Raw genomic sequence first — 144,179 nt, forward strand, 5'->3', positions numbered from 1 at the left:
TGATGTTAATTCTGAATGTCGAGAGAAAAATCGGAGGACTCGGAGAAAATTCCACGCGACCACGGGGAGAGAGAGACAAATTCAAATTTTACAGGCGTCAGGGTCAGGATCGGACCAACGACCAGGAGAGGTAGTTACTATCTTGCCACCGTGGTACCTGAAACCAGTTTAGCGTGTTGCTTATGTTAAAGCAATGTTGCTGAAATGAAGAACTCCTGGAAAGTCCGGGTGGCTGATGGGATGCATAACAATTACTTTGTTTATGGGGAGGGACAGGTGTGTGAAGAAGGCGAATGGTGAGCTTATGAGTTGTGTTATTCATTTTCCTGTTGGGTTTCGCTGCCATGGGTCAGAGAAGCTCGACTCACAATCTGAAGGGCCAATCATGCCGCTACCCGCGCCGCCGTCCCTTTCTAAAGTCTCTACCGTGGCCTAATCCCCTCACTTCAAAGGCCCAGGGTTGCATTGTACCGCGCGGCCAATCATGTGCCCACCCGCGCCACCATCCCTCTTCCTGTGACCGGCAGATGGCCATCCATTGTCCCTTTGTCTTGCGCCCTTCTTGCTCAGGGTTCCGTCCTCCATCCCCCCCCCCCCCCCCCGAGTTGTACCTCATTGCGGTTGGCCCAGGGAACCTTTTCTTTCTGCGCCCATACAATTTTAAGCCATTTTAGTGGCATCATAATGTCACTTGTCCTGTGAGGATCGGCCAATCTCCTGGCACCTGGAAACCATGGGACTCTCCCTCTAGGGGCAATTTGGATTAAAACCCAATGTGCCAGGCAATCCCCCGCCAGGACACTACGTGGGTGCGCATCGTGCGGGTGTATGTTTAGTGCAGGGGCCGGGGGCAAATTGTGACACTTGCGGAGTTGCTCCGCGGTCAGCGATGCAATCCCCTCAGGAGAACAAACATTGGTCATTTTTAACTCCTTAGAAGACACATACACAGTAATGTAGAATCACAACGGGGGTCGAACGTTGAACCCAGTAATTCAGCAGCACGGGCTCAGCTTCATTGACACGGCCATTATGAACCACCTGAGTCATTGCCGGTTCGATTTGTCCAATGACATTTAATTACAGATTTGCGGCGTCGCCATAATTGATTCCCAGTAATGCTCGTCTCTGCATCTGTTCTGCTGCGTGTGTTGTTATTGTTGCTGCTGCGTGGATTTTCTCCCAAATCCTGGCATCTGGAAACCAGCCTCCCCATCACTCACTCTTCCCCATCGCATTCTCCCTCTCTCTTACTCTCCATGACTCTCATTTACACACACAGTGGGAACGGTAATGCTCTCCTCCAGTGGCGCAAACAAGCAGTGAGGGAGTGGAGGGAGGGGTGATATTCTCCTTCAACCCACCCACATTGAGACCCAAAAGTTGACACTGTATTTATGTCTCCCATATAAAATAGTTCACTATATCCTCCTCCCTCCTCCCTATTCCTCCCTACTCCCTCCTCCGCATCAGAACATCAACAGGCCAACACACACTTCTTGCATGACTGGACAATTAAAATCAAAACCGAAGTGGGACTGTGGCCATTGCAACCCAAACTTTGGACCATAATTATCCCCATAAAGACACGTAGAGACACATAGATCTATCGATATACGTTAAAGACAAGTCAAAGTGTGATTGTGGCCATCCAACCGTAATTATGGCCAATCATACTAAACCACCATGTTCTGCGCTGCTTCAATAGAAGAGGAGTAACAAAACTACACGAACTCTCTCCTGAAGCCCTCTCGTCATGGCCAATAGACCTCAACATTGACATCTAAATAACAGACACGGAGACGCACAGACAGACACACAAGCAGAGAGAGACAACACAGAGACACACAAAGAGAGACACAACATGAACACACAGAGACCCAATGCCTCTGTGTCGAGGCCTTAAATAGAGAGAGAGGGGGTGGGGCAGAGAGGGGGGTGGGGCAGAGAGAGAGGTGGGTCAGCTGGGGCAGCTGCTTGAAGAGAGAAATTGGCATGTCAATGAAAGACCCAACAAGACTGGTCATTTTAGAGAGAGTTGTGTGGAAATCCACTACGAAGCGGCCGGTGGAGAGAAAGAGCGAATGGATCTATGAGAGCCTAGGCAATTTTAGAGAGAGAAATAGGCAGTTTGAGAAAACAAAATGTAGCCACTTTTTTAAAATCCTTTATATTAAGTTCATTTGCTTGCTTGCGCGCTAACGACCGTGCAAATCTTTCAGTCGTTTTTTAACCCACTTCCCGTGATCCAATCGAGCTGACATTTTGCACACAGACTCGTTGTGCGTGACAATTTAATTTTGTGAAAATTTTTTTCCAAAATTTTCAACATTTTATGGAATTTTTTTAAATATTTAATTACCAATTGCTTAATGGTGGCAGGCAATCATCTGACCCATAGGTGGCAGCCATCTCAAACCAAAGGACGAGAGGACTCTAGCCGCCACGCATATAAAGGATTTATAGTGAAAAACTTTTTTTTACGAGTTAATTTTTTGTTAAATGTAATGCAATGCAGCACAGAGAGTTGACTAACATACAGTTAACGCATAGCCTGGTTGATTACGGTCTCCAAAGATTGCTAAAATTAGAAATTTGACAAACAAGACACACAGAGAGATAAAACAAACACATCATCAGACACACAGAGAGAGAAATAGGCCGTTTGAGAAAACAAACTTAGCATTTTTTTTGGAAATGTAAGGCCTCGACACAGAGGCATTGGATTTCTGTATGTCTATGTTGTGTGTCTCTCTTTGTGTGTCTCTGTGTTGTCTCTCTCTGCTTGTGTGTCTGTCTGTGTGTCTCTGTGTCTGTGTTTTGTCTCTCGTTCAAATTTAGTTCTACCTAATGACGGTTGCTTGTGTTGCAATCAAAACGTCGTATTCTATTTTTAAAACATGACTTTACCGAAAGAACCAAAGAGCTATTCCTGCAGTCACGAAAGCTTCAAAACAAGTTTAAACTATTTTTTATTTTACCACGTAAGGCCCACTGAGCTGTATAGCTCTTTTTCAGAAGCGACCTGGCCACGAATGATAGCTCAACGAAGTGGCTTATCGCGTGGACATTTATATCAGCCAAATACTGTAGACGTGTAATGTTGATTATTAAATGTGGAGGGAAAACCCGGAGGAACCGGAGAAAACTCCACGCGACCACGGGGAGAGAGACATGCCAATTCCAAATATACAGCATGTATCAGGGTATATATTCTCTCTAAAGCCACTCAGTGTCATTGACGAATGTGTTGACTTTTTTGTCAATATTTGAGTTATTAACGTCGATGTTTTTTTGCATAACTACACAAACCGGTTTGCCGTACAGAAAGCAATGTATAGAGAAACACACGCGTAGCGATGTCTGGTTTTTGTCACAGCGTTCGGAACAAGTAAAATTTGGGATGGTAGCTGAGTGGAGTCTGCTTGTTCCAGCAGAATACACTTGACACCAGTGACGTGTGCATGATGGGTTTTACACCTCACCAACGCAGCTCCCTGATCTTTCTTCTTCCTCTTCTTCTCCTTCTCAACGTGGTGTGGTTGTTGTTATTGTTATTGGGACGCGGCTGAGAGCGGTCCCTGCCGTCACCAGAGATACCCAGAGCCGGTCCTGCGTCGGCTAATCAGTGTGGGCCTCGTGAGGGACGCCTCGCGCCGACACACCAAGATGACTGGAGGCACAGTTAGTGGTCACCAGCGCGCTGGACCTCTCCATTCCATCTCCCAGCACGGCAGTTGAAATAATGAGACACGGTTTCTTAAATCTCCCCACCTCCGTCCACCCACCAATAGTGTAAACGTGGCTAACACCACCACCACCACCATAGTTACGTCGATAGGCAGGTCGCGTGGTGGTGGTGAGGTAAAGTTGTGGGTAGCGGGTAGTGCAACCGCTTTGCGCGCGAACGGTCAACACCGGTGATGAGCATCTGAACCGGTCCTGGGTCTCCTCTAGGTCGACTCTGCCTCAAAATGAATACCTGATGCGGTGTGTAAACATCGTCATTGGGGACACAAAGGAGGCCGGGCGTGGTGCTGGCTACCCACCCCTTCGTGTACCGTGCCGGCCTTCATAGGTGCTCGCTATCAGCACTTGCCTCAACCGTATGTTGAGGCAAGGGGGGGCGGGAGGGTCTTTGTGTTGGTGGAGTGAAGTGTTGGTTACGCCTACACCTCTTCTAAGAGGCGCATGCGCCGTTCCGTTTGTACGCACACGTGTGGCAATCGGTGCATTGATTCCTGTAGTTTTGAAACCGGTAACCGATAATGCGAACGGTTATGTATGTATGTTGAACTTATTTCGCACTGTAAGTAGCCAACCGTGATAATCGGATGTACGGGGAAAGGACAACAAACTAAAGACAAAAATCAGTTATAAAGAAATGAGTTTTCAAATTAGATTTGAAATTGCATAGCTCCAGTGGCTTGCTAAAATCAGAAGGAAGAGTGTTCCAGATTAGTTCGATGGTTAGCCAAAAGCAGGTGCGAGTATGACCGGAGTTTGCGTGATGGTTTATTTTCCATGGCGATATCAGCAAGGTATTGTGGTTCATTTGTGACAAGCACTTTGTGTGTAATGAGTGTGACCTTATAACTATGTATTCGCTCGGCAACCGGAAGCCAATGCAGCTCGGCGAGCATTGGACGCACACGGTCGGTTCTTGAGGGACCCGTCACGACCCGTGCCAGAGAATGTTTTACACGCTGCAGCTTTGGAATGTTTTTTTTTGGCCAGACGTCCCGTAGAGCAGTGAGTTGCAATAATCGAGCCTTGTCGAAACTATGCTCCAAACTTGATTGATAATGACATTTACATTTGCCACGTGTATTTAAATGTTTAGAATATATACATTTTTCATGACAAGTCAATTAATAATAGGGTACATTCGGTTATCGTGTTTTATAGCCATGCATATTACTTATGTCTATGGTTATACACCCCTTGGAAACAAAATCAAACTGTTATAATTCCCAGAATGTTCTTCATGGCATTGCTGTCTTAATTGAGTTCGGTCACCGTGGGAGCCGCAGGAGCAGCGCCGCTTTAATCCACGAACCCGGGCTACCTGAAGTCGAGTCCCGTTACTCGCGACCAACATCGACTGAGTCTTTAAAAAAAACGTTGCTGGTGTGGTGTTTATAAAACATCAGCACTGGGGATACAAAGGCGGCTGGGCGTGGCATTGGCCACATCCATCCGCTCGTGTGTTGTACCGGGCATAATAGATGCTACTCGCTAACAGCACTTGGCCCAGCAGTTTGTGACAGCTATACGGGGGGTCGTTAATCTGAACCGGTCCTGGGCCTCCCCTAGGTCGACTCAGCTTCAAACGAGTACCTGATGTGATGTGTAAATATCGCCACTGGGGAGACAAAGGTGGTCGGACATGGTGCTGGTCACCCACCCCCTCGTGTACCATTCCGGCCTTCATAGGTGCTCACTAGCAGAACCTGCCCCAACAGTCTGTTAAGGCTATATGGGGGGTCTTAGTATTTTTTTCGTCAATGTGCACCTAGCATGGCACGGGCGCCGTGATGATGTCACCGCAACTTAGTTGCGAACGGCGGTTCTTGTTGTGGTTGATGTGTCACCACTCTTCCCGCACTGTGGGCCCTGCTCACCCACCCGTGCCACAGCGAAACAGCAGCACTACACCGTTATCTTAATACACGTACCACAACGAGCCTCTGCTGTCGGGCTTATCCCGTGCCTCTTCAACAAAAACGGAGGCAATTAAAACAAATATTGCTGAGAAGGTCACGGCGCAAGGAGGGAGCCTCGGTACAAATAAACATACAGCTGACTGCGCATGGACGGACGCTGTTAAGCAGAGAGGGCTCTCCCCCATAAACCCACGAACATCTGCTAGTTCACCATCCAACAACCAGCATTGTTGGTTCAAGCAAGCGCGACTTCTGCCGATGAGACTAAACGTCGAAACCGGTGCAGATGTCTTTAGTATTGAACCAGTGGGGCACCAGGTGGGCGAGATGTCAACTCCCTCTTCTGGTATAAAGGATTCTTATTCGGGTCCTCCGGGTTTTCCCTCCACATTTAGAAACGTGCGTTTCGAGTTTTAACTGCTGATATAAATTTCCAAGTGATAAGTCCCTTCCTTAGGCTATCGTTTGCGGCGAGTTCGCTTCTATGTTAGTGGGCCTTACCTGGTAAAATAAAAAAAATAGTTTACTTTCGTTTTTAATGCTGCTGAAATGAAGCACTCCCAGGAGGAAGGTCGTGCTATTGATCAGATCTGTAGGAAAAGTGTAAATATATATACTTTGTTTTATGTGGAGAAACAGATATGAGAAGGATGCAAATTGCCCACTTATTGTTCCGTGACCTTCATTCTTCGTGCGTACGCCAATGGTCCGTGAGTCACCCGCCGTCAGCGAGTGACGCGCATTAAGCCTGCACCTACACTCACGCATCCATCGCCTACACGAGCCATTGATTTTTAGTGTGAGTGTGAGTGTAGTTAGGTTAGTGCGCCGCGGTGGTGAGATGTTAACTACCTTTGCCTTGTGTAATAAGAGCCTATGTCAGATTCACGTAGTAATCGTTTTGGCTTATACCGCTTTACAGCCAATGGGGGGAGAGCCTGGGAGCATGGCCCCGGCGTGAGCACAGGATGTCAGCTAGGTGATTGGTTTCTGTGGTCTTGGCCTCAGCCAATGGGAAGACAAATCCGGGGCGTGGTACCGGGAGTTGATGGGGGATTTGGAACATTCGGCGCAGGCTATTGAGGATTGGCTGGAGTGTACCACGTGACCCAGGCATTAAATAACAGGAGAGAGGAGAGACACGGGGTCAGACACAGAACTAAGAGAGGGAGAGGCCACCGCGAGTGGGACTCTGAGTGCCACGTGGTGGTGGGTCTCTGGGGACTGTCTGCCCGCTTCCCGTTGCCTGCTATCAACGGGGAGTGTTTGTGAACTGCAAAGAAAGTGAAATAAAAGGACCGATTCTACAAGCCGTCTCCAGCGTGTTATTACATTGGTGTCAGAAGTTCTTCTGGGACCGTTTGGACGATCTTCAAGATGTCCAAGCACCTCAGGAAGAAGAACCCACCCGACCCTCCATCGGAGGAAGTTGTGGAGACGGACGACGACGATCTGCTGGGAGCTACGGCTCCTCTACCTCCGACGGCCGCTCTCCTCGACGCCGCTCATCGCCCAAGGGAGGAAGAGGCAACCACCTCAAGGGCGGACGAAGGATGGCGGCTGATGGCGGAGCAGATCGAGTTGCTCCGCGCGGTTCTGCTCAATCTGGTGACGGCGGTCGCGTCCTCTGCGGGCCTGGGTCGGCCGCCTGCGGCTCAGCTCGATTCCGAGGGCCAGGATCTTCGGCGGGAAACGACGTCCGCCATTGCTCCTGCCACTCAGGAGGAGGCCTCCATCTTGGGCGGGGCGGCGGCGACGGAGCCTTCCGACGCAATCTTGCGCGAGGCTGCTACCACGCGGCCGCCGGACGCCATTTTGTCGGAGACGCGCAGAACGCGGGAATCGCAAGTGGAGACACCCGCGGCGTCTACCTGCCACCGCGGAAATCGGCTTCCACAGATTAAGGAATTTATCATCGGGGGCGATTGGAGTGCTTTTACGTGGCGCTTTGAGTCGGCCTTCAGATCCGTGCGATGGACAGAAGCGGAGGCGCTGGAAGCACTGCCCACGCTGCTGGACGATGTTTCACTGGCGGTCTTCCGATCCATCCCGGCGTCCAAGAAGAAGACGCTTCGTGATGCTTTCGCAGAAATGGCGGAGTTTTACGACCCGCCGACGGCGGCCACGAGGAAATTTATGTCGCGTCGTTGAGGATCGGAGGAGTCGCCCTTGGCTTACCGGGGGGCGCTGGTGGCGTTGGCCATGGCTGCTTACCCCGACGCGACGGCGGATCACCTCGATCCTCTCATCCTTTCCCGTATGCTGGAGCTGTCTCAGGAACTCAACATCTCGCTGCCGGTATGCGGCCATGAACCGCTTACATCGCGATGGGTGGCGCTCTGCTTGGACGCTAAATTTAACATCAAGCGCTGGGATCAGATGGCGGCATGGACGGGTAAACCCGAAATCGACAGCCCACCTTTAGGGTGGTCTCCACGACGGGTTGTCCATTGCTCCGACGACTCCGGCGACGACGAGATGGTGGCTGCTGTTCCACACTGGATCCCGAGACGACGGCTGAACAACCGGAGTGGTGACTACGCACACCGATCACATGCGGGGGCCGGGTTGACCGACCGGCGGCCGACGACGGCCACGTGCTTCAAGTGTGGCCGACGAGGCCATTTTGCCCGCGACTGCCGCTGCCGACCTCTGCCTTCGCCGCTTCCGCCGAGTGGGCCTCCATCTCCTCCACCGGACGCGGAGCCGCGACACCCTCCGGCGAGTCGGCGCAAATCGGACACCCGGCAGGTCGTGTCACATCATTCATCCACTCGCACACATAGTTGCACTTCCAATGATAATTGTGATTCTTCGGTGTCATTACCACGCTGGAAAAAATTGGCTCGTAGGGTTGTGGCTGCGGGGTCGGGTTCGTCGACGGTACGGGGTACCATCGACGGCATCGATGTCCGGATTTTGGTGGACACCGGCGCGTCTGCCACCATCATTTCAGATGTTATTTTTCATCTTTTGTCTATTCCCACGTCGCGAATCCACAGGGTTATTGACTCGTGTGTAGCCGCGAACGGGGGTAGCATGGGTATTTTCGGTCAAGTTGATGTGCGAATTGCTATTGGTAATATTACCGCCGAAGGATCGGTGTTGATTTCTCGCTCACTGGCCGTCCCATGTCTATTAGGCACTGACTTCTTGCGCCGCATGCCACTTAAGATACTGGTCGATCAGAATTGTTTAGAAATGCCGGGGGGTCGTAGGATGTCGTTCCTGCCTTCCCTGCTGGCCCGTTCGCCGCCAGGTAACGCTGTTAACGCCATGGTCGCTGCCACAGTAGCAGTTCCATCGGGCTCACAAATGCTTATCCCGCTGCGTTACCATGAGCCCCTTCAGGTTAAGGATGGTACGATGAGTGTGTTATTATCCCCGTCGAATTCGGTGTCTAAATCTTTTTCCTTGGTGGTGGCCCAAACCATCGTACGACCGGGTTAGGCCCCGTTCATACAGGTATTGAATGGGGGGCCAGACCGGGTCGTTATTCCGGCTGGATCAGTATTGGCTCACGCCACTACCGATTTCGCCACTTTTGACGGGAAACCGCATATTAAAACACACACCGATGGACCGCCACGCGATCGTTCACAGGAACGGTGGATCGCGGACTTGTGCGGAGAAAATTCATCCTTATCGAACTCGCAGAGGTCCGCTTTGCATGCGTTGATAGTACAGTATGCTGACGTTTTCAGTAAAAATGATTTGGATCTCGGCCGCACGTCGCTTTTGTCGCACCATATTGACACCGGTGCGACACCTCCGATTTGTATGCATCCGCATCGCATGAGCCCTGCAGAAAGGGAACACGTGCGCGGCGCGGTAGACGAGATGTTGGCGGCGGATATTATTTCGCCGTCCAACAGTCCGTGGGGCGCGCCGGTGGTACTGGTTAAGAAAAAAGGATGGTGGGACGAGATTTTGCATCAATTTCTGCCGGTTGAATAAGATATCCGTGGCGGACGCATACCCTTTACCACGAATGCATGACTCATTGGACGCTTTGTCAGGGGCAAAATTCTTCTCCACCCTCGATCTGTCTTCGGGGTTTTGGCAGCTCCCCCTCGATGACGCGTCCAAACCCAAGACGGCATTCCGCACGCCACAAGGCCTCTTTGAATTTAACCGCTTACCCATGGGCTGGAATGCGGCTCCGGCGACGTTCCAACACCTGATGGAACTGGTACTGGCGGGACTACAGTGGGAGACATGCCTCAAATATTTAGATGATATTATCGTTTTTAGCCGCACGTTCGAGGAACACCTCCAACGCCTGGAGACCGTCTTTCAGCGGATGCGCTCGGCTGACCTAAAGTTTAAACCAAAAAAATGCCACCTTTTACAACACTCCGTCCGTTACTTGGGTCATATTGTCAGTTCCGACGGCGTGTCCACTGACCCTCAGAAAACACAATGTGTCCGAGAGTGGCCTACACCCACTTCGGTGGGTGACGTTCGGCGCTTTATAGGCTTTGCGTCCTACTATCGCCGATTTGTTAAGAACTTTGCCATGCTGGCTAAACCACTGCATATTCTGATGGGCAAAAATCAAAGGTTTAAATGGGGTCCGGAGGAGGAATGCTCTTTTCACTCGCTCTGGGAACACCTTGCCACGGCGCCTACGCTCGACTACCCAGACTTTTCCCAGCCGTTCATCCTTGACACGGATGCTAGCGATATCGGCATCGGGGCCGTTTTATTGCAACGTAAAGATGGGGTTGAACGAGTGGTTGCATACGGCAGTAGAGTTCTGTCTCCGGCAGAAACACGATATTGCGTGACGAGGCGGGAACTTTTGGCGATCGTGCATTGTGTTCGCCTGTACCGGCCGTACCTGTATGCAAGGAAATTCCTTGTTCGCACTGATCACGCGGCTTTGCAATACTCGTTGAAATTGGACCAACCATCAGGCCAATTGGCACGGTGGTTGGAATCGTTACAGGAATTTTCCTTTGATATCACGTACCGCAAGGGTGCTCGCCACGCCAACGCGGACGCGCTCTCCAGGTTACCACCCATTCCCCCGTGCACTTGTCTGACGGGTATGCATCACTGCGGAGCCGCTTACCTCGCCCTGTCCGGTTATGGGGGCGATGTCGAACGAGGACGGCCAGGATGTACCAGTGGATACTGATGATACCCTGCGGCTGCCGCACTCGGTTTGGCTACGCGAGCAGGAGGCCGATGCCTCTCTGGCTCCGCTGCGGAAATTGATCGGGAAACCGAGAGCTCAATTGGCGGGATGGAAGTGGCAGATGTTCCGGGACCAGGCGGGACTATTAATGTGTACCGATGGATTGTCTGACCGACCACGCCTGGTCATGCCTACATCCCTTCGCCATGATCTGCTTCGCGCTCTGCACGCTGACAAATTAATGCACCTCGGCGTGCAAAAAACTTTGGCCGCAATGCAGAAAGATTTATTTTGGCCCGGCATGACGGCAGACGTCAATGACTTTGTCCGGTCATGCCATGATTGCGCGAAGAGGAAACCGCCTCGGAATCATTATGTCCTGCCACTACGTTCCATTGAGGTAACCCGTATAAACGAATTAGTTGCTCTGGATATCCTCGGGCCGTTTCCTCCATCCGCTAGGGGCAACAAATACCTTCTGGTCGGGGTAGAATATTTTTCTCGATGGCCTATGGCCTGGCCTTTGCCTGACCAGAAGGTCGCGTCCATCACCGATGCTTTCGTGAATGGTTATATCATGGATAAAGGAGCACCCGAGAGGCTGCTCACGGATCAGGGACGTAACTTCTCCTCCAAATTGCTCAAGGATGTTTGCGATGCGCTGGGCACAAAGAAAATCCGCACTTCCCCTTACCATCCGCAAACGGACGGCATGGTGGAACGGTTTAACCGCACCCTATCGGCTATGCTTTGTCACACGGTCAGTGAAAAGCAGACCGATTGGCACATACCAGGTGTCTTAGCGGCATACCGCATGGTTCCGCACGCGTCCACGGGATATTCGCCATTTTTCTTGATGTATGATTGTCAGAACGTACCCCCCATTGATGTGCAATTGGGTACGCCGAGGAAACAGCTGTCCCTTTCTTTGCCTGATCACGTACAGGACTCGCTTGAACGAGTTACAGAGGCGCGAGAAGCCGCCAGGTGTGCAACGGCCCGTACGCAGGCAAGGAACGAGAGGTGTGCACGTCGATCGCGTACCCACATACCCTGGTCGGTGGGCGATCAGGCATGGCTCCACTGCCCTCAGGTGCCGGTGGGCACATCCCCTAAATTGCACAGTCCTTGGCGAGGACCTGTCACGTTAGTGGACATTCGCAATTCACAGAGTGTTCGCGTCCAATACGGAAAACGTCGGTGGTACGTCCATTCGTCGCGACTCAAACCTTACGTTGACCCGCGTACCGACACCTCATCCCCACTTGTTGACCTGCCGGGGTCCGTTGTGCCGAATATGCCGCTTGCCTCGCCCATTGATCCCCAGCGGGACTGTGTTGTGCCACCCGCAAATGAACAGGTTTTGAGGGCTGCTGAGACCCCCGCCGTCTGTCCTCCAACGGGACCTGACCTGTACACGACCGAAATCGAAAATCCTCCTTCTTCTTCTTCACGCCAACCACCTCCTGTTGATCCGCCGGCAAGGCGACCGTGCGCAGGAAGCGGAGAGGGTCCCGCGTCGCGTACGCGGTCGAAATCTCTTCCGTTTCGATAGCATTGATTGCCTTGCAGTCTCTTCCCTGTTGTTACCGCGCTGCAGGGGCGCCCTAATGTATGTCTGATTATTCATGGGTGAATTTTGTCTTTGTTCAGGCGCATAGACGCCCATTTCGCCCTTCATGGTTTGACGCCCTAATAAGCAATTTCATGGAATCGGCTTGTCACCCTTTTCCCAGCCGAGACGGCTGATTTTTTTTCACCGGGGGGGGGGGGGGGTGATGTAATAAGAGCCTATGTCAGATTCACGTGGTGATCGGCTTGGCCGGTCCCGCTTTACAGCCAATGGGGGGAGAGCCTGGGAGCATGGCCCCGGCGTGATCACAGGATGTCAGCTAGGTGATTGGTTTCGGTGGTCTTGGCCTCAGCCAATGGGAAAACAAGTCGGGGGCGTGGTACCGGGAGTTGATGGGGGATCTGGAACATTCGGCGCAGGCTATTGAGGATTGGCTGGAGTGTACCACGTGACCCAGGCATTAAATAAGGGGAGAGAGGAGAGACACGGTGTCAGACACAGAACTAAGAGAGGGAGAGGCCACGCGCGAGTGGGGCTCTGAGTGCCACGTGGTGGTGGGTCTCTGGGGACTGTCTGCCCGCTTCCCGTTGCCTGCCAGCAACGGGGAGTGTTTGTGAACTGCAAATAAAGTGAAATAAAAGGACCAATTCTACAAGCCGTCTCCAGCGTGTTATTACACTTGTATACAGGAGATCGTTGGCTCGACCCCAACTCTGACGCCTACTGTATACTTAGAGTTTGCATGTTCTCCCCTTGATCGTATGGATTTTTTTCCGGGTCCTCAGGTTTTTTCCTTGCACATTTAGAAACATTTTGCTGCTATAAATTTACACTTCATAAGACACTATTATTTGTGATAGCCAGGGTGTTTCTGAAAAAAATATCTACATAGCTCAGTGGGGCCTTACCTGATAAAATACAAATTATAGTGGTTTTAGTTTGCTTACACGGACAACGTCTGTGTGGTTATTAACGACGTGGCTGCTGCTCTCTCTCTCTCTGTGAAGCGGTGGACCTCTACAAGAAGGCCGATTGAATAAACTGAACGAACGACAAGGCGCTCTGCTGGGGGTACGCTGCTAGGGGTCACGGTGGACCGTGTGCATTCCTTATCTCTCCCAGACGGTCTTGGCCGGGACACAGCTATCGGGTAACGTAACCCAGGCGTTTGGTCTGGGGAAAATCGCACTTGGTTGAAAATAACTGGAGTGAGACGTTTGAGAAGATCGAGCTGAACTGCATCCCTGAGCACGACTCGCCCCTCAGATGGGGCGAGTGCTGGTGGTTCATAATTGGTGGTTCGTAACTGGTTGTTCGTATCTTGATTTAAAGCTTTCGTGACTGCAGGAATCCATACTCTTTGGTTCTTTCGGTAAAGTCAGGTAGTTAGAAATAAATTAAAATAAATAAAATCACGACGTTTCAATTGCAACACAGGCAATCATCATCGGGTGGGAAAACCACAGCAATATATTTTTTTTGATGAATTGGGAGAGAGATGCCGTGGCAAGAGGGCATATAGGTAAGAAGGGGGAGGGGCAAGGTGGGAGAGAGAGGGGGTGTGGGGTAGGGGGAGGGGAGCGCTGCGTGAGCGCTAGGAGAGGGGACGTGAGGCTGGGGGGAAAGTAGGCGGGGCTGGAAGTGGGAGGCCGAGAAAGCTGGGGATGCGGGGGGGGGGAATTAACTCGGAAAATAGGCTAGTACCCGGCAGCTATGATAAACACAACCATGAAGCAGTTAAGGTTTTACCTGGTTAATAACATCCTTCCAATGATTGTGTTTTTTTCTCGGTTGAAGTTATGTCTGTTATTTTATCTGGATGGCTTCATGAACAAACCTTTGATAGTAGCCAGAAGGTTTGTAGAGTATCTTGGTCTCGGAAAAAACAATATCATGCGAACCCACAGCGTTATAACAATGGTCAGCCACGGCAGAGGTATTGGTTCTGCCGTGTTTCAGATCTGCCTTGTGTTCGCGGACACGGTCCGAGACATGTCGTTTTGTTTCCCCAATGTAACTGCTACTGCAGGTACAACTCAGTTTGTGAGTCGATCATGTCGACCCGGTTACCAATGTCTTACACAGAGATGCCTAGACCTACACAGAGATCCATATACTTACACATAGATTCATAGACTTACACAGAGATCTATAGACTTACACAGAGATCCATAGACTTACAAAGAGATGCATATACTAACACTGAGATCCACATATTTACACAGAGATCAATAGACTTACACTGAGATCCATAGATTTACACAGAGTTTCATTGACTTACAGAGATCCATAGACTTACAGAGATACTTTGACTTACACAAAGATCTATAGATTTACACAGAAATCCATACACTTACACAGAGATCCATAGACTTATGCAGAAATCTATAGACTTACACATGGATTCATAGAGAACGCCGGCGGCGACAGAGGCGAGTGACCCCTGCCCTGCACTTTTCTTGCCCTCCCCCTCCAGTATGTGGGGCGCAAGAATGCAAGCGGAAGCTCCCCAAGCTGGAGGCTCTGTAAGGAGGTGGCCCCTGAAGGATGTCCCAAAGCGGGAACTGCACACACGCGACCTGTCAAACGAACAACCGCATACTTATTTTGCAATCTCAAAATATTGTGGGTGGCCGGCCCAATGGGAAACCAGTGTACAAACCGCCCGTTACGAAACGCTGCAGGGATCTCTGGTGGAGACTGGCTCGCCGGACCCTGCCCCTCGGCTGCGTGCGTCAGCCACGTCTGCCCCCGAGGCATCGGAGGCCTGGAGCTATGCACTTTTAAATTATCTGGATTGAAAACTTCTTTCTTTAAAACAGTTTTTTTGTATTTCATTTGTTGTCCTTCCCCCGTACCTCCGATTAGCACGGTAGAGCTACGCACGATGCGAAAGAAGTTCAATGTACATACATACGTGCACTGCAGAATAAGGGAGATCCTTTGCTCAGCGGTACCCAGGATGCCGGAGGCTTCGCCCACCTGTTTTGGTTCCTGAGATCCACCTGCAGGAGACTGGGTGTGCCGTTTCACTGCAGTGCCGGTATCTAGGGCTGTGCCCCCCGGGTCCTGGGGGCAACCACCACGGGGCCGACCTTGTGAGCTTCTCCCTTGCCCAGGCGATGATGGCGGTTTGCAAGACACGAAAACAAATTGACGCGCCAGGGCTACGCCGACCGGGTCACTGCGCGCCTGGCGATGCCCAAGGCGCTTCATGAAGGCGCGACGCTGCTTTGGAGCTCGCGTTCTACAGCTGGAGTCGGCTACCAAAATTGACAATGGACATAGAATTCTGAAGAAAAAAACAACTCAATATTTCAAGAGCCGCAATGAGTGTGGTGAGTACGAGACGGCGGGTCCTTAATAATTAACGTCACGAAACAGGAGTCCCTTAAAGAGCCCACATGCGGCTACTGAGTGGCAGGTCGCTAAGAATATGAATCCTTGCGATCGCTGACCCCCTGCTCTCCAGCAACGCCGGGGAGGGGCGATGCTGCGTTCTTCACGCGCTGGGGCAGTTCCCAGTGCGCAGACACTTGAGCGAGGAAGCTTTCATCTCTCACATTTTAATGCGGGCGCTTTTTTTTTGCTTCATCGTTTTCACCTCCGACTCAGCGCGCGTTCGTTGGTTGCAACAGTGACCGCCGCCTGGACTGAACACAGCGTGAGGTGGATACCGGGTTCCCGGTGCATGTGCACGTACCGTGCATAATGTGCACGTACCGTGCATAAAGTACACGTACCGTGCATAATGTACACGTACCGTGCATAATGTACACGGTTTTAATTACTGGCGATGCAAGTTATTTAACTCCAGGGCAGCATTAAACTGATATTTTAAAAGTCAGTCTCTCTCCGTGTCTCTCTCTCTATGTCTCTCCGTCCCTCTCGCGACAATTCTCCCCCCTTACTCTCTACATCTCCCTATCTTTTTCTCTCGCCCGCTCTCACTCTCTACCCCCTTCTTGCCTTTCTCTGGCAAAGACACCTCTTAAATAAAAATAAAAGTGCATCTTCTCCATCTTCTCCATTACACACATCTTCTCCATTACACACAGCTTTTTTAACGACTCAGTGCCGTTAAGTTCGTTTACAGGGCATCATTACGCGCCTCTTGTCTCTGCTGCCGCCACTGCAGCTGCAGCAGCAGTGATTAGGATACGCGGATACTCGGTGTGGTAGGTGGAAGCCAGCCAGGAGAGGCACAGAGTGAGATTGCAGCGGCAAAGGTGAAAAGAGAAGAGACCCCTGCCTATTCGGTACATGCGGAGGAAGGAGTCTAAGCAATGCCATGGCATGAAAGAGCGAACAACTTAGAGGGTTCAGAATATAGGACGTGAGTTTAAAGGGTCTTTAAGCTCAGGGTTGGGCAGGGACACAGATTCACTACTTTTCACCCAGGCCAACTGAAGAGCACAGCTTTTTTTTACTTCTGGACCTATCGCTCGAACAACAACAGTGGACAATGATGCACATTTACGAACGCACAATTGTAAATACATAAATAACACATACCAATTAGGAATAATTATTAATTATATTTGTACTTAAAATCATCACCGGAACTGCACAATGAACACATTTCAGTGCGGTGTGAGTTTGTGTGTGTGTGGATGGGGAGTGATATTGTTAGTGGTTTGCGTGCTGTGCTATGAGTTCAATTCCAACACCAGTGACGATTATCTGAACCAGTCCCCTGGCCTCTGGCAGGTAGACTCAGCGTCAAATGATTATCTAGTGCGATGTGTAAATATCGCCACTTAGGAGACAAAGACGGCCAGGGATGGTTGTGGCCACCCACCCACACCTTCGTGTCGGCCTGCATTGGTGCTCGCAAACAGCATTGGTCCTAACGGTCTGCGAAAGCTATACAGGGGCGGTGGGGGAGATCTTCGTCTTTATTTTGTATTTCCTCCGATGATGTGTACGTGGTTTATTTTAGACAACAACCACGACCCTCGCTTGCTTATCCGACGAGCAGGGGCCATTCATGGGCAGTCGCTCGTCAGACAGGGCACGAGCTACGGGTGGAACTCAGCCGGCACCCACGAGTCCACTCTCCCTGGGGTTTGATGTCAGGTTGTGGAGGCCGCCCATAATAATTAAAATAACATTTTCGTGCGGTGAGTGAATCGATGGTGTCAGGCCGGTCACCAATTACTCACACATATAAGTTCATAGACTTACACCGATATCCATAGACTTGCAAAGAGGTCCATACATTCACATTGACTGAACTGTGATTAAACTGGGTTCTCTACTGCAGTGAGTTGATGGTATCAGCCCGGTTACCAATGATTTACACAGAGATTCAAAGATTTAAACAGAGATCTATAGACTTACACAGAGATCGATATACTACACAGAGATCCATAGACTTACACAAATATCCATAGACTTACACAGAGATCCATAGACTTACACAGATATCGATATACTTACACAGAGATCCATAGACTTACACAGATATCCATATACTTACACAGAGATCTATAGACTTACACAAATATCCATAGACTTACACCGAAATCCATAGACTTACACAGATATTCATAGACTTACACAGATATCCATAGACTTACACAGAGATCCATATGCTTACACAGAGATCCATAGACTTACACAGAGATCCATATACTTACACAGAGATCTATAGACTTACACAAATATCCATAGACTTACACAGAAATCCATAGACTTACACAGAGATCCACAGACTTGCATAGGGATCCATAGACTCGCATTGACATGCCTGTGATTAAACCTAGTTCTTTAGTGCAGTGAGTTGATGGTCTCTGCCCGGTCACCAACTACTGCATCATTGTCATCAACAACAGCAATTGTAGAACCTTATTCAGACTGATCCCGCCATGAAAAGGTGGAATATGCAGCGAGGCAGATGAGGACTAGAGGTTTCCATCGCCAGAGATGGATTATATTATTTATTTTACCAGACAATGGCCCCACTTAGCTTAACACCTATTTTTCAGAAGCGAGCTGGCCTCAAATGATAGCTAAATGAAGTGGCGTATTATTTGGAAATTTATAGCGGACAAACTCTCCAAACACACGTTTCTAAATGTGGAACGAAAACCCGCAGGACCCGTATCTAGTGATCCATTCCGGTATGAGTTAGAACAGAAAGAAAAAATTCCCCCGTGTCGCCTTCCCAGACTGTTGGGCCAAGTGCTGTTAGGGAGCACTTATGAAGGCCGACATGGCACGCGAGGGGGTGACATGGCCAGCATCACGTACGGCCACAGTGCTGTTGTTTACACACTGCACCAGGTAGTGATTAAAAGGCTGCGTCGACCATTGTGAGTTTCATGACCTGTTGAATATTCACCGATGTTCATAATATAGTTTTTTTAGGTTAGATCGCGTGAATATGAATGCGTAGTTAAACCCGCCACCACCCGACACAGCCAATTAGTAAGGTTTGTCACGTAAACATAACATGGCAATTCATTACGAGTACAGTGACATTGAATTAGTCAATGTAGCGCGTGGCGCTGGGAGATTGGTAGACAATGGGATTGGAGGTAGCAGCCCGTTCTACCAGTTGGACCAGTGAGTCAAGCCCGGACCCTTCTGGGGTACCAGAAGGGTGCGTGGCCGAGGGCGAAGCCTGGCCACGCTGGAGAGAATACAAGGCGAGCTCCGACTCCCAGTCGGCGCCGGCTGCCATTGGGAAGGGAATGGAACTCGGCATGCTGCTGTTGCCGTGGTCTTCGCCTCTGCAACCTGTGGGTCTGGAAGCTAGTTGGCTGTCCCGACCCGGTATGGCTGTGAGAGCCGGAATAAACAAGAGGGATAACTTTCGATTTAAAGCTTTCGTGACTGCAGGGGTTCATCTTCTTGGTTCTTTCGGTAACGTCATGTAGAATGGAAATAATAAAATAATACAAATAAAACATAATAAAATAATTCTCACGACGTTTCGGCCACAACGCAAGCAGCCGTCCTCAGGTGAAGAACAGGTCTGTCGATAAGACAGAGGGATAACGCCCCCGACTAGTGTCTCTGAATTAGTACACTACACGGGCACAGCACACTGGTGTGTTGGGGAGCAAATCCGCAAGCAGCACTCAACCTGTAGCTATCCGAGAGTTGAATATCCGAGATGCGAATAACACGAGAGAATAGTAAATAATGCCAAACACAACTGTGGACAGTGGCAGAACACGCGTGCTAACTGGGACACTCGAGTGATGTTTATAATGTTGAAGTTCTGCGCAAGACTAGTTACGACTAGACAAGATTAATTCGAGAATTAGACGAAATTGAGAGAAATAAAAATAAATTTAACCTTTCGGATTTGCTCTCAAACACACGGGTGTGCTGTATTAGTAAAGAACTGGCATGTTCTGTTTACGTGACAACCCTTGCTAATTGGCTGTGTCGGGTGGTGGCGGGTTTAACGACTTCATGCTATTTACGCGATCTAACCCAAAAAACGATTATAGATGCTATTGGTCTCGTGCTCGCCACTGCGCCACCACTTCCCGTTGTGTTAGTCATAAAGACATACGCACACACATATGTATGTGTGTGTGCGGGTGTTGGGGGTAGCCTGATTGTGGCAGGGGCTCGTGCCGTGCCATCGTGACGCCGTGTTATCTCACCGGCAATGCCTTCTCACCCTGTGACACAAAGTCAACTTTGAACTTAAAGTAAAACCTCCCTTGGGCCTTCCGTCGCCATCAACTCAACATGGTGTTGTAGCCAGTGCGGGTTTGTAAGTGTGATGGCACGCCGATTGTCCATCGTGGCACTTGCATGTCTGATGGATGTATCGACGTGACATTAGTGGGTTACATGGCAAAAACAGAGGGTGCTTCCAGTCGTATGTCTGCCAATACAAAAAAATCCTTCATTCAGTAACGTCCCATTACAGATGACACTTGGTTGGCTACACGTGACAATGTAAAACTCGGCTGAAAGGGAATCTACCGGCAGACTTTATCTCCAACGCACGAGCTCTCAGAAGTCGTGCTTGAGAACCTTCAATGCAACGCATCGGGAGCATGACGGGCTTCCGTGGAACTTCGTCAGCTGTGGGCTCTGCCATGTGATGAGGGCGAGGAGAGGCGACGCGATCGCGCCAAGCGCTCCCCGGGGACTTAGGGACGTGGAGCCACGACTCAGACTGATAGCGCCACAACTATGCCCACTCCCACCCGATGGTCCCGTTATCACCAGGTAACCACCAGCTACGATCCTACCATAGCTCACCCCCGTTTGTTGTTGTCGTTGGTGTTGTGAGCCGCCTGGGTGAGCTCCGTCCCAGTTGGCTAAATCTTTGGGAAACTTCCAGAAAACCCTTTCCCCTGTCTCCACGCCGCTTGAGTTGGACTCCCAGCCCAGCGTGAAACGATCATCCACTTCGCAGCACCGCATACGTCACGCCCCCCCCCCCCCCCCCCAGAGGCGTAGCTAGGATATTTTGCGCCCGGGGACGAACTATAAAATTGGCGCCCCCCCCCCCCGTTTTATCACATTTTCCTATTACATCGAATAAGGAATAACAATTTAAATTTTGATGAAACATTGTATTTAAAGAAGCAAATTTATATAAATTATATTACATGGCTCACTCAGTCACTGTCGTAGACTGGTTGACATAGTCTACAAAAGATACATTTTTCTTCATTTCACTGTCGCAAACTGGTCAATCACGTAATCAAAATCAGTTTTTTCCAATGTTTCTCTTTCAACGCTAAGAAGAGCAAGATCGCTGAGACGATCTTGTCCCATTGAAGCACGCAAATGCGTCAAAATAAGTTTCAATTTGCTGAACGACCGCTCACAGCTTGCAATTGAAACTGCTATTGCAGTGAAATTCGAAAATTCGGAAATATGTCGTCTCCATAAAACACAATAAAACCAAGAAGATCCAAAGGAGTTTCTGGTAGAACTTCATTCCGGTTACTGAGCAGCATTTTGCAATCTCCAATTTCTGTGAAAAGTTCGTGGCCATTGATGTCGGTGTCATAGAAATTTCCAAAAATCTGTGCAATTTCGACGAATTGCAACGACATCTGTGTCAGATAGAAGAGTTTTGACGTCCAGCAGAAATCCAAATTTTGTGTTCAGGTCTTTTAGTCGTAAAAACCGTGTTGACATCTCCTGTTGAAGTCGATAAAATACGCTCTTCATAACGTGCACAATTTCTTCTTCTGCTGAAAGTCCTGTATCTCTTGCCAGTTCCCCAAGCATCTTCCGACGTCGCCTAATTCTTCTGTCCACATTGATCCCCCAGGCTGTGCATCTTGTTTTGGCGTTTTCTACAGCAACTTGGCTCAAATCATCATGAAGCTTGACAAATTCATGCTCCAAAGATTCAAGATCAGTTGCTCCTTCCTTGAAATTCATAGTAGGATCCTGTAAGCGCTTCTGAACACGATCAATTTTTCCAAGAATGACATTCCAGAAATGTAATAAAACTATCAAGTTAAAATTTAATATGCATGCCTGTAACTGTTCTGCATCACTTCTGGTTTCAGGCGTCAAAGTTACGTCCTCCGATAATTTGTCTAGCAGCCCTACTAATTCATCCAGTTCTTCATAGATAGCTTCAACAGCTTCTGATCGTGCACTCCAGTGTGTTTCAGGCCGTCGTAGTTTCTGCCACCAAAAAACAGGCCAGTGACTAAGGCTGAAAGACTGCGCCTGCCTGTTGTTTGGGACATTCTTCCATGTAAGTTCTTAATAGGCGCGCGTACCAAAATGTAATTACATGACATGTAGGCTGTGTGTGGCGAGATATATAAACTTTTAGGTTGAGGTGTAGATTTGTGCAGTAGTTTCAGGCTGCCGCGCCCGCCGCAATAAGTTATAATGTAACGTTGTAAGCCTCATTTTGGCGCCCCTTTACCTTGGCGCCCGGGGACATATGTACCCCCCTGCCCCCCCTAGCTACGCCTCTGCCCCCACCCCCACACATAATACACATCTCTTCCACGTGCGGCAGAGATGTGTATAACCGCGGGGAGACAAATGCGGCCGGGGAATATTGATGACCACACAACCTCCACGTGCACCAATTAGGCCTCAATACGACTACAGAGGGGATAGCCGTGTGTATGTTTATGTGCATGTGGGCCTTCCCTTGGTCAACTCAGACTTAAATGAGGACCTAGTGCGGTGTGTACACATCACCATTTGGGGAGACAAAGGTGACCGGGTGCAGTGTTCGCCACCCACTCCTTTGTGTGCTGTGTCGTTCTTAATAGGTACTTGCTAACAGCACGTTCCCCAGCAGCCTGAGGATATACGGAGACCTTTGTCTTAGTAAATGTGTATGTGAATGAGCGTACATCCTTCACTTAACACGTAACATATAGTGCTGACTTTCGTGAGCCTTTGCATCAAAGTTAACCCAGCTTGGCACAAGCGTTGCAGTGACATCACCACCACTTAGTGTGAAACTGTGGGCTGCTGCTGTTTGTATGTTTGTGTTTGGTGAACTTAACCAGTGTGGGTCCATTGATTTCTCTGCTTCATCGTCATTAGTAGCAGCATCTTGGAAATACCTCACCTGCCTGCCTATGTATTTTGTTACTGATATTCCCGTATATTCTCCGCAATGACACTTATTATCTGTGTGTTATGCACAACTCAACACAGGCGCCCAAGCCCATTTATAACCTGGTAACTAAAAAACAACTCAACGTTTTACAAATAAATCCTCATCAGGCCGCCTGCCCACGTAGTAAACAGATGCAGTGTCCAGCTCGTATCATTCACTCTGTCTCTCTACTTGGCTTCTCTGTTTGTGTGCTATGCAGGAGAACCATTGCCAAAAACGTCAACTACTTTTTTGTATTTTAAGACGAAATAAACAAAGATCCCCCGTATACAGTGAGGGAAAAAAGTATTTGATTCCTTGCTGATTTTATACGTTTGCCCACTGACAAAGAAATGATCAGTCTATAATTTTAATAGTATGTTTATTTGAACAGTGAGAGACAGAATAACAACAACAAAAATTCAGAAAAACGCATGTCAAAAATGTTATAAATTGATTTGCATTTTATGCGGGAAATTAGTATTTGACCCCTTTCAATCAGAAATATTTCTGGCTCCCAGGTGTCTTTTATAGAGGTAACGAGCTGAGATTAGGAGCACACTCTTAAAGGGAGTGCTCCTAATCTCAGCTTGTTACCTATATAAAAGACATCTGTTCACAGAAGCAATCAATCAATCAGATTCCAAACTCTCCACCATGGCCAAGACAAAAGAGCTCTCCAAGGATGCCAGGGACAAGATTGTAGACCTACACAAGGCTGGAATGGGCTACAAGACCATCACCAAGCAGCTTGGTGAGAAGGTGACAACAGTTGGTGTGATTATTCGCAAATGGAAAAAACACAAAAGAACTGTCAATCTCCCTCGGCCTGGGGCTCCATGCAATATCTCACCTCGTGGAGTTGCAATGATCATGAGAACGGTGAGGAATCAGCCCAGAACTACACGGGAGGATCTTGTCAATGATCTCAAGGCAGCTGGGACCATAGTCACCAAGAAAACAGTTGGTAACACACTATGCCGTGAAGGACTGACATCCTGCAGCACCCGCAAGGTCCCCCTGCTCAAGAAAGCACATATACATGCCCGTTTGAAGTTTACCAATGAACATCTGAATGATTCAGAGGGCAACTGGGTGAAAGTGTTGTGGTCAGATGAGACTAAAATGGAGCTCTTTGGCATCAACTCAACTCGCCGTGTTTGGAGGAGGAGGAGGAATGCTGCCTATGACCCCAAGAACACCATCCCCACCGTCAAACATGGAGGTGGAAACATTATGCTTTGGGGGTGTTTTTCTGCTAAGGGGACAGGACAACTTCACCGCATCAAAGGGACGATGGACGGGGCTATGTACCGTCAAATCTTGGGTGAGAACCTCCTTCCCTCCGCCAGGGCATTGAAAATGGGTCGTGGATGGGTATTCCAGCATGACAATGACCCAAAACACACGGCCAATGCAACAAAGGAGTGGCTCAAGAAGAAGCACATTAAGGTCCTGAAGTGGCCTAGCCAGTCTCCAGACCTTAATCCCATAGCAAATATGTGGAGGGAGCTGAAGATTCAAGTTGCCAAACGTCAGCCTCGAAACCTTAATGACTTGGAGAAGATCTGCAAAGAGGAGTGGGACACAATCCCTCCTGAGATGTGTGCAAACCTGGTGGCCAACTACAAGAAACGTCTGACCTCTGTGATTGCCAACAAGGGTTTTGCCACCAAGAACTAAGTCATGTTTTGCAAGGGGTCAAATACTTATTTCCCTCATTAAAATGCAAATCAATTTATAACATTTTTGACATGAGTTTTTCTGGATTTTGTTGTTGTTATTCTGTCTCTCACTGTTCAAATAAACCTATCATTAAAATTATAGACTGATTATTTCTTTGTCAGTGGGCAAACGTACAAAATCAGCAGGGGATCAAATACTTTTTCCCCTCACTGTACCCTTAATAGACTGTAGAGGCAAGTGCTGTTCGGGAGGACCTATGACGACCGGCACAGCACACGAGGGGGTGGGTGGCCAACACCACGCCCGGCCGCCTTTGTCTCCCCAGTGGCGATGTTTACACACCACACCAGGTACTCATTTGAGGCTGAGTCGACCTTGAGAAAACCCAGGACCGGTTCAGATAATCGTCACTGGTGTTAGCCGTGAGCAGGAATCGGACTCGGGTCGCCGGGTTCGTAGCACAGCTCACTAACTGCTACACTATCACTCTCCACAATTTTAGACCACACACACAACACGATGTGTGCATTACGAATGTGTTTGAGTTTATATTCTTCTCACATTAACATCACTAGCCCCGCCCACTTCGTTTGTGACCCTAGGACTACCACCCTATTAAACAGTCTGCATTCAGCAGATTTCCCCCTCTTTCCTCCTGATGACGATCGCTTGTGTTGTGATCGAAACGTCGTAGTTTTTATTTCTTTTATATTTATTATTTGTATTAATTTGTACCTATCTACGTGACTTTAGCGACAGACCCAAAGAATATGAATTCCTGCAGTCACGAGAGCTTTAAGTCAGGTGTTTGAGTTTCTTTGTTAATTGTGTTTGTGCACCGCTGCCAACGCAGCAGCATCATCTGCATTGTACGGCGTCTATTTAGTATTTAGTATGTCACTGTGGTTTTCCCTCGAAATCGGACCCATCTGTAATCGAGTAAGGTCTTTGCCGATCAAGGTCACCAGCATCGTGACCCCCCCCCAAGGGTGCGGAGGAGGTGGGGTGAAGAAATTCGACTTGTATGAATGTATGTTGAACTTCTTCCACCATGTACATAACCAACCATGCCAATCGGCGGGAAGGACAACACCATACACAAAAAGCAGTACAAAAGATATGATTTTCAATGTAAATGATTTGAAAGTGCATAGCTCCAGTGACTTCCTGATATCGGAAGGAAAATCATTCCAGACGGCCGCAGAAGCGCATCCGAAAGCATGCGATGCAGCGGCCGTCTTTGTTCGATGGCTGAGCCAAAAGCCGCTACTTTGGGCAACAAAGACGGCTGCGAGGGTGACCAGAGGATGGCCGAAGTCTGATTGATGATGGTTTATGCTCCTTGTTGAGATCAGCAAACATATTGCGGCTCATTTGTGGCAAAGCACGTTTTTGTTTGTCAGGACTGTGCGACCTTAGAATGCAATTCCCTCGGCAACTGGAAGAACACTACAGACTTGGGGTTACGTGAGGTGCAGGGAAATGAGAGGCCGAGTGAGAGAAACTCGGCGTGGCCGGAGAGAGGGGCGGGCTGCTGATGTCGACCGATGATCTCACGGGAGCTGCCAGGGAATACGGAGACGGGGGCCGGGGGTGGAGGGTGGTGGGGGTGAGGGGTGGTGGTGGGGTGTGGTGGTGGGGAGGTTGAGGACTGTCGGAGAGACCGGGGGCGGTGTGGCAAGAAGGCGAAATATTTGGTGGGCGCAAGAGTCAAGGTTGATGCAGAAGGGCGGAGTTTCAGTGCGAGGGGCATGAGATCAGAGAAGGTAAGAGCCGAGTTCGCACACAGCCGGGGTTTTCCAGATGAATAATATTTATATATACATATATACTGGAGGAATCCGATGAGCTATAAAGCTTTTTTTCTGACAGATGTCCGGTAGGGGCACGGGGGACAAACAATGCAAAAGACACGATAGGAGTTTGTGGGGACATTGCGAGTGTAAGAATTCGTCTGGGACAACGGCGAGCGACGGCGCGAAGGAAATGAAAGAAGGGGGAAGGAAGTCAAAGCTTCAGTTGCGTTCATGGGCGAGTCTGTACACAGTTGGTAATAAGAGGGCAAACCTCACGGTTAATGACAATGCCACTAATTCATTCAGCGCTCTGTGTTAATAACGGTCCCCTCAGTCTCAGCTGCGTCCTCCCTCAAAGACATCGACGATCATCGATTATTCTTGCATTTATCTCTGCCCGTGACGTTACTCAAACAAAAGTTTAAATTAGATTTTCCCAGTTGCATTCAATTTCTCAAATTTCTGATGCTATCTTCCCGGGTTATTGTGGTATATCTAATGCCCCCAGTCAAAACTCATTCTACATATTCAATCTCTTGCTTTCTCATTACCTGTCCGAGACATCTAACCTTTACCTTTCTATAATAATTCTCATGAATGTCCTTGGTGTGTACCCTGCATCTAACCATAAGACATTTAAATCGCTCATCTTGTGTCTGTCCGTGAAATGTTTAACATCCTACTTAAAAATAAATAAAAGCTTTGTGTTGCCTCTAGTTTGCTCTGTACGGTCTGTGTAATTGTCCTGCAGAAATTTTGTTTAAAAATTATTGCAGACAAGGAGCCGGGTGCAATGCCGTACAATTAGTGGCCACTCGGGCGCGGTCGATCGAATGAGGTGGTGATAACACCAGCATTGGATCGAGCAAGTCTAGTTCAAGTTGAGTTCGTTTGGCCAGAATGTGTCTCGTTTGCAAGAGTGACGAAGCATGACTTTGCTGATGAGACACTAAATGTTAAAGCCCTTGCAGAGATTCGCTCCTATTGAACCAATCATTTCAGTGACATCACACCACGTGTCATCATTCAGTGACATCAGAGCACGTGTCATCATTCAGTGACATCACATAATGTGTCGAATCTGTAACATCGTAGCAAGGTATGATGTCACAGCGTACGTCGCTCTCTATGGACTAATTGTTTATCTTAGAGCAGCGGTCGGCAAACCAAAATAACAAAAACATTTAAAAAAATCGAATTCGGTAAAGAAAAAACCCTCAATATTTCAAGAGCCGCAATGCAATGTGAATACGAGATGGAGGTTCCTTAATAAACAAGGTCACGAAGCCAGTCCTTGAAAGAGCCACACGTGGCTCCAGAGCCACAGGTTGACAACCCGCTTCCTTCAAGTGAGTAAGTCGAGCCAAGACCAGCTCGCATTACCTGGTGACGCACCCGGACCTCCAAAGACGATACAATCAGGACCATAAAAAGGACAGGCAATGGAGCAAATATATATCAGCAAAAACAACCACCATTCAAGAGATAAATCGAACAATAGTGCACAGAAAAACATCTACATTATTATTAGCGATTTTCCAGGAACAAAAGTTGGCTCCGACAAATTACTTTTAACACCCGTTATACTCAAATTAATTCAGAGACATAACAAAGAAACACGTCGTGATTCGTATAGTCTTAGTTGTAATTTTAGGTTGAAATATATTTTATTTAAAGTAGAAAGATACAGCATCCCCATTCACACGTTTCTTAACATCAGAATCAGAATATGTATTTATACTGGAAGAATCCGATGAGCTATGAAACTCTTTTTCTCAGATGTCCAGTAAGTAATTTGGTTAAACTGCTGCTGCTGCGTTGGCAGTGGTGCACGAAGACAAACAACAAACGAGACAAACAACAAGACAAATCAACACACTCATGAAGAATCACACCATGTGGCCTTAAAAGGGAAAAAGGGTGACGTCGCAAGAAACCATTCCTGATAGAAAAACAATTTACGTGCAGTGAAGAAGGGCCATTGCCTGAAACGTCGCCTATGATAACATTATAGTTGTAGCGATAAGTCTTTGGGTGTGTAAGTTATTCCATGCGTGATGTGCGTATGTACTGTATGAACGTGTATGACTTTGGAGTTTCAAGTTCTTTGGGGGGGGGGGGGGGGGCACCGTGGTGGCGATATGTTAACTACCTTGCCTGGTATGCAGGAGGTCGTGGGTTCGATCCCGACCCTGACGCCTGCTGTATATTTGGAATTTGCGTCTCTCTCCCAGTGGTCGCGTAGTTTTTTTCTCCAGGTCCTCCGGCTTTTCCCTCCACATTTAGATCATGCGTTTTCGTATCTGGCTGCGATACATTTCCACCCGATCAGCCACTTCGTTAAGCGATTATTTATGGTCAGGATGCTTCTGAAACAGAGCTGTATGGCTCAGTGGGCCTTACCTGGTAAAATAAAAAAATATTTAAGTTTAGTTTGGTTTGTGTAACCAGGTGATAATTCATAAGACCAGGATAGTCTCGTTTGGAAGGGTGACCAAGTGCAGTATATAAACGTTAGCACTGGTAAGACAAAGTTGGCCGGACGTGGGTGTTAGCCAAACCAACCCCTCGCCTGCCGTGCCCGCCTTCATAGGTGGTGCTCGCCTATGAAAGAGGCTAAACAGGGAGGGGAGGGATATTTGTCATTGTATCCAGATATATTACAAAATGCGAGGACTCATTGGGTTCGTGATTCTGTTGAAGTTCAAGTGCTTTGAGAAAAGGACGAGAACGAAGCTTTGCCATCTTCACAGTGTTTCGTAAAAAAAATATTTTTTTAGGTTGTTTAAAGTTTGGATACTAAACAGAGAACAATTTTAGAAAGAAAATAGCCTTTAACTAATTTCCATTTCAATTAAAACAGCACTTTGTCATTCATGGAATCGTGAATAGGGATGACACATCGTAAAAAAACAGACGCAATTTAGAAAGTCACAGCCAGGTGGCTCAGAGCGCAGACTCGGCACAGCGGGGAGCCTGGGTTCAAATCTAGGTTTCAGCCACTGTCTGTGATTGAACCGCGCTCTCTGGTGTAGTGAGTTGATGTTCTCAGTCCGATCACCAGTGACTTATACAGAGATCCCTCGACTTGCAGAGATCCATCGACTCACGTAGACGGGCTCGTGATCAAGCTGGGTTATCTCGTCTCGTGGGGCCGGTCACCACAAAACAACGCCGTACTGAGTCTGTCTGTCTTCACGATCACAGAAGTGATGTCACTCGACGCTACATGACACCACGATGGGTCGGAAAGCAGCGGAGGCGACGTCCAATTAGTGATGCCACTTCCATTTTAGCAATCAACACAACCTATATATCTATACATTTGTTTCAGATTGTCCGAAATTTCGTGTTTGGGGCCTGATATTCATCATCACGATCCATGGACCGATTTCCCGTAGGTGTCCACAGCACATTTCGTCAGACTTAACAAAAAAACCGTCTGATATTCAGAGTTCAAGCCAAAAAAATATTATCAAAAAACCAGGAGCGCATGTTTAGCAGCTGGCGAGTAAAATACCTCCACCACGTATTCAATTCTCCTATTACGCGGTAGTTGGTTTCCTGAAGAACACCGCGTTATGTAAAAATTGCGTTAGAATAAATAATATATAATATTGGGGGAAAACCACAGTCCACGATAACACGTGAGAAGCGTACGCAGGCTTAACAAAGATTGAGGCGCGTGGGCAGCATCTAGAAGCATGGAACAGCATCCCAATGCCTTGCGTGATGCTAAGCCGAGGCAGCCGTACAACCACTTATTCCGACTCGCGCGACGTAGTTCTGTTCACTACATCACGTTATATAAAATTCGCATCCGCGTAAAAAAAATGTGCTTCGTAATACATACATCGCGTTATATATAATTCGCGTTATGCAAACTTTGCATTATAGCAGAACTGGTCTCTGTCGCCTGTAAACACGTGACAGAGTCAGAGTAAGTTTCCGCTCAAATGAGCGATATTGAGGCACTGGTGCTCACCTCACGTTTACAGACATGCGGAGCTAGTGGTGAAAATTCTACATTCATATGGCAGGGGGCAATTCCATCCATATGGAGAAGAAAAAACCTGCTGACTTCCCAAAGAAGTGGTTCTCAACGAAGGGAGTTGCTGCGGTGTTAACGGTCAGCGCACTGCACTTTCGATCCCAAGGTTCGCCGGCTCGATTCCATCTCCTGGTGCGGCAGTTTAAAACGAATCCGCAAGCTTCTTAAATCCTTCCCCTGCCTCAGTTCTACTCGGCAGCAGCGGCAGTGGTAGCAGCAGTGTCTGCAGCAGGGGCTGCAGCAGCAGTTGGAGCAGCAGCAGCGGCAACAGCGGCAGTGGCAGCGGCAACAACGGTAGTTGCAGCGCCAGTATTAACGGGTTCACGGCAGTTGGTCGATTGGCAAGGTGAGTTGCGTGTGGTGGGGTAAAGTTAGGATGTTAACGACCTTTTCCATCGCGTCTGGTCAGTGTGGAAGAGTAGGCCGAAGACCACTCTGGCGCGCTCTCTAGCGGAGTCCTCTTCTGCCAACAGTGATGCGAGCGAGCAGTTGCAGGGCTGCCCCTTTACCTTAGGTATTCACGGTGGCGAGATGTTAATTACCTCGCCTGGTATACAGGAGGTCGTGGGTTCGACCCCGACCCTGACGTGTGCTGTATATTTGGAGTTTGCGTGTCTCTCTCTCCCCGTGATGGCGTGGATTTTTCCCCTAGTCATCCACATTCATGAACACGCGTTTAGATTATTTGTATGCAATAAATGTCCACATGATGATAAGCCACTTCGTTGAGCTATCATCTGTGATAGGCAGGTCGCTTCTAAAAGAGAGCTACATAGCTCAGTGGGTCCTACACCTATTAAAATACAAAATAGTTTAGTTTTACCTTTCAGCTGGGAAGCGAGGGAGAGTGACAGACCACGTGGTGACTCAGGCCGCCGCGACGTTTGCACGTCCGCGCACGCCAATCGGTACGGAAACGTTTACCGGTTTCTCACTTTCTGAAAAACCGGTAAATCGATGTTGTATAGAGGTTATTGACGTTTAACAACCCCCTATAGCTTCTACTGCTGTAACCTGTTAGAAGTTCACAGAATGACAGACAAAGATCCCCCGTATAGCCGTAAAATACTGTTGGGGGCAAGTGTTGTTAATGAGTAGCACCTACAAAGGCTGTCACGGCACACGAGAACCACGCTCGGCCGCCTTTGTTTCCCCAATGGTGATATTTACACATCATACCAGGAACTTATATGAGGCTGAGTTGACCTAGACGCACTAAACACTGCAACAAACGTACACTGGGTCTGATAGTCAATCACTGCGTGTATTTCCTTTCATCATTTCTCTCAACCGTTAAGAAAGGAATCTTGCATCGACCGCTAATATTTCTATCAAGTGTCCGTATATGAGGGTCTGTGTGAGGCTGTGGTGGCGCAATGGTTAGCGTGCTGCACTATAAACCCGGCAACCCGAGTTCAGAATCAAAATATGTATTTATATTGGAGGAATCCGATGAGCTATAAAGCTCTTTTTCACAGATGAGAAGTAGAAGTGCAAAAGTAATCAAATCACGAAAGGTAAACAAATCACAAAACAAATACAAATAAAACTAAACTATTTTATGTTACCAGGTAAAGCGCACGAAGCTATTAGCTTCTCTTTCATAAGCGACTTGGGCACAAATTATAGCTCAACTCAGTGGCTTATCATATGCAAACGTATAGCAACCACATAAACACCAGTGACGATTAACTGAACTGGTGCTGGGTCTCCTCTAGGTTGACTCAGCCTCAAATGAGTACGTACCTGGTTTCGGTGTGTTAACATCGTCACTGGGGAAACAAAGGCGGCCGTGCGTGGTTTCGGCCATACCACCCTCCTCTGGCGTCGTGTTGGGCTTAGTGTGGGCTCGATAACAGCACGTTCTCTAACAGCCTGTTCAATGCGATAGGAGGGATCTTGGTCTTGATGTTCTATTATTTTCATACAGAGTGGGGAGCGGTAGTGTCAAAGTTAGCACGCTGCGCTATGCAGCTGGTTACCAGAGTTCGATTCCCGCTCACTGCCAACATCAGTGACGATTATTTGAACCGGTCCCGTGTCTCGCTCAGGTCAACTCAGCCTTCAAATTTGTACCTGCTTTCATCAGTATAAACATTGGCGCTGAGAAGACGGGAAGACAAAGGTGGCGCGGTTTTATGGCCACACCAACCCGTCGTGTTACTCGTTAACAGCACTTGTTCCAACAGCATGGGTAGGCGACACGGGGACCCTTTGTCTGCGTGTTCCTTACACCCAGGGGACGCGGTAGTGTAGCGGTTACCTGCGCTGCGCTACGAATCCGGCGACCCGAGTTCGATCCCGATTACGACCACCACCAGTGATGATTATTTAAACAGGTCCTGGGCTTCCCCTAGATCGACTCAATCTCAAAATGAGTCCCTGGTGTGGTGTGTAAACATCGCCACTACGGAGACAAAGACAGCCGAGCGTGGTGCTGGCCACCCACCCCCTCGTGTGCCGCGCCGGCATTCATAGGCTCTCGCAAACAGCACTTGCCCCAAAAGTCTGTTGAGGCGATACCGGGGACATTTGTCTTTGTCTCTGTCCTTACACCCATCCCACTGACGTCGTGTCCTCTACAGACCATTACACACACGATCCGATCCCTCTTCGCCGCGTTCCGCTGGTGACGTGAGGCTTCTCTCAGCCGCGTGGAACCCGCTCAGCATATTAAGTGGTCACTTCCATGGGACACACGCCACGTGCTCTCCATACACCCACGGGGACAGTCATGGCACACACACAGGGGTACCGTACATGTACAATTAAGACAAACATCGCCTCCCCCCTCCTCGAACGGTAGCCAGATGTTAACTACCTCGCCTGGTATACAGGAGGCTTGGGTTCTATCCTGTCCTTGACGCCAGCTATATATTTGAAGTTTGCGGCTCACTCCCTGTGATCGCGTGGATTTTTCTTCGAGTCCTCCGGCTTTTCCCTCCACATGTAGAATCAACATCACGCGTTTCGAGTATTTGGCTGCTATACATTTCCAATCATAAGGGGCTGTCCATAAATGATGTCACGCACCTAGGGGGGGGGGTCATACATTTGTGACGATGTGTGACAAGGGGGGGGGGGGTGAGAAATATGACGTCACATCAAAATGCGCAACTTCAAATAAATATAAACAACACGTTCTACTTAATTAAATATACTTTTTAATAAATGTTTTCTCCTACAACATAAAAGTGCAGCGCCATATTAAATACGCACTACAATGACAATAGTTTAAAGCGATTTGAAGCATGTTTTATTTTCAAAATGGAAATATGGTTTGGGGGGGCAGAGCTTTGTGACGTCATATTTGAGGGGGGGGTCTGACTTTTTGTGACGCCATGTGACGAGAGGGTGGGGGGGTAAACAATCTTCCAAAATCGTGTGACGTCATTTATGGACTACCCCTAAGCCACTTCGTTGAGCTTTCTGTTTGTGGCCAGGTCGCTTTCTGAAGAATACCTCTAATAGCTCAGTGGGCCTTACCTGCTAAAATAACACTTAGTTTAAAAATCAATGTATCATGTAGCCCACGCAGGCTGTTAGGGAAACTGCATTTAGCGAGTGCCTATTAAGAGCGACACAAGGGTCTGGTATATCCAGCTTCCCGCTCGTGTCTCCTCCGGGTGCTCATTATTAGACACCGCACCCAGGTGACTACTCATGTATGACTGAGTCGGCTGAGTCGACCCAGCTACAGGACATTATTCCCACTTTGATTTGTCAGTCGTCTGAAAATCGTACCCCGGGTTCCTGCCCTGTATTTATCCTTGCGTCACGCTCGCACAGTATGCAAACAGTTGCATCCGATGCACTTCATCCTCTGAGCTCAGAGCATTCACACCGAACCCTAGAGATGCCCGAGTGGGTCCTTAGGCCTGTCTCTATGAGCTCAATAACACGAGGGTCTCATCACTGACCCGGGTTAAATGAAATCAAGTCGCACTGCTCTGTAAGATGTGTGATGGGTGGCGATCGCTTCAACAAACAGCAACGTCCCTGTGCCCCGCAGAGCCTCACGGAGGATCAAGACCGTCTCGGGAGGGTCCTGCCTCCCCCTTGGAGAATGCTTCGAGGCTATTTGTGCGTGTGTGTGTTCTGAATAATGTCATGAGGAGCGGTGGCGCAGCGGTTTAGCGCGCTGTGCTAACGATGCCCAGCGACCCCAGTTCGATTTCCGCTCACGGCCGACATCAGTGACGATTTTCTGAAGCGGTCCTGGGCCTACCCTAAAGCGACTCGGCCTCAAATGAGCAATGTTCCCGGTGAGGTGTGAACATCGCCACTCGCAAGACGAAGAAAGGCGGGCAAAAACGACTGTTTGGCCATTTCCATTGAGGAGAATTTTGCTTCGCGTGGGAAGAAAAACGGAGAACCCAGAACGAAAAAACCGAGGGAATAACTCCGACTTGTCCACACAAACGGACGGAGTTACGAACCCTCTTGCTGTGCTGCCATCTCCTGGTCACCTCCCAGCCCAGCGGGTTTGCGAATCTGTGCGATCATCATCATCATCATACCGAGTAGACCAGAGGCAACATGCGCTATCTTTTAAACCTTCTCATCGGCGATAGAATACCTAAAAAACAAAAAAGAACAATGATCTTAACTTTCCTTCACCTCTAATTAGCACGGCTGGCATACGTGCGGTGTGAAAGAAGTTCAAAATACATACATACGTACATTGCAACGCGCCGCCGCACAGCAGTCGCTCGCTCTCGCAGAGCGAGAGAGAGAGGACGGCTCAGAAGCGCGGGAAGGTAGCAGCAGCAGCCACGCGGTGAGGATATCAACAATTTCCCAAGCTCTGCAGTCCTCTACATATGAAGGTGCCATTGGCATTTGAATGACTGGAAGGAAACCGGAGCACCCGGAGAAATCCCACGCGCGTGTGCACTCTATCCACACTCTATCCATACTCCTCTATCAACACTCTATCCACTCACGACCCCATGCAGATAGAACAGATGGAGTCCATATTTTGCTGTACCGCCTTCTCCTGGCGAGCCAGGATACGGGCTCCTCCTCGACGCCCATTGCGAAGGGAGCTTCGCAGCAATCTTGTGATCCACCAACCCTCACTGCTGCTGCTGCTGCCTCCACAGTGCTGGTTTGCAGGTAGCCACGTGCAGCAGGGTAGCTACCATCGCCCCAACGATGCTAGAGATGCTGGTATAGCCAGTACCAGCCAGTACCAAAGACAACATTCCCCGTATAACCTTAACAGACTGTTAGGGCAAGTGCTGTTTGCGAGTAGCACCTTTGAAAGTATGCGGGAGTGGGTGGCCAGCACCACGCCTGACCGTCTTTTTTCTCCCCAGTGGCCATGTTTACACACTGCACCAGGCACTCATTTGAGGCTCAGTCGACCTAGGGGAGGCTCAGGACCGGTTCAGATATTCGTCACTGGTTTTGACCATGAGTGGAAATCGATCTCGGTCCGCCGGGTTCATAGCGCAGCGTGATTTCTGCTGCGCGACCGCGCGCCACAATGGCCATCACCACGTGACAAGACACCTCCTCTCCACGTGATGCGACACGTACTCTCCCTATACACGAGCTGCCTATGTCGTTCTACTTCACCGTGCCCGATACTCAACAAAACCATGGTTTATTTTACCAGGTAAGTCCCACTGAGATACGAGGGAACGCCCAGTCCAGCTGGGCACACCCTCAGATGGTGGCTCATATCATGCCAGAGTGAGTTCCTAGACAGACCTCCCCTTAGTGTGATCATGTTTGCATTTACATGGCATTCACATCCATCAGCAAACTTACTGCCTTTATCACATCTCATCTTAAACAAGTGAAAAGAACCCCCCCCCCCCGGGAGTAGCTGTTGCTGTGTGGCACAAGGAGACTCAACTCACACGTGACGTGTATACAATCTATGAGACTGCACCACCACCCCCACCAGCCCGGCATAGGAATGTGGAATTTCCAACCAGTGTCTGCGGGCCCGCCTCACTTGCTCGCTTGGGAGTGTGAGTGGTGACCCGGCTGCATTGCTTGGCCGCTGCTGTCCCGTAGAAATTTTCACCACCCCTCGGTCCGAGAAGCCTCCTCTCCGCGGTCCCAGGGCTGAGCGTGCGCGCCGCGGATTTAGCCCGGGGTTTGAAGCGTGGCAATGAGTGGGGGCGGAGGGAGATCGCAAGTGAAAAGTGAAAAGGCCATAGTCGCCACGCACGAGCAGCAGGAGCGTCGCGTCAGCCCCTGCTCGCCGAGCGCGGCGCGACACGGAGCCACCACACACATGACGACAATGCTGCTGCTGCACGCTCGCATGCTACTCCTGGCCCGCACACGAACTTTGTGATGACAACGACCCCCAACGTCAGCTCCAATGCCGCAACTAATGCCGCAACTAATGCCAACCGCCGAACAAAAGCTCTGCCACTGACCCTAGCGCTGACGACAAGAATAACGCTCAAACGAAACTAACAACATCCCTGGTACTAACACGAACAATAACCCCAATACTCACACTAACAGTGATCCTGGTGCTCACATTGACCTGGGTACTACTAACAATGACCCTGGTAGTAAAATTAGCAATAACCCTGCTACTACCACTACAATAACCTTTAGTTTTAACACTTACCATAATCTAGTACTAACACGAACAATATCCATAGTAGTAACAGCAGCCCTGATGCTGTGATAGTTAGCTACCGTAACATACATTTTCCAATCCATGGGAATGTTTGATCCTTGTCATGAACAATTTTTATATTTTGGGGTAGATCGTCCTTGTAATTTACCATGTCAATTTTGTATTCACGATAACCTTCCACAGAACCATCAAGTAACGTTGTCACGTGCTGGACAAACACGCCGATTGGTTTATTCAGCAAACCGGAGGAGGAAGATGAATATTGAACTGCGAATACAAATGCTGGTAAATTTTTTTGGACGACGTTTTGCTAGAGATTACAACCAGCATCGTGAGATGTTAGGACAGCTCAGCTCTCGTGTGACATATTTACCCGACGACGTGACATATCGGTGGCGAGAAGATAACTACCTCGCCTGGTATACAGCAGGTCGTAGGTTCGATTCCGACCCTGACGCCTGTATATTTAGAGTTTGTGTGGTCGCGTGGGTTTTTATCCGGATGCTCCAGTTTTTCCCTCCACATTTAGAAATACCCATTTAGAGTATTTATCTGCTACAAAATTCCACATGATTAGCCACTTCGTTGAGCTATCATTTGTGAAAGCCAGGTTGCTTCTGAAAAAGAGCTACATTGCTCAATCGGCCTTACCTGGGAAGAGAAAACTTGGTTTGATTTGCTCTTTCACTGGGTGGCGGAGGGTTATAGATAAACAATTGACATGATATCTATACAGAATCAAAATATGTATTTACGTTGGAGGAATCCGATGAGATATAAAACTTTTTTTCACAGATGTCCAGTAGGGAGGCACGGAGTCAGAAGGTTACACGACGATCTGACCCAAAATGAATTGATTATGAATCTTTACATCGATCGTTGCAAGTCCTCCGTGTAACCCGTTCGACTGTACAATCACAACCCTCGCCAGTGCTCTTGATGACGGTGGAGGCCAGGGCTAGTCGACATGGGGTCACTCGCCGCTGATGTTCGCCTTGACTGGGAATCGAACTCAGCAAGACAGGGTTCAAGGTGGGGGTTAATGACACACTAACGGGAAAGCCGATAGATACATCGGTTGCAGAATTGATAATGTGGGTGTAGGCTGTTAAGCGTTTTATTAGTAGCTGATCTGTAAAGAGTGGCACAGTAGTCAAAACTTGGGAGAATGACAGGTTCAACAATTTTCAGGCGAAATCGATTGGGAACACAATGTTTCTGTATGAGAACCATATTTTTATTTTAGATGTGGTCAATATGAGATTGAAATGTAAGGTTTGAATCAATTAGTAAACCCTAGTATTTGAAGCACTCCGTTTGTTCAATGATGTTGTTTCTGATATCCGTTATAATTGGCATTGACTATTTCTTTGTCTTTTGCAGACACAGATATACACAAGAACAAAAATATAACAATCCATATAGTCTTGTATATCCGTTATAATTGGCAAGTGCTCTTAGCGAGGACCTATGAAGGCCGGCACAGCACACGAGGGGATTGGGTGGCCAGCATCACGCCCGGCCTGCTTTGTCTCCCTAGTGGCGATGTTTACATAACGCACCAAGTACTCACTGAGGATGAGTCGACCTACGGGAGGCCCAGGACCATTTCAGATAATCGTCACAGGTGTTGGCCTTGAAATGAACTCGGGTTTCTGGGTTCGTAGCACAGCGTGCTAACTGCTACATCACCGCTCCCCACAACAAGCGCACACAGCCACATGCACACACGTACACACATACACAAATGTACACGTATCCACATGTAACAACAACAACCTCCGTTCGTCACTAAGTGGAGGTGATGTCACCACGGCGCTTGTGCCAAGCTATGTGCACGTTGAGGCCACGTGAAGTGTCGAACGCCCGCTGGCAGGAGGTCACGGGACAGACCCAAGTGCGACGGATCGACTGACTGAGATGACTGGCCGATGGGCCACCTGTGCCTTCTACCGTGCCAACTTGCTGTGCGTCGCTTCTCTGCCCTCCGTTGTTGTTGGAGGGCGACTGCCTCCAACTCCCCAGTAGCATCCTTTACGAGCCTTCTCCACAGAGTCCGATCTTGACACCGCTGGTACCAGCCATCGGCAAGTCCACTCAGCTCCACATCCTCCTGTACCACATCATTACATATCTTCTCTAGCCCGTGACACGCCCATTTAGTCCCCTCTATCCGGCCAAACAAAAGCTGTTAAGGCATGTGATGGCTGGGCATGTGGGCTACATGACCCAGCCAATGCTGCCTTGCCTGCTGTAGGAGCTCACCAATGGGACTTTGTCCAGAACTTTTCAAGGATTTGTGAGCTCCTCAAACAATCCAGCCTTATTAAACCCAGGATGGATCTTAGGCTGGCCGGCCAAAATGTTTCTAACTGGCTAAAATGTTCCATTCAGGGGGTCCACGTTTCGCAAGCGTAGAGAAGGGAAGGCATGACGGTGGCCGAGAAGACCTGAAGCTTCGTGTGGAGTGACAGACCAGGTAGCTTCCACACATCGTTACGCAAATGATGAAAAGATAATGCCACTTGACTGATTCGGAGTGAGTCCTCTGCTGTCAAACCGGAGCCACTCATGAGCACACTGCCCAGGTATGGGAAGCTCTCCACTCTCTTCACAACTGTGCTATCACCAATTGGGAGTTGTGGGGGTGGAGTGTCCCATGGTGCAAAATACCCAGGCAGGTGATTTGTTTTGGTGGGGCTGAGAGTAAGGCCCCACCTCTTAGTGGCACGCTCGAGGTTCAGCAGAAACGCCTCCAACTCCTCCTCTGAGTGAGCAATTACCAGATCATCGGCATACATAACATGGTTGACCAATAAGAAGCCATCCCTTGACCTCACCCAGGCATCGATCAGCCTCCCATTGTATCTGTACCAGATGGAAATTCCTCTGGTACAGGCATCAAAGGCTTCACGGACTACGTGGTCTAAAAATGTAAAATAACGTGGGAGCCAGAGGACATCCCTGTCGCACCCAAAGGTGAACAGGGAATGACGCCAACTCCCGGCCACGTAGTTTTACCCGGGCCCGCTCACCATCATGAAGGTCCTTAATGATCGTGAGCAGAGGGTCAGGGACTCCGAAAGCACGAAGAACAACCCAAAGCCCAGGCCTACTGATGGTATCATAGGCCTTGACCAGGTCAATAAAGCAGACATTTAGGTCTTATTGGAATTCCCTACACCTCTGCTGTAGCAAACGGACAGAAAATATGGCATCTGTGCAGGACCGCACCTTTCCTGAAACCACATTGAGGCTCGGCAAGCCTCTCCTCAGCGTGCCTGGCAAAGTGATGTTGAATAATCCTTGCAGGACCTTTCCCAGCACACTGAAGAGTGAGATGCTCCTGTAGTTGTTACAGTCTGTGCGGTCCCCCTTCTTAAAGAGGTAGACCACAAGGGCATCCTTCCAATCCTGCAGAACCCGTCCAGTGGTGCAGACACACACATCCACATGCACACACGTACATACACATTCATTGACACACGCACACATATACGCATGCATGCACACACGCACACACATACACATGCACACACACGTACATACACATGCACACACGCACACATACACATGCACACACGCACATACACAGCTCGGCTCTCGCGCTAGCTTCCCCCCCCCCATACTCTCTAAACTCTGAGCCACTCTGACGCGACCTTTTCACGGCATTGCCCAGTGAGCAGTTCCCCATTGCACCCCCATTACCCCCATGCACCCAATACATTAATATTAGGCGGAAGAAGGGGCATACCCACGGGAGAGATCGGCATGTGTGGAGGAGTCGCATCACTTCAACCCCTAGTTTGTGACTGTGGTGTGCGACATACTGTATCAAACCGTGAAACATTTTGTGAACGACTGCCCAAATTGGATAATTGAACGGTGATCTGAAACAAATCCACACGGCTACTCCTGAAGCAGTCGAATGGATATCAAATCTCGACATCAATTTATAATCTGTAGCAATCCCCAAAAATGCCGTATGAAAGAAGAATAACCCCTGGGGTTGCAGGCGACTCCAGGGGACGTGGCCCAAACGCTGAGCACGTACGCCACTCCTTATTGCAGAGGTTTTTGCGATTCGATTCTCGCCCTGGTGAATACTGCATGCGTATTGCCTACAATATACAATAACGTCCAGAGCGCTGCACGCTGGAAGATTCCGCGATATAATTTCAAGGTGGTATAAATTAGTTACATTTGCGAACATTGCACTTCAAATGAGTAAAATGGGATTTACACACGTAACCATTGCCCCCACCTGCCATGAAACTCCTGCAGACTGCGTCTGCGAAAACACCGCAGCGTCGTGCTTCTCGTGATTTCCTTGCGTTATGAGAGTAATATCACGAATGCCGATTGTACCAAATGATGATTGATACTATTGCAGTGTATCATTACTATCACTGCAAGTGGCACGTGCCGTCTTATATCCAGGGCCTGGGATGTGGCTGTGGGCAGCTGAGCCGTGAAGACCTCTGATCCTGGTAGCAGTGTTCTGCACCCGTGGAGGACTTTTGCTTTGCAGCATAATTCTCCTCGCATTGAAAATGTGACCCGGACGAGGCAACGGGCCCTGAGGGCATAGGAGGGGGGGGGGGAGGCATCGGGCGCAGTCTGCTGCATGCTGGGTGCTGCGTGCTGGGTGCGGGGTGCTTTGTGCTACGTGCGGAGTGCTGCGTGTTACGTGCTGGGTGAGGGGTGCTTTGTGCTGGGTGACGCTTGCTCCATGATTCACCACGTGACGTAACTTGTCCACATTATGCTCTCAGTGAACTGAACAAAATTATCTTGAACTGCAAAACTATGTAGACAATACTGTCTTTTTTCTATCAGCCTCACGGCGCACTTTTTGGGAGTGCGTAAATTCAGCGGATTGGTTCATAGCCACTGTCTCATCCGCAGCAGAGCCGGTCTTGCTTCAAGAGGTCACTGGGCCCACAGCGGGTACCGAGAAAAGGTGAGGTTGGCTCGCTCCCCACGTCCTGCGTTGAAAGTCTCTCACGAGCCCTTTCAGCTCATCTTTGGTGACGTCCCTCCTCACTTATTCACTGAAATAAAAAAAAAAGTTAAATTATGAATATAAATCTAGATTTGAAGCTTTAGTAACTGCAGGAATCCATACTCTTTAGTTATTTCGGTAAAGTCACGTAGGTAGAAAAATAATAGATCACGACGTTTCGATCGCAACACAAGCAATCGTCATCAGGCGGGACAACCACAGCAAGAAAAAACTTCTGAAGTAGGCGAGAAATCTGCCGTGGCACGAGGTTATATAGGCCTCGGCAGTAGAGGGGGAGAGAAGAGGTGGGAGGGGAGGAGGCGGGACAGAAAGTTGACCCCGCGGCAGCACCCGGGTTACTGGAGTAAAGTGGACCACCGTGGCAGCACTGGAGAAATCGGCTGCAGGGGGGGGAGAGAGAAGGGAGGGGAAGGGAGGAGGCGGGGCAGAAAGTGGACCCCGTGGCAGCATTCGGGTCACTGGAGTGACCCAGACATCCACCCTACGTTCTTCCTTATGGAAGAGATACGGAGGTGACACGTTCGTCATCTGGCCACATATCCTGCCAACGCTGAAGCAATTTCTTAACCACATCAATTCCATACACCCATCTATCAAATTCACCATGGAAGTGAAAAAGGATGGCAAGCTATCCTTCCTGCATGTTTTGATCAAAAAGAGACCTGATGGCTCGTTGGGACAAAGCCTGACTCCCACTACCATCCAGCCCAGAAGAATTCCCTCATCAAAACACTACACCATAGGACCCGATGCATCTCCGACCAGCATCACCTAGCCAGTGAACTGGAGCACGTACACCAAGCCCTCAGGATGAACGGATATTCTGACCGTACAATGCACAAAGCTGTCTCCCCAGCCATGGGGAGACAACCATTTGAGGATCCAACCAATACTATCACTTTACCATTATTAGCAGGGGTTAGGCAAAATATTTCCAAAATCTTAAACAAACACAAGATCCTTTCAACACGGTACACAAAATCCGTGATTTGATCCCATCTGTAAAGGATGTGATTCCTGATATGCAATACCCAGATGTCTGCAAACTGAGTTGTGGCTGCGGCAGCAGTTACATTGGGGAAATGAAACGGCATGTCTCGGACCGCGTTCGCGAACACATGGCAAATCTGAAACACGGCAGGACCAATACCTCTGCCGTTGCTGATCATTGTTTTTTTTATGCTGTGGGCTCACACGAAATTGACTTTTCCAAGACGAAGCTACTCCGCAAACCCACTGGCTATTATCAGAGATTTGTTCATGAAGCCATCCAGATATATAAACACGGACACAACTGCAACCGAGAAGATGGGTACAAACTGAGCAATCATTGTGTAATAAACGACTGGACCACGATGTCTGGCTCAGTGTCCTTTATTATTCGGTTCGTGCTGTACACCCACACGGCTGTCTTGACCCGGTAGCTTCTCCACGGTGCTGACTCCAATGTCGGCCCGATCCACAACAGCAGCTCCGCTGCTGTTTCTCTCACACAGCCCCCCTTGGCTGTACTCTCTGCTGCTCTTCTCCCTCCGCAGCTCTCACAGCTTCTTGCTCTCTCTCTCTCTCTCTCCGCAGCTCCTCCTGGCAGCCACACCGCTGCCTCTAACACACAGCCTTCCTGGCTGTACTCTCCTCTCTCTTCGTCGCTCCTGCGACTCTCTGCAGCCACACCGCTGCCTCTAACACACAGCCTTCCTGGCTGTACTCTGGGGTCGGCCCCCGCTCGCCGGCGGTGCCTCCCTCCTCTCGTTCGCCCTCGTGGCCTCACCCTTTTCCATTCACAACCCGACTACCTTCCCCTTCCGGTTTACCCGCTTAAAGCCCCGAACCTTACCCCCACGTCACATGACTCCACCTCCTTGTGACGTCACATCCGGAAGGTCGCTTTCGCCCGCATTACACCACCCTCCCCCATAGAAAAAACCCAGCCGACCTCGGCTGAACAATAGCAAATCGTAATGCGGCGAACCGAGCTTCCCCCCCTAAAGGACACTAAGCATATAATATAACAACAAGAACAACAACAGCACAAAGCACAACAACGCACATCCGCATGTCGTACACGACAGCCCCCCGGCCCCAGGATAGAGATGATGTAATTCCGGGCCGCTTAAGAAACCCCCAATAATTACCCAAATAACCGCGATGGACGCCCCAGTATTTACATTTGAACAGCAATATTATTTACACGTGAAACAACAACAACAACAAAAAAAAATTCTGCTCTTACCCACCAGCAGTCCTCCCTTGAGGACCAGCACAGACCTCAGACGTACACAGCATGTACCCACAGTCACTCTCAACAAACCAACAAAACCCCTAATCGCACACCCTCGCGTGGAGAGCCACGCTCCCCAGCGGTAACGTTTAACTCGCCGTAACCCTCACCGTGGTCGTCAACCCACAGCAACATCCATTTACCATACTCTCGGCTAGTGCCATTTCGGGGATGAGCAGCACTCGGCCATGCTCCTCCCTTACTATCCCATCAGCGATGGACACACACCAGCCTCTTATAGTCTGACGCTTTATAGCCAAGGGAAGATCAATCCCTCGGCAAGGCCAGATATCAACGACCCCCCCCATGGGGTAATGTTCTCTTATAGAGACAATAACGCCCTAACCCAAATCCCGTGAGCCCCCGGCACACCAGGTTCAGTCTGCCACCGCACAACTGAACCATGACTCCCCGAGCCATATGAGCACACGGCCCATTAGTTTAAGACATACCACGGAGGTTTCGCCTCCCGGCTGTCAGGTCAGCCATCAGCCATAGGCCGACGTGACCACCACTCGTGCATCACCCAATCAACAATGGCAGGCATAACAGATGGAATATTTGCCCCACCGAGGTTTTTCCCGCGCGCTCAAAATGGCGGCCCCCTTCGCCCAGCGCGTTCGCGCAATATCTCGCGCGCACTCAAAATGGCGGCCCTTTCCGCAAAGCGCATCGTCGCCATACCCCGCGTGTGCACAAAATGGCGGCCCAACGCGCGAACACGTGGCCAGTTTTCTCCATTCGTGCACCCCAGCTTCCCTTTGCTGGGGGTCACAAATTGCTTCCCCCGTCTTATTGTAACAATCCCAACAACGATAGACGCACAGCCCCAGCTTGCTGCGCGCAGCAGTCATATCGGGGAATTTTTAACCAATATTTTACCAACCACATTGGTTACACAACCCAACTCGCAAAGCAACTCGTGGCTGCATGCGATCAACCGAATACGCGACGCAACTTGGCGCCAATTTACGGTCCCATTAGCATTAACCTTTGAGACACCCACAACGGCGTCATCACGCACCCTCAAAGCGCGCTCTCTCTCTCACAAAGCGCCGTTACCCATAATATACACAAAATCGCGTGTACATAACATCCATACGACCAAATAATAGGGTCCCCCTCGAATTTGTTACCAATTTCCAAACAGGTACGCACAATTAATAACATCCCAATCCCAATAGTCAATCAATGCATCGCACCCCATAACCGTACAGAACGGTGTAACAGCACATACAGTCAACATATCGCGATCACACGCGCACATTTAAGCACAATAGCAAACCGATCTGCAGGTAACCAACACACCATTAATCCAGTCGTAACATTGCAGCAACAACACCAATATTCTCTCTCTTGCAACAACCACATCGCACCTAGCACCTCGCAGCACAATACACCAAAAAAAATATATATATTTTCCAATTAAGCCCATCGCACAAGGTAACCCACGAGATGATACAGCGCAAGATACCCGACGCTCCCGAGTTAATAATTAACTTCGCCATCAATATAACAACTCCACACCGCAGCGCACACACACAATTTAACACTCAGCAAGCACAGCATACTCTCCGTCCATTCTCAACACACGTACACACTTTAATTGACACCGAGCAACAAGCAGATAGCGCGTTCATCGTTATTACACACACATACCCACAGTCCGAACCGCGCTCCGCACAATCGAGTCATGAGAGAAAACAAACTCGCCCCCACCCGGCCCTCTAAAGATGGGTGAGGTGTGTGTAAAGGCCGGTTGCGTATCGTTACGACCCGCCCGGGGCTGCAGCAAGAAGAGGACGGCAGGGCGGCAACTTGAGTCGTCTCGCAGAACTCGTTCGGCGACTTGACTGCTCCTTTGTCACGCACCCGAGCCAGGACGGGAGAGCTCCCGCCCCAGCAGCTGTAGCGTCGTCGTCCTCTCCTCGCAGCTCCCCCTCGCAAAACAGCAGCTCACAGCAGGCTGCTCTCCCCGCGGCACCTCCAGATGGCAGCGCAAGGCTGCCTCTCCGCCGCGATGTTGAAGATGGCGGCGTCTCCCCGCCGCAGTGAAGACAAGATGGCGGCTTCCCGCCGTTTCTCCCCTGCCACGCCCAAGATGGCGTCTTCGTGCCACGTGGCAGATGGCGCTGGCAGCGCAGGCAAGGCGTCGGCCTGCAGACCACCATCGGCTTCCCCCACTGCCGTCGTCGGCGTGGTGAGCTCACACGGTTTCGCCAGCACGATTTTCCAGGTCTCCAGCTGCGCCATCTGTCTCAATCGTAAGTCGGATGATGTAGCAGATGATGGCACAGGAATATTCTTTCTTCCGAGCCGTCTTGACAAGCCGTTTCACTTCTGACACCAGTGTAATAAACGACTGGACCACGATGTCTGGCTCAGTGTCCTTTATTATTCGTTCGCGCAATACACCCACACGGCTGTCTTGACCCGGTAGCTTCTCCACGGTGCTGACTCCAATGTCGGCCCGATCCACAACAGCAGCTCCGCTGCTGTTTCTCTCACACAGCCCCCCTTGGCTGTACTCTCTGCTGCTCTTCTCCCTCCGCAGCTCTCACAGCTTCTTGCTCTCTCTCTCTCTCTCCGCAGCTCCTCCTGGCAGCCACACCGCTGCCTCTAACACACAGCCTTCCTGGCTGTACTCTCCTCTCTCTTCGTCGCTCCTGCGACTCTCTGCAGCCACACCGCTGCCTCTAACACACAGCCTTCCTGGCTGTACTCTGGGGTCGGCCCCCGCTCGCCGGCGGTGCCTCCCTCCTCTCGTTCGCCCTCGTGGCCTCACCCTTTTCCATTCACAACCCGACTACCTTCCCCTTCCGGTTTACCCGCTTAAAGCCCCGAACCTTACCCCCACGTCACATGACTCCACCTCCTTGTGACGTCACATCCGGAAGGTCGCTTTCGCCCGCATTACAATTGGAAGGACGTTATTAACCAGGTAAATTCTTAACTGACTGTGATGTTTCCATCCTACCTGCCTATGTCAGCTGTTATTTCCGACTCTGTGTGTCTTTCTCTCTCTCTGTGCATCTCTCTCTGATCTCTACTCCAGTGACCCGGGTGCTGCTGTAAGGTCCACTTTCTGTACCGCCTCCTCCCCCCCTCTCTCTCCCCCACGCAGCCGATCTCTCCAGTGCTGCCGCGGTGGTTAACTTCACTCCAGTGACCCGGGTGCTGCCGCGGGGTCCACTTTCTGCCCCGCCCCCTCTCTCCCCCCCCCCACCTCTTCTCTCCCCCACTACTGTCAAAGCCTATATAACCTCGTGCTACGGCAGATCTCTCGCCTACTTCAGCAGTTGTTTTATTGCTGTGGTTGTCCCACCTGATGACGATTGCTTGTGTTGCGATAAAAATGTGGTGATCTATTATTTTTCTACCTACGTGACTTTACCGAAAGAACCAAAGAGTATGAATATAACATAACAAAGAATATAGGTATTTAAAAATGGAAAAGACAGATGTCAAAAAAGAGCGTATTGTCTACGTAGTTTTACAATTTTTACGTACCGTATTTTCCCGCATATAACCCGCGGGGTATACCACTTTTTACAAACAAAACAAGACCCTGCGGGGTATATGGAGGTGCGGGCTATCCCAAAAATATTTTACACATCTGACATGTCATTACTCATTTATTTTTTTCATGGTAGGACTATCCACTATGCAACACTGACCTTTGACTAAAGCACTGCTGAATAAACCACTAAAACTGAAATTGCACATGTTATCACGTTTTAAATTATTCGAATTGTTTGTACAATGAAACGACAATGTTTGAAGTGGGCGCACTTTGTTACCGGCAACGGGAGAGCTGGGGGGAGAGAGAGGTGGGCGGTTGGGGGCGAGGCAATGGCGTTACCGTAGTGCCGCTATTGTCTGCGCAGTGTGCAATCTACAAGTGCTAAAACTGTACTTACTTATCTACCAGTTATGTGTTACTTATTTATTGGATATTTACTTTTGTTACTTATTTACTGTTTTAAGTTCACTCGTTTCCGGTTAGTTTGTTTTCTTTGTGCACGTTATGATTTTAATGTTAACAATTGATAGTGGAATGTAAACTTCGTATTAATATGATGGAATTAAGCAGTGGTAACGACGTTAAATATATGAATGCATGCTGGGTATATGGAGGTGCGGGCTATCTGAAATTTGTTTTACGCAACACGCTATTTTTGCGGGGTATATGCGTCTGCAGGTTATATGCGTATGCGGCCTATATGCGGGAAAATACGGTACATGCAAAATTAGGTACACACTTATAATTATACATATAATTAAACAATTGTATATATACAGTGTAGACTACCAATCCGCATGTCCTTTGGTCGTGCCCCATAGTCCCACCCAGCCAGCGAGCAATACTTTTGATTTGATAGAGCCCCGCCTGCACCTTCTCTGTGCTGTAAATCACCACCTATCTCAATGTCTTTCAATGTCTCCGTTTCTTTCTTTTCTCCATTTATTTTTTCCCTATCCTACCTCTCCCTCCCTCCTACATCCCCGTTTTTTTCTCACCTTTCACCATCCCCTCTCCTGATTTAAATCTTTCATTTCTAGTCTCAATCTCTCTCGCCTCTCCCTAATAATCCATTGCTCGTCGCTTTCACTCGATCTGCCCACCCCTCTCCTCTCCATCTCTTCCCTCCATCATCCCTCATCTATCCCCATCCCTTTACCCCCCCCCCTATCTTTATGGCATTTGCATGGAATCTACTGGAACGCTCTTCCTTCCGATATTAGGAAGTCACTGGAGTTATGCAATTTTACATTATAATCTCGATTGAAAACTAATTTCTTTAGAACAGATTTTAGTGTTTAGTTTGTTGTACTTCCCCCTGCACCTTCGATTAGCACGGTTTACTGCATCCAGTGTGATAGAAGTTCAACATACACACGTACCTACAGCGTGATGCACGAACCCGGCTCAAAGGTGTGGGATGTGGGTGACGTCACCACGGAGATGTGTGTGGTGATGCGAATCGATTCAGAAAGTCAGCCATAAAAAAAAAACTTTTCTTATATCGTATGCATATTATAGGATGAGCATTATAATATGATAGCAATGTAGTGTCAGAGCACCGCACACACAGACACCGTTCACACTCTCTCTTTCTCTTGTATTAATGTATTATGGTACACTCGTGCACACTTACAACACCCACCAACATTGCAGCATCATCGGCACAGCTTCTCCGCCTACATCGGTGACCTCACAGCAGGCCCATGGCTCGCTTTGACTGCGACCCCACCTACTATAAGGACGGTCCAGCAAGTGGACAGCTCCTGCCCAAGTTGAAGGATGAGCTATGATTGGCTGTCTCAGATTCGACAGGGCACCGAGGTGGGAAGGATTGAGGGAATTGGGAAGAGGAGGAGGAGCGGAGTTGGGCCAATGACAAGTGAGAGTGGGAATTTATGGAATGTGAGGAGTTGATTACGCAGGGCTTTTGGAAGTTGAGCAGTGGGTAAAGTGCATGCGTGGTGTCAGCCAGCCCTTAGCACAACGAACCACTGGTTCCACTCACTGATTGTACCATCTCCTGAATTTAGACTCTATAATCGGTGGACTGCAGTAGGAAAGATGTTTGATATACGGATGACATTATTGTCTTAAGCAATTCGTTTTGAGCAGCACTTGCATCGCTTACAGCGAGTTCTATCCCATTTTAGGCAGGTACGCCTGAAGTTCAAACCCTCGAAAATGGCACTTTTTTGCAACTCCCATTAGCAATGGTTTGCTATGTATGGTGCAAAAGAAGTTCAACACACACAATGGGAGGTGCAATACTTGGGAAAAAGTGTCTGTGCGGCAAGGGGTGTGTACACTTGTGGGGAGCGGTAGTGTAGCGGTTAGCGCGCTGCGCTACAAACCTGGCGATTTCCGCTCACGGCCAACATCAGTGACGATTATCTGAACCGGCCCTGGGCCTCCCCGAGGTCGACTAAGCCTCAAATGAGTACCTGGTGCGATGTGTAAACATCGCCACTAGGGAGACAAAGGCGGCCGGGCGTGGTATTGTCCACCCACCCCCTCGTGTGCCGTGCTGGCCTTTTTAGGTGCTCGCAAACAGCACTTGCCCCTACAGTCTGTTAAGGCTATATGGGGGATCGTATTCCTGGCCCACACCTCCTTGCGCTTCGGGCGTCCAAAAGTTCCTAGGTCTGGTGTCCTCTATTACCACCAATAACTCTTCCCTAACTTTGTGGATTTCGCTCTACTCCTACACGCACTCACTGTGACAAGCGGCAACATTTACCTGGAGAGCAGCCGAGCAATTGGCATTTGATCCTCACTGATGCTGCACCGCTAGCATATCCTAATTATACGAAGGATTCTCCTCCTCGAAACCGAGGTGAGCAGGCTCAGGAATTGGCGCTGTTGTTGTCGCAAGTGCAAGAATGTATTGAACGAGTGGTGACATATGGTAGCTGTATGCGACACATCTGTCAAACAGCTTCACCGAATCACATGCCAGGAGCCATATGGCTGCCGTGCACTTCGTAGAGGAATTATGCCCATGCTTGTGCGGACAACGATTTACGATAATTCAGCATTGCAACGTTCCATGAAAGTTAATATCAGCCGGCGGGCCGGCCAACTACCACGCTGGTTTAAAACATTGCAGGAACAAACTTTCAATGTTGTCCACCTAGCAGGAGAGAGAATACAATGCATATCACTACATTAACCCCCCCCCCCCCCTCTGGCTTTTGCACATAATTGGCTCACAAGTGACATCATTTTTATTCCTCTATTTAAGACCAAAACAGGAGGTAGATTTCTCCACAACTCTGGCTGTCGCCTGATGATAATGGTTGTAATTACTGGCGACACGTCGTACTCGAATTGTAAATGTTGTGGGTTTACTCTCCAACACACCGGCGTGCTGAACTCGTAACTAATTGTCATGTTTTGTATACGTGACAAAGTGGCTGTGTCGGGTGGTGGCGGCTTTAACGACGAATTTATATTTACACAATCTAATAAAAAAAACTACATTATGGATAATATTGTTTACGCACTCACCCAACATAGTGATCTGCCTGCATGTAACCGCTCTGGCGGGGGGTTTGCGATGTAAACACCGTTACCATTATGTGAGCTCTGCTTACCGCCATCCCTTTCTCGCCATTCTCCACGTCCAAAGCCGAGCCCAACCTGGCCATCGTCACAACTGCAGAACCCCGAAGCAGCCTCTGCTGTCGTGCCGTTCGACGATGATCTGTGAATCTCCTTGGCCGATCGGATCAGCCTGCAGTTCACGGATGATGAATTAATGCACATCCACAAATCTCTGAATACCATTGCGAAGTCCAGACTGATATCCTTCTCCCTACAAGTTTGTGCATGGTTTTGTGGAAGGAGGTGGTGATGAGATACTGTAATATTTGCAATACTAATTTACACCTTTAAATAACTACTTACACCTTCCACCGACATATCACAAGACGCCGTACAGATCTCACACACACACACGCAGGCTCACTTCAATAAAATCCCACCTCAGTTCAAATAAGTCAAGAAATAGAAAACGCCATTAAAAATAAGTTGTGTCTTAAGGTGGGATTTGAATAAAATGAGGGGGGGAGTGAGCGTCCAGTGGAAGTGCATTCCATAGCCAGGGGACCACGCTGGAAGCCCAGTCACCAACCATCATCATCATACAGAAACGTGACCATGGCACACACAACAGGCCAGACTCAGACGACCGATCCACCCTTGTTAGAATACGTCGGCGGAGGAGATTTTGTTTACACGAGGGAGCAGCATCATTGAGGGCCTAGTAGGCAAGAAGAAGAATATTGAACTCTGCTCAAAATCGGAGTCGCAGCCAATGGAGAGGTGCCAACAGAGGGGTCATAAGTTCAGCAACAGGTAGGCTGCGTGATAGGATTCTGGCAGCCTCATTCTGTGCATTGTAGGCGACTTAACAGTTTAAGGGGGATGCCGACAAACAGCGAATTGCAAAAGTCAATAAGAGAGTAAACAAACGCATTAACGAGCATCTCAGTGTCCAATAGTGAAAGGATGGGGAGCAGCCTGGCTATATTTCTGACATGAAAAAAGGAAGCCTTAATGAATGACCTTGTTAATGTGCGATTCAAAGGTTAATGAAGCATCAGGGACAACAAGACTGCCTGAGCAGCACCAATATTGTGGCTATCGATTGTCAGACTGACCAAACTATCCTTAGAAAATAATTGTGGAGACCCAACGAGCAACTCTTCCATCTTATCAAAATTCAACTGAAGCAAAGTAGCGACTGAATTAATCGAGACTGTAGAATGTATCTGGTACGCTTTAAAATTGGACAACGTGAAGGAATCCAAGAGGTCCAAAAACATCACCAAATGATCGGACACCCCAAGGTCAACAAGGGATAGGTTGGCTACAGATAGTCCTTGAGTGCAAAATATGACCGCGAATATGGGTGAGAAGACACAAACATACTGAGTGAAATTAAAGCAGTCCACAGTAGCCTGGAAATACAGAGCAAGAGAACATGTTTGTGAGTCTATATGAATATCTAAATCACTCAGGAGCAATATTCTCTCCAAAGCAGACTAAAACACAAAAACACTCAGTTAAATCTCCAATGAAGGTGATGGTGCCCCTGGGCAGGTGGTAAAGGAGAAACAATTGTTGATGGTGGTGCCAGGTGCTCGAACGACTGGAAGGCCAACACGGAGGGCAGGACCTTCAAAGGGCGGCAGGAGGCCGCATCGCCTCCACTGCGACCAGAAAAACGAGGCTCGTCCTGAAAAATATATATTCACTGTGTAGGCCTGATTGAGCAGACTGGCTGATGCCACGTTCCTGTGAGGTATAAAAAGTCAAAATTAGTGTTACTGATGAACTCACGGACCAAACGATCCTTGTAATTAAGATAATTCACATTAAGAGAAGCAAAACGGAAGCGGCGGTCAAGATCGCTTATTGATGGTACTAATGGGGTGTGTGCAGGAGAAAATTATTGACTTAGGCTTCTGACAGAATGACCACAATATGGAGATGGCACACACGGCCAACAAGGTGGTAATTGTGAGTCGTTTTCCATGAACTTTGACCCAATGCATGTATGGAAGCCGACAAAAAATCTTCAGCCGATGGCATTTGGCCTGCAGGTCAGGGATGACAAACCAGGATGTAGGGCAGAGACTTGCACGGGTAAGCATCAGTTTAACACGATGGCTTTTGCGACCAATATTACCCATAACAAAGGGAGTTTTGAGTTAGATCGCGTCAATATCATGGGTAAGCATTATCATAGCACATCAAAAATATGCAATGGACTGGTCAGTGCAAAAATTCAACATACTTACTTGTTGATAAGACATTGCAGCGAGGCAGCAAGGGGACGTTGTTGTACACATGTGCTCGGGAGCGGCAGAGCCACACCGCAGGCCAGCAGCATTTAGCAGCACGCGTATGCCTCGCAGGGAATGTATGTGCAGTGTAATAGCGCCGGCTGGTGGACAGTAGCGGCAACTGTGGTGGACAGACAGTACACACGTCGCTTTGCGAAATGTGTTCAGATCCTCGGTTCACGTAAAACGTTTCCATACTATCAGACAGCATGGTGAGAATGCCTGAACCTCACTTTGCTTGACCTCCTGGGGCAGACTTTTAATGAGCTGTGATTTCTCCATCATGTTTGTGACCCGGGCATTGAGTGGTTAAATGTCCCACGATTCTCTTCTAGGTGACCACAGCCTTCGCACACTAAACAGTTTTAAATTTTCCATTTGTGCATTAGGTATGATTTGGTTGTGCGCATGTGGTCAGCAGTGGAAGAAAGGCAATTCATTTATTAAAATCCAGCCAGTTCACATTGTTATTGGGCCTCCACAATCCCCATCGTTCTGTTCACAGTGATCCGCATGTTAATTAATTGATATATGTGTAACAGGAAGCGAATGAGTCTATGATTGTTCAAACTTTTAGTAAATGCATCAGCTAATTTAATTCAACAGCTGGGCCCCGCTTCTTTGACACAGCTAATTTATAAAGTCCCGGAGATGCATTTTGTTCTCAAACGAGGAATTAAGAAGGGCAGCATGAAAATTTAAAAAAAGATGAAAACACAAAACAATAATTTGCGCCTGTTGTGCCGAAAATAGGTAGACAATAACTATGCGCGAAATTCGCCTCCTTTCCATATCTGTCCCTCCACGTAACGAATACAAATGTGTGCATTATATCAGCAGCATTGGTTCACCACACGACCAACGTCTGGATATTTTGTGCTTCGACATTCATTGTCTGATCAGCAGTCAGGTTTGCTTGACCAGAGCTGATGAACTGCTGGAAGTTTCCAGGCAAGGGCCCTTTTAATAGCTACTCCCACACATCATTGTTCATACTGCGGCTGGTTTCAAACTAAAACAGAAAACTGGCATGGTTCTAATGGATGAATCAGCCACATGCGACAAGGAATGGTGAGCCGGCCTGCTCCTTAAAGTATCTCGGCTCATCGAATGCCTGAAAATCGTCCATCTCATCAGAGCCTTACTCAGTAAACTAAATTAGGAACTATTTCTTATTTTACTAGGTAAGGCTCAATGAGGTAAATAGCTATTTTTCAGAAGTGACCTGACCATCACAAATGAAAGCTCAAGACAACAGTGAGAGCCTTCCATCTGAATAACCAAGGCTGCTGAAGAGAAATTTGAGGACGGAGACCATTTTGTGGGCACACGGTAAAAGCAAACATTGTTCGGTGTGACCCTAGATAGCAAAAATAGCTCGGTGGGACCCTGGATTGCAAAAATAGCTCGGTGTGATCCTGGATAGCAAAAATAGCTCGGTGGGACCCTGGATAATAAAAGAGCCCGGTGTGACCCTGGACAGCAGCCTGACTTTCAGAGGTCAACTTGAAGGGGGGCAAGGTCAGGGTGAAGCCCCACGAAAAGAAACGACGTGGTGTTAACCAACGCGATGGCACCAACGCACACACACTTCTGGAACGTCGACATTGGGGCTGGTACCATTCGGCTGAAAAGAGCACTGCTCACCCACGTGGTATGGCAGCGCCAACACAGAGCACACGGAGCAAAATTTCAACTCAGCAAATGCGCCACCGTAAGTGAGGCACTGCTCAAAATCTGCCCTGCAATGGTCGGCCCAGGCTGTCGCACCTAGCCACACTCTCAAGATTGTAAGTGACGCCAGACCCGCTGAATCTGCCAGTGCATCGTGGACAACCTGGAGTTAACCGAGCAACGAGGAGCTCTCAAACCCTAAATCTCAAAATGTTACACCTCTAGTCCCCGTTCCTCCTTATGGGACAAGAGGCTGTGGGGGTCGCTAGCCCCCGAGATCCCTCCCTCGATAATACTAACGGCCGGACTAACATCATCAATCGCCCCCCCGCTGCTAAGCGAACCGCCGCTAGGCTCCTCACCCAGGGTGTGGGAGCCGTCACCCGAGGATTCCCCTCCACCGCGGGTCCGCGTAGCAGGCATGGTTAACCACGTACGCGCACACCCACACACAGCTCTGCACGGCACTCACCCAACACTGACCACTCACGTTAGGATCGCGCACCTGTGTTACACACGTCGTGAACGTGCGCGCACACCCATACAGCTCCACACGCGATACCCACTCTTGCGCCGCTCTGCGCCGCGCTGGCCGCTCACGTTACGATCGCGCACCTGGGGTACGCCGATTACGCACGCCGAGAGCTTACGCAAGTAACGAGCACACGCAAGCGGGGCACACGCCGACACAACGACTCAAGCCCCTCCCCCACTCGCGCGTGCACGTCAACACAAATATCGTACAAGGACGATTCTCCTCTCACACGGCTGCGTAGTCACGCCAACACACAAAAGTGCTCTCCCCGGGCGTTAACGCACACACCTCCGTACCCGCACAATCGTACAGAGACCACGGCCTTTATGCATACAACGACCACACACTCGCGAATGCAGTGCACGCTAATACCACGTTCCAAAAACACCCAACAACACGGTTTTGTTACTACGCTCGAGATTTTATTAGCCCTTGCTAACCAACCGAGCCACCCGTGTGTGTGTGCGGGCCAGCAAGGCGCTTCTAACCCACACTCTGGTGCCGTGTAGCCCTATTCTATGCTGCGCTCTCTGCTAAACCGCTTCCCTACTCGTCCTTACCCCGAACTAACCCTCTCCTACGGATCCTACTCTCCGCTCTGAGGTGTTGTAAGGCGCGCAACACGATACCGTCTGTAGTCCTTGGTGACCTTGCGGCGCTCAGATCGTCCTGCAGACAATCTAGCGGCTCGCCCGATGACTCCTTCGTCGCTGACCCCGTGTCCAAACTCCAGAAGAAGAGAGTTCCCTACTGCCCCTGCGTTTTCTTTTAAACTATTCACATCAAAGGCTAGGCGCCCCCGTCCCGACCGCCTTGGTCTCTCGACCAATCCTGAGCCTAGGATTTCCCGCTCTTTTGCGATCCCGCCGGCCTTTGAACTTTCGACCAATCAGTCGTCCCGGGTCCTGATCCCAGCTATCTGCCTTGCTGACCCGTGTTTGTGTTTGTATGCGTTTCTAACTGCGGGGCTCTCTGAGCTCGTCGTGGTCGTGCGATCTCAAATCCGCCCACGGCGCCGCAGTGTTACTTGGCCTGGGAAGGGTCCTGTCCAATTCCCTGGCCCTGAGAAACCGTGGGGTAACCCCCCTAGGGGGCCCTCGGGTGAAAACTCAGGGTAGGTGACCCGACCACGAGGCCCTACGTGGGTGCGGGTGCGTGTTTATGTGGGGGGGGTGATGGGGGGCAGTGCGGCGGTGGAAGCCGGGCGGCTCCCTGGCTCGGCCGAGCGGCCCCGTCGCTGTGGCACCACATAGCCCCCCGGGGTGCCAGTCCCCGTCCCGGGTTGACTGGAGCACCTCGCCTGGGTTGCCCCCACGATGTATCGCCGCGGGGTCCGCGGGATTCGCCCGGCCCTTGTGGCTGGCCTCGGGGGTGGCGGCTCCGTCTCCTGGGGCTCCGGCGGTGGTCTCCTCCTCCATTCCAACGGCTCCCCTCGGTCTCTGGCACCTGCGGGCTGGGGAACAAACTCAGAGGCGGTGGGGTTTAGGGGTCACCGTCCTCGTCGCCCCCGGCCCCGCCCGGGGCCCCTCGGAGCCCGGGGCTCCGTGGGGCCCATATACTGCGCGAGGCCCCCGGGCACGGGGGGTGGGGGGACCCCGGGGTTTCGGGGTACTTGGACGGCGGGGCTCCCCCCCTCGGGGGCTGCTCGCCACGGCTTCAGTCGGCGGATGTTGACCACCATCTCCCGGCCCCTCTCTCCTCCCTGAATCAGCACCGTCCATGGTGAGATCTGCCGTCTCACAATCCAGGGTCCTCGCCAGTAGGTGGTCAGCTTCCCCACCTGTCCGGCACCGACGCGGGGAGTGTACAGCCACACCTCGGAGCCCGCAGTGTAGAAGGGGGGCTCCATACGGGGTCGGGCGCCCTGCTCTTGCCGCTGGTGCGCGGCCTCTCCGTGCGGGTAGGCTCGGCCCCTGGCCCCTCGCAGGGTCTCCAGCAAGTGCTCCACGGGGTGGCTCCCTTCCTCCCGTTGCGGCGGAGGGACACCGAACAGCAGATCTGCGGGCAGGCGAGACTCGCGACCAAACATCATTAGGAACGGGGTCTGTCCTGTAGATGTGTGAACGGCGGTGGTGTAGGCGAACAGGGCATAGGGGAGGTGTTCGTCCCAGTCCTGTTGATTCGCGGCCGCCATGCGTTTAAGCTTCCCGGCCAGAGTCTGGTTCATCCTCTCTACCATCCCGTTCGCCTGGGGGTGATATGCCGTGGTTCGGTCCTTCTGGATCCCGAACTCTCGGCACAGCGCCTGGAATAGTTCGGCCTCGAATTCACTACCCTGGTCGGTAATGACTCGTTCGGGGATCCCGCACTTAAGTACGTAGTTTTCCACGAAGGCCCGGGCCACTACGAGGGCTGTTTTATCCGGGATAGCCACCGCCACGGGGTAGCGGGTGAAGTACTCCACCGCTACAAGAATATATCGGTTGCCCCGGTGGGATCGTGGAAAGGGCCCCTGCAGGTCGATTCCGACCAACTGATTCGTCCGACTGACTCGGAACGGCCTCAGGGGTACCTGGTACCTCGCCGGCTTTTGCCCACACTGCTGACAAGCCCGGCAGCCCTGCACCCAGGCGGCCACATCTTGCGCCAATTTAGGCCAGAGATACTGGCGACGCAGAGTCTCCCGGGTGCGCCGTTCCCCATCATGGCCCCCGAGCGGGTGGTCGTGTACCAGTCGTAGTAGTTGGGGTCGCACATGGGCGGGAACGCAGATGCACCCAGGCTGCCCAGCGTCGGCCAATTCCCTCACCACCCCGTTTTCCACACACAACCGGGCATACAAACCGCTCCAGGGCCATGGTAGTGCATCCTCCTTCTCTCGCAGTGCCGCCTCCACCGCCGCCAGATCCGGATCTCGCTGCTGGGTCTGTCTCAGCTGCTCGTCGTTCAGGCCCGGGAAGGCGCAGCTGACGTCCTCCTGGATCCGTCCGATCGGGTCCCGAGCTGCGGGTCCCGCGCTTGCCGGGCGGTCGACGGGATCCTCGGTGCCACCTGCGAGGGTCTCTGTGGCGCACACTGCACTCTCTCTCGCTGGGGGGGGGTCAGTGGTCGCGGCCTCTCGGGGGTCCGTTGCCTGCCGGCAGCGTCCCCCCGTGAAACACGGGCAGGCCTCCTCCGCCCTCGTCTCGGCGAACACCGTGGGTCGCCTCGACAAGGCGTCCGCGTTTGCATGCGTCCGGCCAGCCCGATACTCGATTTGCAGGTTGTACTCCTGCAACTGCGCCAACCACCGGGCCATCTGCCCCCGCGGCTCCTTGAATGTAAGAAGGAACTGCAGAGCATAATGGTCAGTGCGTACGCGACATCTCCTGCCGTACAAATACGGCCGGAACTGTTTGCATGCGAAAATTACGGCGTACAACTCTTGGCGGGTCACGCAATAGTTCAGCTCGGCCCCACTCAAGGTCCGGCTGGCGTACGCGATGACTCGTTCCGTCCCATCCTGTACCTGTGACAACACCGCGCCCAGCCCGCTGCTGCAGGCGTCGGTGTCCAAAATAAAATCGGTGGTAAAATCGGGGAAAGCGAGGGTGGGAGCGTGGGTGAGGTGATCTTTGAGAGTGGTGAAGGCCGTCTGGCAGGCCCCCGTCCACTGGTAGGGGTGCTTAGGGGAGGTGAGTTGGGTGAGAGGGCGTGCAATCTCACTGAATCCCTTTACAAATCGACGATAATAGGTGGCGAGCCCCAAAAATGATCTGATCTCCGTCAGATTCCTTGGCCGTGGCCACTCCACTACGGCGCGTACCTTCTCCGGATCGGTGTGCACGCCTGCCTCGCTGACGCGATGCCCGAGGTACCCCACCTCGCGTTGTGCGATGTAACACTTACGTGGCTTGAGCTTGAGATGAGCCGCTCGCAGTCGCTGGAACACCTCTCGAAGCCTGGACCAATGCTCAGACAAAGATCTACTGAACACTATCACATCGTCCAAGTAAATCAGGCACTGTTCCCATTGCAAGCCCCGCATCACCAACTCCATCAGCCGCTGGAACGTCGCAGGCGCATTGGTGAGTCCGAACGGGAGTACTCGAAACTCGAATAGTCCCATCGGGGTGGTGAATGCGGTTTTCGGCCGATCCTCCTCCGCCATCTCCACCTGCCAGTACCCGGACGCGAGATCGAGGGTGGAAAAATATCGCGCTCCGGCGAGGCTGTCGAAGGTGTCGTCGATGCGGGGTATGGGGAAGGCATCGCCGAGCGTGACTGCATTTAGTTTACGGTAATCGACGCAGAACCGAGTTGACCCATCCTTTTTCGTTACTAGTACCACTGGGGCTGACCAGGGGCTCGCCGAGGGCTGAATTATGTTATCGCGAAGCATGTCCCCAACTGCCTCTTTGATTTGGGCGCGTTCGGGTGCGCCCACTCGGTACGCAGGGAGTTTGATGGGTCGGGCTGCACCGGTGTCAATTTGGTGCTTAACAAGTTCGGTCCGACCCACGTCCGAGTCGTGTTCACTGAATACGTCGGCATACTCCCGCAGTAACTCGCGCAGCCGATCGGCCTCTCCCTTAGGTAAATCCGCCCATGGTACATGCAACGCGTCGAGCAGGGGAACGACCTCGGCTTGGGGAGTCGGGCCGACTCGCCATGCCAGGTCCTGGTCACCCTCAGGACGCCCGGGGTCCTCAGCCCAGAGTGCGAACACCGAGTCGTCAGAGTGGCGTGCGTGCAGGGGGTGTACGGTGGCTATCGGGGTGCGCCGCCGCAGTATCGCTGGGGTACTGTGGGGGTTAAACATCCGCATAAACAATCGGTCCCCATCTGCGTTTACCAACGTGGCGGATCCCACTATCCCATACCGTTTTGCCAACTCCGGGTGAGGAGTTAGCATTACCTCTCCTGATGGTCGGAGCGCGGGGTCGGTGGGGGATGTTGCCACCGGCACCAGCATCTCGGTGAGCGGGCCGATGGTGACTGCCGTCGCCAGGATAGCGGCCACAGGTGCGAAGCGGGGGCGCGTTGGTTCTCGTCCCAGGAACGGTATCCGCTCGCCGTTGCTCTCCATGGTGGCGCATCGCTGGCGGGGTTGCACGTTGAGTCCCAGCCGTTCTAAGAGGTCGGTACCTGCGATACACTCGTGACACAACGCACTCGACACGTAGAACTCCTGGGTGCACACCTGACTGCCTATGCGGACCTCTAGGGTGGCTCTCCCCAGCAGCCCCATTCCGGCTCCGCTCGCCGTGTGCAGCGCGCGGTCCGGTGCCTGCAGGTGACGCACGTCGACCCCGATCGCGCTGCAGTGCGCTGCGCTCACGAGCGAGGCCACCGCCCCCGTGTCCAGCAGAATTCGGGTACGCACTCCGTTTACCTCCCCTTCCACCAGCGACGTGGCCCCCGTGATCCCCGCCACCAGCTCCCGTAGCCAGTCGCCAGGAGTCACCGTTTCCGTGGGCGTTGTTGTTGGAACCTGTGTGGAGATCACTCGCTCGCCATTATTACCGTCTTTTTGCATCGGGACCGCTTCGAATGCACCCCCAGATGGTCCACTCTCTAGGGGGCGTTGGGGTTTAACCCCCGGCGCGTTTCTAGCGCGGGCGATCTGCGGACAGTCTCTCACGAGATGCCCTCGCCGGTCACACAGGTAACACGCACGGGGGGGCGTCCCGTAGGAGCCCCCCCGTCCGTTCCCTATCCCCCCTCCGGCACGCCGCTGCCCCGACTCTGCCTCCAGTCGAGCCACTCTCCCAGTTAATCCTCCTACCTCGGCCTGGACCGTCTCTACCATTGTCTCCAGCGCAGTCATGTGTGCCCGTACTTGGGTTACCTTGTTGTCTACTTGGGTTACCCTGTCACCTACCTGGGTTACCCTGTCACCTACCTGGGTTACCTGGCCGGAGACATCCTTTATACCCGTTTGTATACCGGCAACCCATCCCGGGGTTGTCTCGCGGGACACTGGAGGCTCTCTTTCCCGGCCCCTTACCGTCCTCGCGAGCTCCTGTTCCTCCTCCTCGTCTTCCGAGAGCTGGCTCGCAATGGCGCGCTCTCGTCCCAGCCCCCGGAGCTGCGCGCGTTCGCTGTGAATTCTTTCACACTTACGTGCGCGCTCGACAAGGGCGTTAAAGGGAAGACGTGGGCAGCTCATGTCTGGCTGCCACCACGCCGTGCGAGACAGGTACCGCTGGATTTTCTCAGCGGCCAGTTCCTCAATAACATTAGTTGCGTACCCCGGGCGTGCGATCTTTGTTAACTCGCGCACATCCTCGGCGTAATCACGTAGATCTTCGCCAGGTTGGCGACGGCGAGCCTCTAAGGCCGATTTTGCTTCCTCCTCGTCACGCGTGCCAAAACGCTGATCGAGTCGGCGCATCAGCTCCTCTAGCTGTGTCTGTGCGCTCGCGGGTAACGCTTCTACAAAATCGGCTGCCCGCCCATCAAGATTCATATTAAGTTGACGTACTGCCTGCGCGTCCGTCCATCCATTAATTTCCTTGGCCCCTAAGAGATTGCGGGCGAATGCCTTCCACGAAGGGGCCCCCCGGCCGGTAAATATCAGTCTTATTTTAGCGTGAGGTAACGCGGGGGTCCGTACCGCTTCCGACACCAATTTGTGGGGGTCGCTAGCCCCCGAGATCCCTCCCTCGATAATACTAACGGCCGGACTAACATCATCAATCGCCCCCCCGCTGCTAAGCGAACCGCCGCTAGGCTCCTCACCCAGGGTGTGGGAGCCGTCACCCGAGGATTCCCCTCCACCGCGGGTCCGCGTAGCAGGCATGGTTAACCACGTACGCGCACACCCACACACAGCTCTGCACGGCACTCACCCAACACTGACCACTCACGTTAGGATCGCGAACCTGTGTTACACACGTCGTGAACGTGCGCGCACACCCATACAGCTCCACACGCGATACCCACTCTTGCGCCGCTCTGCGCCGCGCTGGCCGCTCACGTTACGATCGCGCACCTGGGGTACGCCGATTACGCACGCCGAGAGCTTACGCAAGTAACGAGCACACGCAAGCGGGGCACACGCCGACACAACGACTCAAGCCCCTCCCCCACTCGCGCGTGCACGTCAACACAAATATCGTACAAGGACGATTCTCCTCTCACACGGCTGCGTAGTCACGCCAACACACAAAAGTGCTCTCCCCGGGCATTAACGCACACACCTCCGTACCCGCACAATCGTACAGAGACCACGGCCTTTATGCATACAACGACCACACACTCGCGAATGCAGTGCACGCTAATACCACGTTCCAAAAACACCCAACAACACGGTTTTGTTACTACGCTCGAGATTTTATTAGCCCTTGCTAACCAACCGAGCCACCCGTGTGTGTGTGCGGGCCAGCAAGGCGCTTCTAACCCACACTCTGGTGCCGTGTAGCCCTATTCTATGCTGCGCTCTCTGCTAAACCGCTTCCCTACTCGTCCTTACCCCGAACTAACCCTCTCCTACGGATCCTACTCTCCGCTCTGAGGTGTTGTAAGGCGCGCAACACGATACCGTCTGTAGTCCTTGGTGACCTTGCGGCGCTCAGATCGTCCTGCAGACAATCTAGCGGCTCGCCCGATGACTCCTTCGTCGCTGACCCCGTGTCCAAACTCCAGAAGAAGAGAGTTCCCTACTGCCCCTGCGTTTTCTTTTAAACTATTCACATCAAAGGCTAGGCGCCCCCGTCCCGACCGCCTTGGTCTCTCGACCAATCCTGAGCCTAGGATTTCCCGCTCTTTTGCGATCCCGCCGGCCTTTGAACTTTCGACCAATCAGTCGTCCCGGGTCCTGATCCCAGCTATCTGCCTTGCTGACCCGTGTTTGTGTTTGTATGCGTTTCTAACTGCGGGGCTCTCTGAGCTCGCCGTGGTCGTGCGATCTCAAATCCGCCCACGGCGCCGCAGTGTTACTTGGCCTGGGAAGGGTCCTGTCCAATTCCCTGGCCCTGAGAAACCGTGGGGTAACCCCCCTAGGGGGCCCTCGGGTGAAAACTCAGGGTAGGTGACCCGACCACGAGGCCCTACGTGGGTGCGGGTGCGTGTTTATGTGGGGGGGGTGATGGGGGGCAGTGCGGCGGTGGAAGCCGGGCGGCTCCCTGGCTCGGCCGAGCGGCCCCGTCGCTGTGGCACCACAAGGCAAAGGCCTCAAAGCGAGCTCATTTTACTCAGATTAACAGTGGTGGTGGGAACCGTCATGCAATGTCACCATGTCACAAACAAGGAGCTCGTTACCGACCCCACACGGGAACCTCTTGGGTCCAACCCCTGCCCAGGAAACAGCGGTAAGCCTTGAATCCATAATAGTTTTTTTTTTTTATTTGGGGGGGGGGGGGGGGGGGGGTTAAATCGTGTGAATATGAATGTGTCGTTAAACCCGTAAACAAAATTTGCCAATTAGATAATAGTTCAGCAAACACCGGTGTGTTGGAGAGTAAACCCACAGCATTTAAAATTAAAGTACGACGTTTGGCCAGTAATTACAATCAGCCTCGTCAGGCGACAGCCGGAATTGTTGCGAATCGCTGCTGAAGAGGGCACACGCCACATGCAGTGACCTCCTTCGTTGAAGGATAATAAAATAAAATAAACGCAACAGCAGTCCGCTCTGTGACTACTGCTGGCACATCATGGATATGGCTCTGATTTGTGGGCAATGTCACACACACCCACCAAGCCATTAGAAGATGCTACTGAATGACTTGATAACCTTGATATAGACACATATATATATATATGTTGACAATGTCACCTTGCCATACAAGAGAAGTAAATTAATCGTGAATTTGCCCCGCTGACATTGATGATGGGTGCCGTGTGTCTGCACCATGAGTGGAGCATCAGGTTTGCCACCTGTGTGGGAATTGGCATCCGTGTTGCGGGTCCCGGCAGGAGTCGATTTGTACCCAGATCTGGGGCCGGTGTTGCTATGTTAAACTTTATTTCAGGACACTGCAAGCTTTTGACTGCGAAGTTTGTCGGGGTTTTGTCCGGAATGAAGAAGATAGCGACCGTGAGGCCAGAATATTTCAGACCGGGGGACACATTTGTGGGAAGCACACACACACCGTGACGAAATTCCTGAAACAACTGGGACTGTCCCCGCCAACGTAGGATGTACTGAGATACTGATGCTGTTATTTTAATAGTCCAATGTGTCGAGAGTGTGCAGGCACCCGCGGCGAGAAATTAATTCAACAAAACACCCCTCCAATTACAGTAGATTATCACTGGTGGGTGCGGAATGAACCCACAGATGCGACACTGTGATTGTGAGCGGAGTTCGTGTGGAGTTGGGTAATGGGCTACTGTGTACGGTCTTGTCTTCTCCATGTCTCCATGTCTGTCTCACGCGTGCGCTCACTCGTTCCAATGTGAAGGCAAGCAGTCCGGTGAATATGGGCTGCAAGAAGACATACCACAATGACCTGCTCCGACCATCCCATGCAAATAAAATGATAGGTGGCCAGTACCTAACCCGACCGTCTTTGTCTCCCTAATGGCGAAATTTACACACCGCACTAGGTACTCATTTGAGGCTGAGTCGACCTAGGGGAGGCCCAAGACCGAATCAGATAATAGTCATCGGTGTTGGCTGTGAACGGGAATCGAACTCGGATGGAAGGGTTCATAGCACAAAGCACTAACCGCTACACTACCACTCCACCCACACACACAGTAGTGTCTGTGTTAACACACGCACACACACAGTGGTGTCTGTGTAACACACACGCACATTAGTATCTGTTTAACACACACAAACAGTGGTGTTTGTGTAACACACACACAGTGGTGTCTGTGTAACACACACGCACAGTGGTGTCTGTGTAACTGTGTAACACACACGCACAGTGGGGTCTGTGTATCACACACGCACAGTAGAATCTGTGTAACACACACACAGTAGTGTTTGTGTAGTGGTGATACGCGCTGGGGTAGGGATCGTGTGCCAGCGCGTAGTGATTGGCTGTGTGTGTTGGTGACGCGCGCTGACGGTGAAGGATCAGGGGTCAGCGCGGGGTCGGGGGTTATGAGGCAGTGATTGGCTGGGTATCGGTGACGCGCGCTGACAGCGATGGGATCCTGGGGCAAGTGCGCGGGGATTGGTCAACTAAGGGGGATGCTCACGTCGAGGTCCGCATACGCTCCGTCTCCCGTGAGCGGGGGCTATATAAGGTGGTGCGCACAGGCGCACGGGGAGCGAGTGACCAGCGAAGACTGAAGACGGAGGAGGAAGAGATAGGGCCCTGCGGCACCTAGTCCCGCTGTCCTTGTAGGGGCTGGGGCTCTGTGTGACCCAGAGGCGGAACCCTGGGACCCGGGGCCGAACGTCCGTGTGAGGGCCGGTCCTTGGGACTCAGAGGTTGTGGCCCACGCCCAAGCTGGGGTGGGCCTGTAGGCTCCACGGACGTTACGGGCTGGAGTGCAGAGTGAGCATGCAGTGTGAGCATGCAGTGTGAGCCTGCAGCGTGAGCCATAGTAACTACACGTGTCAGGTGGAGTGTGTAGTGGGAGAGGTAGTGACCACACGTGTCAAGTGAAGTGTGTGTAGTCAGAGGAATAGTGACCACACGTTGTATCTTGACAAGTCAAGGTTTAATAAAAAGTGTGCTACCCGTCAAGTGGTTTCCTGCCGTCATTCTGAATACTTCATCTGTGTAACACACAGTGGTGTCAGTGTAACACACATGCACAGTGGTGTCTGTGTAACACAAACATACTGTAGTGTATGTATATTGTCAACGATTCGGAGACAGTTTCTAGGAGGCACCTTTATTAACAGCTTCATGGTCTCGTCCACACACTCTCCACAGTAGCTTAGCCTAGCCTCTACACAACACTAGCCGTCTAACACTAACTGAGAAAGCCAACTACTATCCTTTGTAGCACAATATCGAGCGGAGACAAGTAGCGACGACGGCGACCAGACGACAGTAACAACGAGACGAGTCCATTCCCAGAACCGGCAGCCCTGAGCCCCCGCTCTCGGCTCCTCTTATGCTACCAGCGCGGCCTGGCTCCACTCCCTGCCTCTGGTTGATGGGAAGGCAAGCCCAAAGTATTCTGCGGCTTACACCTTCCCACACTTCACCGCCACGCTCCCACGCCCCCTTCATTCTTTTGTTCAGAAGAAGAACCACTCCCTGTCGTTTGGCAGTCTCCTGCCCCGAGTAAAGGGCTTTCCACACCTCATGGTTGCAAGAGCCAAAACCAGTCCACCGGACCTCCGAATACCACAGATATACAGGCAGTATCAGTCCAGGCAGTATCGGTCCAGCTCTCGACAAAGGAGTGGCAGCCTCTCCTCCACAGTGAGCGTTCGAACATTACACGTGGCCACCCGCAGTGGTTTTTTGCTGTTTTTGAAGGAGCCCCGAGGGTACAGATTCAGTCTCCTAGCTCCGCGAAATGGGGTTTGGCCAGGATAAATCATAGACGCCTGTCCCCCCGGTGCTTCTAGCACAAGCTTAATAATATATTTTGCACATGGTTTTGTGGTAATCAATTGAAGGTGGAGGGGTTACCAGCCTCTCACACCCGTCCAGAGCCCCCTTTGGCTGCTGTGGTGGCTACAAACATCATGAGGGGAATGGCCAATCAAAATTGGCCCTGCCCCCATAGCACTGCTCACCACAGCATTGCCGTCCAGCACCAACGAGGAGGTAGGGGGTTGTTTGCCAGACACTACCTATGTAACACACACACCGTAGTATGTGTAACACACACAATAGTGTATATAACACACACACACCGCAGTGTATGTGTAGTGGCATAGCACTGGCTGCTGGCAGAAAATGGGATCTGAGGCGTACAGCAGTCCTGACGTCAGCAGGCCAGGATATACACGAGAGGGGGATCTAGGGGGCGGAGCGAGGCCACGCTGACAGTTTAAGAGGGGCCCCTGTAGGGGACCTCGGGGCTATTGTTGGAGTGGGATCCCCGTCGTGCTGCTGAAATGCTTCGTCACTATTCTTTTCCTCATCTTCACGGTCCTTCTCGTCATCGTCTCCATCTTCAACATCTCGGGGTGTCGCTAGTCAGGCAGCGTACCAACTGTCCTGGCTGAGTAGCGTCGCCGACAATAGACAGACTAATTTTAAGAGTGTTAACCCCGATGATGTTGTTAATAAAGAAGTGCCTCCAAGTCTTATCGTCTCCGAGTTAGTCACTACATATGTAACACACACACACACACCGTAGTATATGTATTGTCAGTGAATTCGGAGACGAGATTTGTAGAGGCACCTTCTTTATTTAACACATGATCTCGCCTGCACACACTCTACAGTTGATAGCCTATACACAACACTAGCCTTCTAACACCGACGGCACTGACGGAGACAGACAACAACTACGTATCTAGCAAATTTCGATTTAAAGCTTTCGTGACTGCAGGGATTCATCTTCTTGATTCTTTCGGTAAAGTCACGTAGAAGGGAAATAATAAATTAATGTTTTAAAACATTTTAAAATATCTTTTCTTTTTATTATTTTATTATTTCCCTTCTACGTGACTTTACCGAAAGAACCAAGAAGAACTATCTAGCAGCGCAATATCGAGCAAAGACGGCAGTGACGATGGCGACGAGACGACAGCAACGACGAGACAATCCAATCCCAGAATCGGCAGCCTTGAGGTCCTGCTCTCAGCCCCTTTTATGCTACCAGCGTGGCCTGGTTCCGCCCTGATCGTGCCTTCCTTCTCGAACCCACTTGCAGGTTCCAGGGACTTCCAGATACGGCCCTCCATGACCATTGCCCCAGTTCCATAACAATGCCGACACACCTGTGTATATGCTCACCGGCGTGAGTACTGTTTGACCACCACAGTTGCTGCTGGTCACCAGCCAGCGCTATTACACTACATATATGTAACACACACACACAGTAGTGAATATGTGTAGTGACGTGGAATTAGTCTCTGGAGCGCGTGCCGCTGGGAGATTGGTAGACAATAGAATTAGGGGTAACAGCCCGTTCTACCAGTTGCACCTGTGGGCAGGGCCGAGGGCAGAGCCTGGCCACGCTGTTCAGGATATAAGGCGAGCTCCAACTCACAGTCAAGGATGCTGTGATCTCGAGTGGAACTCGTCATGCCGTCGTCATTGTGATCTTCACCCTCTTCAAGGTGTGGGTCTGGCCAGAACCGGCCCTAGACCTTTGGGGGCCCTAAGCAAAATTTGGTTGGAGGCCCCTTTGATGTATGATTTTTTTCACCCACTAGCTAGCAGTGACTCTAGGGGGCCCTCTGCTGGCCATGGGGCCCTTTGCAATTGCAACGGTCGCTTAGTGGCTGGGCCGGCTCTGGGTCTGGCAGTATGTTGGTGGTCCCGACCCGGTGGGAGGTTATCCCCTAAAGGCTGTGAAGGCCGGAATAAAAGAGATAGTTCCTCCTACTAGTGTCTGTGAATTAGTACATTACATATGTAACACACTCACTCTGCATGTGGTGATGCTGCTGCGTTGGCAGTGGTGCACAACAATAACAACTCAACACACTCCTCAATAACTCTGGGTGTGGCCTTCCAAATAACAAAAAATCATCATCACACACTCACACAAATACTATAACGGAGCAAGTGTGAGTTTGTTACTCTGTGTGCGGATATATATATATTTTTTTTTAAGTCAATTTTTGTTGAGCGCGTAACATTTGTTGAAACATTAATATTCAATGAAGTATTGATTTTTTTCTCATGTATTTTTAACATGCCAGTAAAGATGTTGACTTCACGTTATAGAAACATTTCAACCGGTTTACAACAATCCGATTCGCGACACACATTTAGGACGCGTATACGAGGACACCATTGGTCGATTTAAGACACAGACAACTTCATTTTACTACCCATCTTCTAATACGACTCTGAAAACGTTTGAACAGCGACGGTACTACCGTGCAACGTCGTAGAAAGTCAGTGAGGTGTACTTTTCAAAAGGCCAAGCCACTTAAGCAGAGGAAGGAAGAAGACAAATAATTAATTATTTTAAAAATCATACATGTCAATTTCAGTAAAAAAATGCATGTGCTGCATTGTAAGTATGTTGAACTTCGTTCTCACTGTACGCAGCCAACAGTTCTAATCGCATACACTTCGCACTCTTGGCCTATACATGTATAGCACTGAGGAACTGTTTAATTTCAGAATCAGAATCTTTATCCTGGAAAAATCCGATGAGCTATAAAGCACTTTTTCACACGTCCAGTAAGGGCGGGTTAGAAAGTTGCAACAACAATCAATACAAAAACACGATCGGAGTGCAAAGTATAGGAAAGATAAGCACATCCCTACAAATAAATAAGTAAATATAATATAACTACATTATATTTATCTTACCAGGTAAAGCCTACTCAGCTTTTAGTTATTTTTCAAAAGCAACCTGGCTCAACAAAGTGGCTCATCATTACGCAGATATTTATAGCAGTCAAATACTCTAAACGTGTTTCTAAGTGTGGAAGGAAAAGCCGGAGGGCCCGGAGAAGAACATCCACGCGACCACAGGGATAACATGCAAACTTCCAATACACAAAAAGACTAGAAATGTGTGCAAAGTATATGGACGAAGACCCCAGGGCCGGCCCAGGACACGCTGGCGGGACTATGTCGCTCGGCTGGCCTGGAAACGCCTGAGGATTCCCCAGGAAGAGCTCGAGTCTGTGTATAGTAGTGGAGTATATAGTGTATATTCGTGTATTGTATCGTGTAGTAGTGTAGTGTATAGTGTAGTAGTATATAGTCTAGTCGTGTATAGTAGTGCATAGTCTAGTAGTGTAGTAGTGTATAATGTAGTAGAGCTAGAGTCTGTCGCTAGGGAAAGGGAAGTCTGGACTGCCACTACTCAACACGCTGCTGCCGCGACCCTCACCAAGACAAACGTATTGAGAAACAAACGAACGAACATGGTTATAGCATTAGGAATGCTTAATATTTTACATATATTTAACTAAATCCCATATTTATATAATTTTTTGTGAAAAACGTAGTTTCTACCCCGTGTTCAGGAACGTACCCCCTATTTATAAGTTTAACACTTAGGCTTTCGCGACCAATATTATCCAATAATACAATACGACGTTTCGATTGTAACACAAGCAATCGTCTTTAGGTACGAATGAATGAGAAAACAAACCTGGTAAATTTAGAATATAATGCAATACAACACGGAGAGTCGGCTAACATGACAGTCAACACCCTAACTGGTTGATTACGTTCTTCCAAAGATTGCTAAATTTGAGAGAGACAAAACACAGACACGGAAACACATAGATATATAAGCAGAGAGAAACAACACAGATACACAGAGACATTCACATGGGCACATAGAGAAACAACGCCTCTGCGTCGAGTCATTAAATAGAGAGGGGGGTGCAGAGAGAGAGAGAGGGTAGAGAGATTATTGGAGCTAATTCCTGCAGTCACGAAAGCAGTCACGAAAGTCACGAAAGCTGCAAGAATTGCAGTAATTCCTGCAGTCACGAAAGCTCCAAGTCAAGTTTCAATATTATCCATTATAGAAGTTTTTTTTTTTACTAATTGGTTGTGTCAGGTGGCGGGGGGTTTAACGACATATTTATATTTACACGATCTAACCCAAAAAAAGACAATTATGGACCATATTTATAGCATTCCCAGTCTATGGCACCACAGGGTCCGAAAAATGCCCATCCGATGTACAAGGTTTCCAGGATCCCATTGTGTCGTAAACACGCGGAGACCTCCTGTTATACTCATTCAATTTAATGAAAATAAAATGTGAAAAAAATCGACTTTAACAGCAATCTCGAGATTTTCCAGGAATCTTAATTTTTTCTGGGGATTTTGGAGTTTTACGGCTAATTTCGAAGACATAATTGCCCAACTTCTAAGATGTTACGTGCTCGGATAAATAAAAACGGGCAGCTTCAATACTTGAAAACCTGTATCGTTTACAGTGGTTTCGATTTCGAATTCAAAGTTCAGCTAAACACTCTCAGTATTCGGTTCGATATCCAGCTCTACACTGTGTTGGATACAATTGCAATGAGTACATCTGAATGGTGGTTTTCATTTATAGCTACCGTCATCCACTGCATTTGTATTTTTCAAAAATTCTAACAGCTTCAAATGCTCAAACACAAGAATTAAAGCTCAGAAGCACAAACAAATGCTTTGGCACGGTACATGCTAATGGAACAAAAGGAGAACGTGAAGCGACGCTGGAGATAGCTTGGACAAAGCGCTAGCGGAAAAGTCTGTACCCGTATTGATATAAGATTATCTTGCTGACTGCAGCCTGCACCTGTTAGGTTCTCAAGCGTTAAAATATGTATTGTTAATAAATACACAGGTTTGATGAAACTATGTAGTTGTACTTATGTGCCCGTGCATCATTTGTGTTTTCTATCATTTACCTTCTAATCTGGCCATGTCTCAGACCCCCATAAAGGGCATCTCACTCCCCAAGGGGTGCGTGCACACCAGGTTAAGAAACATTGCCTTAAACATACTTGCTCCTCCCTACATTCATGACCTCCTTCAGCTATATATTCCATCAAGATAATTAAGATCCTCAGATTTTGCATTGCTCACTGTCCCACGGTCTAGGCTTCACACTTGGGGGTGGCGATGGTTCCTTTGCAATTGCGCCACCTCTCTAACTGCTGGCCCTTCGAGGTCAGGACTTCCGAGACACTGATGAATCTTCAAATATCGACTAAAACTGCATCTGTTTAAAATGTATTTCTCTCCGTAATTATTTTAAAACGTCTTTCTCATTTCTTCTTTCCTTCGTTGATGTTAATCTATTTCCGCCTTTCCATGCATAGCGCCCTGAGAACCATTGTTTTTAGGGCGCTTTATAAATTATTATTGTGAACGAGAGCTAATCTGAACGTTGAATCCGGTTGAAACAAATTGGTCGATGCGCGGAACGTCGTCGGAGGAATGAAACAGAATAGCAAAGGCAAAGCTTGCCTGGGAAAAAGATCGGCAGACAAAAGCAGACGAAGTGGGCAATGCATCTGCTGAACGTCGATGAATCCGATTGCGACAAGAGCGTTGTTCCATTGGAACGTCTTCGAAGGAATGAAAAAAAACTGCAAAGTGAAGCTCGGTTACAAAAAAGATCGTCAGGCCGAAGCAACTCAACGTCGCAACGACACGGAAGAACAGAGTCATGCTCGGTTTGGAGCAAGTGCGCCAATCCATGGAACAACGTTGAAGAAATTGAACGGAAGAGCGGCATCAAGCCCAGTTGCGAAGACAGAATCAGACTATCTATTTATACTGGAGGAACCCGATGAGCTATAAAGCTCTTTTTCATAGATGCACAGGGCGGGTAAGAACGTTACAACAACAAACAATACACAAACACGATAGAAGTGAAAAGTATAAGAAAGGTAAACAAATCACCCAAACACATACATATGAAAATATACTATTTCGATCCTACCAGGAAAAGCCCACTGAGGAATTAACTTACTTTTTAGAGGCAACCTGGCCACAAATGATAGCTCAATAAAGTGGCCCATCATTTGGACATTTATCGCACCAACATTATCTAAATAATCTCAATGACCAATCGGTGTAACCACGACAAGGACCCAGAGAGCTCAATCTGCTTTGAATGCTGCAAGAGCCAACAATAACTATTGCATAGAAGTTCCATGGCTTAGCCTTCGTCGGTTACAATTGAAGCCAAAAGGGCCCCAAGCCCTACCGCAGGACCTAGGAGATGAGGGTTCGTAGGGCCTGACATCTTCGACTCTATATAATAGACCACGTGTGGTACGAAGGAGAAACAATGTGGTACAGGTGGTACACTCTGTCAATGTCATGACCAACATCCCACTGGAAATTATTCCCGGTTCCGCGACCTGACTATAGAATGAGAATCGTTATTTAGACTGCAAGAGGAGGAATCCTATGAGCTATGCAGCTCGTTTTTTCACAGAGGTCCAGTAGGGACACAGGGTCAGTGAGGTATGTCAACAACAAACGAAACAAAATATGGTATGAGTGCAAGAGAGAGAACAGGTAATCAAGTCGCTAAAATAAATAAATGAATGTAATTAAAATATTAAAGTACAAATTGTACAAGTTTACCGGTTACCTTTTAATAACTATAATAGATACTCGCTACCAGCACTCGTCCGAATAATCTATGAAGCTCCGTGAGATGTTTGTCTCAGAACGACAGATTTGTGTGTGTGTATCTACATGTGAATACGGAGCGTGGTGTCTGTGTGTATAGAGATCGGTGGCGTAGTGGTTAGAGCACTGCGCCGCGCACCCAGCAGCCCGATAACAGTGGCGATTATTTGAACCAATCGCAGGCCTCACCCAAAGTTGATTCAACCTCAAATGAGCACACATCAACACTAGGAGACAAAGTCGGCCGTGTGTGATGCTGCCCCCCCCGCGTGTTTCATGGCGGCCTTCATAAGGTGCTCACTGAACAGCACTTGCCCCAACAGTCCGTGCAGGCTATACGGGGGATCTTTGCCTTTGGGCGTGTGTGTTGTTGTTGCGTCTGCCCGCAACAACAATTCTCAAATGAAGGTGACTTTCTTACGCACAGTGGCTCATCCATTACCAGCAGCACAGCGGCGAGAGGGAGCAGAGCTGCGCGTAGAGGGAGAGAGCAAAGAGAGAGAAAAGCTAAAAACGGGTCCCAACAATCGTTAGATTTATTTATTTATTTGAACACACTTGCTGAGCACGCACCCACAATAGTCCATGTGCCCAGACCAAAACAATCACTTATTGGTACTACCTGAGGTGGCAAAGTCTAGTAATGATGTTTGTAATCCTCCATGTGTGTGGGACATTCTGATATGATAACCTTTGCCGAGTGGCAGCTTAGTTGTCGTTACCGTGACTTTTATACCCATATCCTATGACAGGCGTCCAGAACGATGAAATGGCCATTATTACTGAAAAACTACCTAGACCAAAGCCAGTTAGGTCACAAACTGGTCTTTATTGGTTTAAAGACACAATGAAAACACAGGATAATAAGGAATACCATAGTGAGGTAAGGAATTACTTGAATAGTATAAACATTGATATTCGCATATACTTAGTCAATGATGCATGTAATCCCATATATATATCATTAGTGATGGGTATATGTGAAGAAGGTCACATTATTGTTAACAATCTCTGTATGTACTTATAGATGGTGCTAACAAGGTTAACCAAGTCCAGAATCACCACACCGTGCATCAATGTACAACTACTACTACCACAGTAATACCATCAGAATCACAACCCTGTCACTCATATAACTGCTCGCCTATCTCGTCATTTGATTCCCCGAGTTCAAAGTCATGTTCTGGATCATCCTGCAGTTATTGGTTACTGCAGGTCTGTAACCTGCACATGTCTGTGCATGTCAGTCCATTTGACAGGCAGGTGCAGCTTGGCATTTTGCATGAACGCACACACTTGCATGATAGCAGTTCCAACACCACATCTGGTGCGGGTGAGGAGAGCAACCAGTTAATGGACAGCTTCCCATCATCGTCTGTCCATCCATACTCAGTAAGGCTTGGCACCACAGCGTTAGCCTGCAGACAGCACTTCCAAATTGCTGCCTGATAGTTGACTCGTTGAACATGCATGAAGAGATAGTCTCTACATGATGGCAGCTGGCTGGACTCGACTTCTCCCCTTGTGGTGCAGAAGAGCTGGTAGCGCAGTTCGTTCACCTCACCAGTGCTGCTATTAGTAACATACATGCGACAGGTGAACTGCTCAATTTTCTGGAACAGCTCATCACTCACATTCCATGACTGCCCCAGTCATCTAAAAGTCTCTTGGCAGGAAGTGTCCTTTCTCACCATCTTCAGGGCATTCAGTTTCCCCTGACCGGCGAATGCACTGACAGTGTCGCAGTCTGTGAAGGCGTGTAAGCCAATTTGGCTGTCACAGATGCTGTCTCCAAGTGACCTTGCCAGTTTGCTGATATCGACAATCTGTGTGCGGTTCTGCGTCTTACACTTCTGGTAGATGGGACAGGTGATCTCCTTCTGGAAGCCAAGACAAAGCACCATGACATCAGTGTCCTCAGCTGTGATGATAACTACTTTTGAGACCACATTTGCTGCATGCAATGCATGTGTAGTAGTACCGAATTAGGTGCACACACACGCAGCTTGGAGGCAACACTATTTATTAAACGGTAAGTAATATAACACTGTACATAAGGTGGTAACCACCTTCTTCAACTCACTAACACTCTGGAACACGACACAGACTGGACCAGGCAGGCAACGGCCTGCCTGGCCCAGGACGACGACTCGGGACTTGACGACCGATGATGTCTTCACTTTGGAGTACAGTACAACAGCAGCCTCGCTCTGCGTTCACACCACGCTTATATTTGGTTTGGCGTGGCTGGCTCCGCCCCGGCGTGGCTGGCTCTCTTCAGGCCACGCCTCCCTTCCCAGGACACGCCTCACTTCCCCCACCTCTGGGAGGGTCCGGATCCCTCCACCACGTGACCCCCCAGGCACCCCCTTGGGGCCCCCAGCCTTCGTACAGGCCGACACAGTAGTGACCTTTCTCTGTCACTACATCACCCCCCCCTGTATAAACACACAGCCGTCCCCGGCTGTAACACAACTGTGAAACATCGAAAAGGTGTGCCTCCGAACCAACAACATCAATAAATGACCGGCGACCGATAAGAAATACAATCACGTAATATATACAGAATCGACGAGGGTAAGAGGGAACCGCATAGAAAACGGGGAATTAACAACAAATATACATGAACACTGGCTAACCCACTTACGCTCCAGCACAGACCCCCCCCCCGTTAGAATCACGCATGCAATGACAGTCACCCGTTAGCACCCCCCCCCGCCTTTCCGACGTGGCGTCACAACCAGTAGCACGCGTCGGCCATATCGGGGGGGATTTCCATGTTACCACCCCACCGCCTTTCCGACGCGGCGTCACAACCAGTAGCACGCGTCGGCCATATCGGGGGGGGAATTTCCATGTTATCACCCCACCGCCTTTCCGACGCGGCGTCACAACCAGTAGCACGCGTCGGCCATATCGGGGGGATTTTAACCCAGTCTCTCTCCAAGACTCGCATCGCAGCATATAGCTGTACCGACCGAGCTGAGACGACCCAGTCTCTCTCCAAGACTCGCATCGCAGCATATAGCTGTACCGACCGAGCTGAGACGACCCAGTCTCTCTCCAAGACTCGCATCGCAGCATATAACTGTACCGACCGAGCTGAGACGACCCATCGTTCACTCATTGCACAACATGCACCCTAACAACTGAGGGATACAGTCTCAACGTAACAGGACAACTCCACCTGAACCTTACGAATCTCCAGCCCACTGTTTCAACGCGCCTCGGAGGGTCTCAACCTCCGAGCTGTCAGGTCAAGCTGTCAGCCATAGCATGACAGGACCACACTCCCCGAGCCATGTGAGCGCACAGCCCACAAGGCTAGACAAGCCACAGAGTGTCTCGATCTCCGGGCTGTCAGGTCAAGCCGTCAGACACAGCATGACGGGACCACACTCTCCGGGCCATGTGAGCGCACAGCCCACTAGGCTAGACAAGCCACGGAGTGTCTCGATCTCCGGGCTGTCAGGTCAAGCCGTCAGCCATTGCATGACGGGACCACACTCTCCGAGCCATGTGAGCGCACAGCCCACTAGGCTAGACATACCACGGAGTGTTTCAATCTCCGGGCTGTCAGGTCAAGCCGTCAGACACAGCATGACGGGACCACACTCTCCGAGCCCTGTGAGCGCACAGCCCACTAGGCTAGACATACCACGGAGTGTTTCAATCTCCGGGCTGTCAGGTCAAGCCGTCAGCCATTGCATGACGGGACCACACTCTCAAAGCCATGTGAGCGCACAGCCCACTAGGCTAGACATGCCACGGAGTGTTTCAATCTCCGGGCTGTCAGGTCAAGCCGTCAGCCATTGCATGACGGGACCACAACGTTCATGTTAGACACGCAACACTCACTGGGCCATCCTGGTCAGGACCTGCGCCCCAAGATAGGTGACAGCCAGCAGCACAATTCCAAATCCCTGGCAGCATGTCACCATCGCAATTTAACACCATCACAACACATACAATTTGAATTATGATCCCCCACAGAACTGATCCAATGCCGAACAGGTACGCACAATTTGTGACGATCCCGAATATTCAATGGTCACAACAATACACCTCACATCCCGTATCCGTACACATCATCTCCGAGACTCGCATTGCAGCCTGCAGCTGTACCAACCGAGTGGAGAGAGCAACGCAATTTGACGGCAATTAACGGAAACGCACCCCCGATCCATATAGAACACAAGGAGCATTCCCGCACAAAAGACATCATCTGTGCAACAACGGACAGGAACCAACCAGTGAGTTTGAAACAAACCGAACCTGTCATTTCAAAATCCCCTTCAACATTAACCATGGGACTCAGGGCATTCGAATTTTGAGAGCAAAAAAACTATACACAAACCCCAAGAATCGCCGAATTGATTAATACAGTATATGCAGTATACGAAGTTCGTACAGTAAATCGTTTGGCGCAATGCTCCATCCAGTCCCCACATGGCAACACACACAATCAATACTCCAGACAATCCGTACATAGTAAATAATCACAAGCAAGTACCCAACAGTCCCTACACTGTTAACAATTCCAAGCAAAGCTCCATACGGTCTGTACCTTGGCAACAATGACGATCAAAGTTTCCTACAGTTACACGTGACAATCACGAGCGAAACTCCATACAGTATACACAATAACAATGGCGATTTCGCAACAAAACGATGTAACAACACGAGTCATTATCACGGCAACATACAGGATATCAACGGAGCTCGGGACACTAACAACGAATTAATCATTAACTACACCCAGAAGATACCGATCTCGACGCCGTATTTAACCGTCCGCGAGGAACACAAAACCGGAGAGTCAAACTGAAAAAGTCCCTCCCAGCAGTGTCTCCAACGTCGAAACCCTCTCTTCAATCACGGGCCCCTCTCGCTCTCACCACCGATGCCCTCCCCCGCTCTTCTTACTTCAATGTGGGGAGGGAGGCCCGTAATCACAGGGCTGCAGCGGCGCGCCGCCAGGCCGGCGCAGCACACAAGGCGCAAAAGGCGGGAACGCCAACACGTTGAAATGGCGGGAACCGCCGGCATGGTGCAAATGGCGGGAATGCCGGCGCTGTGAAACTGGCGAGAACGCCGCCGCAGTGAAATGGCAGGAACGCCGGCACCGCCGAAATGGCGCGAACGCCACAGCTCCGTCATCTTGCAATTTCGCCATCACTCACCAACACCCGGCCACTCCCTTGCCACCAGCAGCTGGTCGAGTTGACGAGCGACGTCGCTCCAACTCGCCGTCGATGGCGACCAGCCCGGGCTCGCAGCCTCCTCCCATGCAGGCTGCAGTCGCCCATCCCCCGGGGCACATCACCGGGGCCCCAGACTCCGTGGTCGTCGCAGGGAGAGGCCAGGTGCAACCCACACCGTCCATCCGCACCTCCGGTTGGGTCTTGCACTCCACTGCCAGCTTTTACACCATGGCAGCGAAGGGTACAGCTTCTTCAAATTAATCAGCGAAAGTTCGATGACCACTTCTACACCAAATGTAGTAGTACCGAATTAGGTGCACACACACGCAGCTTGGAGGCAACACTATTTATTAAACGGTAAGTAATATAACACTGTACATAAGGTGGTAACCACCTTCTTCAACTCACTAACAGTCTGGAACACGACACAGACTGGACCAGGCAGGCAACGGCCTGCCTGGCCCAGGACGACGACTCGGGACTTGACGACCGATGATGTCTTCACTTTGGAGTACAGTACAACAGCAGCCTCGCTCTGCGTTCACACCACGCTTATATTTGGTTTGGCGTGGCTGGCTCCGCCCCGGCGTGGCTGGCTCTCTTCAGGCCACGCCTCCCTTCCCAGGACACGCCTCACTTCCCCCACCTCTGGGAGGGTCCGGATCCCTCCACCACGTGACCCCCCAGGCACCCCCTTGGGGCCCCCAGCCTTCGTACGGGCCGACACAGTAGTGACCTTTCTCTGTCACTACACATGCAGGATCAGACGGGCGTCAGCTTCTTCATGCGTGGAGTGCAGCTCTGTTACTTCTTTACACTCGTCTTCTGTCAACTTGTAGCAGGTTTCATCACAGGTGATGTACAACACATTGCCATGCAGAATCTCTCTGTATCGTGGGAGTTTCCACTCTTCCACCATAAACTTGATGAGACTGGTCTTGTTGGAGGCACTGCACAGGTATTTTCTCCACTGCTAAACGTGGTGTCCCCCTGCAAGGTTCTTGTACTGGAGAGTGGTGTCTGCACCCCGGTTCAGTCGTTCAGCATCTTTGATCGAAGTCTGTCAGTAAACATCAAAAACAACATCAATCCTCTCACTCTGTGCGCCCTCGTGGAGGACCTGGGTCAAGGCTGACTCTGCCAACAGGTTTTGTTGTTGGCATTCATTTTTGGATCAGGCTCATCCCATCAATGGTGGAAGTAGACGGGGTTGGGATGTCTTCTGCAGGAGACACATTATTTTCAAGCTCTCTGGCAAGTGCAGCCTTGTTTGTTTTTCGTAGGGACCCATCAGCATTTGTCAGTGCCCATGGCAGTGGGCCATGTAGATGGGGGCAAGGACATCCTTCAAATTCACCTTCCTGCTTTCAGCCACCAGGATCATGTGGCTGAACAAGTTTCTATCTGCTTTCAGAACCACATCCTGTGCTTTCTTTCCATGTGCTGTTTATGTGCTGATATTGGAAAATGTATTCAAACTTTGCTTGGTCATCTTGTCGTAAAATTGCATAGATGGTGGGTCCTCAGCTAACCTTGTTTGCTCGAATACCTGGTAGGCCTCTTCTTCTATCTCAAGAGCTCTCAAGAGATCCCTGGTCACATCAGGTGTAGCCTGAATGTACTTTGGTTACACATTGATGGCAGCAGAGAGTTACAACCTAAAAGCAAAACTAACATTGATAAAGGGTAAAATTCATATTCTTTGGGTTTTTTGGTAAAGTCACGCAAATAGGTTCAAAGAAAATTACAAAAAATAACAAAAAACTACGACGTTTCGATCGCAACTCAAGTGTAGGGGTGTTAGAGAGAGAGCCGTTATGCATGGCAGCTTATGGGAAACAAACACAGTGGGCGGGGCTACGTGAGTGCACGGGGGGGGGGTGCTCTCAACGACGTCCGCACCAGGCAGCCCGGGGCCCCACCCCTCAGCGGGGGTGGAGTATAAAGGGGGATGTGTCAGAGAGCTCGGGGCAGAATGTTAAAGCTAAACCAGTGAAGACTGAAGATCGTCTAGCTAGAGCCCTGGACTCCCCTGGGACGCCGCCCTTGTCAGGGCCGCGCAGGACCGAGCCAGCGGCGTGGTCCCGAGAACCAGAGCTAGTGCTCTGGGACTCCGGGTACCGTAGCCCGACTTACCAGTGTCGGGCCAGACTTCCTCCCCTAGCCCGTTAGTGGAGGACTAGGAGGTAGGTCAGAGATAGCTAGCAGTGTATTCCCAGCTAGCCGGGTGAGGGGGCCGATACCCCCTCTAGAATTGTATGTCCACAGTTGTGACTACTTGTACGGAATAAATACGTGTGCCTCACCAACGGTGTCCAAGAGTCATCAACGGTACTTCACAAGCATCCGTCATCAGGAAAAAAAGAGGGGGAGAGCTGCTGAGGCAGACTCTTTTAAAGGTTTAAAATGGCTGTAGCCCAAGGGTCATAAACGAAGTGGGCGGGGCTGGTGATGTTAATATAAGATCAGAGGGCGACCTCCACGACGAGGGCACGGCAGTGGCTATGTTAATGTGAGAGATTAGTATGTTAATGTAAGATCGGAGAACGACGTCCACGAGGGTATGGAGGTGGCTATGTTACTGTGAGAATTTAGCATGTTAATGGAAGATCGCAGAGCAGCAATGTCGAGCTCGGTGAGCGAGGTGGCTGTTTTAGTGTTGGAAATGTAACCTGTTAATGTAAAATCAGAGAGCCGAAAATAACAACTAACATTGGAAAGTGATAGGATGAGAACATCACAGAGAGTTATGACTTAAACTGGTTGATAACGTCCTTCCAATGATTTCTCAGTTTATACCCATCTTCTCGATTGAAGTTTTGTCTGTGTCCGTATTTGCTCATGATTTTATAGCTTGTTCATGAGCAAACACAAGATCCAGGTTCAATTTAACACAGTACATAACATTTGTGATCTGATCCTATCTGTGGAGGATGTGATCCCTGACATTAAATACCCCGGCGTCTACAAACTAAGCTGTGTCTGTGGCAGTAGTTACATTTGGGAAACTAAGCGACATGTCTCGGACCGTGTTCGTGAACATAAGTCAGATCTGAAACACGGTAGGACCAATACCTCAGCCGTGGATAATCATTATTTAATGCGGTGGGCTCACACGAAATTGATTTCTCTAAGATGAAGGTACTTTGAAAACCCACTGGATATCAACAAAGATTCATTCATGAACTATTCACATATACAGACACAGACACAACTTTAATAGAGAAGATGGGTATAAACTGACCAATCATTGCAAGGACGTTATCAACCAGTTTAAGTCATAACTGTCTGTGATGTTCCCATCCTATCACTTTCCAATGTTAGTTGTTATTTTCGGCTCTCTGATTTTACATTAACAGTTAAAATTTCCCACACTAAAACAGCCACCTCGCTCGCCGAGCTCGACGTTGCTGCTCTGCGATCTTCCATTAACATGCTGATTTCTCACAGTAACATAGCCATCTCCACGCCCTCGTGCAGGCCTCTCTCCGATCTCACATTAACATTATTTGTAACGTCCGGGCAAATAGGCGTGATTGCGATAGGTGCAAAAAGAGGTATCCTGCGAGAAAAACAGCTGCTCGTTTGGAAAGGTTATCACGTATTATTTTACTTCTGTTGGTGTCACAAATAAAATGGCACCATTGAAGTGTTGCCATCTTGGGTGGTACCGATATCTGGTCTGGCCCAAGGACTACAAGTCGAAAAAGCGTTGCGTGGCAAGCAACAAACAGCACATTTTGAAGGTTGTAATGCATAATGGTGTAACGCGGTTGTTGAATTGAAAAGGCGATTATTATAGCTTTGGGGAAAGAGATGATGATGATGCTGAGAAAATAGAAATCCAGAGTGGAGCCGTGCGAGGGAAGAGGCAAGTGAGGTGACCTGCAGTATTGCCAGTGATTGAGTGATCGGGGGAGTGGGTGGGTGGGTGAGTGGGTGTGTTGTTGTAGTCACGTCAAAAACAACCCCCTTCCTCCCCGTGGTGCCGGACGGGCAACGTTGTCGTGGACAGTGTTGTGGGGTGGAGGGCGAATTCCGATTGGCCTTTCCCCTCAAGGCGTTTGTGACCACCACATCGGCTAAATGGGAGCTCTGGACGGGTGCGAGGGGCTGGTAACCCCTCCACCTTCAATAAATTGCCACTAAACCACGTGAAAAATATCTAATCTCCTCCTGATGGCGAGGGTATATGGGCGAGGTTTAGGACTGTGACTCATGCAGCTGCAATGGCTGCTTTGGGTACGCGGTCCAGACCTCCCCAGAGACCCTGGCTGACAGAGGAGGTGTTCAGGATGGTTGAGAAAAAGCGACAGTCCCACTCTAAATCGGCTACAGCATCCCACGTCAGAGAATGAAGAGGCTTACCACAACCATCGCTCGGAGGTTCGAAGAGCCGTGAGGTGTCAGGGGTTGCTGAGGAGATATAGTCTGCTTCAATGGCCCACGATCACAAATCCCGATTTAACTCCATCAAACAAGTAACCTGCAGTGCCTCACCTATTAATAACATTAGGGGAAAGAACAGTGATCTAATCTCCGTCCCCCAGGAACAGGTTTGCAGATTTGCTGAGCATTTCTGTGAGGTCCTGGGGGAGGGGGAATCCCTCATCCTGGAAAACATCATGGAACAAAGTGGGAATGACCCTGCTGAAGCTGCGGTGCCTCAAATATTGGAGCAGAAAGTCACCCCCTGTGAGTGGCTGGCTGAGGTGTCATCCGTTGAAGAAGTACAGAAGGCGATCCAGAGTCTGAGACCAGGAAAGGCACTGGGCAGAGATGATATCCCAAGCGAAATTCTGAGGGAGGGTGGCGTTTGTGCGCAGACTGCCCTACATGACATCATAACAACAGTCTGGGCCACTGGATGGGTTCCGCAGGATTGGAAGGATGCCCTGGTGGTCCCCCTCTTTAAGAAGGGGGACCGCACAGACTGTAACAAGGACAGGCGCATATCACTCCTCAGTGTGCCGGGAAAGGTCCTGGCAAGGATTATTCAACATCGCCTTTCTAAGCACGCTGAGGAGAGGCTTGCGGAACCCTAATGCGGTTTCAGGAAAGGGAGGTCCTGCACAGATACCATATTTTCTGTCCGTCTGCTACAGCAGAAATGTAGGGAATTCCAACAAGACCTACATCTTTGCTTTATTGACCTGGTCAAGACCTATGATGCCATCAGTAGGCCTGGGCTTTGGGTTGTTCTTCGTGCTTTCGGAGTCCCTGACCATCTGCTTACGCTCATTAAGGACCTTCATGATATTGAGCAGGCTCGGGTAAAACTACGTGGCAGGGAGTCAGAGCCATTCCCTGTACACCTTGGGGTGCGACAGGGATGTCCTCTGGCTCCAACATTATTTAACATCTATTTCGACCACGTAGTTCGTGAAGCCTTCAGAAGCTGTACCAGAGGAAGTTCCATCTGGTACAGATACAATGGGAGGCTGATCGATGCCTAGGTGCGGTCAAGGGATGGCTCCCTATTGGTCAACCACGTTATGTATGCCGACAACTTGGTAATTGCGGCTCACTCAGAGGAGGAGTTGGAGGTGCTGCTGCTGAAACTGGAGTGTGCCACTAAGAGGTGGGGCCTTACCATTAGCCCCACCAAAACAAAGCACCTGCCTGGGTATTATGTACCATCGGGCACTCCACACCCACAACTCCCAATTGGTGATGGGGCAGTTGTGGAGAGAGTGGAGAGTTTCCCATACCTAGGCAGTGTGCTCATGACCGGCTCCAGTTTCACAGCAAAGGTCTCACTCCGAATCAGTCGAGTGGCATTATATTTTCATCGGTTGCATAACGCTGTGTGGAAGCTACCTGGTCTATCGCTCTGCACGAAGCTTCGGGTCTTCTCGGCCACAGTCATTCCCTCCCTTCTCTACACTTGCGAAACGTGGACCCCCCTAATGGAACATCTTCGCCAGTTGGAAACATTTAGGCTGGCCTGCCTACGATCAATCCTGGGTTTAACCAGGCTGGATTGTGTGAGGCAAGCAAGGCTGCGTTGGCTGGGCCATGTAGCCCGCATGCCCAATCACCGCATGCCCAACAGTTTTTGTTCGGACGGATTGAGGGTGCTTAACGGGCGCGGCACGGGCTAGAGAAGAGATGGAATGATGTGGTACAGGAGGATGTGGAGCTGAGTGGACTTGCCGATGACTGGTACCAGAGGTGTCAAGATCGGCCTCTATGGACGAGGCTCATGAAGGAGGCTACTGGGCAGTTGGAGGCAGTCGCCCTCCAACAACAACAGAGGGCAGAGGAACGACATTCACAACAACGAGGGGAGTGCCGGGTGGCTAAAGCACAGCAAGTTGGCACAGTAGGGGGCACAGGTGGTGCATCAGCTAGTCATCTCAGTCATCTCAGTCAGTCGACCCGTGGCACCTGGGTCTGCCCAGTTACCTCCTGCCAGCGGGCGTTCGACACTTCACGTGGCCTCAAGGTGCACATGGCCTGGCACAAGCGCCGTGGTGACGTCACCACCACTTAGTGGCGAATGGCGGCTGTTGTTGTAATCCGCAGTACTGTATTATAGTTGAGGTGAATGAGTTAGAATCATATTCATAAAATGTATTTATGCTGGAGGAATCCGATGAGCTATAAATTTCTTTTTCACAGATATCCAGTCGGGGCACGAGGTCAGAACGTTACAACAACAAACAATACACAAACACGATAGAAGTGCAAAGTATAGGAAAGAAAAACAAATCACTTAAAAAAATACAAATTCGAACTAACACATTTTTTTATCTTACCAGATAAAGCCCACTGAGCTCTTTACTTCCTTTTCAAAAGCGACCTGGCCACAAATTATAGCTCAACGAAGTGGCTTATCATGTAGAAATTTAGAAAAGGAAAATAATCTAAATAATCGAAGTCAGTGTCTTGTTGACGGAAAAACCTCAACACAGGTCAAGGAATCAAAGACTAAAATTCGTTGCTATAATAACCGAGGTAGTAGCGACATCAGTGATACGAGGCGACTGTCGTTGGGAGCATGGTTGTGATTGTGTCCACAGCGTTGCCAATCAGCTTTTCAGCGACTGAAGTGAAGATCAATGTCAAGAAAACGCCACACGTTCGTCCCTAATGCTGTATAATGCCTGAGATATATATATAGTAGATCATCGACTATCCGGTGGCTTCGGGAGGAAGGTGGCGCCGGATTTTCAAAAATTCCAGATAATCGCTACATCATCAATATTTAAAATAGCTTATTTTTACACATTCTTGTATAACATGTTTTTACGTGCTGTGTATATATGTTGTTTGCATTTTACATGTGTTTGCTATGTAAAATTGGCATAAATAAACGTACAAATAGGCACAAAATAAATATCCTACTGTAAAAAAGTTCCTCTATTTATTGTACCATACTTACCACTCAAATCTCGAAGACTCTGCAAGGGTGATGTACGCAGTACTACTACGCGCTTGTTTCAACAACCAGGTGCGGGTTTTCCGGGACCGCCAGATCGACCTGGGACCGCCGGATAATGGTGGAAGCAGCCAGATAATCGATGATCAAAAGAATATAATAGGCGACGTTTCGGGCAATGGCCCTTCTTCATAGAACATATAAATTAAATGTATTTATTTTAAGATCGCACAATAGCTATTGATGAACGTGTAAATGTTGTTGCGAACTATAGATAGATTATGTTTATTTTAGCAGGAAACGCTCAAAACGCTGTCAGGTTCTATTTAATTGGCGCCCTGCGACGGTACAGATGTTATACATAATCAAGGTTGTAATCGGTTACATCGCATAAGTAGAAATGTGTCGTTAACCCACCACCACCCGACACAGCCAATTAGTAAGGTTGATTACGTAAACAAAACGCGCCAATTCGTTACTACTTCTTGCACACCGGTGTGTTGTAGAGTAAACCCACAACATTTACAATTTGAGCACGACGTTTTGCTGGTGATTACAGCAACCAGCTTCATCAGGCGACAGACAGAATTTTAAAGAAAGCCCTCCTGCTTCCGGTCTTAAATAGAGTAAGGGTGATGTCATAGATGTGAGCATATCAGGTGCAAAGATCAGAGTGGGTTAAATATAATCATGTAAATTACAATGGATTATGATTGAAGCATCTTATTTTCGATCACGGTTTCATAGGTCGTGATACAAATAGCTAGTATGGGCACGTGATGTACACGTTACACGATTATGGAGCCGGTCGAAGACGTGACTTTGTTATGTTTTCTCATTCATTCATACCTGATGACGATTGCTTGTGTTGCAATCAAAACGTCGTATTCTATTACTTATTTTATTTTCTTTCTACGTGACTTTACCGAAAGAACCAAAAAATAATTATTTGTATTATTTTTACATGTAAAAACTACAGCCCTGCCAATGCAGCAACATCGCCAAAATCATTTAACTGATCTAGACCAACACACAACGGCACTGCCTGTCCCTGCACCAAACTATCAAAAGGAGTGAGGGAGTGGGGAGAATGGGGGGGGGGGTTGGCAGTTAAGCACACAGCTCATTTCTCTCCATTAGGCCAGCGCGGTATTGCTGGATAATCGCAGTCCTGCTGCTGCTGGCGAACATATGGAGCGTGGTTGCGGCACGCACGCACAGGACAGCAGTAGCTACCCGCTCCCCTTGCCTTGTAGCCACTCTGCACGTGATAGGCAGCCAGCATCCACCAAAGTGTTCATTAATTAGGTATAGCCATGTGAGCCCTTCGGCTCTTGAATCGGGTGCAACCGCAACAAACAAAAAACAAAAACATGAACAAAAAACATCTTAAAGTGAATATGTGACTGAGTGCAAACAGAAAATCCAAGAAAAGACAGCACAATATTGCAGAAAAAGCACCGTACACCAACACTGTGTGCAAAAATCCCAGTGGGATGCAAGTCAAACAACAACAACCACAAGACAACTTAGATTAAGGCCATCAGTCTAACTCTGTACTACAACAAACAAACATGGCCAAACCAAAAAACTTTTCGAAAATCACCAAAATAAAGCCATAAAAGCAATGAAACAGTGGTCATAGGAACTGTGACCGAATTTTCACAATAAACGACATAAACGACATGTATTACCAAACTCTGCAGCCATGACTGGCTGCATGAGTCACTCCACAACAGTAGGAGCATCAGTTGGAGTATCAACATTTTTCAATGCACCTTTAAGATCAGCACACTAAATCAAAACACAGATCATACTTTGCAGCGATCATCCGGAGCGAAACATTGTATTTTAGGCCACTAAATTACAGTGGCAGCTAGGGGTGTACAACTCCTCTAGAGCAGTTTTGAGTGAAGATCTCATAGGTAGTGATTCAAGTTGCAGTTTATTGGCAATAGCATTCCAGACCCTGGGGGCATCAATAGCAAAGGCCCTTCCTCCAGTATTTGTACGGCAATAGGGAATGTGAAGCTGGTAAATGAGCGAAGACCTTAGGTCAAATTTGTTCTTTGAAACAGAGAAGAGATCCAGCAGGTAATCTGCGTATTTTTTTGTAAGTACATCATGAATAAATAAGATCTGATGCACAAGCCGTCGAACATTGAGAGATGTAAAGTTTGACCCAATGTAGAGATCACAGTGGTGAGTCCTATATGGGCAGTTCAATGCAAATCTTAAGGCCGAGTGATACTTTGAGTCAAGCTTCTTCAGTACAGTACTTGGGGCTGATTTATACACGATGTCACAGTAATCAAGTAGAGGCAGTATGGTAGCTTTTATCAATTCCAGAGAGGTTTGGTGGCGCAAATGATGCGATACTCCCGCCCTTCCCGTGGACATTGAGGAAGCCGTAGACCTGGCTCGCCAGGAGAAGGCAGTGTAGCAAATGGACGAAACGCCATCTGTTTCCATCTGTGTGGGGATAGAGCATGCCCCCTCTCTTGCGTGGGTTTTTTTTGGGCGCTCGAGTTTCCTCTCGCTTGTATAAACACAACTCATCATTAATTGGCTGAAAACATCTTATAATAAAAAAACAATGTTGCAGGACCTTCCTCAAATCGAGACATATAACTCAATGTTGATTTTCTGTAAGTAAATTATAAGTATCAATATGACAGCTCCTGATCTTACGGAGTTCGCCATAATCAACAGCAGCAGCAGCAGTAGCTATGCTCAATCCACTGCTGGGTGAAGGCCTCCCAAGTTGGCGCCACCTCCCCACGATCGCGCGATGCAACAATCCACCTGGCTCCTGTGCAACTGGGGACGTGTCTTCTCAATCGTCTGTCACCCCCCCCCCTGGCCCGTGACGCGTCCTTCTCTGACTTCTCTTCACGGGCGCCATGGTGGCTAGGAGATGCTGACTACATTGCCTGGTATGCACGAGGTCGTGGGTTCGATCCCGACCCTGACACCTACTATATATTTGGAGTTTGCATGTTCTATCTCCCTAAAATCGCGTGTATTTTTCTACCTGATATTCCGATTTTTCCCTCTAACATTTAGAAACACTCGTTTATAGTATTTTGTTGCTATAAATGCCCACGTGATAAGCCACTTCGTTGAGCTATCATTTGTGACCAGGTCACTTCTGAAAAAGAGTTTTATTGCTAATTGGGCCTGACCTGATCAAATAAGCAATAGCTTATAGTTTCACAGTGTGGATAATGCCATCAGCCTGCATACGTTCTCCAATCCACACATTCCCCTCCCTCTGAATAATGTAGAACTGTAATCCATCGCCTGTTTGTATCACCATGTTGGATCAGGCCAAGGGGGGTACTCGGTTCGAAACTAAATTCAACAAGATTGAGAACCACACTGGTGTAGAACATGAACAGTCACCTTGCCTACAAACATCTGGAAGTTCACCAGCATTGGTTCAACCAAAGCCCGACGCTACTGCTGCTGACGAGAAGCAGAATGTTGAAACCGGTCCAGATTTTGCTTTCTTTGAACTAAAGTTGCTGAAATGATGTACTCCAAAAAGGATGTGTGACGGGAAATGGCACCGATGTTCGAGTGGCATCAGGAATCGATTTGTACCCAAAGCTGGTAACGATATTAAAAAAGCTGAACTTTATTGCAATAAACTTAAGTTTTGATGATATACCTCACCCATTCACCCACCGAGTCACCCAATTGCACACCCACTCACTTAACCCATTACTCACCCTCCCACTCACTCATTCTATGTGATTTGGTCAAAGGCATTCACAACTCATAGTAAGAAAAAATATAATCCCCACCTAGGTCATTCACATTTCTGATATATCTGGTCGTGAGCGCCTGAGTGAGTGATGGCTGTAAATTCGAATTATGTTCCAGGAGGGATTTTAATTTATAAAAATAATTTACAGCCAATGGTCAATCTACTGCTGCATGAGGGCCCCTCAGCGCAGCACGGCTGGAAGATGACATTTTGCACAAAACTAGTCGAGGTTATTTTGAACTCGCAGTCAGTGTTGTGATTCATTATTGATTGTTGTGTTAGACCGAGCAGGGATCTGGAAGTGGAGGTTGTTTTTCATAAACGGAGGTTGTTTTTGTTTTACATTATGACTTCATGGCTTCTGTGAGTGATGACGGAGACATGTGTTGCCTCCGAAACGTCGTGATTTTTATTATTTATTTTTGTTAATTTTAATTTCATTTTTTACCTACGTGACTTTACCGAAAAAACTAAGAGTATGAGTCCTTTCAGTCACGAAAGCTTCAAATCTAGAATGAGAGTGGCTGCTCTAACTCTACCGATGAGCAAGTGAGAGGGTGAGTGAGTGCGATAGGGATGCCCACTGGCTCGCACATTATTTCATGTAATCTTTGACCACGTAGTTCGAAAAGATTATCATAGCTGTACCAGTGGAATATATATATATCTGGTACAGATAGAATATATAGCTCTCTACTGGTCAATCATGTTATGTATGCTGCTGATCTGGTGGTTACTAATCACTTTGAGGAGTTGGAGGTTCTGCTGCTGAAGCTGGAGCATGCCACTAAGAGGTAAGACCTGACTATCAGTGCCACCAAAATTAAGCACCTGCCTGGGTATTTTGTATCATCCAATGCTCCACCCCCTCAACTCCCATACGCGATGGGATAGTTGTAGAGAGAGTGGAGCAGTTTCCGTCCCTGGGTAGTGGTTCTATGACAAACTCCAGTGTGACAGCAGAGGTCTCACTCCGAATCAGCCCAACGGCATTATCTTTCAGTCAGCTGCGTAATGCTGCATGATAGCTACCTGGTCTGTCGCACATTAAGCCCCGGGTCTTCTCGGCCACAGTCATGCCTTCCCTTCTCTTTGCTTGTTGAAAGACGAGAAACTCACAAATCCTCAAAAGATCTGGACACATTCACATCAATGAGCTACTCCGGCAGGCGAGGCAGCGTTGGCTGAGTTATGTAGCCTGCATGCCCAGCCACCTCATGCCCAAGCAGATTATGTTGGGTAGGATAGAATAGGGCTAAACGGGCGCGCCACGGGCTGGAGAAGAGATGGACTGATGCGATGCAAGAGGATGTGGAGCTGAGTGGACTTGCCAAAGAACGGTAAGACTGGTTAACAATTTTTTAGACGTCTGCTTCAGAAATGAAATGTGCTGTTTATTACGGATTTTGATGTGCTGAACTTAAATATGACAATTTAAACCACTGATTGGCTAATGTTCCCAAGATATTTCAGTGTTTACATTTTACGTATATTAACCTTATGTTGGTACCCTGGGGTATCCATAATATCCCGGCTCTCGCATAACACTGGTCAACACACTTTTTCTGGCATACGGTATTCCAACGGTTTAAGGTAATTTTGGGGTGCTGATTCCAAATCTGGCATCAGTTTTTGTCTATCACATCAGGTTTCAAATATTGCATTTTCAATAAAAACTGCAGAAGAAAAATATTAAATAAATGTGGATATCTACATAAAATTATATTATAAACACACTATCCTAAAAATACAGCACCATATTTTAACACTAAAGCAGTCACTGACTCGCAACAACTTGCAATCATAATTGACAGAGTTAATTTCGGGTAAAATCAATGAAAATGGGGTATGCCGATAGCATAAAAATGATGCGATAGAGCAAATCTGAGATCAGATTTGGAATCAGCACCCTGAAATTAGTCTAAAACAGCTGCAAAAGTCCAGGCCAGAATTTTTTTTTTGTTGACCAGTGTAAGATGCAGTAATTTTTAGTCTGTTGATGGTCGGTGATGCGGCAATCGACTCATCTCGACGAGCTGTACACGATGCACTATGGTGCATACGAGTGTTCAGAGTTTCAGCACAATCGTGCTCTCTGCGTTTCGATGTGACGGACTCGCAGTGATTTCGGATTGATTGGTACCCCAGTCGCGGAGTTAAGTACACCCCTGGAAAAAAGAGTGTCCCAGAAATAAATTATTTAATTGCCTCGGCCATTTTTTATTATTTGGTACCCCGGGGTACCGCCATAATAAACCTAGGTTTTTTGCATGTGTTTATGGTTGCTTTATAAAGCAACCATAAACACGATAACATGTCACCTGTCCTGTTCATGTACCACTTAAAAAATCAACAAAAGAGTTATATAAATCAAATGTATCATAAAACAAAAGGCAAAAAACTATTAAGTATATTTAAGAACATAGTTTAGTCCTCAATCAGTGTCTACTCGGCACTTCTTGACTTAAATGGAGCATCTCTTGTCACTGTCCAGCAATAGTCTGCAAGCCTTGATGGGCTCCATTTGGCCTGATAGCATTTCTCCATTGTTACAATGTCCTGGTGAAACCGCTTGCCATGCTCGTCGCTCACTGCTCCGCAGATTGGTGGGGAAAATCTAGATGAAAGTGCAAAATGTATCTTTAGTAACCTGTTGCAACCAAGGCTTTTGTATGCCTTTAGGAGGTTTCCACCAACTCCCTGTAGTTGTCTGCTTTGTTGTTTCCGAGAAAATGTGTTGCCACTAACTGGAAGGCTTTCCATGTCGTCTTTTCCTTGCCACACAGTGGATTGTCAAATGCATAATTTCTAAGAAGTTCACGAATCTGAGGACCAACAAAGACACCTTCCTTTATCTTAGCTTTACTTTACCTTGGAAATGTTTGTCCATGGTTTTGACAAAGTTCTTCATCAGACCCAGCTTGATGTGTAAAGGTGGTAACAAAATTTTTCTTGATTAAACAAGAAGTAGATGCATCTAGAATTGAAGCTTTCGTCACTGCAGAAATTACTATACGCATTCGTTCTTTTGGTAAAGTCACGTATGTAGAAATAAAATAAAATGTAAATAATCACGACGTTTCGAACGCAACACAAGCACTCATCATCAGGTGGAAATGGGGCAAAACACATAGCGAGGGAACACACAGAGGGACATCACACACAGAGCACATAGAGAACGGCAAACTGCACGGAGGCAAATACAGCGAGAAGATGGGAGACGCGAACTCAACACACCTTAGAAACATAATGCGATTCAAACCAGTCGACCAACAACACAGTTAGACACTAACCTGGTTGACCACGTATTTCAAAAGACTGCTAAATTTTACGTTCATCTTCTGGGCTGAACATACCAACGTAAACGGAGAACAAGGACTCGTGAACAGACACGAGGTACAAGGTAGCAGAGATACATACACAGAGAAGACACACAGGAAAATATGTTTTGGGCAGCACAGAGGGACAACCAGAGCAACATCACACCAAGAAACACACACATGGAGAGGCACACACAGAAAGACGCCCGGAGGAATAATGTACAGGGACTTATATAGGATGTAGAGGTGGGGGAAGGGAAGGGCGGAGAGAAGGACAAATGCAGGCAACAAATCGTGGGAAACAATGGGGAAACAACAACGGAGAAAGCTCCAATGACTGTCGGAGTGGCCAATCTATATTGATGTATTGGGAATCTCTCGCACGACTATCAAATTTGCAGAGAAAACTCCAGTACTTTATGTACCCAGTCTGCAGACCAAGCAAGAGAGCAACAACCTTCAAATCGCCATAAAGCTGCCACTGATGTTGGTCATAGTTTATGCACTTCAAAATTTGTTTCATGTTGTCATAGGTTTCCTTCTTATGGACTGCATGACCAACTGGAATTCATGGCAAAACATTTCCACTATGCAGCAAAACAGCTTTAAGACTCAGCTTCAATGAATCAATGAACAGTCTTCACTCATCTGGATCATGAACGATCTTGGGGGCTGCCATCACGCCATCGATGTTGTTGCAGGCTACCAGATCACCTTCCATTAAGAAAAATGGAACAAGTTCGTTTGATGGTCACGGGACATGAAAACCATGACATCACCTGCCAGGAGATTCCACTGCCGCAGTCCGGATCCAAACAGCTCTGCCTTACACTTGGGTAGTTCCAAATCCCTGGGGTTTCAGGTCACCTTGCGTTATGAGGTGTGGTTCTAACCTTGATGGTTCAGGACCAGAAGTTTCATTCTCTTCCTCGTTTGACTGAAGTGAGAATTATTCTGGCACATCAAGAACTGGCAGTCATTCTCCGTGAGGTACTGGGTGTATAGCTGATGGAATGTTTGGATAATGCACAGTCTACTTTTTCTTCTTTGAGACACCTTTCCCAACTGGAGGCGCCGTGCAGGAGTAATAATTGCTGATATGATCTGTTGGCTCTCTGCAAATCATTGGCACTGCAAAGGCATAGATTTGCTTTTCCTATTCAACCACTGACGAAGATATGTTGCACAGGTGTTGCAGCATATGTGTGGGGCCCACATCTTGTCCTGATCTCCAATTTTGCAGCCAAAATAAAGGTGATATGCTTTCTTAACCACAGTGGTTATACTGTGCTCTTGTGATGCAAAAGTCACTTCACCACAAACATAGCAGAAGTTATCTGCTTTGTTCACGCAAGTACGAGGCATCTCTGCTCACTTTGGCTTAACATAAATGTGTCCCTTTGCAAAATCAAACACTGACAAATAAGAGAGCATGACACTGTATGATTTTCTAGAGCTGATATAGGGCAATTTGTTCAGCAGAGGGATGTTAGCCTAGTTATGATTGCATCATCCATGACTTCAAGGAATAACATGATGCAATTCATATCATGCATGATGCAATACCAGGTTCAGATTGCATCATTCATTGTTTTGCTAAAAAAGCAAGTACTGTCCGAACCCAGTCATACAATATTTATAGAACCAGTCAAATATGTATTTTATGAATTTATTGTTTAAATTGAGATCACACAATTAACTCAATTATCCTCCACCATTCCCAAGTCAAGGGTCGTTTATACTGACTCGTAGAATATCTTGAAAACTAGAGGCAATCAACAATTTTGAGCACCATTTTCATTCTCAGTGACCCAGAATGAGTAAAGTTGGACTACATTTATTTCGGAAGCATTTTGGCTATAGACCAGTGTAACCAGTGGTGCCAAGATCGGCCTCTGTGGAGGAGGCTTGTGGAGGATGCAACTGGGCTGTTCGAGGCTCGCTGTTGTGAGCAACGCTCACAACAACGAGCAGAGTGCTGGGTAGATAAAATTCCGCACGTTGGCAGAGTAGGGGGTACAGCTGGTGCATCAGCTAAGCACCTAGATCTGTCCCGTGACCTGTCAGCGAACCTTCAACACTTCACATGGCCGCAGAGTGCATCTGACCTGGCACAGGTGCCGTAGTGACGTCACCACCACTTAATGGTGGGTGGCGGCTGTTGTTGTTGTTGTGTGTGTTGCTCTCTAACTCTACCGGTGGGCGAGAAAGTGGGTGAATATGTGAGTGAATGTGTCAGGGACAGTCGCTCTCTCTGTCGATGTGTGAGCGAGTGGGTGAGTGAGTGTGTGAGTGAGAGTTGCTCTCCAACTCACTGGGTGAGTTGCATTCAAACAACCATAGTCACGACCCGCGCATCGTTAAACGCTTGATCTCCTCTCGACAATTTAATGTTTTAGCTCGGCTGGGTGGTGGAGGGTTGCACGACAATATATGTGTAGTGATGTTAATTGAGTCACTATGGCGTCTAGCGCTAGCTATTGGAAGAAGAGTGGTACTATGCATGTTAGCGTCTCTCTCTGGCACCAGAGTGTGTATGGCATAGAAGCGGGCCCTAGGGGGCATGCTTCTAGTGACGGCCAGAGAGAGAGCACTTCAGGACCTGATCGCGAGCACGAGAGGGCAAGTGACTAGGAGAGGGTAGTGAGGGGGATCAAGGGGTGGCGAGAGAGACACGTGAAATAAGGCCCAGAACCTGCTAGTAGGATCAATAAGGGGGTGTGGCCTAGGGCGGGGCCAGGCCACGCTCAGGGGCATAAAGGGGAAGTCCCAAGCACCGATTCGGGCAGTCTTCTGAAATAAACCTGCCATGCTATGTCTCCTCGGTCTTCGGTCATCACGTTCAGCATCGTGGGTCAGGCAGTACGTTACTGATCTGATCAGGTTATGTAATTGCCCGTTGTGGTTTAGTCGCTCGTGGAAGTTAGCTACCACCTATGTTGATATCACGTACGTTTATGTAGTTATCCTGTCGGGGTGTTGTAATAAGCGTGATGCCTCCAAGTTCTAGTATGTGTCTCCATGGATGCCACTATACATATGTAATGCGAGCAAGGATTGAGGGGGGCGGAGTCTGGGTGACGTGAGGAGAGGGAGGAGTTAGGGTCACGTGGGGGAGAGGATTTAGGGAGAGAACCAGAAGGGATCGGGGAGTTAAGAAGGAGTGAAACGGGAGGAGGCCACGCTGGGCAGTACTGGGAGGGTGGCGCGATCGCCACGTGTGTGTTGGGAGACCTCGGCACCGTTGGCCATCGGTGTCCGGGCGCAGGGGGGCTAGCGGGCTGTGGAAGGCTGGCCGTGAGCGAGGAGGAGCGGAGCAGCAGTGTGGCTGCAGAGCGGAGCAGCAGGGTGGCTGCAGAGCAGAGCAGCAGTGTGGCTGCAGAGCGGAGCAGCAGAGTGGCTGCAGAGCGGAGCAGCAGTGTGGCTGCAGAGCGGAGCAGCAGGGTGGCTGCAGGGCGGAGCAGCAGTGTGGCTTGCGGAGTGCTCGACGGAGGAGACGCGGGCCTGAGCGAGGACGCCATGGGAGCGAGATTTACACGAACCCAAATAAAGGACAACGGAGATCGACACTGTGGAAGAGTCCTTTATTACACTGTTGTCAGAAGTGAAACGGCATGTCAAAACAGCTCAGAAGAAAGAACGTCCCTGCACCATCTTCTGAAGACGACCTCCCTCCAGCGGTGGCGTTACCGACGATGGAGGGGGGAAGCGACGCAGGGATGAGCGACGGTCCGGGGGTGCAGGACGTTGCTGCTTCGGTGGGTCCATCTGCGCAAGTGGACGCCGACGAAGGATGGCGACAGGTGGCGGCCCAACTGGAGGCACTGAAGGCGGTGTTGACGCAGTTGTGCGACCTCGTGACGCCGGCAACGACTTCGGGGAGGCCCAGCGGGGAACAGCGGGCCGGGGCCTTGCCGATGCCGTCAGCCCTCTTTACCACGCGGCACGAAGCCGCCATCTTGGGCGTGGCCGAGGAGAAACGGCGGGAAGCCGCCATCTTACGTCCTCCACCGCGGGGAGCTGCCATCTTGAACACGTTGCGGAGTGATGCCATCTTGTCGCTGCCGCACGAGTCACCATAAATGGATGACGGCGGAGCAAGGACCTGCAGCCGTCATCTAACAACTGTTAAAGAGTTCTCCATCGGCGGAGATTGGAGCGCGTTCACCTGCCGTTTTCAAGCGGCTGTACAATCCGCCAAATGGACGGACGCGGAGGCCCTGGAAGTCCTGCCAACACTTCTCGACGACGTGTCCGTCAGGTTCTTCCGCTCCATCAAGGCCGAAAAGAAGAGGACGCTACAGGGGGTCTTTGAGGAAATGGCGGACGCGTATGAGCCTCCGGACGATGCTCATCGCAGATTCGTACAGTGGCAACGGGCGCCGGAAGAATTGCCGGTGGCATTCCGAGGCGCCGTTCTGGAACTAGCTATGGCTGCGTATCCTGAAACGGAGCCTGATTTGTTGGAACCTCTCATATTGGGCAAGATGCTGGAGTTATCTAGGGACTTGGGGATTCCCATGCCGGTGTGCGGCCATGAGAAGTTGACGTCCCGTGTTGCCGCTAGGTGCTTGGATGCCCAATTTAACCTTCGACGGTGGAAACAGGTGTCGGCTTGGACGGGGGGCCCCATCGTCGAAGGCGGGGTGCTACAGGGTGGGACCCCAAGAAGGCTGTCTACGTTCCTGATGACAGGGGTCCGCAGGAGTTGACGGCCGCGTCCGCCCAGTGGCCTGCTCGAGGGGGAGCGTCGGGACAGAGGGGGTGCTGCGCGCCGAAACGACTTGGAGTGTTTCCGCTGCGGCCGTAAGGGCCACTTCGCCAGGGATTGTTGGGCTCACATCCCGGGGCCGCCCCAGCAGGAGGCCTCTGCCACGGACGTGACGCGAAAGGACCATCCAGGACAGGCAAGTCGGTGCGCATCAGACACCCGGCAAGGCCTGTCACCTCATGCATCACCATCGCCGCGGGGTCCGTGTGTCATTAACAACGGGGGGCCGCCGATTGACCCGTGTCGCTCGCTGACGCAGTGGCAGAAATTGGCACGGAGGGTGGTTGCGGCCGCTACTGGGTCGTCCACTGTGCCTGGTTCTATTCAGGGGGTCGAGGTGCGCATTTTGGTGGACTCCGGTGTGTCCGCGACCATTATCTCAGACGTCATTTTTCATCTCTTAGGCATTCCGCCGGGAAGGGTGCGACCGGTATATGACTCTTGCATAGCGGCGAACGGGGAAAGTATGGGCATTGTGGGCCAGGTATACGCCAACATATCGATCGGGGGGGGTGTCGGCTTCAGGGACCGTGTTGATTTCCAGGTCCCTCGCGGTGCCCTGTTTGTTGGGGACCGATTTCCTGGCAAAAATGCCCATTCAAATAAGGGTGAATCAAAATTGCATTGAATTGCCGGGGGGTCGGAAAATTTTGTTCTTGCCGTCGCCCTGGGGCCAGTCTGCCCCTGTCTGCCAGGTGCAGGCGCTGTCCGAGGTATCTGTTGATATTCCACCTGGTTCGCAGATGCTTATTCCGTTGAGGTATCGGAAACCAGTGCCTGGCGTTGAGGGAGCGGCTGGTGTTTTGTTATCGCCGTCCACGGCTATAACGGCCGACTCGGCGCTGGTCGGGGCACAGACGATTGTCCGGCCGGGTCAGCCTCCGTTTTTACAAGTGCTGAATAGGAGTGCGGATAATGTTAGCGTACCGGCCAGAACGGTTTTGTCTCACGCCACGACTGCTTTCACGGCCCATGACGATCGGGGCCGCCGGGACCTGGTAGGGGGGGTTTTGGGCCCCACGGGCCAGGATGATCGCTGGGTTGCCGAGTTGTGCGGGGAAAATTCATCCCTGACTGGGGAACAACGGTCCGCGCTTCGCGTGCTGTTTCTAAGCTATTCCGAAGTTTTCAGCTCGGATGATTTTGACTTGGGACGCACCTCCTTGCTTTCCCACCACATTGATACGGGGGATGCCGCTCCGATTCGGATGAACCCGCATCGGTTGAGCCCGACGGAGCGGGATCATGTTTGCGGCGCAGTGGAGGACATGCTGGCTGCTGACATAATTTCCCCGTCTAACAGTCCGTGGGGCACGCCGGTGGTCCTTGTGAAGAAAAAGGATGGGAAATTGCGGTTTTGTGTCGATTTTCGCAAATTAAACAAAGTGTCCATGGCAGACGCGTACCCCCTACCGCGTATGGATGATTCCCTAGATTCCTTGTCCGGGGCGAAATTTTTTTCTACGCTTGATCTCTCCTCGGGATTCTGGCAGCTTCCCCTGGATGAGTCCTCGAGGGAAAAGACGGCTTTCCGTACGCCGCAGGGCTTATTTCAGTTTAATTGTCTTCCTATGGGCTTGAATGCTGCCCCCGCCACTTTTACAGCGGTTGATGGAGCTGGTGTTAACGGGTCTGCAGTGGGAGACATGTTTTATATATTTAGACGATGTTATCGTCTTTAGCCGCACGTTTGATGAACATCTACTGAGATTGGAAGCGGTGTTTGCTAGGATGCGCTCCGCCAATTTGAAATTATAACCCAAAAAGTGTCACCTACTGCAACGATCCGTGCGCTATTTGGGACACATAGTCAGTGCGGACGGGGTGGCCACGGACCCAGAGAAGACGGCGTGCGTTCGCAACTGGCCAACCCCGGCCTCAGTAGGGGATGTACATCGCTTCCTTGGGTTCGCTTCATATTATCGCAGGATCGTTCCGAACTTTGCTACGATCGCTAGGCCCCTGCACCTCCTTAGGGGCAAGGGCCGGAGGTTCAGTTGGGGCCCGCCGGAGGAAGCGACGGCGCCGACATTGGACTATACGGATTTTGATCACCCTTTTATTCTGGATACGGACGCTAGTGACACTGGGATCGGGGCCGTTCTGTCACAGTCCAAGGGCGGCGTGGAACGCGTGGTAGCCTACGGTAGCCGCGTGCTGTCTCCGGCAGAGACCCGCTACTGCGTTACTCGCCGCGAACTACTGGCTATTGTCTACTTCCTCCGCCAATATCGGCCGTATCTATACGGCCGTTCGTTTATTGTGCGCATGGACCATGCGGCTTTGCAATATGCCCTGAGAGTTGACCAACCATCTGGCCAACTGGCACGATGGTTGAAAACCCTGCAGGAATTTTCCTTCGAAATTCAGTATCGGAAGGGGTCGCGTCACGCGAATGCCGACGGGCTCTCCAGATTGCCGCAGGGGTCCCCTTGCGCTTGCGCTTCGGGTACGAATATGTGTACGCCGGTTCTGCAACCCCCTCGGCCTGTCGTGTCAGCTGTCGAGGGGCTCGAGGCTCCCGTGTGCCCAGGACCGGCCGATGGGGTTCTGAACCTGCCGCGCTCGGTATGGATTCACGAGCAATTGCTTGATGACTCGCTGGGGGCCTTGCGGAGTCGGGCTGCGAAGGGTACAGGGGGACTGCTGTCCGGTGGGACGCCGGGAGCCGCTCTCCGGGATGGGTTGCTGATGTGGAGGGAGGGGTTGCACGATCGCTGGCGTCTGGTTGTACCGTCGTCGTTACGGTACGAATTGGTTCGGACTCTGCACTCCGACACATCTCGGGGTGCAGAAGACCTTGTTGACGTTGCAGCGAGACTACTTCTGGCACGGCATGACGACGGATGTCGTCGGACACATTCGGGCGTGTCCCGAGTGTGCCCGGTGGAAGCCGCCTAAACACCCATATGTGCCACCAGTGCAGTCCATACAGGTGTCTCGGATTAACGAGTTGGTGGCGTTGGATATTTTGGGACCCTTCCCACCATCCGCTAGGGGCAATACATTTTTGCTGGTCGGGGTAGAATATCTTTCCCGCTGGCCGATGGCTTGGCCCTTACCCGACCAGTCGGCGGCGTCTATCACGGACGCCTTCCTGTTTGGATATGTAATGGACAAAGGGGCGCCGGAAAGGCTGCTCACGGATCAAGGTCGAATTTTTTCTTCTAAATTGTTGGTGGAAGTGTGCGCTGCTCTGGGAACCAAGAAGGTTCGTACGTCTCCCTACCACCCGCAGACGATTGGCATGGTGGAACGGCTTAATCGGACGCTGTCGGCCATGCTATGTCACACGGTTAACGAGAAACAAGCTGATTGGGATTTGCATATCCCTGGGGTACTCTCCGCGTATCGGATGACGCCTCATGCGTCGACAGGGTATTCTCCATTTTTTCTAATGTACGGCCGCGAGAATGTGCCGCCGGTGGACGTACAGCTGGGTACGGGGGTGAAGGGTCCTGTTAAGCCTCTCCCCGAGTAAATTCAAAACACTGTTCGATGCGTCACCGAGGCACGGGAGGGGGCCCGATTGGCTACTGCCAAGACCCAGGCCCGGAACGAACGTTGCGCTCGGCGCTCGAATGGGAAATGCCCCTGGCGAGTGGGGGACATGGCCTGGCTGCACTGCCTGCAGGTGCGGGCGGGGACCTCCCCTAAGCTGCACAAACCATGGTAGGGGCCGGTTAAGCTTATTGAGGTTCCTAACCCGCAGTCCACACGTGTTCGGTTCGGATCGCGGCGCTGGTACGTCCATACGTCTCGGTTGAAACCCTACGTGGCCCCGCTGACGGATGCGTCATCTCCTGATGTTGCCTTGCCGGTGTCTGTTGCATCCGACGCACCTCTGCCTCTGCCTGTTGACCCTGCAAGTGCGCCTGTCGTGCCTTCTACAGACGAACTGGCCGTGACACAGGCGGATGCTGCGAATCCTGCTCTGGGTGGGCCTACAACGGCGACGGGGACACTTGACCCCGCTGCCCCTCCAACCCCACTACAGACACGGTTGCGGGAGACCCCGGACTCGGGTCTCTCTGGGGAACGAGACCTTGGCGTTGACGGGCCTCCAACAGCGGCGGGCGATTCTAATCCCGTCACTCTTAAAACCCCCTCGCGTTCTCGGTCTGTGGGGTGACCGCCGCCCGTTCGGGACGGGCCGGCGACCCGCACGCGTTCCAAATCCCTTTCCTTTCGTTGATTGTTGTTCTTGTTCTTGTTGTTCTTTGTTATCGTCTTGTTATAATCTCCATTGTCCGGTGATGCCCGATGGTTGAAAGTTGCTCGCATTATTTTGTTCTGTTGCAGCCGGGGACGGCTGGGTTTTTCATCAGGGGGGGGGTCGTCTAATGCGAGCAAGGATTGAGGGGGGCAGAGTCTGGGTCACGTGAGGAGAGGGAGGAGTTAGAGTCACGTGGGGGAGAGGATTTAGGGAGAGAACCAGAAGGGATCGGTGAGTTAAGACAGAGTGAAACGGGAGGAGGCCACGCTGGGCAGTACTGGGAGGGTGGTGCGATCGCCACGTGTTGGGAGACCTCGGCACCGTCGGCCATCGGTGTCCAGGCGCAGGGGGGCTAGCGGGCTGTGGAAGGCTGGCCGTGAGCGAGGAGGAGCGGAGCAGCAGTGTGGCTGCAGAGCGGAGCAGCAGGGTGGCTGCAGAGCAGAGCAGCAGTGTGGCTGCAGAGCGGAGCAGCAGTGTGGCTGCAGAGCGGAGCAGCAGTGTGGCTGCAGAGCGGAGCAGTAGGGTGGCTGCAGGGCGGAGCAGCAGTGTGGCTTGCGGAGTGCTCGACGGAGGAGACGCGGGCCTGAGCGAGGACGCCGTGGGAGCGAGATTTACACGAACCCAAATAAAGGACAACGGAGATCGACACTGTGGAAGAGTCCTTTATTACACATATGTAAGGCTTGACCAAGCCCATCGTTAATCAGGTTTACGCTTACGAACTTGAAACATCTGAAAAAAAAAAAACTTCACTTGTCATTCTGACCTCATACTGCATGTGTAATGCGAGCGCATGCTGGGGGGTCGCCGGTTGGTGGGGTGGGCTTCGCCGCCTCAGCCTCTTAGCCAACCAGGCGACACGAACCATCGGCGGTAAAGTTCAAGGGCGGAGCCCACGGGCGCTCGGGGGTGGTATTATCTGGAAAGTTCTTAAGGGGTGTGGCGAGGGGCGGAGTCGGGGTGACGCGGGAAGGGGATATAAGAGAAAGCCGGAAGGGGATCGTGGTCAGTGGGTAAGGGCTGGAAGCGGGGCCACGTCTCGGGTCTCCGCGAGCCATTAGCCACGTGGCGACGCGGAGACGGCTCTCAGCACCACCGTCTGCCAACGGTGCGCGTGAGCGAAGGAGCAGGAGGGAGAGCGGCCATAAGAGCAGGGGACGCCAGCTCACGCGACGCGCCGTGGAACGACGGAACAGAGCGGAACGCGAGCTGTCCAGCAACGAAGAAATAAACACGGAGACACAGTCGCTTGTCGTAAACCTGGTTTATTACACATGTACAGATTTGCTCCACTGCTGATTTTACAGATTCACTCCATTGTGGATCCTACAGATTCACTCCACTGTGGATCCTACAGATTCACTCCATTTGCAGATTATGCATGCGCACACGGAGGAAATAAAAAATAACTGGATCGCGATGATCGATGGAATTGTGCAGAGGTGAAGGAACAAAGAGACATGACTGCCTCCCCGTGAAAAGGTCGCCTATTCCCAGCAGGTAAGCACGGCGCGGGGCTCAGTGCGGAGCTCATTAAAGCAAAACAGCAACATGACACACAACACGGGCCTGATGCGTGTCACCCCACCACCCTCACCCACCCCTCCCTCACCGGGCTGCCCTCCTTACCTCGCTCACCCACGCTCCCTTCTCTCCTCCACCCACAGCCCTCCCTCCGTCGCCCCACTGTCCCAAATAGAAAGGACCTCCATCTCATATTTCCCCTCCCCGGCCTCCTCTCCCTCCCCTCCTTCCCCTCCCGGCCCTCCCCTCCTTCCCCTCCCAGCCCACCCCTCCCCTCCCAACCTTCCCTTCTGAGGTTTCCCGTGACATCATTATAGATGAAGCCACAACACTTAGGGCGGCCACCTTTCTTACCACAGAGCAAACCGAGCCATACTCTCGGTCCGCAAAAGGTCTATCACCAGAACTGTCCAGTGTCCCGTGACGAAGTACGACGCAGCGCATGCCTGTACCAGGTCTCGGGATAAATCAAGACTAAAACGGCAATTTCTGGACTGTCCGTACCAAACCCTGAACAGGTGGTATCTCTTCACCACACTCATGCCCATAGCTTACGGACAGCGTCATTGCTTATAAGATCGGCAGTTCGCCAACAGTGATTCAAAGCAAGCCCGGTATTTCCCCTCTACATTTGGAAAAGTGCGTTAATAGTTTTTGGTTGCTATAAATTTCCACATAAGCCACTTCATCGAGCTATCATTTGTGGCCAGGTCGCTTCTGAAAAAGAGCTACAAAGCTCAGTGGGCCTTACCTTCTTAAATAAAAAAAATGGTTTAGTTTTGTAAAGTTTAATATACACTCCCATGAGGCCGTTAGGATGATGCTTTGTGTAAAGAATACATAAACGTGCGGAGACAAATTATGGAAAATGCATCGCTTATGAATGTTCTAATTTATATTCTCCACAATGGACGCTCATGATTATTTTGAGCAATGGCCAGTAATGGTTAGTACCCCGAGAGTCCACCACTGGGTCTCGATCACGACCGATGGAGGAAGGAGATGGCGTTGGCTTGATATTCCAATTAGCCACCTTCACTCGACTCTTCCTCAATCCACTGCCATGGGGGTCGTGCGTGTCGTTTCACCTTCACCGCGCTGGTCAGATAGCGCTCACTGGCTGATGTTAGCCGTGGCCGGGAAGTTGAACTCAGGTTGACAAATTCATAAGCCAGTGCACTAACCATTGCGCCACCACTCCTGAATTACCCACGGTTATGCAACGCATATATCTAGCAAGTCAAGTTTCTTCCTACCGTGGAAATTCGACATCCCCGTGAGCAGATCGGTGTTGACGTCCCTCGCAAAGTTGTACTCATTTCAATATCCCCCGAAGAGAGATGATGTTGATGCTGCTGCGAGTCTGAGTCGACATCCCGCCGAGACTTGATCTTGTGAGATGAGATCCACACACACCAATAAATCCACATTGGGGATAAAGGGGGAGTGGTGGAGCAGTTTATTACCGCCATAAGCGCTGTGAACTCGGTGACCTGAGTTCGATTCCCTGCCGCGGCAAACATCCGTGGTGAGTAATAAACGAAAACGATCCTGGGCACTGCCCCTTTCAGCGACCAGCACTGACCAGCGTGGTGAAGTATGGTCAAACAACCCCCATGACTGATCCATCTTGGGGAGGCCTTCATCCAGCAGTGGATTGGCAAAGGGATGTAAATTCGCATTATTATATTCCCACTAACCCAGGACAACTGCCGTCTTTCCTCCGTGGCAGCCCCTGCCGTCCAGAACGCAGCGGCCATCATCGTCCAGCCGCTGCTACTGCTGTACACTCACAGCAGCAGCGATCAATCCACGCCGGCTTCTAAGAGACATATAAAGGTCCCACCTCATTCTTAAAGCCCCCACCTCTTTCTTAAAGGCCCCACCTCGATCTAAAAAGGCTCAACCTCCATATTAAAGGCCACCTCTTACTTAAAGGCCTCGCCTCTATCTTAAATATTAACAACCGTTGTTAAAAGCCACCTCTATATTAAAGACCCCACCTCTATATTAAAGGCTTCACCTCTATCTTAAAGGCTTAATTTCTATATTAAAGATCCCACCTCTATATTAAAGAACCCATTTCTACATGAAAGGCTTCAGCTCTATATTAAATACCCCACCTCTATATTAAAGGCGTCACCTCTATTTTCCGGCTTTCGAGCGACACTCGGCCTGGCTGCACGCATCAGTCATTTATGTCCGCAGAAAGTTGCGTGCGTTACAAATTGCATTCTTTTTATTTCTGTTGATAAGAAGAAAATATGTCTCACAATGTTCTGTCGGGCGTCATATTGGTCTACGACCTTGATCCAGAATCAGAATCAGATAATATTTATACTGGAGGAATCCGATGAGCTATAAAGTATTTTTTTTCAAAGATGTCCAATAATTAGAGGCGGGTCAGACCTTTACAACAAGAAACGATACCATAAACGATACAAAAACACGATAGGAGTGCAAAGTATAGGAAATGGCCCGAAGAGCTTTGAATACAAAAGTTGGTGGATGACATGTTGATTTGTGAAACTAAACTATTTTTATTTTACCAGGTAAGGCCCACTGAATACAGCAAGTGGATTCACAAACTCATCTGTGCGGACCTTCTGTTATCATCGCCTCTTGTGCTTGGTTGCAATTTCTCTCCGGTTTCACTCCGCGCAGCACAAGTGCGGTGGGCCCATTTATACTCCCCCCCCTACATTATCAACGACGAATTGGCCAGACATCCCAACATAGCAGGACCCTCCTGGAAAAGGAGTCATGAGAATCAGCGAGACCTTGGCCTGTAAATATAAATGTCATGAGTCTCATTATTATTACACACCACGTATGCGTCTCCATTAAATTATTTTGCCCAATTAAAAATAGGCCCTCCTGGGGCCACGCGACCTTAATGAGACACCGGGAAATTGTCCTAAACGACCATTTTGCATTTCAATTAAGACCATTTATTTCATTACCCACGGTTTTCCTCACCATTTCCTCTCTCTCAACATCGATTCCCTCGCACCAATTGAAAGCTGCTGATTTAGCAGTGACCGTTAAGAATGTGGAAATTTCCGTGGTGTCAAAGGTCACCTCATTAAGATACTTAGAGGGGTATTGCTTGTGTGCGTGAGTGTGTGTGGGGAGCGGTAGTGTCGCGGCTAGTGCCCGCGCTACGAACCCGACAATTCGGGTTCGAGTCCCGCTCACGGCCAACCCGAGTGGCAATTATCTGAACCGGTCCTGGGCCTCTCCTAGGTCGACTCAGACTCCAATGAGTACCTAGTGTGGTGTGTAAACTTCGCCATTACGGTGACAAAGGCGGCCAGGCGTGGTGTTGGCCACCCACCCCCTCATGTGTCGTGCCGACCTTCATAGGTTGTGGCAAGCAACACTTGTACCAAGTCTGTTAACGCGACACGAGGGGTCATTGTCTTTGATTCTGCGTGTTTGTGCGCGTGTGGGCAACCTATATATTAGTAGTGTATCCGTTAGCGCGCTGCGCTACGAGTTCGATTCAAGTTCACGACCAACACCAGTGACAATAATCTGAAACCCTCTTGGGCCTCGCCTAGGTCGACTCCGCCTCAAATAAGTACCTGGTGTGATGTATCTGGGCCGTCCATAAATGACGTCACGCACCTGAGAGGGAGGGGGGTCAAACATTTGTGACGATGTGTGACGAGGGGGGGGGGGGTTTGAGAAATGTAACGTCACATGAAAAGGCGCAACTTTTGATAAATATAGACAACACGTTCTACTTAATTAAATACAATTTCTAATAATTGTTTTCTCCTACAACATCAGAGTGCAGCGCCTCTGATGTTGTAGGAGTGGGCAGAGCTTGTGAAGTCATATTTGAGGGAGGGTCTGACTTTTTGTGACGCCGTGTGACGAAGGGGGGGGGGTCAAAAATCGTCCAAAATCGCGTGACGTCGTTTATGGACGGCCCCATAAACATCGACACTCGGGGGACAAAGGCGGCTGGGCGTGGTGCTGGCCACCGACCCCCTCGTGTGCCGTGTCGGCCTTAAAATGTGCTCGCAAAGACCACTAGCTCCTACTGTTTGTTAAGTTTATATGGGAGATCTTTACTTTTGTATTTCCCACCAGGCTCGAGAAGGTTATACAGGGGATCTTTGTTTTTGTCCTTGACACCAGGCCCAGGAAGGCTATACAGGGGATCTTTGTCTATCTCTAAGTTGTGCTGGCTCAGTGTCTGTCCGAACCTGGCATGGCCGTTATGAACTCCTCTAAGAGAGCGAAAGAGAGAGAGACACACACAGCCGCAGGGCACGAACGCATTATGTAATCAGTATTGAATCCGTCTCTCCGAGACGGCCATTATGCACCTCTTGAGAATGCGACTTCGAAACCACGGGGTTTAAAAACCCCAGAATCGCAAGTGTATTTGACACGGCCATTATGAATCCTTCTGAGCCCCAGGGCTCGAAGCCGGGATCTCAGCGGCGCTGACTCAGTGTCTCTGGACACGGCCATTATCAGCCCCTCCAGGAGTCACGCCTGACAGAGCACACCTTGCCCAGGCCCCCATGAGCGTATTTGTTAAGGCGGCTGCTGGGAATATTGCTCTGCGTGCAGAATATTCCGCTCCATGCGCGCATCTCCCGCCCCGATCTGTGAACACTTCCCAATAGTTTCGTGAAAATCGCCACCCCCCACCGCACCACAAGAGGCAGATCCACAAATGATGCGACTTCACAGTGGACATTTCTGAATCAAATTAATAAAACAAAGACAAAGATCCCCTGTATAGTATGAACAGACTATCAGGGCACGCACTGTTAGAGAGTAGCACCTATGAAGGTGGTGTAGAGGTTAGGGCTCTGCGCGACGAACCTGGCGACCCGACTTCGATTCTCGCTCACGGCCAACGCCAGTGACGATTATCTGAACCGGTCCTGGGCCTCCCTCAGTTCGATTCAGTCTCACATGAGTATCTGGTGTGGTGTGTAAACATCACCGCTGGGTATACAAAGGCGGCCGGGCGTGGTGCAGGCCACCCACCCCCTCGTGCGTCGTGCCGGCCTTCATAGGTGCTATAGCTAAAGCGAATAACACACAGAAACACACGAGTACAAGGTAAAGGCGCAGCCCTGCAGATGCAATGCTCGCTCGCTCATCTTACCACTTTCTGGTGGACTGGTTCGAAGGTCCTCCATTCGAGGAAGCTCTGGAGAGCCACGCTCGATGTTACGTGATCTCCTACTCGACCATGATTTATCCTACCCAGGCACCTCTCATTCGCACGGGTGGATACGTACGGTACGAAATAAGTTCAAAATACATCTACATACATGATCTTCACGACGGACAGACATACTGTAAACGATTGGGTCAATGCTATGACCCGTGACATGCAACCTGGCCACGGTAAGAGTAAAGGAGCAGCTCTGAAACTGCTGGTAATCACATCACTGAAAGGACAATGAAGGGAATAGTTATTGGTGGGTGGGGGGGTATTTGGCCTACCCCACCACAAGCGAGACTTGCCGATCGACTGACTGTGGTGATCCCATTTTCGACTGCTGCTGGGTGGCCAGGGGCGAGGGGCGAGGCGGCGGCATAGGGGTTAAGACCGCCGCGCCCGCCGGGAGATGGCATGGGAACGGGTGACCTCTGTATTGCAGGTCCAGCGAGCTGTTCACCACTTCCCCGCTGTGGGAGCTGCTGCCTTGGTTTCTCCGTTCTAATGGCTCCTCGTGCCGCGTGCCTTGCTCTCAACGTTTCTGTACGTGGGAAAAACCGGTAACCGGTTATTTTACTGTTTCTTTCACGTGGCTAACTGGTGTTAGAAACGGGCGATTTATTACGTATGTATGCTGCACTTCTTTCACAACCGTGCTAATCTACTTCATCCAGAGAGGAAAACGCGTGGATTGCAGAACGTATGCAGGCTAATGGCGTCATCTACATTGTGAAACTTTATTTTTTATTTAACCAGGTAAGGCCCACTGAGCTATATAGGTTTTTTCAAAAGGTCCTGGCCGCAAATTATAGCTCAACGAAGCGGTTTATCACATGGAAATGTATAGCAGCCAAATACTCTAAACGCACGTTTCTAAATGTGGAGGGTAAACCTGGAGGACCACAGGGAAAGAGGCATGCAATATCCAAATATATAGCAGGCGTCAGGATCGGACCCACGACGTCCTGCATACCAGGCGAGGTAGTCAACATATCCTAGCCACCACGGCGCCCGTGAAAAGCAGTGAGGGGGGCTTGGACAGGACGCGTCACGGGCCAGGGGAGTGATGGCCAATGGTCGCGAACGATCACGGAGCGGAAGTCAAGGGACGGATGATTGAGAGGGCGCGCCCACCGAATTGGGAGATGGAGCGATGGAATCTGCTGGCGTGCAAGGGTACAGGAGGCCGGGTGGATTGTTGCATTGCACGATCTTGGGGAGGTGTCGCCGACTTGGGGAGGAGGCTTTCACCCAGGAGTGGATTGAGCATAGCCGCTGCTGCTGTTGATGACGGTGATGGTGATTGTATCCACTGGCTTGTCAGCTTGTTTGCTCGTCGTATGCAGATGTGGGTTAATGAGAGGCGCCTTGCTGGATAAACACAGAACATCTGCGCGTATTAATTCCGCATTAACCTTGGATGAGATACAATGCCCATATGCTCTTAACGGGACGACGTATCCCCGAACGCTAGTGCCTCAGACAGAGTGGCCAGGTGTTCAGTGAGGTTGATAATGGTTATGTCAGAAGCACTGAGCCGGCACCACTGACAACAATGGTTCAAGCCCTGACGATGGATGTGTCCCGTTCCGAGGGGGTTCGTAATGGCCACGTCACAATCATTGAGCCGCCACTGCTAGGATCCTGATTCAATCAAACCTTGGGGCTGGGCGACTCTGTTCCTCTCAATGGGTTACGTATCTGGTTCGTAATGGCTGTGTCGGAGACACTTAGCCAGCACTTCTGAGATTCTGGGTTCACGAGAGGCATGAAGAGCGCCAGCCCATTACACTATGTAACACGATTCTTGTTCCTGGGTAGTAAGTATTATTTTCGAATTGCTTATGCCTCAAAGTATAGAAAATGGATATTATTCCCCACAAACTTTGCTTTTGTGACCAGGACTTTACGTGAAGGAATGACACAAATGCACACGTCTCATTGAGAATAGGTACATTTAAAAATATCATTGTCCTGGTCACAAAAGCAAAGTTTGTGAAGAACAATAGCCATTTTCTGCACTTTTCAGGTATAAGCAATTAGGTAATAACACTTACTACCCAGGAACAAGAAATAAAAAATTGTTACACATTGTTATTAATGGAGTGGATTATTAACTTTGCTTTTGGGTCCTGGTCACAAAAGCAATGTTTGTGGGGAATAATCGCCATTTTCTGTACTTTTGTGTCATAAGCAATTAGAAAATAACACGACCCACGAACAAAAAAACTTGCTTTTTGTTACATAGTGAATTATTTGAGCAAATTAATATAAGCGAAGTCCTAAAGTAGTAAGGTTCTCGTACATTCCTGCAATCGCCTTATGTGCTACTGTGCACAAAAACAGCGAATCACTGAAGTTAATTACGTGGGTTTGTAATGATTTTTATAGAGCTTTATATTTAATCGCCACTCGATTTCCTCGTCGGCTTCGGTTCGCTAATTATTGCAGAGGTCTGGAGATCGAGTCCAGCAGGCCAACCTGGATAACACTCAAAATGCAGTCTGTTTTTACCGTTAAAATACTGCGTCATCTGCTTCACACACAGTTGACCTTAAAGATCCCGTGACGTCATTCGAGATTAGTAGAAGGTCATTGTGTGCTGGTTGTCGTGGTCTAAAAATGATCTACATTTAGGGACATGGAACTGCAGTAAAACAACGGATGTTGCTGCTCTTCCCCGTTGCGCGCACCCCCGGTAGCCCTCCAGCATGACTCAATCCCAAGCGGCCACTTTAGCCAGCACCTGGGCAGGTCACAAAAGGCATCTGACGCATAAGACTGTTCTGCATCCCTCCACTGATGTTCATTGTGTTTTTCTTCCCCTGCACCTCCGATTAGCACGGTTGGCTATGTACGGTGCGAAATAAGTTCAACATACATATATTGTGGGTGCATAAGCCACCACTGCCATTCCTCGCCTCCCGTTTATGGAGAGAGGAGCACACAGTAGCCTGTGACTCAGCTTCCCACACCTCGCTTCCGCTCTCCCACACCCCATTGATTATTGTTCTGAAGAGCGACTTTATTTTGTTTAGTTCCCTGCCCCGAGTGGAGAACTGTCCTCCCATCATGGTGACTGGAGCCAGAACCAGTCCACCGGACCTCCTGTATACCACAAAGGCCCAAGCGGTACTGGTCCAGCTCCCAATATAGGAATGGAAGCCTCTCCACCACAGTGAGCATTCGGACATTCCACGTGGCCAAATTATCTTGTTTCTGAAAGAACTCCGAGGGGAGTGGTAGAGTCTGGCTCGGCCAAATGTGGTTTGGCCAGAAGGCGTTATATATGCATGTACCCCCGGGGCCTCCAGCACAACCTTTATTGAGTGTTTCTTCCGTGGCTATCGGTTTGAATTCGTGCTGGGTGGAGTAGTCATCAGCCCCTCGCACACACTGATATTGCTAAAAAGACAAAGATCACTTGTATAACCTTAGCAGACTGTTGGGGTAAGTGCTGTTCGCGAGCACTTTGCTGAATACAAAGTCAAAGACATACACACCCCCTACTCACACTCACTTCAGCCTCACCACACTTATCCCCTCATCCCTACTCACCCAGGTAAACCTCACCAAACCGACCCCCTACTCACTCGAGTCAACCTCACTCCGTTCACCCTCACACTATATTTCGTCTCGCACTCATTCACTGCACTATACACCACACAATACACTATATACTACACGACACACTCAATTATACCACAGACTACAATGTGTATCATACACTACCGTACACTATACATCACACTACCCATCGACATACTACTGTACATTACTGTAATGTACAGTACTCCACATCAAATCAAACACATGCACACACACATATGTATACACAGACGAACATAAATATAAATACAAGAACACGTATGTTAATTAGTAACCTAACACGTTCACAAAATACACAGAAAACGCTTAAGCTGACAGGTTTTAAAAACAAACAAAAAATAAACCGGTGTTAACTGAAGATATTAAAGGGGGAAAACGTGAACACAAACACAGCTACAGGACATGGGAGGGGGGAATGAACAACACTTGGGCGGAGTCCACTCCCACTTCACACTGAATGGTCATTAAACTCGAACACTAACAAAGACAAAGATCCCCCGTATAGCCTTCACAAACTGTTGGGGCAAATGCTGTTAGTGGGCACCTATAAAGGCCAGCACCACGCCCGGCCGCCTTTGTCTCCCCAGTGGCGATGTCTACACACATGGCACCAGGTAATCATTTGAGTCGACCTAGGGGAGGCCCAGCACGGGTTCAGATAATCATCACTGGTGACAATTATCTGTCCATGGCGACCCGAGTTCGATTCCCGCTCACGGCCAACAGCAGTGAAGATTAATTATCTGAACCGGTCCTAGGCCTCCCCTAGGTCGACTCAGCCTCAAATGAGTACCTGGTTCGGTGTATAGACCTCGCCACTGAGGAGAAAAATGTGGTCGGGCGTGGTGCTGGCCACCCACCCCCTTGTGTACCGTTCCGGCCTTCAAAGGTGCTCGCGAACAGCAATTGCCCCAATAGTCTGTTCAGGCTATACGGGGGATCTTTGTCTTTTTTGTGTATGGTGATGGTGCTAGTGGTGTGTGATGGTGATGGTGGTGTGTGATTGGTGGTGGGGTGTATATGGTGGTGAGTGCGCGCGCAGTGTGTCAATCGACTGCCCGGAAGTCCCTTGCAAACTAGAATATGCCTCCATCTCTCGGCATCGTTCCGAAGGAAATATTTAAATAATTAGGTAAATGTAACGTAACCCACAGCCTCTGACCACATCAGCGAGCATGTGCCCGATTTCGTCATAGCTCAGAAGCTAAGCAGGCTTGGATGCTTGGATGGGTCGACCACCCTGCCAAGCACACACTGGGGACAGCTGCAGAGGCTAGGTTGTGCACAGCAAAGGGCAGTGCTGTGGGATCCATGGCTGCACAACAAACGTGCTTCTATTGAGAGCGGTGAATAATGGCTTTGAGGCATGCACACTTTCGCGGCGCAACGACAACAGCTTCTTGTGATGCTGATTTTAGCGCAGCTGATTCACAGATGAGCCTGAGCTAGGCCACCGGTGTAACTCCAGAGGGAACCAGACCCACCTGGGCACCAACCTTAACGTGCCACACGTGAACCAGTACTACCCGTACCTACACCAGCCTGATAGTGAAAGTCATACAATTTCTGGAGGTGAGAACTAAATTATAATATAATGCTTTCCTACAATAGGTAATTATATTGTTTGGAATAATTATTTATCTATTTGTATTTTAATGACCATGGACATGCGAGGTGTTATTTGTCTTTATATACTGTTTAATTGAATCGACGTTGATACTAATTTCAGCTCGTGACCATGCGCTCAAATAATTTAAACCTAAAAATCATAAATATCCCACTCGTAAATGTATTCTGAAGTCACGGCGAAAAACGCGTGATTAATTAAAAGACATTTTCATCGTGAAATGTACTTTTTTTGTCCTTTACAGTCAAAGTGAGTTGTCCTGGCACCACTCCAGCGACATATCCCGTACAGCTCCATCCAATGCGAGAGCAGTTTATGGCAGAGCTTATGCCCCGTGGTTCAGAGGCAATGATGAAACGCTCCGGAATTTGCAAGGTGGAAAAGACTGCGAATCCGACACCGTTACCTAACAAGGAGTTACTGGAGTACAAAGGGGAAAAAAGTTACGACAGGAGACAAAAGTAGAAGTAGAAGAAGAAACGAGAGAAATTAAGCGAACAGGCAAAGTGTAAATCGACGAGCAAAGGAAATCACAGCCAAGCCGCAGAGCAAGGTTCTAATGACAAAGAGGAATGGCGCTGCTTGGCATGCGAAGAACCGCATGCCGAGAGCAGAGCTGGAGAGAAGTGGCCACAATGCCTGGATGGTATCTATAGGGGGCAAGGGCGTAACGACCGATTTCAATGGGGGGGGCTGTGCAATATCCGACTGTGACTCCCCTCTTTTCTTCCGACTCAGTTTTACTGATATGGCTACTACGGATCTTTTTTACCCATATACATGTTAGGCTATAACCATATAGGTATTATTTTAGTTGCACCGTGTCTTGGGTTTAGAAAAAAATACGTAAAGGTCCAAATTTACAATTAAGTTATCGTGCTTTCATGCGCTCGTGAGTTCGCAAAGAATCCTGATGTTTAGTAACAAACACCAGCAGTAGGGCTACTAGATTTTACGTTGTGTATATTTTTAGGAAATACATATTTTCTCATTTGAAACAATGTTTTTTTGGCATTCATGGTAAATTGTTGGATTTCTTTTTTTATAAAAAAAAATTGGACATTGTTTTGTCCTTGTGTACCTGTGCCACATACCCCCCCCCTACCCTCCCCAAAAATAGTTGAGCGCCTGGTTGGGGAGGCGCATGAGGAGTAGAGAGCACTTCTACATCTGCCAAACCTGCAGTCCTGACCATTCATCTTCCTCGTGTGGCCGACGTTGATGGAGGGCAACAGCTGTAGTAATTTATACATTGAGGTGGTGGGTGAGCCGGATGATTGCATCTTCAGGAGTAGCGCAGTGGTGAATTGACAACGATGATGATGCCTCCTCTGTCGTAACGTTCTGTTCTGGGTGGTCACAGTCTCCACACAATGCCAGAGAGTGTAAAATGTTTCATTTGTGCATTGTTGTATTTATGCCCCTTTTCCCAAAAATTTATATTAAGAATAATTAGGCCAATATATATATTTTTTAATTAAATAATGAAGACAACCCGCTACTCCTCACAGACCACACCAGGCATCTAAAAAAACGTGGAATGCCATTAAAAACAGCAAACGTCAGGACCTCCCCAGCCACCTTTGTCTTCCAACGCTTCGGCACAAACACATACCAGCCATAAATACGCATGGCTGGGTCTGGCCTCGGGATGACCCACTCAGGGGGAGTATGGGGTTAGGGGGTCGCGAGAAGGGGTCTGGGGCCTGGCATTCCTGGGGCGTCTGTTGTTTTTTCACGTTTTGGGTTTTAAACACAAACGCACATCACGCAGTTCAGTTTGGTTCGAGTCGCGCTCAGTCTTGTGACTCGGCTTGCGACGCAGCATTGCGAGGGAAGCTCGCAAGAGAGATGGGACGAGGAAGGGTCGTTAGAGTCGCAGAAGTCTGAGTTCAGTCTGGGTCGAGGCTGGGTTTCAGCTGTGCTCCGGCTGGTGGTGCCATCGCGAGGGAGCAAACACCGATACCGATGGCCGGTGTCGCTTCTCGCAGAACGAAGTGACGAGGTGTGGTTAAGTGCGAGTGAAGCTTGCGAAATTCCAGCTATCACTCTCGTGAAAGAGCCTGAGCCAACGCAGCCTGAAGTAAGGGCGGGTGTCCGTGTGAAGCTGGCAGCTGCACGATCAAGGAGAGAGCACGGAGAAAATGAGAGAGAGAGAGTGACGAGCGACAACAAGCAATCAACCTGGAGAAAAGGGCGGAAATCGCCAAGCATCGACCAAGCGAGCATCGCAGAGGACCAACAGCAGCGGATGAGCGACGAGAGCCATCGTGCATCGCCAGAGAGAACGGAGCAGTGGAAAGAGCCTGATCGGCCGCCCGTGAGGAAGAGGAGAGTGCCATCGAATGCGCCGTGTGTTTAATACACACACACACATCGACCAGCACCCGCTGAGAACCGACTCGTCATCCAGCAGTGGAGGAGCTGCGCGCTATCCGACGACGGAATCATCGCGCACCACGATGGTGAGCGTCGTGCCGACTCGTCATCCAGCATCGGAGGAGCTGCGCGCTATCCGACGACGGAATCATCGCGCACCACGACGGCGAGCGTCGTGCCGACGCCACTCATCTAGCAGTGGAGAAAGAGAGTGCACGAGCAGCACCAAGCCCCGGGCGCCATCAAGCGCCAAGCGACCAAGCCTCTTCAAGGACCGCATCATGCCAACTCCGCTCAATCTAGCTGCGGAGAGAGAAAGCCGGCTACGGGCTTGCGGCTGCCACACCCGAGCGAGAGGGAACCTCTCTGAAGCGCTGGTTGTATACCCCTCCCCCACCCCACAAGCTCCGACACAGCACCCTGCCTCTGCTTAAAAAAATAATAATTTTACAAGGGGACAACGCACACACAACACGCACACGAATAAGGCTATTTCAAAAAGTTATCTTTGTGTTTCGAAAAGGGTTGCCATTTCAAGGTGGTGCGTTCAATAGCAACTGATCGTGAAAGACAGTTGCTGCCTTACGAGTTACGTGAATAAGATTGTTAGAAGTGTGTTAGTCATTCATTTCCGTTAATTGCATAATCTTGCCGATGAATCTATTGACGTATGCTTTCGCCTTTGTATATTAGAGTGTCATATGTTTTCATCTCTTGGTTCTTTCAGTGAGAATTATTTTATTGTTTTATTTTTATTAATTTATTATTTCCATTCTACGTGACTTTACCGAAAGAACCAAGAGATGAATCCCTGCAGTCACGAAAGCTTTAAATCGAAATTGTAATATGTTTGTTTAGAATTAAAATTGCTTAACACAAAAGTTGTTGAGTGTTTCTTTCCAAGTCCATGCAAAACTCGTATTTATTAGAACTGTATCCTGCGTTGAGATATGAATTTGGAGACCTAACATAACATAAACACACTAAGATAGTCAATAAATGTTTAATCAAAGATAATCGTTTCATCCCGATTGATACAATTATGGATAACAAAGCTAAGCCTAATTATCATAACTGTACACATTAACATAATCGCAAGCATTCGCATTAATTAATACGATTATCTCCATGATTATCATAAATGATGCATATAATTACATTCATTAGCATAATTTCCGCGATTTACGTATTTTTCCAATTTTTATTAATTTTTTTTATTTTTATCAAAATTTCATAACCCGACATATACAACAGCATCAACATCTTCATCATTTTTATCACCATCTTCATTACCATCTTCATCATCATCTGCATCATCATCATCTTCTTCATCTTCATTATCTTCAGCACCTTCATCACCATCTTCATTTTTATCATCATGTTCATCATAATCATGTTTATCTTCATTTTCATCATCATCATCACCATCATCATCATCTGCATCATTCGCTTCTACTGCTGCTACTGTCGTGGTTTGTGCATGGGTGCTGTTTAGGGTTGGCTGATGACGAAGAATATGATCAGGAAGCACGGGAAGAGGTGGCGAGGACTAATCGTGAGGGCTTCACGCCTTGTGCTTCATTGTTATTTGTTCATTGTTATTTTTTGACGGTGGCAACAACCTCAATGTTGAGTTCCCGTGGCGGTACGAGACCGCCTTTCTCAGACACCGCACGACGTGCGTCTTTGTGCGTTCACGACATCATGGGAGAATCCCGGGTTTGTACGACAAACGTGGAATGTCTCTTAAGGAGTGGGGGCTCTTAACCCACCCCTGCGTCTGTTCCCACTGCCTTCCGCCAATGATCCAACAATTGCTTGACAAAAGGGGATGCGCATGCAAATAATCATAATTTTTTGGGTCTTGGTAAAGTCACGTAGATAGGTTCAAACAAAATAACAAAACATAACAAAAACTACGACGCTTCGATCGCAACACGAGCAATCGTCATCAGGAGAAAAATTGCGGGAAAGCTGCTGAGGCAGGATGTTTTAAAGGTTTGAAATGGGTGTAGCCCAAGGGTCATAAACAAAGTGGTGCGGGGCTAGTGATGTATAAGTGAGAAATTTGCATGTAAATGTAAGATCGGAGACGACCAAGCTGCGGAGGTGGCCATTGTATTGTGAGAGATTAGCATGTCAATGTAAGATCGCAATGTAAGATTGTTATTTTCTTTGAACCTATCTACGTGACTTTACCGAAAGACCCAAGAATATGAATTCCTGCAGTCACGAAAGCTTTAAGTCAAAATAATTATTATCGCGTAGATTTTAAACGTGTACAAGTATACCTTGGGAGTATTGTAATACACTGAATACAATTAAACCTTGACCACCGTAGGAAGCACGGCTACTCTCACGGCAGCCTCCTCAAACCTGCCACACCGGACTTGCAATCAATCGACAGGTCTCCGGTTCGACTCCATCTCCTGACGCGGCAGTTGCAGCTAGGAAAAATGTCACTGCACGTTGCTTACTCCCTCGCCTCTGTCCACCCAGCTACATACAAATGGATGGCAACCACAGTTGATCGGGAGGTCCCGTGGGGTGGGGTAAAGTGTAGGTATTCCCCACCCCTTCCACAACGTCAGGTCAACTTGGAAGAGTAGACCAAGTTACCAGTGTAGAGAGTCATGTGGTGGAGCATCATCCGCAGGGCTGCACCTTTGCCTGTTACCGCCAAGCGACACCGCGTATAGCAAATCCCTCGTCAGGTTAAACTAAAACTAAACTATGTTTATTTTACCAGCTAAGGCCCACTGAGCTATGTAGCTCTTTTCACAAGCGACCTGGCCACAAATGATGGCTCAACGAAGTGGCTTATCGTGTGGAAATCTATAGCAGCCAAACACTCTGAACGCGTGATGTTGATTCTAAATGTGGAGGGGAAAACCGGAGGACTCGGGAAAAAAAATCCACGCTACCACGGGGAGAGAGAGAGACACGCAAACTCAAAATATACAGCACGCGTCAGGGTCGTGCATCGAACCCACGACCTCCTGCATACGAGGCGAGGTAATTGACATCTCGCCACCGTGACGCCCTATAGGTTAACTTGCAAGCGGCAGCCTCATTCACAGCCCTGTGGGTTCTCGGCGCTCGATCAGGCGTCTCCCAGTCAGGTGCAGAACAAACGTTAATTAGCACCGCATTCTGACAACCAGCCGATCAACGAGATTACGCAACCGAGCGCGTGGTACAACTCTCGGGAATGGCCAGCGCCGCGCTGGACTTGCGAATGGAGAGGTCGCCGGTGTTAATTTGATCTGAAACCGAGTCGCACGTTCTTCTTAAATCTCCCCCACCCACATCAACTCTTTACACCCGGCAGCGTACGCGCAGGGCCCCACGGGTAGGCATCAATCAGCAGGTTCAGTATGTCGTGTGATGGGGTAAAGCGCGGGTACTCCCACCTCTTCCAACACGGGATTAGAATATGTATTTATACTGGAGGAATCCGATGAGCTATAAAGCACTTTCTCACAGATGTCCGAGAGGTGCAGGTTGAAGAGTAGGCCAAAGCACAGCTATAGAGGAGCTCCCTCTAGTGAAGGCCCTGTTGCCAGCAGTGGCACAAGAGAGCAATTGCAGGGCTACGCCTTAAGCTACATCCCACACCCCACACCTCTGTGTGTGGGGGTTCCCGGTTGATTTGAGATGTGAATAAGATTGTTCTGATAGCGTCTCGCTACATGGGTCAACGCCCGGACACTTCATTATCGTCACTCCACAGCGACACTGCCGCGTCACTCTCTCTTAAGCGCGCTCTTCAGGAAGCCAGGAGCGGAGTTTGAGCGGCTTGACAAGTGCCCTCGCTGCTCTCACACTGTGTGTATGTACCTTGAACTTATTTCGCACCGTACGTAGCCGACCGTGCTAATGGGAGGTGTGGGGAATGGACAACAAACAAAAGACAGAAAGCAGTTCTAAAGAAATGAGTTGTCAATCTAGATGATGAATTAAAAGTGCAGTGGAAGAGCGTTCCAGACGGCAGCAGAAGCAGCACATTTGAAAGCGCAACGCAATGATGCGGTGACCGTCTTAATGGATGGAAGCTTCTTCCTAAGAAAGGAATTAAATCCGTAGTCAATTAGCCTCCTTGCCCTATCTGTCTCTCCACGTCTTGACAAACTAATTTAGTCGCATCTCAGTGTCTATATAGGTCTATGGGTCTCTACGTGAGTCTATTGTTCTCTTTTTTGGGTCTATGGGCCTCGATGTTAGCCATTGGTGACCGGGCTGAGACCATCAACTCACGACACGAGAGAACGCGGCTTAATCATAGGAGGCAGAAACGTCTGAGCCACCTTATAGTAAAACTATATTTGAGTAAACTCTTCAAAGCAAATTCAATTTCGAAAAGTGGCTGATGGGGTGTGTAAAAATAATGCGTAAAAACTCCACAACCCATCAGTCACGTTCCCTCGTCCACGTAACTCATGGGCTACACTACCCATCAATTCAAAACCCATTGGTCACACATCCCATCATCCACGTAACTCATGGGCTACACTACCCATCAATTCAAAACCCATTGGTCACACATCCCATCGTCGACGTAACTCATGGGCTACACTACCCATCAATTCAAAACCCATTGGTCACACATCCCATCGTCCACGTAACTCATGGGTTACACTACTCATACATTCCAAAACCCATTGGTCAAACATCTCATCGTCCACGTAGCTCATGGGCTACACTACCCATACATTCCAAAACCCATCAGTCACATCCCATCGTCCACGTAACTCATGGGCTACACTACCCATCGATTCCAAAACCCATTGGTCACACATCCCATCAGCCACGCAGTAACTCAACCACTACGTAAACAACTAAAGTATAAACTACATAGTATCATCAGTATACTAAATATACTCTCCAATAAGCTGATCTACTAACTGCAGCTACATACTATTAACATTCCTTCACTTCATTAATGCTACTCCTACCCCCTCCCTTTGATTCTGCTAATCCTGCATAATGTACGGGCATAATGACTTTAAACCCCCTTCCCACCTCCTACGCACTTCACAAGTAGTACTAATCCCATATCTGCATTTCCCAGAAATATGCTAAATTTCTATTGATATGCAAATTATTTTGTTAAGGCGCACCTTCCCGCTCCAACCTAGCTTAAATAGACGCTCCAAGCCTGGGGCGTGTCATTCAGATGCTGTCTTTTCGACAGACCTGTTTCTTCACCTGAGGACGGCTGCTTGCATTGTGGCCGAAACGTCGTGAGAATTATTTTATTTTGTTTTATTTTTATTATTTTATTACTTCCCTTCTACGTGACTTTACCGAAAGAACCAAGAAGATGACAGATGGTCATTGGCAAGGGCCCTCTCTGTTAGAAATGGGTCCGAGTTAGATGCAAGCCCATACAGGCCTAATGCACAATGAAACATAATCATAATCGTCGTGGAGAATATCAAGAACAAAATAATCATAAAACACACCTCCACGTATATTTTTGTCCACATTAAAACATATTACACTTCCCACAAGGCAACTTTTAGAAAATAAATTTGCCCAAAATGGGCCTGAATTCAAGAGTTATTTAACCACTTTCTACTCAGAGGTCAGAGTTGCAGAGTTTGCAACACAGCGGAGTGAGAGTCTGGCTTCACATCCAGGCTTCAGCCTCTTGTGAGTTGTTGATCTCAGCCTGGCCACCAATTAATTACACAGATCAACAGACTTATATTCAGATCCATAGACTCACATACACCAGACTGAGATTGTAATAATAATAACCCCAATTTTATGAAGCGCCTTTCATATTGAAGTCTCTCAAAGCGCTGTAACATAAAAAATAAAACTACTCATATATATAACATCTAAGCAAAATGGAAAGCTGATAATAATATCAAAGACAACTCCCCAAATTCTAATAATATGAAGAACTATGATAAAATAGAATAATAATAATTGCAGAGTAATCCAATCAAACAGCAGATTTTTATATCTCAATTACAGGGAAAACATGCAAGTACAAGTCGGTGAGTTTTAAGACAGTCATTTAAAAAGTGACATAGACGCGGAATCCTGAATGGACCGAGGAGGAAGATTCCACAATCGCGTAGCCTTGCTGCAGACGGCTCCGTGTCTCCCACATAACATAGGAATTACACCTGACTTCTTAATAGTAGCGATTTGATGGTCTCAGCCAATTACTGCAAGAATAAATGTTGCAATTAATTTGGTCAAAGTTCCAGTTTTGAAAATTAAATATCGATTTGACTGTCATACGGCGAACATCATCGTAGAGCGGGTAGGAAAGTACTGTGCGTGAACCAGTGTCGCTCGAAAAAGAAGGGATCTCAGAGATAGCTCTGCGGTGTCCACTTCCGTGGACCGTTCTCTAATCCTGAAGGGGATGCACGGAGTCTCTGTCTCATGACGCAACAACCACAATACAATCGGTTCAATAACATTGGGAGGAAATTACTATGTTGCGTTTGATGATCATGATCATAATGATGCTGTTGCTGGTGACAATTAGAATGAGGCTGCTTCTAATGATGATGTTGCTGATGATGATTCTACTACTGATGATGATAATGCTGCTACTAATGATGATAATGATTAGCTGCAAAGGTAGCCAGCAAGGGCAGGAACAACAACAGCTGAATAACCCACACCATGTCACCAGAAGCAACATCGTCTCCCTTACTACAAAGACATTGGCAGGACCCTCCTGAAAAAGATAGTCTTGAGACTATGCGACACATTCCTGGGTAAATAATTGTGAATAATTACATTAAGAGGTACAGTATAGGCTTCTCGTCCTATCTGTCAAGATTCTTATTATGATATAGGGATATCTCCTCGCATGCTTAATGGGGTTTCTCCGGACACCGCAGTTACCTCGCCCGTAAAGCTTTAAAAGCACTCGTTAAAATTAAATGGACCTGGAAGAAAGAACGAAGAAAAAAAATATATCGCGATTAAAACTTTAATGGGTTGGGGGAAAAGTTTTTAACGTTTGACATCTGCACACGGAGGAGAGTGCCGCACGCGTGGGCTCGAGCGCATTCGGAAGAGAAACGCCCGTTTACATCATTAGGCTGCCGCCTCTAATTGATCCCTTTAACCCATTCCCCCGTCCAATTAAACACGGCCACGCGTTCTTCATCCAAAACGTTACAAACACATTATCATCGCGGGCCCATTATCCCGCCATAGATAATGAGCAATGCTCGCGTGGCTGTGGTAGAGCGGTGGCGCAGCGGTTAGCGCTGTGCCGCGCTACAAACACGGTGACCGACGAGTTTGATTCCCGACTCACGGCCGCCATAACAAGTGACGATTATCTGAACCGGTCATGTGCCACCCCTAGGTCGACTCAGCCTCAAATGAGTACCTGGTGGGTCAAAATCATCAGTGACCGGGTGTTGGGCTGCCCATTCGCCCCCTCGTGTGCCGTGCCGGCCTTTATAGGTGCTCGCCAACAGCACTTGCCGCGACAGTGCATTAAGACTATACGGGGTACTTTGTCTTTGCACAGCCAACCACGATCTCCAACTGTTCGAGTGTGATTCCCGTTGACGGCGGCCAACATCAGTGACGAAAATCTGAACCAGTCCTGAGTCTCCGTCTAGGTCTAATCAGCCTTTAAAATGCGTACCTGCTGTGCTGTGTAAATGTCACGACTGGGGAGACAAAGGCGGCCGGGCGCGGTACTTTCCACACCATCGTATTGTGGTGCCGTGTCGGCTGGTCGGCCTTCGTAGGTGCTCGCTAACAGCACTTGCCCCGGCAGTCTCTTTAGGCTACAGGGGGATATTTGTCTTTGTGTAGTCACCTATGTATATGCAGTGTGGCCGTGCGTGTTAATCAGAAGAGCAGGGAGAGTGTGCGCATCTCTTCTTTCTCTTTCCCCAGCGATCTCTCGCTCCAATCAGTCACGCGCGCTGTGAGTCCGTGACAGCTCAAGACACATGGCAACTACCTGCGCCTTAATGATCCCGCTGCCGCTACTGTTGCCGGTGCATCTACGACCGTGTGTGCGTGTGTGTTTCCGGGGTGCGTGTGTCCGGGATTGTCTCCGGGAGTGTCTTGCGTTCGTGTGCCCAGGGGTGTGAGTTTGTGCGCCCGGGAATGTGTGTATACCCGGGGTGTGTCTGTGTGTCCGAGGTGTGTGTGTGTGTGTAAATGTTTGGGGGGTGTGTGTGTCCGGGGTGTGTGTGTCAGCAGTGTGTGTATGTTCAGGGTGTGTGTGTGTGCGTGTCAGGCGTGGGTGTGTGTCAGGAGTGTGTGTGTGTGTCTGATATGTGTTATTGTGTGTGAAACATATCTAACTAAGCTTGTGCCGGAAGCCCCAGGGGGACAAGCGTCTATGATGGTGCCAGAAACGGCAAAAACATACTGCGAGGGACCATGTGGAATGTTTGGACTCTCACTGTGGAGGAGAGGCTACCACTCCTCTGTCGGGAGCTGGACTGGTATCGTCTGGATCTCTGATATTCAGGAGGCCCGGTGGACTGGTTCTGGCTCTAGACACTATGAGGGGTTTACAAACCATCTTTTGAGGAAGAACAGAAGGCGATCCAGAGTCTGAGACCAGAACAATTTCCGGGCAGAGATGATTCTCCAAGTAAACTGCTGAGAAAGCGTGGCGTTTGCATGGAGACTGCCCTATATGGCATAATTTTAATAGTCTGGACCACTGGATTGGTTATGCAGAATTGGAAGGATGCCATGGTGGTCCCCCTCTTTAAGAAAGTGGATCGCATCGACTGTAACAACTACCGGAGGATCTCACTCCGCAGTGTGCCAAAAAGCTCCTGGCAAGGATTATGCAACATTGGCTTGCCAGGCACGCTGAGGTGTCGGGAATTCGAACCTGACCTACATCTCTGTTTTATTTACCTGGTCAAGTCCTCGTATACCATCAATCGATCTTCGTGCTTTTGTCCCTGACTCTCTTTTCACAAACGTTAAATTATGCCCTGCCGTCTCTATGCTTGCAAACGTGGACCCCTCTTAAGGGACATCTGTGCCGGTTTGAAACGCTCAAGCTAGCCTGCCTATGATCAATCCTGGGTTCAACCAGGCTGGATTCTGTGAGGAGCACACAAATCCTCGAAAGATTTGGACACATTCCAATCAGTGAGCTGTTTCAGCAGGCGAGGCTGCATTGGTTGGCTGGGCCACGTAGCCGGCATACCCAGCCACCACGTGCCCAAGTAGCTTGTTTGGCTGGATAGAGGGGGGCTAAACGGGCGCGGCAAGATAAGAGATGGACTAGTGTGGAACAAGAGGACGTGGAGCTGAGTGGACTTGCCGTTGACTGGTACCAGCGGTGTCAAGATCGGCCTCTATGGAGGAGGCTCGTTCAGGATGCCACTGGGCAGTTAAACGCAGTTGCCCTCCAACAACATCGGATGCTGGATAAGAGATACTCACAACAATGAGCAGACCACTTTGTGGCTAAAACGCAGCGAGTTGACTCGGTGGTAAGCACAGTTAGTGCATATGTAGTGGGTTCCACGGAGACGCACACTGCAATCTGGAGGCAGCACGTTTATTATACAGCCCAACGGGGCTATTACTTTAACGATACAATCGGTTAAATAGACCCCAACAGGGTCACTACGTTACTGGGTCAGAACTCCTGACCCACGGAACCTAAAACACAACCTGACCGACGACCGAAGCGACGTAACTCGGTCAGTTCCCTCTCCCCAACAACCACGATCGCTCCGCCCCCACCCCTCCTATCCTCTTGCGCGCGCCCTCGCTCAGCCTCCGACCACGCCCCCTGCTCGGTCTCTCCCGACGGAACCGAGGCCAGCGTCACGTGTCCCTCAAGCCCCCTTTTCGGGCCCCCTTCACTACCCCGTGTCGTCAATGTGCCCTCTCTCTCTCTCTGCAACGAGACCATGCCCTCTAGGGCCCGCTTCCCTGCCATATCTCCGCCGGTGCCAGAGAGAGGTACGTAATCTACACAGTTACCTGCTCGTGAACATAGATGGCGTACACGCCATAGAGACTCTATTTACATCTCTATATATCTACAAGTCATCTAAGTCGGTCAACTCATGGCACCTGGGTTTGTACTGTGACCTGCGTGCGAGCCTTGTACACTTCACGAAGCTTCAAAGTACAGAATCAGAATATTCATTTATACCAGAAGAATCCGATGAGCTATGACGCTCTTTATTCACAGATATCCGATTGTGGCACAAGCGCCGTGGTGACATCACCGCCACTTACCCACTCACCCACCCAGCACACTGCAGGTCAAATCACTTCTCTTTCTGATTCTTCCCCTCGCACTGCTCCACTGTGGAATTCCCCTCAAGCTCTAACAATCATCATAATAATCTCGCTCGATTCAAGACACGTACTCACTCTCATCTACCACTACTCTGCCAGTGCTGTTTGTTGCCGGCCGCTTTACATTATGGCCCTCAGGTTTATGCTCAGCAACTGCGTTTAAAATAAATAAAGTGACCGAGTGGTGACACGTGTCTGCAGCTGATGCCACGGCGGCCTTCGATCAATTCTATTGGTTTCGGGCATCCGCGGTAGCGAGATGTTAACTCCCTCGCCTGGTATGCAGGAGGGTCGTGGGTTCGATCCGGACCCTGACGCCTGCTGTATATTTGGAGTTTGTGGTGTATCTCTCCCCGTGGTCGCGTGAATTTTCTCTGGCATCTCCAGGTTTTTCCCCTCAACATTTAGAATCAATGCCACATATTTAGAGTATTTGGCTGCTAGAAACTTCCACACGATGAGGCACTCAGTTGGGCCTTATCTGGTAAAACAAAAAATGGTTTAGTTTAAGTTTAACCTGACGAGGGATTTGCGATATGCGGTGTCGCTTAGCGGTAACAGACAAAGGTGCAGCTCTGCAAATGTCCCTCTCACGCCGGTGCTGGCAGATGGCGCTCCACCACAGGACTTTCTACAATGGTAACTTGGTCTACTCTTACAAGTTGACCTGACGTTGTGGAAGAGGTGGGGAATACCCACACTTCGTTAGAGCTATCATATGACGACAGGTCGCTTCCGAAAAAGAGCCACGTAGCTCAATGGGTCTTTCCTGGTGAAAAAAAAGTATTAGTGAGTAGCAGGGGTGGTCCGTCAAGCAGGGTCAAGCAGGCGCCGTTGCTGCTCTGTGAGACGCGATGGGGCAGTGACGTTGGCCTTGCGGGTAGCGCGTTTGTCGCAGACGTACGCAGTTCGATATCTGCAGGTCGCCCTGTGCATTGACCACGATCAGTACTTTCATGCCGTCTGGCTTCACAGTGGACGGGAGATGTCCCGCGGCGCTCTTCGAAGTGAGTGAGGCCATTGTGCGCCAGCGTTGCGCGTCACATTCGTGGCGTAAATTAGAAAATGTGAAATTTGAAAACGGTACAGCCACAAATTACTCAATTGGCACCACAACATTGCAAAAGTCGCTTCCTACCGGGGCAGAATACATCTGTCTGTGAAACACGGCAGCGTCTTTGCTTCGTGATTGCCGTGCACTATAAGATCCGCGCGAATACCACGCATACTACGTTATATATTTTTTTTTATTTAATATTAGACACGGCGATGAAACCAGCCCACACTTCGCGCAGACCCGCTGTGCAGCAAACACTTAGAGGCAATAAAAGCCATAATGAGGCCCTCGATACATTTTTGTGAACGTCAAATGCTGTGCGCATCGCCGTCATTCCGCTACCATGGAAATGTCGTTGCCCAGAATATTTACGGCCGTGTGTCTGATGGGATTCGCTAAATTCCTGCTGTGTTTCATGCGAACGGATGCATGCCACGCGGGCTACGTAACCCAGCCAACGCAGCCTCGCCCGCCGGAGGAACTCGCCGATGATGGAGACTGTGTCCAGATTTTCAAGGATCTTAACATAATCGGCACACCTGCACAAGAACATACCTACGCACACAAAGACAAATATCCCTCGTATACTCTTTGGTTCTTTCGGTAAAGTCACGTAGAAAGAAAATAAATGTAATAATAGAATATGACGTTTCGATTGCAACACAAGCAACCGTCATCAGGTAGAACTAAATTTGAGAGAGAGAGACAAAACACAGACAAGCAGACACACAGACAGACACACAAGCAGAGAGAGACAACACAGAGACACAGAGAGAGACGCACAACATAGACACACAGAGACCCAATGCCTCTGTGTCGAGGCCTTAAATAGAGAGAGAGGGGGAGGCAGAGAGAGAGGTGGGTCTGCCGGAGCAGCTGCTGTAGCAGATAAATGAGCATGTCACTGAAAGACTCAACAAGACAGGTACATTTTAGAGAGAGTCGTCTGGAAATCCATCCCGAAGCGGCCGGAGGAGATAAAAAGCGAATGGACCTATGAGAGAGAGCCTGGTCAATTTGAGAGAGAGAAATAGGCCATAAAAAAAAAACTTAGCAATTTTTTTGGAAATGTAATGCAATGCAACACAGATAGTCGGCTAACACACCGTTAACGCATAGCCTGGTTGATTACGATCTCCAAAGATTTCTAAATTTGAAGTTGAGTGTGAAATTTGATAAACAGAGACAGAGAGAGATAAAACAAAACTTACATCCTCCCCGTAGAGGTGGGTCAAACTTGATTTGAAGCTTTAGTGACTGTAGGAATTACTCTTTGGTTCTTTCGGTATAGTCACGTAGAAAGAAAATAAATTACATCATAGAATACGACGCTTCGATTGCAACACAAGCAACCGTGCCTCTGTGTGTCTACGTCTCTGTGTTTTGTCTCTCCCTCAAATTTAGTTCTACCTGATGATGGTTGCTTACGTTGCAATCGAAACGTCGTATTCTATTATTTAATACATTTTCTTTCTACGTGACTTTACCGAAAGAAACGAAGAGTAATTCCTGCAGGGGATCCCGAGGACCGATTCAGATAGTCGTGAGCAGGAATCGAACTCGGTTGCTGGGTTAGTAGCGCAGTGATTTAACCACTGTGCCACCACTCCCACACATATATAAAAACAAAGCTAACTCTACAGATGTAGTTAGTCTGAGTCGCAGACATTGTCTTGGGAGCAACATTATTTATTTCACCAACTCAACATAACATAACACAACCTACACTTGGGTGTTGAATGCCCATCTAGCCACGCTACGGCAGAACTAGACGCGGTTTGATATCCCGGCCCGGACTAGGGTCCCGGGCCGCGTGGCTAGAGGCTTCTTTAACCCGACGTGGATCTTCTTCACCAGCAACCCGAAGAACCCCGAGCCCCTCACGGGCCCCCGTTATATCGGCCTGGGCTGGGGCTGGCTCCGCCCCTCATCCAGCCCACCTTCTAGATTTTTCGAGCTCTTTCCCGAAGGCTCCCGAGAGTTATTTTATACCACGTAACCGCCCATCGGCCCCCGTCCACCGGTGGCCCCCTCCAATATCATTTGGTCACATGTCAGCAGGTCAACCAGCGTATCATGCCCCAACGTAACCCTGGCTGGCTGACACTTTCTCTCGCTCCCTCATCGGGAGCCCACACCGCACACTGTACGTGGTACCTCCATGCTGACTAGCGCTCACCTAAGCCCCGCTAGGGCTGGTACTACGCCCAGTAAGCGGGCTACACATAATGCCAACACATTATCCGCCGTGGCTTTGTAAGCCCGGCACCACACAGTTACATTCACAGTCACTACACAGACATACACACAACAGACAAACAATAATAGATCCCCCGCATAGCCTGAATAGACTGTCGGGCCAAGTGCTGTTAGTGAGCACCTATGACGGCCAGAATGGCACACGAGGGGATTGGCCAGCACCACTCCTGGACATTTTGTCTCCCTAGTGGCAATGTTTATCCACTGCACCGGGTACTCGTTTGAGGCTGAGTTGACCTAGGAATGCCCAGGACCGGTTCAGATATTCGTGAGCGGGAATCAAACTGGGGTCGCTAGGTTCGTAGCGCAGCGCACGAACCACTGCACCACAACTCCCAAAGACAAAACTACTTATACACACACACAGCTACACACACAGAAACTCAGGTCCCCCATATAGCCTGAACAGACTGTTGGGGCAAGTGTTGTTAGCGAGCACCCATAAAGGCCGGTACGGCACACAAGGGGGTGGATGTCCAGCACCACGCCCGGCCGCCTTTGTCTCCCTAGTGGCGATGTTTACACACCGCACCAGATACTTATTTGAGGCTGAGTCGACCTACAGGAGGCCCAGGACCGTTTCGGATAATCGTCACTGTTGTTGGCTGTGAGCGGGAAGCAAACTCGGGTTGCCTGGGTTGTAGCGCAGCGTGCTAACCGCAACAATACTGCTCCCCACATTCACACACAGCTCCACACACACAGCTCCACACACACAGTTCCATACACACAGCTACACACACAGGTACACATACACACACATCTACATACACACACACAGCTCCACACGCACATGAGTGTGTGGGACGCGCCGCTACCTCCGACATCCGTGATGAATGTCGCAGTGCGCTTTTGAAACCCCGTGGTGTCGTCCCTGGTGATGGGGATCGGGTGAGAGAGCTTACAGGCCGGCTCTGTGTGAGAGAGTGTATGAGATTGTGTGTGTATGAGTGTGAGAGTCTGTGCGTATTTGAGGGTGTGAGAGTGTGTATGAGAATAGGTCGACTCAGCCTCAAATGAGTACCTGGTGCGGTGTGTAAACATCGCCGCTAGGGAGACAAAGGCGGTCGGGCGTGGTGCTGGCCACCCACCCCCTCGTGTACCGTTCCGGCCTTCATAGGTGCTCGCTAACAGCACTTGCCCCTACAGTCTGTTAAGGCTATATGGGGGATCTTTATCTTTATGAGAATGTGTGCATGAGAGAGTGTGTGAGAGTGTGAGAATCGGCGTTCCAAGTTCGAATCCCGCTCACGGCCAACACCTGTGACGATTATCTGAACCGGTCTTGGGCCTCCCCTAGGTCGACCCAGCCTCAAATGAGTATCTGGTGCGATGTGTAAATATTACCACTAAGGAGACAAAGGCGGCGCGGTGTTGGACACCCACCCAATCGTATACCGTACCGGCTTTTGTTGATGCTCGATAACAGCACTTACCCCTACAATCTGTTAAGGCTTTACGGAGGATCTTTGGCTTTGTGTATGACTATGTGTGTGACTGTGTGTGGAGTGGTAGTGTAGCGGTTACCGGGCTGTAAAGTCTAGTAGGGGGATATTTGTCTTTGTGTCCTCTGGTCGAGCACCGTTTGAGACTCGGCTCAAAAGAAAGCTGTCTCTGGTGTATACCAGCAGTTTCAAGGACAATTCATATATTATCAGAGTATGTTTTTTGTTTGCATTATGACTACAAGTATTGTAGTCATAATGCAAAAAAGGTTTCAGTTTTGTTTGCCAGAGAAAGGGGGTAAAACCTGTTCTTATATTTTGGTACTGGCAAAGGAGGCCTCATGATGTGAGAGAGGGTTTTTGAATGTGAGGGTGTGTGAGCGGTAGTGTGGAAGAATGTGCGTAAGTGTGAGTGTGCGAGAGATCGGGACAGTGCAGTGGTTAGCGTCCTGTGCTACGAACCCGACCACCCAAGTTTGCTTTTCGCTCACGACCAACACCAGTGACGATTATCTGCACCGCTCCTCAAATGACTACCGGACGCGGTGTGGAAACGTCGGTACGAGGGAGACAAAGGTGGCTGGGCGTGGTGCTGGCCAACCCCACTCCTTCGTGCGCCGTGCCCGACCGTCATAGGTGTTCGCTAACAACACTTGGCGGATATGTGTGCATTTGTACACGTGTGTGCGTGATAGAATGACATAGACAAACACAAAGACCAAACTTAGACATAGTCATAAAGAAGCATATGTACAAAGACAAATATCCCCATATTGACATAACAGACTGTTGGTGCAAGTGCTGTTAGTGAGCACCTATGAAGGCTGGAACGGCACACGAGGTGGCCAGAACCATGCCCGGCCGCCTTTGTCTCCCCAGTGGTAATGTTTACACACTGCACCAGGTACTCAATTGAGGCTGAGTCGACCTAGGGGAGGAGGCCAAGGACCGCTTCAGATAATCGTCACCGGTGTGTAGCCTTAACAGACTGGAGGGGCAAGTGCTGTGAGCAGACACACGTAGACACACACACGGACGCAGAGACATAGCGAGAGTCAGTCACTGAAGGCGCTAACTGTGCTGAAGCGCTAATTGCCGTATTCCTAATCCACCCCTCTCCGGGGACTTAGAGCGGCTCGGCCTCGCCAATAGCCGCGAATAGCTCCTGGCAGAGGGAGGGAGGGGAGTAATGACATTGGCTGCCGAGAGATTTGTCAAAATTTGTACAAGAATATGGACTTAATAGCAGCCCCGGTTAGAGCGCTTCCGTGCGTGCGCGCGTGTGTGTTTGTCCATGTGTTGTCATGGTGTGTGTGTGTCCGTGTGTTGTTGTGGTCTGTGTGTGCGTGTGGTGTCTGGATGTGTGTAGCGGTTAGCATGAAACGCTACGAACCCGGTCACTCGAGTTCGATTCCCGCTCACGGCCAGCACCAGTGACGATTATCTGAACCGGCCCTGGGCTTCCCCTACGTAGACTCAGCCTCAAGTGAGTACCTAGTACGGTGTGTAAACATCGCCACGAGGGGGTGGGTGCTGGCCTCGTGTGCCGTGCCGGCCTCCATAGGTGTTCGCTAACAGCACTTGCCCCAATTCTGTTAAGGCTATACGGGGGATCTTTGTCTTTGATGTGGTGTATGTATGTGTGCGAGCCTTCAACTAAACCACATTGCAGCCTATTCTCCTTCATCTTTCGCATGACCTGAGAAGATCAACTGTTAGAGGTTCAGCTGTAAGTGATTTAGCCATTCAATTGCTTTTTTCCCTGACAGTCGGTGACTTGCAGACCCACCCACGTGTATATTTGGGGCAGTGCGAGATTACGTGCTCCATGGTTTTTCGGATCGTAGTACTGTGCATTTCTGCACACACGTACGTGTGTGTGTGCAGACACACACACGTACGTGTGTTTTAATGGGGAGCAGTGGCGCAGTGGTTAGCGCACTGCTCAACAAACCCAACAACCCGAGTTCAATTCCTGGCCATGGCCAACATCGGTGATGAATATCTGAACCGGTGATGGGTCTCCCCTATGTCGACTCAACCTTAAATTATTACCCGCTGCAGTGTGTAAACGTCAGCGCTGGGGAGAAAAAGGCGGCTGGGCTCAGAACTTGAAATACAACCGCATCGTGGTGTGGTTCCGGCCTCTGCATGGGCGGTCGCTAACAGCGCCTTGGCCCAACCGCCGGGTATGTAACATTCAGGCTGATTCAATCTTAATTTGGAGCTTTCGTGACTGCAGGGATTACTCTTTGGTTCTTTCGGTAAAGTCACGTATAAAGATAAAATGATAAATTTAATTATAGCATACTACGACGTTTCGATTACAACACAAGCAATCATCATCAGGTATAAAAGAAATATCAACAAAAATCTAACCAGAAAACTATAGACAGACATATAAGCAGACAGATATCACAAAGATACACAGAGAGAGAACACGTATCGGCACAAAGAGAGAGATCGTCTCCGTGACGAGGCCTTAAATAGAGAGATGGGAGAGTGGGAGGGGGCAAAGAAAAAATTAGCATGTCAATGAGTACGACGACGTGTGGTACGGTACGCAAGCTTGAAAATTACGAAGACGACGCGTGGTACGGTACTTGAAAATTAGGTGAACGGGAGAGAGACACACTAAAATTAAATAACCTAGCAGAATATCGAAATGTGATGTAATGCAACACAGAGAGTCGGTCAACACACAATTAACGCATAGCCTGGTTGATTACGTATTTCAAAGATTGCTAAGTTAGAATTTAAGTGTGAAAATTCCAAAGAGAGGACACAGGCAGAGAGAGAAAACAAAAAAACCCAGAGAGAGAGAAAAAAGATAAGCTTAAAACTTCCCCGTAGAAGTGGTTCAATCTTAATTTGGAGCTTTCGTGACTGCAGGGATTACTCTTTGGTTCTTTCGGTAAAGTCACGTATAAAGATAAAATAATAAATTAAATAATAGCTGATTTTTGGCTTTGTTCGGTAATAAATATTTGACAACGTGAGTTACTTTTTACGGGCGATTCGTTCTATTCCTCGAAGGTCAAAGGTTGTGAATATATGTGTAGTGGTGGTATTGACGTGCGCCGACTGTGACAGTGATGGATCACGGGGCGGCGCGGGGTGCGGGGTTGGGCACGCGTTGTGGGCGTGGTGTGGACGCGCGCGCCGGGAGTGACAGATGACGAGGCGGCGCGGAGTGAGTGGTGAGGCACGATGAGATGTGGGAAAAGAGGATCGTAGCCAGCACCCGGCGATTGGTCGAATAAGTGGGTGCTCGCAGCGACGTCCGCAGGTGGGGTATAAAGGGGGACGCGCGAGAGCACTCGGGGAGAGTTACCCAGTTGAAGACCCGAAGACGGAGCTGAAGACCTAGTGAAGCCGAGTAGCTCAGTGGCGTTAGTCGCCGAGTAGCTAAGTGGATGTTGGTCATCCGAGTAGCTCAGTGGCGTTAGTCGCCGAGTAGCTAAGTGGATGTTGGTCATCCGAGTAGCTCAGTGGGCGTTAGTCGCCAAGTAGCTAAGTGGGTGTTTGTCACCCGAGTACTAAGTGGATGTTGGTCATCCGAGTAGCTCAGTGGCGTTAGTCGCCAAGTAGCTAAGAGGATGTTGGTCATCCGAGTAGCTCAGTGGGCGTTAGTCGCCAAGTAGCTAAGTGGGTGTTTGTCACCCGAGTACTAAGTGGATGTTGGTCATCCGAGTAACTCAGTGGGCGTTAGTCGCCAAGTAGCTAAGTGGGTGTTTGTCACCCGAGTACTAAGTGGATGTTGGTCATCCGAGTAACTCAGTGGGCGTTAGTCGCCAAGTAGCGAAGTGGGTGTTTGTCACCCGAGATACAAAGTAGGTGTTAGTCACCTGTAACCAAGTTTGATAAAATAAAGAGTGTGTTACCCGTGAAGTCGTCTCCCGTGGAGTTACTACATTACAACTGGCGTCAGAAGTAAACCTGTCTTCAAGAAGTATGGACACAAGGAAGACTACCCGTACCCACGAGCGAGGTCGGGATGACGACGGCGTACCGGGGACACCGACCTCGGGAGTAGAGGACGAGGAGTTGCCGCCGATGCAGCACTTCGCGGTGATGGCCGACGCTCCGCTTGCCTCCGACACCGGCCTCCAGGACGCGCACGCCCGCTTGGCGGAGTTGCTACTCGCCGCCGCCGCTGTCTTGGCCGACATCTCCGTTCCGGCGAGGGGAAAAACGGCTGCGGGGGTCGTGGAGGAAGCGACGGTGGAGGATTCCCGCCAAAGGGCGCTTCGCGCCAAAAGCCTGGAAGTTGCCGCCGTTTTTGGGGGGCCGCCACCGATTGGCGGGAAAGACGGACGCCACGTGGCCGGACACCTCCGCGCAGCGCAGCCCACGTCATCGGCGCGCGCCGGAGCCCTCCATTTTGCGCCTGACAACCGAGCCGACATTTTACACAACTCCAGCGGAGCGCGGGAAAATCTCTCCGACGTCGACGACGATCGGGTCCTCCAGCAAAGATTGCCCGCGCTGTCGGCGTTCAAGGCGGATGGGGGCGACTGGGGAGCCTTCCAACGAAGGTTCCTCGCTCATCAGGAGATGTCGGGGTGGTCCGACACCACTGCCCTGCGTGCGTTGCCAGCGATGCTTGACGACGACGCGCTTGCAGCCTTCACATCTGCTGCAAGGTCGTCCCGCTCTACGCTCCAGGCCGCACTACACCTGATGGCGAAGGTGTTCGGGCCGCCCTCCACGTGCCGCCACCAGTTCTACGATCGGCGGAAGGTGGCTGGGGAAACGACGCTAGCCTACCGCACGGCACTGCTCGCCTTGGCGGACGCGGCTTTTCCCCGCATGGATAAGGAGGGGAAGGACGCCATGGTGACGGAGCAGCTGCTGGTGTTGGCCCACGAGTTGGGGGTCCCCATCAACGTGGCAGACGAGATGGAGATCTGCTCCCTGGCGATCGCCACGAGCATTCACGCGTACGAGGTCCTCAAACGCAAGCCGGGGGTCGTCTGCAAATGGCCGGGGAATGCGGCACTGGCCGCCACGATCGCCGAACCTCAGCCAGCTGCGGTGCAGGAGCGGGCCTTCGCTGCACCGTGTCCGGGGGAGTGGAGAACGGGAGGTCGTTCGCCCACACGTTCGCCCCGCAAGCTGGAGCAACCGAAACCTACGACGTCCGTCGTCTGCTACAACTGCGGCCTTCGGGGTCACGTCGCAGCCGGGTGCCGGGCCCCGCGTCCGCGCACCGCAGGACCACGTCGGGACGACGACCAGGGCCACAAGTCATCCCAACAAAACCCGGCAAGTCGCGGCACCTCACACGTTCGGTCCACAAACACGGCACATTCGGGTCGCCGCTTCGCGGTGGGGGGTTCGCGGCTGGGTGCCGGGGGTTCAATTCGGCGGGGGGGGTCCGTACGCGGCCCGCAAGCAGTCGAGTGGTCCGAATTGGCCCACAGGATCGTGGCTGCGTCAGCCGGGTCGTCCGTGGTAACGGGGTTCATTGACGGGGTTGAGGTCCGGGTGCTTGTTGACACGGGTGCGTCGGCCACCATTATCTCGGACCTTATTTATAACATCCTTCCCGTCCAAAGTAGACCCCTTCTGCCGGTAGACGTGCCATTTTATGCGGCGAATGGGGGATCCCTGGGGATCATCGGCCAGATTCGGGCGACTATTTGCATTGGGGACATTAAATTAGCGGGCCCTATTTTTGTATCATCATCGCTGGCCGTTCCCTGTTTGCTAGGTACGGACTTTTTGTCAAAAATGCCCATCAAAATTCTTATTGATCAGGCCTGCATAGAGCTTCCGTCAGGTCGGCGGGTTGCCTTCTTGTCGAGCCCTATCAAAGTGCGCACGGTTTGTGCGACGGTGCAGGCGCTGGCGACTCACACTGTACGGGTACCCCCGGGATCGCAAATGTTAGTACCCCTTCGGTTCAGGAAGCCACTCGAGGTGGGTGCGGAGGCACAGGGGGTGCTGTTGGGGCCGTCAAACAGAGCCAGTAAGGGCCTCGACTTAGCGGTTGCTCAAACCATGGTGAGAGGGGACAGTGAGCCATTCGTAATGGTCCTGAATACGGGGTCGCGGCCGGCCGTAATTGCGCAGGGAACGGTGCTGGCTCACGCCGCGCCGCTGCCCGTTGAGGAACGGCTCGTGGCTCAAGCAGATTTTACTGTCGAGTCGCATCCTCAAAGTGATGAGGGGACTGAGTGGTTGGACTCGCTGTGTGCGGGTTCTGCTAACTTGTCCGGGGTGCAATTGGGAGCATTGAGGGGTTTGCTCATCGAGTTTGCTGATGTGTTCAGCAAACATAAGTACATTATCGGCTGCACTGACCTGTTGCGCCACCACATAGCTACAGGGGACGCGGCCCCTATTCGTCAGAATCCCTTCCGGCTCAGCCCGGCCGAGAAGGAACATGTGCAATCGGCGGTTAATGATATGTTGGCGGCCGATATCATTTCGCCCTCTTCTAGTCCGTGGGGTGCTCCTATTGTCCTAGTAAAGAAACAGGACGGGTCCTTGCGGTTTTGTGTCGATTTCCGCCGCTTAAACAAAATCTCGATGGCGGATGCGTATCCGCTCCCCAGGATGGATGAGTCGCTGGATGCCTTGGCGGGAGCGCAGTTTTTTTCCACACTCGATCTGCTTTCTGGATTTTGGCAATTGCCACTCGATAACGAGTCTAAACCTAAAACTGCTTTCCGCACACCTGGGGGCCTTTTTGAATTCAACCGTTTGCCCATGGGCTTACATTCCGCCCCCGCCACGTTCCAGAGACTCATGGAATTGGTTTTGTCAGGCCTCCAATGGGATACCTGTTTGATTTATCTTGACGATATTATCGTCTTTAGTCGGACTTTCGAGGAGCACCTCCAGCGACTGAGAGCGGTGTTCCTCAGGATGCGTTCCGCTAAGCTAAAATTTAAACCGGCTAAATGTTTTCTGCTTCGGGAATCTGTCAGGTATTTGGGCCATATCGTGAGTCGTTCAGGGATCTCGACGGACCCTGCTAAGACGCATTGCGTCAGCTCATGGCCAACGCCAACCTCGGTCACGGAGGTTCGTAGTTTCATTGGTTTTGCCTCCTATTACCGTCGTTTTGTCAAGCAATTTGCCACCATAGCCAAGCCCCTGCACGCTTTGACGGCTAAGGGTGTGAGGTTTCACTGGGGGGCAGAGGAGGAGGATGCGTTCTGCTCCCTCCGTGACGCTTTGGTGCAGGCTCCCCCCTTGTGTTACCCCGATTTCACACAACCGTTTTTGCTTGACACGGACGCCAGCAATACGGGTATCGGGGGGGTGCTCTCACAGTTGGTCGGGGGGGTTGAACGGGTGGTCGCCTACGGTAGTAGGGTTCTTTCCCCCGCAGAACAACGCTATTGCGTAACTCGTCGTGAATTGTTAGCCATTGTGTTTTTTACACAGCAATTCAGGCCGTATCTTTACGGCCGTCATTTTACGGTCCGGACGGACCATGCGGCTCTACAATACGCTATGCGTGTGGCGCAGCCATTGGGCCAATTGTCCCGATGGTTGGAGGTCCTTCAAGACTACCAATTCACGACGATTTACCGAAAAGGGTTGCGGCACTCAAACGCGGACGCCTTGTCGCGGTTGCCGCCGTGCACGGACTGCACATGTTTGTTGGGATCAGCGCGGTGCAAACCCCCGGTCGCCGGCGCCCCGGGAGTTGCGCTCGCCGCCACTGACACCCCGGGAGAGGACGCCCCCACGGGGAGGGATTCGCTGTTGTCGTTGCCCCTCATTGAGTGGGGCCGCCTCCAGATGTCCGACAGCTCCCTACTTACGCTGCGTCGGAAAGTTGGCGCTCCCGAACAAGGGGAGGCGCGGGTCGGTTCCTGGGTGTGCAGACAGGGCCTGTTGATGAGGTGGGACAACATGTCCCGGCGTCACGTGCTCGTGGTGCCTGTTGCTATGCGGGGTAGGATTGTTCTGGCAGCTCATGAACGGCTCATGCATCTGGGTTTTCACAAAACGCTCGCCCTAATCCAGCGAGACTATTATTGGCCGGGGATGGGTAACGACGTGGCGAATATTCTTAAGGGATGCGTAGAGTGCGCCAAAAGGAAACCGCCACCATTGGCGGCTAATCCACCGCTGCAATCCATTCAGGTTTCGCGTATAAACGAATTGGTAGCGTTGGACATCTTGGGGCCCTTTCCGGTTACACCAAGGGGAAATAGGTTCCTGCTGGTTGGCGTGGAATACTTCACCCGATGGCCTATGGCATGGCCGCTCGCCAACCAGTCGGCTGCGGCGGTGGCGGACGCCTTTGTCCAGGGTTATGTGTTGGACAAGGGCGCCCCCGAACGCTTGCTGACGGATCAAGGGAAGAATTTTTCGAGCGTTTTGTTGCGCGAGGTGTGTGACCTGTTGGGTACAAAGAAAGTGCGTACTTCCCCCTACCACCCGCAGACTGACGGGATGGTTGAGCGTCTGAACAGAACGATTACGTCTATGTTGTGCCAACAGGTCTGCGACGATCAGGTTGATTGGGACTTACAGGTGCCGGGGGTACTCGCGGCCTATCGAATGGCCCCTCATGCGGCGACAGGGTTTTCCCCATTTTTTCTTATGTATGGGCGGGAGGCCGATCCGGCCATGGACGTCCAACTGGGGATTTCCCAGCCACGTGCAAAATCTAAATTGGCAGACCACATCAAATTTAATATCGCTAAATTGACTGAAGCGCGGGAGGGGGCAAGGTTGAATTCGCGGTCGCGGCAAATTGCAAACGAGAAATTGCATGAGCGGAGGGTGCATATGCATGATTGGAAACCAGGCGATAAGGCCTGGCTGCATTGTCCACATGCACCGTTGGCTACGTCCCCCAAGTTGTTGAGACCTTGGAGGGGACCGGTGGAAATTGTGCGGGTTGCACGGCCCCAGAGTATACAGATTAAATGGGGGAAACGCCGTTGGTATGTGCACCCCTCCCGACTGAAGCCCTATGCGGCACCGTGTGACCCCGTTCTGTGCCGTGACGCCCGGGCGTGTGATGTGACCGTCGACTCGGGGAGGGAGGTGTCGCAGGCTGATCCTCACGTGTCTCCACCTGACCCACCCCCAGGTGCCTCGGGCTTGACGGCTGCTGACCATCGAGAGCCTGAACCCCGGGGCACGCACGAGTCCTCGATGCCTGGCCGATGTCTTCCTGAACCGCCGGCACCACCGGACGTTCAACCGCGTCTGGTGCCGTACGACGGACCGGCAAGGCGGACTCGGGCTAGGTCTCAACAATTTTCATGAGGACGGGTTTTTTTTGTGCTCTACACCGAGCTCGCCCGGTGTTCCCCTCTGCCGGGATAATGTCCCGTTGTAGGGACGCTCGGAAGAAAAGGGGACACTGCACGAGTCGAAAGAAAAAAAAAATTTTCCATTTATTTTTTTTGTATACACATTGCTATTGTCACTCGCCGGTTTGTATATATTGTTCTGTTGTCGCGGTGGCATTGGTTGAGGGTTGCGGATGGTGGTGTTCGCGTCGTGTTGTGTTGTTAGCTTAGTTGTTGTTCTTGTTGTTGTGTTGTGTTACGGGGCACACAGGGAGGGTTTGTAATTTTTGTAGCAGCCGGGGCGGCTGCGAGCTATGTGGTAGGGGGTGATGTAGTGGTGGTATTGACGTGCGCCGACTGTGACAGTGATGGATCACGGGGCGGCGCGGGGTGCGGGGTTGGGCACGCGTTGTGGGCGTGGTGTGGACGCGCGCGCCGGGAGTGACAGATGACGAGGCGGCGCGGAGTGAGTGGTGAGGCACGATGAGATGTGGGAAAAGAGGATCGTAGCCAGCACCCGGCGATTGGTCGAATAAGTGGGTGCTCGCAGCGACGTCCGCAGGTGGGGTATAAAGGGGGACGCGCGAGAGCACTCGGGGAGAGTTACCCAGTTGAAGACCCGAAGACGGAGCTGAAGACCTAGTGAAGCCGAGTAGCTCAGTGGCGTTAGTCGCCGAGTAGCTAAGTGGATGTTGGTCATCCGAGTAGCTCAGTGGCGTTAGTCGCCGAGTAGCTAAGTGGATGTTGGTCATCCGAGTAGCTCAGTGGGCGTTAGTCGCCAAGTAGCTAAGTGGGTGTTTGTCACCCGAGTACTAAGTGGATGTTGGTCATCCGAGTAGCTCAGTGGCGTTAGTCGCCAAGTAGCTAAGAGGATGTTGGTCATCCGAGTAGCTCAGTGGGCGTTAGTCGCCAAGTAGCTAAGTGGGTGTTTGTCACCCGAGTACTAAGTGGATGTTGGTCATCCGAGTAGCTCAGTGGCGTTAGTCGCCAAGTAGCTAAGAGGATGTTGGTCATCCGAGTAGCTCAGTGGGCGTTAGTCGCCAAGTAGCTAAGTGGGTGTTTGTCACCCGAGTACTAAGTGGATGTTGGTCATCCGAGTAACTCAGTGGGCGTTAGTCGCCAAGTAGCTAAGTGGGTGTTTGTCACCCGAGTACTAAGTGGATGTTGGTCATCCGAGTAACTCAGTGGGCGTTAGTCGCCAAGTAGCGAAGTGGGTGTTTGTCACCCGAGATACAAAGTAGGTGTTAGTCACCTGTAACCAAGTTTGATAAAATAAAGAGTGTGTTACCCGTGAAGTCGTCTCCCGTGGAGTTACTACATTACATATGCAATTGACCTTCGCCCTTTGGAGGGTCCAATGCGATCCCATTCGTCAGTGTTCATCGGCGTGTGCGAGTAGAAGGACGCACGCGGGAGTGTTGCTGGCCACCCACCCCCTCGTGTGCCACAGTGGCGGCCTTCATGGGTGCTGCTTTTCGCTACTAACAGCACTTTCCCCCAACAGTCTGTTGAGGCTAAACGGGGGATCGTTGCCTTTGCACGCGGGCAGTGAACGGGGCGGATATCGCTCTCGCTGGCATTCCCAGCGGGAGCGTGTTCACCACTCGCGGATAATGTATGCGGTTCGAGTCCGACTGGGCGCTATGGAAAATATTGCGTGCGTGTATTTACCATGGACAATAACGCACCGTCTGCTTGGGCATTAAAGATCCACCCCACCTGGAGCGAGTAGGCCTTTGTGTGTCGACATTTTTTGCAGAAATTAAAAATGTCCCGTAGTCTTGACACGTGTGTGTATATATATACTGTATACATAGATTATATCAAAGAGTCTGGCACAAGATGATATTTTTCGTAGTTTTCAGGGTTAAAGTGTCAAAACAGGAAGTGAAAAGTGCATTGTTTTAACAGAGTCAGACAGTAAGGAACTATGAATTGCGTTCAGCAGAGATAGGCACGAGCACGGAGTCTGACAAGCAACTCGGAATTGTCATTGAAATATCACATCAGCCCGCGTGAACGCTCCATGTTGAATTATAAAATCGGGCACACACACACTTATGGATTTAACATTTATTTTAATTCTAGGTACAAGAAGTCGGGCAAGACGGAGAGTTAAGTTGCATCAGAAAATGTGAACAATTGAACGCAACTGGGATAATCGAATGCAGAGTTGTTGGGTAAATATCAGGGGCAGAGCTGAATGGAGGGAAGGCCATGATCGGCGACAGTCTTTGAGAAAGAATTTGACACGAAAAGAGAGGTGGGGTTGTTAACATGTTTCTTTTGCATTACCCATAATCGCATGAACAAAATGCAAACGGTGACTGGTTTTTCCGAACATATATGTATGTATGTTCCTTGGCACCTTGTGTAGCTAAACGAGCTAATATAGCAATGTCTAGAGATAATATAAGAATGTCTAGAGCTAATATAGCAATGTCTAGAGCTAATATAGCAATGTATAGAGCTAATACAGCAATGTCTAGAGCTACTGTTGCAATGTCTAGAGCTACTATTGCAATGTCTAGAGCTACTATTGCAATGTCTAGAGCTAAAATTGCAATGTCTAGAGCTAATATTACAATATCTAGAGCTAATATAGCAATGTCTAGAGCTAATATAGCAATGTCTAGAGATACTATAGCAATGTCTAGAGCTAATATAGCAATGTCTAGAGCTACTATTGCAATGTCTAGAGGTACTATAGCAATGTTTAGAGCTAATATTGCAATGTCTAGAGCTACTATTGCAATGTCTAGAGCTAATATAGCAATGGCT

This window comes from Lampetra fluviatilis, chromosome 43 (assembly GCF_964198595.1).
Source record: "Lampetra fluviatilis chromosome 43, kcLamFluv1.1, whole genome shotgun sequence".
Classification (NCBI taxonomy): Eukaryota; Metazoa; Chordata; class Hyperoartia; order Petromyzontiformes; family Petromyzontidae; genus Lampetra; species Lampetra fluviatilis.